Source organism: Oncorhynchus mykiss, chromosome Y (assembly GCF_013265735.2).
Source record: "Oncorhynchus mykiss isolate Arlee chromosome Y, USDA_OmykA_1.1, whole genome shotgun sequence".
NCBI classification, from domain to species: Eukaryota; Metazoa; Chordata; class Actinopteri; order Salmoniformes; family Salmonidae; genus Oncorhynchus; species Oncorhynchus mykiss.
In genome coordinates, this window is record NC_048593.1 from 27,937,915 (window position 1) to 28,082,093 (window position 144,179).

General features: G+C 43.6%; 1 protein-coding gene and 1 long non-coding RNA gene across 2 annotated transcripts; both read right to left on the reverse strand.

The window, feature by feature from the left end:
- Positions 1–2,706: 2,706 nt before the first annotated feature.
- On the reverse strand, positions 2,707–77,521 carry LOC110509401 (fibroblast growth factor 11-like). The gene is made up of 5 exons (XM_036967672.1): positions 76,466–77,521; positions 42,364–42,474; positions 29,852–29,955; positions 5,933–6,131; positions 2,707–5,785 (listed from the first exon to the last, which is right to left on the reverse strand). Exons 1-5 carry the CDS (start codon positions 76,656–76,658, stop codon positions 5,565–5,567), a joined length of 828 nt encoding a protein of 275 aa, XP_036823567.1. The 5' UTR covers positions 76,659–77,521; the 3' UTR covers positions 2,707–5,564.
- LOC118945284 lies at positions 50,736–51,694 on the reverse strand. The gene is made up of 3 exons (XR_005040406.1): positions 51,561–51,694; positions 51,387–51,455; positions 50,736–51,273 (listed from the first exon to the last, which is right to left on the reverse strand). It is a non-coding gene; the product is annotated as an uncharacterized LOC118945284 (long non-coding RNA).
- Positions 77,522–144,179: the final 66,658 nt, after the last annotated feature.

The following is a 144,179-nucleotide window of genomic DNA, read 5'->3' on the forward strand; positions in this document are numbered from 1 at the left end:
CATGTACAAAGACACACACACACATAGTGTGCTACAGCGAAGGGTACTGGGCAGTAGACACATAGAACACTAGTTGGGGAGATTGAGCAGGAAATGAAGCGTGACTTCCAAGCACATATGAGAGGGCATGTGTGAACCACATTCTCAATGTCACTACCCCTCACTTCATGGGACCTGCTCTGTCTTAGGCATACACCTCACCAAATATTGATCTGCCGTTCATTCGCCAGGTTGGTTTTAGGGACCACTTGATGGTGGGCGGCAGTCAGCGATTCTACATGTTTGCACTCTGTTTGCAAATTACAGCTGGCAGTCTGTTCAGAGGTGTTAAGTACTCTAAGCTGGCGAACGCTACCGGTGTTTTTATTTTTGCCTCAACCAGGTAAAGATCTCTCTGGCATACTCTCAATATCAGAATCTAAGAGCCCTGCCTCACATTATATTTCAGAACTATTTAACTTTCTCTGCTTCACATCCAATTTCAGAACTATTGAACTTTCTCCGTCTCACATTCTATATCAGAACTAGTGAACTTTGTTTGTCTCACATTCTATCTCAGAACTATTGAACTTTGTTTGTTTCACATTCTATCTCAGAACTTTGAACTTTCTCTGTCTCACATTCTATCTCAGAACTATTGAACTTTGTTTGTTTCACATTCTATCTCAGCACTTTGAACTTTCTCTGTCTCACATTCTATCTCAAAACTATTGAACTTTCTCCGTCTCACATTCTATATCAGAACTAGTGAACTTTGTTTGTTTCACATTCTATCTCTGAACTATTGAACTTTCTCCGTCTCACATTCTATATCAGAACTAGTGAACTTTCTCCGTCTCACATTCTATATCAGAACTAGTGAACTTTGTTTGTTTCACATTCTATCTCTGAAATATTGAACTTCCTTTGTCTCACATTCTATCTCAGAACTATTGAACTTTGTTTGTCTCACATTCTCTCAGAACTATTGAACTTTGTTTGTCTCACATTCTATCTCAAAACTATTGAACTTTGTTTGTTTCACATTCTATCTCAGAACTTTGAACTTTCTCTGTCTCACATTCTATCTCAGAACTTTGAACTTTCTCTGTCTCACATTCTATCTCAGAACTATTGAACTTCCTTTGTCTCACATTCTATCTCAGAACTATTGAACTTCCTTTGTCTCACATTCTATCTCTGAACTATTGAACTTCCTTTGTCTCACATTCTATCTCAGAACTATTGAACTTCCTTTGCCTCACATCAGTGACATGGCAGGAGATGTTTTGAAACAATTACTGCTTCACATACAAGCCAGTGAATTATATGCGTTACAGCTGGATGAGTCAACAGACGTGGCGGACCTGGCACAGCTCCTTGTATATATCCGTTACATTTATGGGGGGTCAATTAAACATCCTCTTCTGCAAACCACTGGAAACCAGGACAACAGGAAAGGATATTTTGTAAGTACTGGACAGCTTTGTGACAGCAAATGGACATTGATGATCTAGATGTGTTGGTATCTGTACTGATGGCGCAAAAGCCATGACAGGGAGACATAGTGGAGTGGTAACGGGCGTGCAAGCAGTTGCTCCCAACTCCACTTGAGTACACTGCAGCATCCAGTGAGAGGTTCCTGCTGCCACGGGAATGCCTGACAGCTTGAAAGACGTTTTGGACACTACAGTGAAAATGGTTAACTTTGTTAAGGTCCCTGAACTCTTGTGTATTTTCTGCACCATGCAATGATCTAGGAAGCGACCATGTAACGCTTTTACAGCATACAGCAGTACACTGGTTATTAAGGCACAAAGGATTGCCACGTTTTTTAAAAGCTTAAAGTTTTCTATACTGACTGTAATTTTCACTTGTCTGACCTCGTGCATGATGACGAGTTTCTCACACAACTATCCTGTCTGGGTGATGTTTTTTCTCGCCTGAATGATCTGAATCTAGGATTACAGGGACTCTCCACAACTATATTCATTGTGCAGGACAAAATTGAGACTATGATTAAGAAGTTGGAGCTCTTCTCTGTCTGCATTAAAGGACAACACATGTCTTTCCATCATTGTATGATTTCTGTGTGCAATTGAACTCAAGCTTACGAACAATGTCAAATGTGATATAGCAAAGCACCTGAGTGAGTTGGGTGAGCAATTACACAGGTACTTTCCTGAAATGGATGACACAAACAACTAAATTCGTTATCCTTTTCATGCCCTGCTTCCAGTCCACTTACCGATATCTGAACAAGAGAGCCTCACTGAAATTGCAACAAGCGAAAATTGAATTTAATCAGAAGCCACTGCCAGATTTCTGGATTTGGCTGCGCTCAGAGTACCCTGCCGTGGCACATCACGCTGTTAAGACACTGACGCCCTTTGCAACCAGGTACCTATGTGAGAGTGGATTCTCAGCCCTCACTAGCATGAAAACTAAACTAAACACAGGCAGAGTGTGGAAAATGATACAATACAAGCCAACATTGTAGAGTTATGTGCGTCCTTTCTCATTAACCTGTGGTGAGTTATTCACAATTTTAGATGAACACATAAGGTTTTATGTAATATGGTTAAATAAAGAGCCAAATTATTGATTATTATTATATTATTATTTGTGCCCTGATCCTGTAAGTGCTCTTTGTCACTTCCCACGAGCGGGTTTGTGACAAAAACTCACACTCATTCTTATGTTTAATAAATGTATCGTATAGTTTGTGTGTTTCAGGCTTACAATGATGGCAAAAAACAACATTTGAGAGTGCGCTGACCCTGGTGCTGGAGGGGGTACGCAGCTGGAGGTTGAATGTTTGAAGGGATACAGGACTATACGGGGCGGCAGGGCAGCCTAGTGGTTCGAGCGTTGGACTAGTAACCAGAAGGTTGCAAGTTCAAATTCCTGAGCTGACAAGGTACAAATCTCTCGTTCTGCCCCTGAATAGGCAGTTAACCCACTGTTCCTAGGCCGTCATTGAAAATAAGAATTTGTTTTAACTGACTTGCCTAGTAAAAAATGTTTTTTAAAGGTTTGGGATCCACTGCTCTAGACCATCTCAGACATACTCTCGTCCTTAATAACATGCAGAAAACACCCATCTCACAGTCTGTACATTCTGGAACATTTGTATCTATTCGCCCTCTCTGTGTGCATTCTTCTGTAATGTTGGTCAACATATTTACAGGCAGTCCACTGCGACTGGATTTTTCTAAGCAGGATTCTCCAAGAGACTGTGGTATAAGTCTCCACATTGGCTGGATATTAAAGGAGGTCAGTGCAGTGCTGCTCTGTAATATACAATGGCATGCTAGCTCACTCTAACAGCATAGTCGCCATGGCAGGAACATGCTACGCTGCTATGTACAAGGTCAGAAATGTCTTTCGGCATTTTACTGTACATATCCCCATGCCTAGAAAAGCAACCTTCTGTACACTGGGCTGTTCCTGTATATGTTGTGCTGTGCTGTTGTCCACAATTTGTTTTAGATTTTATTGCCCATTGATACCTGCAGCACTCTCAGGCCAATAACAATACCGTGACAGTGCTGTGTTTGAAAGGTGGCCATTTGCCCCACAAATGTCACCTCCCCAGAGAAGGACATCACAAAGAGAGCCCTCCCAGTGCCCTATGTTCAGGGTGAAGGACATTGCAGAAGTCACCTCCCACTTAACACACACACGCACGCACACAAACCCACACATGCACACACAGGCATGCACACACAATGCACTCCCAAAATAAACTCACATATTCCCACAAACATCGCTACACTGGGGGAAGAACACAATCACAAACAGCCACGCACACAAAGAAATCCATATTTGCGAGTGGATTCCTCTGTGCTGATTTGATAAGGCTGGTGAGTGGATAAGGAGTGGGACGTCTGTAGAATAGTAAGTAGGGGCTCCAGCTCAGAGCCTCCTCAGGCTTTGATGTCAGCTTTAAACTCGGCTTTATGTCGGCAACAGTTGCCAAGCAAAGGATACACTCAACAATCACTGGCATTACCTTTCAGGTGACAGAGAATCTAATCAATTTAAGTTCTCTGAAATACTGTATTTTTGTGCATTATGGTCAACAAAAAAGAGCACCACAAGCTGAGTTAGGGAGGCTGGCAAATAGGGAGATTGTTAAGCAGGCGCATTCATAACCACTCACTCAGTAACTATCTCACACACTTGCAAAAAAGCTGACTTTCTCTTTTCACACAGCCCAGCTCTTAAAGAGACTCAAAACTGTACAAATATTGCAGAGACTAGTTACAACATTTTACACAAATGTAGGTGAATAATTCAAGCAATGATGGCTGTATTCCATAAAACCCCCTGGAAAGAACCTTCAAAGAGTTACATCATAATAACATAGCCTCATTCTGGGCCCAGAGGGTATTTAGCTCCATCACGCTCTCACATGCTCAGAGTCAGCCTGCTGATCACAAACTGAAATCATCTCTGTCAGGCTACTGTTATGTGGGCCAGACATGGCAGTCATGTACAAGTCGGGGCTCTCATAGTTTTTTGGACATGGTGCTTTCATGGCTCCAGAAGGGAAAATGGCTATTCACTTCAGATAATGGAATACCCTGAAATTTCTGTCTGTGAGATTATTGCAAAGTTATACAGTAGTTGAATCATCATTATCACCATAATCACCGTAACCACTGTAATTATTATTATCATCATCATCCTCATGATTTATTATCATAAACTTCTTCAGTTCCCTCCATTATTACCTTCCTCATTGTGATTGATCGTTAGAGAAAGGAACTTTGAAAGAGGGAGATAGAAAAGGTCATCTTGTAGCCTGTAGATATAACTCTGATCCCAAAAGGGCTTGCTTGACTTGTCTCTTTCAACAGATGATTTGGCTTTTTTGAAATTGATTTGCTGACTGCAGTTCAACAGACAGCCCTGCTACCAAATAAAAATAGATCCCGCCCCGATGTTGTCCAATAAAACATCATTTTGATGTCCCGCCTCCAGCTGTGAGGTGTGTGATTTGCAGGTGGACAGATGGTGGAGGCCAGGCATAGTCACACTTTCACCGCGGTGATTGCCATTAATTAGAAGAGTGGACTCGAGAGTAGTAATTATGATGACATGAAGTGATTATTGTTACACACCTCTCTCTCACACATACACACAGACACAATCACACATTTGCACATCAAAATACAACAATTATAAATTAAAGTGTGTGCGCGAGTGGAGGTGATTTCTAGAAACTAGGACAGGTGATGGGAAGGCAGTAGATGAATGACAGAGAGATTATACAGGCTGTGCCTTTGGTAGTGAGTGTGCTAGAGGAGAAGGGGTAAAGGTGATTGACAGGGAGGAAGGGTGGTGGTGCTGACTTGGGCCCTTGTCTATCTTCCTCTCTGGTGGCAGGTGAGAGGAATTCCTCCCAGACCCAGACCTGATGGGCTGTTGACCCCTGACACTTCATCATGGTGCAGCCCAGTGCACTTCTGGGGAAAGGGGACCATTCCTCCAGCCAGCCCAAGTGCATGATGGGCGATTAAGTCCCTATTTAGTTCTCAGTGTCACTGCTGCCCTTCCCCCACCATCGGTCCCCTGTGCTACGAGGCATCAGCCTTGGGGGCTTTTTTTTCTTTCCTGCAGTTCTTGATGGAGAAAGTTCTTTCATGACGTTCTTCTGACGTCTTCACTGTCTTCTGGGCAGGGCCTTCTTTCTCTTTCTCTTTCTCTTTCTCTTTCTCTTTCTCTTTCTCTTTCTCTTTCTCTTTCTCTTTCTGTTCGTTGACTAGCTCGTGTAGCGATGGCTCCTTATACATGGCAACTGTGGGGCAGATAAGGGAAACAGTTGAAGTGTCCCAATGGTGAACATAAGCATCTATAAGCATTTATAATAACTTTACACGTTTCTGATATATCCCTGTTTAGTAAAACAATCAGCACAGCATGGACAGGAGGGCACGTGACCAACCTTCTATAACTTTAGGCAGGAAGTGTGCAGCACCTTTGGTCTTCTTCACCCGGTTGCCCTTCATGACTTGTCCGTCGCGGTTGATACCGATATACCAGGAGCGGCCCGACTGGCTCTGTCTGTAGAGCATGGAGGAGTACGTCACGTAGTAGTTCTCAAACACACTCTCCTTGAACTTACACTCGGGGGTGAAGTGTTCCTAAAGAGGGAGACAGAGACACAGAGAGAGAGAGAGAGAGAGAGAGACAGAAGAGAGAGAGACAGAAGAGAGAGAGAGACAGAAGAGAGAGAGAGAGAGAGAGAGACTGTCACATTAACAAACAATCAGGCAAACTAAAACAAACATCATGAGAGGAACTGCTATACACATTCAGTTAACACTGAAACACAAACATACATTCATACAAATGTATGCATAGTATGTGCTCACACATACTGTACACAAGCACACACAAGCTCAGTGAAAAACAGATGAATTATGAAAGTTGTGTCTAAAGGGAATCGAAGGGAAAGCTAGGATTCTATGTGTATTCATGTTTCTTTGAAAGCGAGAACATCCTGGTCTTTGGGGAGAAGGGTGTGGAGTGATTTCACTCGTAGTGAGGCATTACATTATAGCATCAGTGGTACAAACTTAACACAAACTAAGGTACAGAGGAAGAGACAAACCACTGGGAAATCCACCTACAAATACAAACACATAGTATGCAAATTAACAAATATACACATATTAACTTACTTTGGAAGCAGATGAAAGTTCAGAGGCAGAACAAATGGTTCAAATGGAAGTCCCTTTCAACCTTCAAATGAAAATATTCAATCCAGAGCATTCACACTGTCCTACTAGGTGACAGTGAACACACAGCAGCACCCACGGCTTCCAAAGTTAAATCTTTCAAACAGTTAGAACACAGTTATTGGCTGTTAGCACATATCCCCAGTACCCACACCAGTGCTTAACCCTCCTACCTCTAGCACTAACATAAGGACCATTAAACCCTGCAGAATGTTTCCTGGTGATTGTAACCACTAGCGACAGGTATACATCTCTCTTAGTCACCGTCAGGGTCCTTCCCCTGTCAGAGAGCAAACCCAATCTGCACGATTGATTTAGTGAGAGCAGCAGGGCAGAAACAGCTGACTGGATACTTTCTCTGAGACTTAGGGAGATTGGTGGAGATGGAGGACTCGTCAGGGATGAAGGAGCTCCATGGTCACACATTCACAGATCATCACCTCTCACCTTCAAGGTGCTGTGGCATGCATGTCTGGGAAAGCCAATCACGTGCTGTATCTACGAGTGGTACCATACCCTTGCCCGCCCACCCTCACCCCTATTCTCTGTCGTACCCCCGGTACCACCTCAGCCCCACCCCTATTCTCTATCGTACCCCCGTACCACCTCAGCCCCACCCCTATTCTCTATCGTACCCCCGGTACCACCTCAGCCCCACCCCTATTCTCTATTGTACCCCCGGTACCACCTCAGCCCCACCCCTATTCTCTATCGTACCCCCGGTACCACCTCAGCCCCACCCCTATTCTCTATCGTACCCCCGGTACCACCTCAGCCCCACCCCTATTCTCTATCGTACCCCCGGTACCACCTCAGCCCCACCCCTATTCTCTATCGTACCCCCGGTACCACCTTTTCTGTCGTATCCCCGATACCACCCCAGCCCCACCCCTGTTCTCTATCGTACCTCCAGACCACCCCAGCCCCACCCCTGCTCTCTATCGTACCTCCAGACCACCCCAGCCCCACCCCTGCTCTCTATCGTACCTCCAGACCACCCCAGCCCCACCCCTGCTCTCTATCGTACCTCCAGACCACCCCATCCCCAGCCCTGCTCTCTATCATACCTCCAGACCACCCCAGCCCCACCCCTGCTCTCTATCGTACCTCCAGACCACCCCAGCCCCACCCCTGCTCTCTATCGTACCTCCAGACCACCCCAGCCCCACCCCTGCTCTCTATCGTACCTCCAGACCACCCCAGCCCAACCCCTGCTCTCTATCGTACCTCCAGACCACCCCAGCCCCACCCCTGCTCTCTATCGTACCTCCAGACCACCCCAGCCCAACCCCTGCTCTCTATCGTACCTCCAGACCACCCCAGCCCCACCCCTATTCTCTATCGTACCTCCAGACCACCCCAGCCCCAGCCCTGCTCTCTATCGTACCTCCAGACCACCCCAGCCCCAGCCCTGCTCTCTATCGTACCTCCAGACCACCCCAGCCCCACCCCTATTCTCTATCGTACCTCCAGACCACCCCAGCCCCACCCCTGCTCTCTATCGTACCTCCAGACCACCCCAGCCCCACCCCTGCTCTCTATCGTACCTCCAGACCACCCCAGCCCAACCCCTGCTCTCTATCGTACCTCCAGACCACCCCAGCCCCACCCCTATTCTCTATCGTACCTCCAGACCACCCCAGCCCCACCCCTGCTCTCTATCGTACCTCCAGACCACCCCAGCCCCAGCCCTGCTCTCTATCGTACCTCCAGACCACCCCAGCCCCAGCCCTGCTCTCTATCGTACCTCCAGACCACCCCAGCCCCACCCCTATTCTCTATCGTACCTCCAGACCACCCCAGCCCCACCCCTGCTCTCTATCGTACCTCCAGACCACCCCAGCCCCAGCCCTGCTCTCTATCGTACCTCCAGACCACCCCAGCCCCACCCCTGCTCTCTATCGTACCTCCAGACCACCCCAGCCCCACCCTGCTCTCTATCGTACCTCCAGACCACCCCAGCCCCACCCCTGTTCTCTATCGTACCCCGGTACCATCCCAGCCCTGCTTACCTATAGGTACATTCCACCTCTACATCACAGAGTTATTTATAGATCTTCTGACAAGTCTGATATCTTCAGCTGCACTCACACACACCAGAGGAGATCAATAGATGATCTGCTTCATTCATTATTAATCAGGCTGGAGAGAGGCCTGCTCCCCTGGACCTGCAGGGGAAAGCAGTGCACGAAGGCATTTTCAATGAGTCTCCAATCACCATAACCCAGGACTCCACCACTGACCTATGTGTCCCCATAACCCAAAACTAAACCTCTGATCATCACCAGGCATTATAACCCATCACTAAGACCTAGATTACCTTAAATTCTGAAATGACCCTCATGGTAACAACCTTCGTTCTCTGAAATTATACCATCAGAAAAACCCACAAGGCGACTTCTGAACATTACCATGTTGATAATCCTTGATGAATTCTGTGGAATGATCCTTGTGATAACCCACTTCCTCATCATAACATCTATCTAACAGCATTTTGTAGCCAGGCGTCTCCTGAGAATTCCTGGCAAGATGTCAGCAGAGAGGAATTACCCTGATCATAACCGACTGCTAAACCCCTGAACTAATCATCCTGATAACCCCCAACTCAGCTACCATGGCTGCTACAGTATATCTAACTCACACAGCCTAGTTTCTGTAATTACCATACCTTTAATCCATGACTCAGCCTCAAGGTAACCCACTATCTATCTTTGCAGTATGGTAGAGGACTCCCCATGATGTGACCTTCAAACCTACACTGATTTAGCTACCTTCTACCTTTGAGCCCACCTTAAGAACCAGTTGAGTAAATATGTGTGTGGAACCTGACAGGGAGGGTCACCCTTTTTAAGTGCAGAAGAGGGACATTTTCATTTAAAGATGAGTGCTTGGACTAAAGTATAAAATGGAATAAAAATCTCATCCTTCACTGGTGACTTATTGACTGACTCAGGCGGGTTCCTTCCCCTGCATCTCCAGCCAGAATGAATTCTAATGAAATCCTGCGAGAGAGGTAATATCCAGCGTCCGTGCAGAGAATCCTGAGGATGGGTAGAACCTCTTTATCATGCAAAGCAGTATCCCTACGTTCCCCTCCCCCTCTCTCCTCCTCTACCTCCTTCTCCCTCAGCCAGCCCTTATGTCTGATTACATCTACCTACCTGCTCCAGGACGCTTAACTCCTAACACCACCTTATGCTACGCTGCTCTGCTCTGTTCTCCTGGAACAATAATCAAGCCAAGGACTCAGACCAGGGGCTAGCACACCAGGCAGCTACAAGCTACACCTAACAGTGTTTACACAACCTTTCAGATCAATTGGTGTAACTGGTACCTCTTCTCCAGCCATGCAGTTGGGTCCATTCATACATGTTCATAGTGGGGGAGTTCTCTCCCACTTTTAATTTGAGGCCTATTTTAACACTGAAAAAGCAGTTTCTAAATTAAGTTAAAACATCAATGTGACATTATTACATACAAAGATATACGATGACATTTAAAATTGTAAATGTAATAAAACAACAAACTTTTCTATGGAGTTTTTATGACATGCGCCCCATTAAAAGACCGGTAGCTTCCCGGTAGCCTTCACATGTGTAGCTTGTTGTTTATGTTTGCCAATCAAAGAGTCAATACAGGCACTGTTATACTGTATGGGATGATACAAAGTTAGCTAGTCTTGGCTGTAGTCAAGTTGCCTTGGCTACTGCATCTCTCCCTCTGTCTGCTCCTCCCATCTCACACACACGGGCCCCTCCGCTGCGGCAGCAAAAGAGCTCCAGCCTCTCTCTCTTGCACAGCAGTGCTCACGTTAAAACAGTACCTAAAAAAAACATAGGTATTTTGAATATCTAGATATCCATCAAAAATGTATGATACTGTTCGAATAGTGAAATTATTCAAATGCCCGTTCCCTAGCTAAAAATTGAGGTACTGTTTCCTTGGCGTAGTCCTCTGTATTGCCACCAGGGGTTGTAGTGACACATTAGGCAGTCCTGCCTGTGTCTGTTGATCACCCCCAGCAGTCCCTTGGTAATCTAGGGCCTTTTACCTTTCCCTGTCTCCTCCATCCTCTGTGACCCGGAAACCGATAATTGGTCAAGTGGTCGGGGAGAGTGTCATTTCGTTAGTAGGTGAACGGAAGAGTGTCCTCCTCGATATAGCCATCTTTCATCGAGGATAGTCATGTGTATCCTACCTATGTCTTTCACGGAAGAGTTTTTAAAACCAGCTTTTGTTTAGTCAGAGGAGAAAAGCATGCATACTTTTAAAAACATATGCTACTTCTGGTTTTAGCTCGAAAATGTTTTTACACAACTAATTAATTAGCTTTTATCACTTTATACATTTATTTTGGGCTACACCAATGTAATCTTCAATTACCTGATTTCATACAAGCAAATCTCCCCGATTACCTTTGACATTTTTCAAAAATAGGAAAGAGAGAGGATGGAGTAGAGAGATCACAGGAGTTGAGCAAATCCAATTAAGAAAAGGCCTAGGATATGCTGTGAAATCTGCCTATCTGTAGTAATCCCGCCATGTTTCCATGCTGCTGCATTAACGCTGCAGCAGCAACCCACCTTCAGATCGTAACTTTCACTGACTCTCCTAATGGGTCTTTCCTCTGGCTGTGTGTGTGTGTGTGTGTGTGTGTGTGTGTGTGTGTGTGTGTGTGTGTGTGTGTGTGTGTGTGTGTGTGTGTGTGTGTGTGAGAGAGAGAGAGAGAGAGAGAGAGAGAGAGAGAGAGAGAGAGAGAGAGAGAGAGAGAGAGAGAGAGAGAGAGAGAGAGAGAGAGAGAGAGAGAGAGAGAGAGAGAGAGAGAGAGAGAGAGAGAGAGAGAGAGAGAATGTGTGTGTGTTTCGAAGTGTGCAGAGGCGGGGGACACCTGCACATGTTGTTGATGCATTTAGAACCAGGTGCAGATGTTCTGTGACATGGCACATTACATAAGTCAATAAGGCATAGATGCACTTTTAACCCCTAGAGTCGTTTGATGCACCCTTATGTCACACAGTTAAGCCATTTGTATATTGAATAGCTCCCCGGTCTACACAAGAGGATCTGGACAGGAAAATCGTCACAACAATGTCTGTAAAACCCAAACCATTAGAGCTACAAACGAGTAAGTCACCACCATCAAAAGATGAGACTATCAGTTGTTTTGTTCCACGACACACACAAGTTTCAGGGGAGTCATCTGAAGGTAACGGGCTGTAAAAATGGCAGAACATGCATAGGAGGTAAAAAGCTCCACGAATAACGTGACCAAACACCTTCAGTTTTCTTATATCGTTCATATATAGGACAGGCACTTCAAAACCTTCCTTTTGGACTGTCTGTTTTGCCATGTACAAATGTGTTATTCAATGCGTTTCTAAGGGCTATAGCAGTAAAGGCCAATTTTTTATATAAATGCTTTATATACCTACAGGGTCCTAAAATTCAAAATAAAATGGCTAAATTATAAATTTTATGACCGTCTTAAAATAATTATATATGTTAGCTTAGTAGATATTGTGGTCTGAGGGCTTAACCACCACATGGCCCTTCTTTAGTGGTTTATGATGCCACAGCCTGGTATGATGTGTGTGCAACAACTGAGCAGAGTAGGTGGGGTCTAGGGGATGTGTAGTGATGTCTACTGGCTGATCTACTGTACAGCCGTCTCTGGGTTGGCTGACATGTGGAGAATCTGTTGATGTGATTCACGTGGGAGGGGAGTGGCAGCTATGACCACGCATCGACCTCTCATCCCTTTATTCCTCCATTTGTCACCCGCTGCTCAATGTCCCGTTTATGGGAGAGAGAAAGCGGAGGGAGATGGAGAGCGGGAGAAAGATAGAGAGATATTGTACTTGTGATGTTTCTGTTTCATAAAAAAAGGGTGTACTTCTCTGCATGTGTATTGGGTTTTTAAGTGTTTGTGTGTATGTGTGTGTGTGTGTGTGTGTTGTGAACAAAGAGCATTGCTGACAAATGTATCAGGGCTGTAGAATTTACCTAAGACTATCACAAAGACTAGAACAATGGCTGTCACTGGTGCTGCAGGCAAGTCTACATCTCTTACTTAGTACTTACTATCTTAGCAGAGAGCCTTGGTGCTGGACTAATGATAAAGGAATAGAAAGAAGGAACCCTGCCTGCAGACAGTATTACTTCTAGCTAAGTGCACTTAATTGCCTGGATGGCAACATGTCTCCCTCTGTACCATTCCATTCCATTTCTCTCTACCTCATCCCTTCTTTCTCTATCCCTGCAGTTTTGCCCGATTACTTTTCTCTTCTCTCTCCTGTTCTTTCTCCCCCATTGTGATGGAGATGATGCTATCTGGCTGGCTGTGTTGTCCTGCATCTCAATGCAGCCCTCGCAGGTGACGAATGGACTACACAGCCATTTATCAGGAAAGGTCTCTCTCTCGCTCTCTCTCCGCCTTTCCTTCTCCCTCCCTCTATCTCTCTATCACGCACACACACACACACACACACACACACACACACACACAAACAAACGTCCAAATGTCCGAACACGAACACCACATAACACAGTGATTTATATTTACAAACACAATAACAGTTACTCATACAAGCACAAACCATACAAAACACTATTAACCAACACACACAACAACCACTACACAAATACACAAAAGAGTGTACACTGAGTGTATAAAACATTAAGAACACATTTCATTTTTTAATTTTTTTTTATTGAATATCCAAAACATATTTTTAAAGAAAAGAAAATAACAAAAAAGATAATTAATTCCATTCCCCACACCCAAGAACCCCCCCCCCCCCCCCATGCACCAACAACCAAGAAAATTAACTCATGAGAAAAAAGAAAAAGACAAAACAAAACAGAAAACAACAATGCAAAAAAAAAAACAAAGACATCAAGGACAACTAAAATCATAAGAGCAAGGCCAACTGTATATATTTGAGTGTATGTCTGGCACTAATTACATATGTGTGTGTCTGTGTATGTGTGTATTTGAATGAAAAAAAAAAACACTGCCCCTCAGTGTCATTCAAACTTACTTTTTATTATGTTTTATTTGACTTTATTTTTTATACTTTATCTTTGACCATCATTCTATCTCCTGCCCAGCAACTCCACTCCCACTTGTCTCCAATTCCACATCCCAACCCTCAGATTCCCTCAGCCCATCGCACCTATCTCTGTAGGCCACCCTCTTCGGATTTCTATACAACATATATCTTTCAACTATGCTGTGATGTTTAACGTACAATTTCAATCAATTTAATCCAATATAATCCATAGATTGCGATTTGAAGATAATTGACTGACCCAGTCTCTCCAGATCTCAGTACTATTGCTAGGGTCAATTTTCTATCAATGTTATGCATTTTTAGCCCTTCCTGAACCTGAGACAGGCTACCTGAGGGCAATACCAAAATAAATTGTCTATCGATTCTGTATCCTCACAACAAAATCTGCGGAGCTTCGATGATTTTATGCCCCAAATATTCAACATATTGTTGGTGGCAAGAATTCTACATAATAATTTTAGCTGAAAAGCACGAAGTCTTGAATCTTGCGTCATTTTATACATCAACTCATACACCCTGTACCATGGAATCTGTACATCAAAAATCTCTTACCAACTATTTTGCAATCTCTATGGCACAGTTGTCAACATACTGGTCCTCAAATGAAACTGGTATACTTTCCAATTTATGCTATTTTTATTCCTCCGTCAGTTTTGATCCTTTATACTGGGCAGACAGACTTGTTCCCTACCTCCTCCAGCTGCCACCTGCTATAAACAATTTGGTTGTACTCTTGGATTGAGCAGACCTTCCTGTACAATTTTGATAACTCCATAAAAGGCATATCCATTCCAATTTACAATATCATTTAAAAAATGATAAAATACCCTTTTCAAACATCTTTCCCATAAATACAGGTATTTTATCAACCAGCACATTTGAGTTCAGCCATAATATTTGTTGTAATATTTGTTCTATCTTTTCAGGGGGATGAAATAGAAATTGTAGCCAGCTCTGCAATGCTTTTTTTTTAAAAGAGAGATACTTTGAAAAAGTATCATATTCAAATAATCGAAAATGAGACATGGCAATCTGCACAAAGGCAAAAAGGACATTTTTAAACTATGGATGAGCTTTTCATAGTAATTTACTTGAGAACCATTTAGAATTCAAGTCAAACATTTGAATAAGTGAAGCTTTTAGAGAGGAGGTTAGTGCTTTATTATTTAATCTTCTCAACCCACCCAATTCATATTCATTACAGTATATAGATAGGCACGCTTTATTTTGTCTGGTTTAGCTTCCCAGATAAAGATAAATATTTTTTGCTCATATGATTTGAAAAACGAATCATCAGGAGTAGGCAGTGAGTAAACTGAGATATGACTAAGGAGTTAATCAGGGTATTTTTTTCCATAAATAGACAGGTATTTAACTCTCCATGGTTGCAGGATCTAAGTTTTCTATTGAAATTCATTGTGGAGAGCTTATTTATATATTTTGTGATATGAATACCAAGTCAGCCCATTTTATAGGTAAACTGCAGGGTAATGTAAAATGTGTATTTTTTAAAGATCCAATCCGTAATATTGTAAACTTAATCATAATTAGGTTTTAGTCCAAAGAGTCCATAAAAGTTATCTAGATCTTCAATGAGACATTGCAGGGATCAAGCTTGTGGACTTGAGTCATCGGCATACATGGACACCTTTGTTTTTAAGCCTTGGATTTCTAATCCTCTAAGGTTGTTATTGGATCTAATTTTAATAGCTAGCATTTCACTGAACATAACGAATAGATATGGTGACAGCGGACACCCTTGTTTAACTCCTCTTGAAAATGTAAAACTCCCTTAGAAGTAGCTGTTATTTACTATTTTACACCTGGGGTTGCTATATATTACTTTTACCCATTTTATAAGAGAATCACCAAAATTGCCATTTATAAATAAAATCCAGTCTTACTTTATCAAATGCCTTTTCAAAATCCGTAAATGCCAGGCCTGGCTTCTTAGATGTTTTATGACGTTCTTGTCACAAGAAGTGGACCAAAGTGCAGCGTGGTGTGAATGCATCATTTAATAGATTACAAAAAACACGAAGTAAATTGTACAAAACCAATAAACAAATAATGACCGTGAAGCTATAATAAGCACTGTGCTAACACAAGCAACTAACATAGACAATCACCCACAAACAAACAGTGAAACCCAGGCTACCTAAGTATGATTCTCAATCAGAGACAACTAATAACACCTGCCTCTGATTGAGAACCATACTAGGCCGAAACATAGAAATCCCAAAATCATAGAAAAACAAACATAGACTGCCCACCCCAACTCACGCCCTGACCATACTAAATAATGACAAAACAACAGAAATACAGGTCAGAATGTGAACGTTTCTAGAAGTTGTTGTATAATATCTCCAATGTATCGTCCATGTAAAAAAAACACCCTTTAGCGGGATAATTTTCGTCAACATCCGCTGAATTGCAGAATGCCAAATTCAAATTAAAATTACAAAAAATATTTAATTTTCATAAAATCACAAGTGCAATATACAAAAACACAGTTTAGCTTGTTGTTAATCCACCTGGCATGTCAGATAAATAAAAAAAAGCTTTACAGCAAAAGTAAACCAAACGTTTATGTTAGGGCAGCTCTCTCAGCAGACAAAACATCACGAAAGTCAGAAAAGCAATCAAATTAATCACTTACCTTTGATGATCTTTGGATGTTTGCACTCACGAGACTCCCAGTTACACAATAAATGTTTGTTTTGTCCAAAAACCTCCATTTGGTTGGCGTGTTTTGTTCAGTCATCCACAGGCTCGCTCGCGTAGGTCACGACGGGCAGACGAAGATTCCAAATAGTATCAATAAGTTCGTAGAAACACGGCAAACGTTTTTTATAATCAATCCTCAGGTTAATTTTACAATAAATAATCGATAATATTTCAACCGGACGGTAGCTTTTTCAATAGGAGAGAGAGAGAAAAGGTCTGCTCCAAGCTGCTCACGCATGCGAAAATCTAAGAACACCCAGCTATCCACTGACTCGATGTGATCATGAAACTATGTCTATAGACTGTTCACACCATGTGGAAGCCATGGGGAAAGGAATCTGGTTGATATCCCTTTAAATGGAGGGAAGGCATGCAATGGAACAGAGAGGTTTCAGAAAAACTGCACTTCCTGGTTGGATTTTCCTCAGGTTTTCGCCTGCAATATCAGTTCTGTTATACTCAATATTTATACTGTTATATTGTTATACTCAATATTTTTGACAGTTTTGGAAACTTTACAGTGTTTTCTATCCTAATCTGCCAATTATATGCACATTCTAGCTTCTGGGCCTGAGAAATAGGCAGTTTCATTTGGGTACGTTTTTCATCCAAACATCAAAATACTGCCCCCTAGTCTCAAGAGGTTAATAGCCTCAAAAATATATTCCTCTGTAATTTGGCCTTTGCACTGATCTTTCTGTACATTTCTTAAACGTTATATATTTTTCTATTATTTCAAAATAATTCCTTACAGTAATCTTCATTCAGTGGGAGAGGATGAGACGGAAAATAGAACATCTATTTGAAATATTTAGCTTCCTCTTTTAAAATATAATTAGTAGAATCATAGATGACACCGTCTTCAGTAATGAGTTTCTGCAAATTATTTGTGTAAGTGTTCCTGTGTTGGAGATTCAGGAAGGATTTTGTGCATTTTTCTGCATATTCCATCCTGTTTGCTTTATTTTACATTAGATCGTTCTTGAATAAGTTCCTCAAGTTCTTTTTGTTTTTCCACTAACTTATTTTCTATCTCTGTAGTATTGTTTTTTATTGCCATCCACCTGTACTATAATGTATTTCCCTTGTTAGTCTTGTCTCTTTATCCAGATATTGCTTTTTTATTATTGAATTGAATGACCTCTGAAGGTACATTTAAAGGTATGCCAAACAATAAGTGGATTTGCTGTTCCTATATTATACTGGAAAAATTCAGTCATAAATTATTTTGTCTTAGTTAAAAATAAGTTGTCCTCCAGTAAACTTTGATAAAATTTCCAATATCCCCATCCACGTGGAAATTATATAAAAGTTATGTGAAGGCCAATTAGATGATGATCCGATTCCATTCTATTATTGAAACTTTTTCAACCTTCGACGCAAGAGAGAAAGAGACAAGAAAGTAGTCAAGACGACCAGCTTGATTAAGTCTCCTCCATGCATATCTCACTAGGTCGTGATTTTTTAGTCTCCAAATATCCACTATTTCTAATGTGCTAATAATATTTGTGATTTCCTTAAGGGAACAGTGATGATAGTTTGTAGAGTGATTTCCTTTACGTTCCATTGAGGTACTTAACACTGTGTTATAGTCTCTTACCATAATGATTTGATCATTTGTTGCCTGTAGGATCAATAAATTGATATAAATATTTTCGAAGAAGTATGGAACATCCTGATTTGGACCACAAATATTAATGAGCCAAATCTCTTTCTCATCCACTTTCATATTCAAAAAGATACATCTTCCTTGAGAATCATTCCTAACTACTTGCACATTCAGATTGACATTTTTGTTAATGAACACCATCACACATTTTGAGTTCTTTTGTCGATGACAGAAAATTATTTTAACACCCCATTCCTTTTTCCATGCAACTTCATCTTAGGATGTAGTGTGAGTTTCCTGTAAACAGTATACAGTTGAAGTCGGAAGTTTACATACAAATACATAGACAAATACATTGAGGTCAGGGCTTTGTGATGGCCACTCCAATACCTTGACTTTGTTGTCCTTAAGCCATTTTGCCACAACTTTCGAAGTATACTTGGGGCCATTGCAAATGGGAAGACCCATTGGCGACCAAGCTTTAACTTCCTGACTGATGTATTGAGATGTTGCTTCAATATATCCACAAAATGTTCTCTCCTCATGATGCCATCTATTTTGTGAAGTGCACCAGTCCCTCCTGCAGCAAAGCACCCCCACAACATGTTGCTGCTTCACGGTTGGGATGGTGTTCTTCGGCTAGCAATCCCACCCCTTTTTCCTCCAAATAAAATGATGGTCATTAAGGCCAAACTGTTCTATTTTTTGTTTCATCAGACCAGAGGACATTTCTCCAAAAAGTACAATCTTTGTCCCCATGTGCAGTTTCAAACCGTAGTCTAACTTTTTTTATGCCGGTTTTCGAGCAGTGGCTTCTTCCTTGCTGAGCGGCCTTTCAAGTTATGTCGATATAGGACTCGTTTTTACTCTGGATATACTTTTTTTTACCTGTTTCCTCCAGCATCTTCACAAGGTCCTTTGCTGTTGTTCTGGGATTGATTTTCACTTTTCACACCAAAGTACATTCATTTCTAGGAGACAGAACACGTCTCCTTCCTGAGCGGTATGACGGCTGCGTGGTCCCATTGTGTTTATATTTGCGTACTATTGTTTGTACAGATGAAGGTGGTACCTTCAGGCATTTGGAAATTGCTCCCGAGGATGAACAAGAGGTCTTGGCGGATTTCTTTTGATTTTCCTATGATGTCAAGCAAAGAGGCACTGAGTTTGAAATACATCTACAGGTACACCTCCAATTGACTCAAATTATGTCAATTAATGATGTCAAAATGATGTCAAATCCTCTGCCAGCTTGCTACCCATGGCCCGGCTAATCGTCGTGACCCCAACCAACCTCACTACTCACTGGACCCTTATGATCACTCGGCTAAGCATGCCTCCCCTTAATGTCAATATGCCTTGTCCATTGCTGTTCTGGTTAGTGTTTATTGGCTTATTTGACTGTAGAGCCTCTAGCCCTGCTCATTATCCAACCTTTAAAATCCACCACCCACACATGTGAGGACATCACCTGGTTTCAATGATGTTTCTAGAGACAATATCTCTCTCATCATCACTCAATGCCTAGGTTTACCTCCACTGTATTCACATCCTATCATACCTTTGTCTGTACATTCATTATACCTTGAAGCTATTTTATCGCCCCCAGAAACCTCCTTTTACTCTCTGTTCCAGATGTCCCAGACGACCAATTCTCATAGCTTAGCCGTACCCTTTTCCTACTCCTCCTCTGTTCCTCTGGTGATGTGGAGGTGATTCCAGGCCCTGCAGTTCCTAGCTCCACTCCCGTTCCCCAGGCACTCTTTTTTGATGACTTCTGTAACCATAATAGCCTTGGTTTCATGTATGTTAACATTAGAAACCTCCTCCCTAAGTTTGTTTTATTCACTGCTTTAGCAAACTCTGCCAACCCGGATGTCCTAGCCATGTCTGAATCCTGGCTTAGGAAGACCACCAAAAACTCTGAAATCTCCATCCATAACTACAACATTTTCAGACAAGATAGAACAGCCAAAGGGGGCGGTGTTGCAATCTACTGCAGAGATAGCCTGCAGAGTTCTGTCCTACTATCCAGGACTATACCCAAACAATTTGAACTTCTACTTTTAAAAATCCACCTCCCTAAAAACAAGTCTCTCACCGTTGCCGCCTGCTATAGACCACCATCTGCCCCCAGTTGTGCTCTGGACACCATATGTGAACTGATTGCCCCCCATCTATGTTCAGAGCTCGTGCTGCTAGGTGACCTAAACTGGAACACGCTTAACACCCCAGCCATCCTACAATCTAAGCTTGATACTCTCAATCTCACACAAATTATCAATTAACCTACCAGGTACCACCCCAAAGCCGTAAACATGGGCACCCTCATAGATATCATCCTAACCAACTTGCCATCTAAATACACCTCTGCTGTTTCCAACCAAGATCTCAGCGATCACTGCCTCATTGCCTGCATCCGTAATGGGTCAGCGGTCAAGCGACCTCCTCTCATCACTGTCAAACGCTCCCTGAAACACTTCAGCGAACAGGCCTTTCTAATCAACCTGGCCTGGGTGTCCTGGAAGGATATTGACCTCAGCCCGTCAATAGAGGATGCCTGTTTTTTTAAATAAGCATGCCCTATTCAAGAAATATAGTACCAGGAACAGATATAGCCCTTGGTTCTCTCCAGACCTGACTGCCCTTAGCCAACACAAAAACATCCTATGGTGTTCTGCATTAGCATCGAACAGCCCCCGTTATATGCAACTTTTCAGGGAAGATAGAAACCAATATACACAGGCAGTTAGAAAAGCCAAGGCTAGCTTTTTCAAGCAGAAATTTGCTTCCTGCAACACAAACTCAAAAAAGTTCTGGGACACCGTAAAGTCCATGGAGAATAAGAACACCTTCTCCCAGCTGCCCACTGCACTGAGGATAGGAAACTCTGTCACCACCAATAACTCAACTATATTTGAGAATTTCAATAACCGTTTTTCTACGGCTGGCCATGCTTTCCACCTGGCTACCCCTACCCCGGTCAACAGCACTGTACCCCCCACAGCAACTCGCCCAAGCCTTCCCCATTTCTCCTTCTCCCAAATCCAGTCAGCTGATGTTCTGAAAGAGCTGCAAAATCTGGACCCCTACAAATCCGCCGGGCTAGAAAATCTGGATCCTTTTTTTCTAAAATGATCTGCCGAAATTGTTGCAACCCCTATTACTAGCCTGTTCAACCTCTCTTTCGTGTCGTCTGAGATTCCCAAAGATTGGAAAGCAGCTGCGGTCATCCCCCTCTTTAAAGTTGGGGACACTCTTGACCCAAACTAATACAGACCTACAGTGGGGCAAAAAAGTATTTAGTCAGCCACCAATTGTGCACGTCCTCTTGGCTGCATCTCTGATCAGTCTTCTCCTTGTATGAGCTGAAAGTTTAGAGGGACGGCCAGGTCTTGGTAGATTTACAGTGGTCTGATACTCCTTCCATTTCAATATTATCGCTTGCACAGTGCTCCTTGGGATGTTTAAAGCTTGGGAAATCTTTTTGTATCCAAATCCGACTTTAAACTTCTTCACAACAGTATCTCGGACCTGCCTGGTGTGTTCCTTGTTCTTCATGATGCTCTCTGCGCTTTTAACGGACCTCTGAGACTATCACAGTGCAGGTGCATTTATACGGAGACTTGATTACACACAGGTGGATTGTATTTATCATCATTAGTCATTTAGGTCAACATTGGATCATTCAGAGATCCTCACTGAACTTCTGGAGAGAGTTTGCTGCACTGAAAGTAAAGGGGCTGAATAATTTTGCACGCCCAATTTTTCAGTTTATGATTTGTTAAAAAAGTTTGAAATATCCAATAAATGTCGTTCTACTTCATGATTGTGTCCCACTTGTTGTTGATTCTTCACAAAAAAATACAGTTTTATATCTTTATGTTTGAAGCCTGAAATGTGGCAAAAGGTCGCAAAGTTCAAGGGGGCCGAATACTTTCGCAAGGCACTGTACTACCCACCACTGTGACCTGTATCCTCTCGTTGGCTGGCCCTCGCTTCATACTCGTCGCCAAACCCACTGGCTCCAGGTCATCTACAAGACCCTGCTGGGTAAAGTCCCCCCCTATCTCAGCTCGCTGTTCACGCAGCACCCACCTGTAGCAGGCGCTCCAGCAGGTGTATCTCTCTGGTCACCCCCAAAACCAATTCTTCCTTTGGCCCGCCTCTCCTTCCAGTTCTCTGCTGCCAATGACTGGAACGAACTACAAAAATCTATGAAACTGGAAACACTTATCTCCCTCTCTAGCTTTAAGCACCAGGTGTCAGAGCAGCTCACAGATTACTGCACCTGCACATAGCCCACCTATAATTTTGCCCAAACAACTACCCTTTCCTCTACTCTATTTATTTATTTTGCTCATTTGCATCCCATTATTTCTATTTCTACTTCGCACATTCTTCCACTGCAAATCTACCATTCCAGTGTTTTACTTGCTATACTGTATTTACTTTACCACCATGGCCTTTTTTTGCCTTTACCTCTCTTATCTCACCTCATTTGCTCAAATCGTATATAGACTTATTTTTCTACTGTATTATTGAATGTATGTTTGTTTTACTCCATGTGTAACTCTGTGTTGTTGTATGTGTCGAACTGCTTTGCTTTATCTTGGCCAGGTCGCAATTGTAAATGAGAACTTGTTCTAAACTGGCTTAAATAAAGGTGAAAAAAATGTTTGTTTTTTAAATTAGCCTATCAGAAGCTTCTAAAGCCATGACATCATTTTCTGGAATTTTCCAAGCTGTTAAAAGGCACAGTCAACTTAGTGTATGTAAACTTCTGACCCACTGGAATTGTGATACAGTGAATTATAAGTGAAATAATCTTGTGTAAAAATTACTTGTGTCATGCACAAAGTAGATGTCCTAACCGACTTGCCAAAACTATAGTTTGGTAACAAGAAATTTGTGGAGTGGTTGAAAAGCGAGTTTTAATGACTCCAACCTAAGTGTATGTAAACTTCCGACTTCAACTGCATGTTATATTCCTTTTCCTTTAGCCACGTAAAGACTGATCTTCTTTTTTTATAATCTGCTAAACCGTTACAATTATAACTGGCTATACTTATTTCACCCCTTACCATAACTAGATACTATCTCAGTCTAAATTGACCATAATAAGTGCTTGTAAAGTTACTGCCATCAGAGGTATTATGATGGTCAAAACTAGAGCTTTCAAACATCTGATATTTAGGATTGAAGAAATAGTTTCTAGCAATATATGTTTTATTCCCTTGCCTGTTTGTCTGTGAGCCAGTGCCACAGATGTTTGAACATTGAGACAAGATATTTTGTGTGTTGTAAATCTGAGTAAGTTCATGTGTATGATATTGGATGTGATTTAGTGAGACTGTGTACGTTGTCTGTATAAGAGTAAGACTGTAATGTGTGACGTCCAAATAAATAATAACCCTGCCAATTTGCATGGTTAAGTGTCTATGTGTTTAACATGTAGTGTGTATAGCCTTAATATTCATGATGATAATTGTAATCCATATCATATCACAATCATAGTTGATTCATAATTACTTTTAACATAATTAAAAAACACATCCCAGCATTTCCATAGCAATTGACGTTTCACATGATCATGAAAGAGACATTGCATTACTATAGACGGCTTCACTACAGTAAAAATGTGTCCCGTACAATATGTTATTATTCCCCAATGTCCCTATTCTGATATCGCCCCCTTGCTTGTTATAAACATATATAAACATGTAGACAAAGACATAGAAAAGATAAACAAACAAGAAACGTAAAATTATAGAACAGTTCTCGACAATAGAGAGAGAGGTGAGAGAGGGAGAGAAGAGAAGAGAAAAGAGAGAAAGAGAGTGAGAGAAGAGAGCGAGATCAAGTGTGTATGTGTATGTATTAGTCCGCGTCTGAGTACGTGTGTGTTCATATCCACTTCATAGTGTTCAGATATTTTTACAGTTCCAATCAATTTTTCGTAACCTGAAGTCCCTGTAGAATTTAGTAAAGCCATGATGTTATGGAGCTGTCTCTGAATAGCTGTCCATCTATAAAGAGTTTGTCCACAATGAGAAAGGCACGCTTACCCCTCTCCCTCTGTTGCCTCTGTACAGGATATAGTCTCTTGTGATGTTCATTTATCTCCTGTGGAAATTGGTCATTGAGCCCGAATTTGGTCCCTTTAAAAGCTCCCTTCGCCTGCTTTTGTTCAGCTCCATTTGTTGGTATTGTACAAATTTTGCGATGATCGGTTGGGGACCCTTGGTCTTGTCGCTCCGAGTTCCAAGTCTGTGTACACAGTGGAAAGCCACCTTGTTTACAGTCTCTAGAGGAATTTTCAAGGCGGATTGCATGAATTCTCTGATCGCTCCCTCTGGATTATTGGATGCGTCCTCAGGAATCGCAGAAATATTTGATTTTCACACATGCTACGACTTTGTATGTCTAGCAGCGACTCCTTGATCACCCTGTTTTCCCTGAGTAGACAATCCATTTTAGAATCGTGGATTTTTACCTTTGCTGTGAGTGCCTTGTTCTCTCCTTGGAACGTGAGAATTTCACTCTCGCTAAACTCCAAACTCCCCCCTCAGCCCTGCTACCTTCTCACACAACTTTTCCAGTGTTGCATGGATTCCAGCCAGAGCACTAGCCTCTACTTCAACGGTAAGTAAGTTGTCCGTGTCTGTAGATTAATCTGTTTTTATTTTTTTGGGGGGGTTAGAGTTCTTTTGTGAGGTAGTCGGATCTTTCCATGATGGAGAATGTTGTTCCTCCGTAGCTTAAAGCTGTTGGTACTTGTCAATTTCCCTCAGGATCTCCTTAGTATCCAGGTTTGCTCTTCACTGCAACCAGTCGTTTTTCAAAAGTTTTTAACAATGCGTCTTTCCAACGACAACGACCGGTGTCTGTAGTACAGCCACCTAGCACTGTTGTTTGGTTAGCAGTGTTTCCTAGCTGAACATGTTGCGGAATCCACGCGAAAACAAGTTTGGTATTCTTATTTAATTTAATCAATAGCGGTTTTGTTTTAATCAAAAAGGACAAACCGAGTGTTTTCCAGCATACAGTGTTCTGCTGCGCACTCTGATAACGTGTGATTGAGAACACTTACTCTTTCCATGACATAGACAGACCAGGTGAAAGCTATGATCCCTTATTGATGTCACTTGTTAAATCCACTTCAATCAGTGTAGATGAAGGGGAGGAGACAGGTTAAAGAAGGATTTTTAAGCCTTGAGACAATTGAGGCATGGAATGTTGTATGTGTGCCATTCAGAGTGTGAATCGTCAAACTAAATATTTAAATGCCTTTGAACGGGGTATGGTAGTAGGTGCCAGGAGCACCAGTTTGGGTCAAGAACTGCAATGCTGCAGGGTTTTTCAATAGTTTCCCATGTGTATCAAGAATGGTCCACCACCCAAAGGACATCCAGCCAACTTGACACAACTGTGGGAAGCATTTGAGTCAACATAGGCCAGCATCCCTGTGGAATGCTTTCGACACCTTGTAGAGTCCATGCCCTGATGAATTGAGTTTGTTCTGAGGGCAAAAGGTGGTGCAACTCAATATTAGGAAGGTGTACTTAATGTTTTGTACACACATGAAAAAAAACTACATTTTACTATACAATTCTACAGTCCTTACTATAGAATTCTAGAGTAAACTGAAGTATACTGTAGAATACTATATATACTAGTATCCCTCAATACTAGTATCCCTCAATCATGTGCAGTACTTACTATAGAATGTTGTAGTATACTATAGTTAATACTACAGTATTTTCTGCAAAAAAAACACTGTAAAGACTACGGTAATATCCGCAAAAACACGACAGTCCGTAAAAACACAACCCTTTTTTTTAACTTTAGTAACTACTACAGTATTTAATTTGCATATACCCTGCCCATTCCCCTCCCCAATATCCCAATTAGTCCCACTCAAATGTAAGAAACTTACATGTCAAGTCTAGACCATGTATTGTGTTCCCTACAGGTTATAGAAAAGAGCAGGTTTGAACTATCCGTTTAGACCCCAGTCCTTCCTTCCTTCCTTCCTTCCTTCCTTCCTTCCTTCCTTCCTTCCTTCCTTCCTTCCTTCCTTCCTTCCTTCCTTCCTTCCTTCCTTCCTTCCTTCCTTCCTTCCTTCCTTTCTTCCTTTCTTCCTTTCTTCCTTCCTTCCTTCCTACCTACCTACCTGAGAAAGCCTCCTCTTCTATGTCAAAGATAATTAAACAAAAAGGTTACAGTAAATACTACAGTCCGAAAAAAACATGACATTAATTCCTACAGCATATACTACAGTTTTCTTTTACTGAAGTATTTATACTATAAATACTTCAGTATACTACAGTACACTACAGTAAATACTACAGTTTTTTAGTCTGCAAAAACAGTACAGTGAATACAACAGTAAAGTCTGCAAAAACAGTACAGTGAATACTATAGTATTTGTACCATCGTGTACTATAGTATCATAGGCATTATAATTCAAGGTGTGCACAAGCAATTTACTGTATACTACGCACACATCAACACACCCATTAAAAAGGCAATCATCGGTTAATTTCAGAGGCCTGATTGACATGCATGGAAACTGCATCTGTAAAATCTAGAATCTCTCAATTGTGTCACCTCCCACCCACCATCTCTCTGTCTGTCTGTGTCTCACACACACACACACACACACACACACACACACACACACACACACACACACACACACACACCATCGCCCCATTTACTCACACATCTCCCCCATCTCATGGCCCAGGAGGGTTTTCCAGAGCACACAGACAATAAAATGGGTCAGGACAGAGCTGAGTACTATTTTTTACAAAAAAATAAGCCATTTTCCTGGAGTCTCCTACAGATATAGGGATGCTGATGCTGAGGCTCATAGCTTAGACAACAGAGCAGTGTCATGGAGTTCCTTGTCATTAGCTCCTTACTGTTCTCCTGGGCTCTATGTGCACTTCACTAGCCTGACAAGGCTGGCTGATTACGCTTTTACTGCAATGAACAGCTGACTTGAATAGAAGAGGACAACAAATCAAAGTCAGAGAGAGGATGGAGGGAGAGAAAGAGAGGGAGAGGGAAAGAGAGGATGGGGAGAGGGAGAGGGAGAGAGAGAGAGAGAGAGAGAGAGAGAGAGAGAGAGAGAGAGAGAGAGAGGGACGGGGAGAACGGGAGGAACAACCGTAGAGAGAGGGACAGCAGGAGAGAGAAGGTGAGAGAAAGAGATAGAGAGAGAGGAAGAGCCCTGCAGAGGTTTTCCCCGATAGCAGTGTCCTCTGTGTCTCTTGCTGTCACTCACCTCAGTCTCTGTGACAGTGATGAGCTTGTTTGTCACCGGTCAGAACATTTGTCTGCACTGTCATGCACTCTCCTGAGGTGACATCCCCCCTCTATTTCCAGCTGTTACAACACACACACGGACAGAGACAGACGGACGGAGACAGACGGACGGAGACGGACGGACGGAGACAGATAGAGAGACACAGACATGCTTGCATGCACCTGTGCACACACACACAATCACTCAACAGAATACATGACATATTCATCCTTGCCCACACACACCAGCTTACCAGTGTGTGACTGTAACACACGCCACCCACATAAGGTTACACATCATCAGCATAACATCACACACTCATGAAAACGTTGCATGAAAACACTCCTCATATAAAAGACACCCAGTCAACTCAAGGTTAAATAGACATCTGTGTGTGTGTGTGTGTGTGTGTGTGTGTGTGTGTGTGTGTGTGTGTGTGTGTGTGTGTGTGTGTGTGTGTGTGTGTGTGTGTGTGTGTGCGTGTGTGTGAAGGGAAGACACTGACTGGATGTTTGCAGGGAAGTACAGCAACAATATCTCAATGTTTCCCTTCGAAATCGTCTCTGTTCAGACAAGAGACAAAAGCCTTCTCATTGTCGCATGCTAATCGCCAGCTCAGGGATATTCTCTCTCTCTCTCTCTCTCTCTCTCTCTCTCACACATTGTGGGGTAGCTGTTACACCCTTACACATCCAATGCTCCAACAACTAACAAATGATTGTTTTCCGTGACCCTCCACACTTTCATGTTTCTGCCCTATATGCACTGTATGCTGGCAGATATTATGTATGACGTATGGCAGGGTAAAAAAAATAATACTTAGGTACATGCTCACACAAACAAACACGCAGCGAGAGAGAGAATGTTCCACCTCCTCTGTGTGCTAATACTATTACTCTATGTCCATTTGTTAGGAATTTTATGAATAATGACTAAACAATATCTACATTTAAATAGAACTTTTACTAATTAGTTAATCTTGATATGGTTTGTGTCTGGAGTGAGTGAGTTAAGGAGGTTGGAATAAACTTTTGAGCCTGTTTTGTCTTGGTCGATAGGAGGAAGGATATTTCATAACCTATGACGTCAAATGTTGTATATAAACTGTTTGTGGTTCCATGGCAGCGCGCTCTGAGAATAAATACTATTATCTCATTTTGATAAGACTGATCTCTATCTATTTTATGCAAATAAGAATCTTACAAATTCATATATAATAGACTGAGTGAATTTGATTAATGAACACATATGGGAATTATGAAATTCCTATGACACCATTAAAGGGAAAGATACCAAGTCAGTTGTACAACTGAATGCCTTCAACTGAAATGTGTCTTCTGCATTTAACCCAAACCCCTCTGAATCAGAGAGGTGCAGGTGGCTGCCATAATTGACATACACGTCTTCAGTGCCCGGGGAACAGTGGGATAACTGCCTTGCTCAGGGGCAGAATGACAGATTTTTACCTTGTCAGCTCTGGGATTCGATCCAGGAATATTTCAGTTACTGGCCCAATGCTCTAACCACAAGGCTACCTGCCACCCCTTAAAGTAGCACCAAGCACAGTGTAGGTACTGTAATGGGCTACTTTCTTATTATTATTCAGATGTTTTTATGTTGTCTAGACACTCAAGGCACAGGATTCTTCCATCCTTAAATACACACAGAGCTTACAGTATAACATATTACCCAGGTACTCAGCTTGGTAAAGAGACAACACTGAACATTACATCTCCAGCGTGTATACAGACCCTGTACTATACACCACAGGATGTTGGGGAGGACGGGCTCCTGGTAATGTTTGGAGCGGAATAAGTGGAATGGTATCAAGTACATCAAAAACATGGTTTCCATGTGTTTGATGCCATTCCATTTGTTCCGTTACAACCATTATTATGAACCGTCCTCCCCTCAGCAGCCTCCACTGCTATACACACTGTCCTCAACCGCATAAAATTGCACATTGCAGATTCAACACAAATGTACGCCTGCAGGCTACAGGGACATGAAGCACAAAAAACAACAGTATATCTAAGTGTCTTAACTGCGCCATGGAATCCAAGCCCATGGCACAGGATATGCAACTCCAGATTGAAGTCAATTTCAGCCCCATGGACAGCAACATAATTCTCCTGGAACAGAGTTCTGCACCACGGACAGCAATAACACAGACAATAATTGAGGAGATTTAGCAACAGCGGTCGACTCCTGATACGGCTGTTCCAGCCGTTACATTGTCATTATAACTGTCATTTAGAGAGTCAACTCAAAGCTTCACGGAGTGTCTCTATTACTGGCGCTGGCCCATTGCCACACAGTCATTTCCTGAACATAACTATAGGAGACGGATTGTCCAGTATTTCTTTTGGTTTATTTATTGTTGAGCATGTGGACTCACAGAGGTGTAAAGGTACCCGTCGCTGTTCATGCCCAGGTAGAGCCCTGTCTTCGCCCCCTGGATCGCCACGATCCTCAGACCCACAGGAATCAAGTTGAACTGTGCTGCAGAGGGACAGAAAGAGGGAGGGAGGAGATATAAACGTTAGAACATGAGACTAACATTCGACCGATCCAGAGTGAATCAAACAGAGCTTCCCTGTCTTCCATAGCAAGTAATATGTGTCACCTCTGGATAACCCGCTCTTGCTGCGGGTGATTCCCTGATCCACCTACAGAGATGACACCATTCTGTAACATCTGACCCTTCTTTGGACACTGTGTTAGCAAACCTCCAAACAAGCTTCAATGCCATACAACACTCCTTCCGTGGCCTCCAACTGCTCTTAAACGCTAGTAAAACTAAATGTAGGCTCTTCAACCGATCGCTGCCCGCAATCGCCCGCCTGACTAGCATCACTACTCTGGACGGTTCTGACTTAGAATATGTGGATAACTACAAATACCTAGGTGTCTGGCTAGACTGTAATATCTCCTTCCAGACTCATATTAAACATCTCCAATCCAAAATTGAATCTAGAATTGGCATCCTACAAATCGTCCTTCACTCACGAAGCCAAACATACCCTCGTAAAACTGACTATCCTACCGATCCTCGACTTTGGCGATGTCATTTACAAAATAGCCTCCAGCACTCTACTCAGCAAACTGAATGCAGTCTATCACAGTTCCATCCGTTTTGTCACCAAAGCCCCATATACCACCCAACACTGCGACCTGTATGCTCTCGTCGGCTGGCCCTTTCTACATATTCGTTGCCAGACTCCAGGTCATCTATAAGTCTTTGCTAGGTAAAGCTCCACCTTATCTCAGCTCACTGGTCACTAAAACAGCACCCACCCGTAGCACGCGCTCCAGCAGGTATATCTCACTAGTCATCCCCAAAGCCAACACCTTCTTCGGCCGCCTTTCTTTCCAGTTCTCTGCTGCCAATGACTGGAATGAATTGCAAAAATAGCTGAAGTTGGAGACTTATATCTCCCTCACTAACTTTAAACATCAGCTGTCTGAGCAGCTAACCGATCGCTGCAGTTGTACACAGCCCATCTGTAAATAGCCCATCCAACCAAATACCTACCTCATCCCCATATTTTTTTATTTACTTTTTTGCACTCCAGTATATCTACTTGCACATCATCATCTGCACATCTATCACTCCAGTGTTAATTTGCTAAATTGTAATTACTTCACTACTATGGCCTATTTATTGCTTTAACTCCTCATGCCATTTGCACACACTGTATTTTTTTTATTGTGTTATTGACTGTAAAAAATATTATTCCATGTGTAACTCTGTGTTGTTGTTTGTGTCGCACTACTTTACTTTATCTTGGCCAGGTCGCAGTTGTTAGGGTGCAACACCTCACTAAAAACAGCTATGAGGAAAGACAAGGGAGACACAAAGGAAGAGAATGAAAGCATGTGGGAGAGATGGCGAGAGAAAACAAGAGAGAATCTCTCCAAGATGAAAGAGAGCATGAACAACAGAGAGGTTGAATGACAAACAGATGGCAGAAATAGACGGCAGGAAGGAGCAGAGACGGGAGGAAGGAAGAGAAAGGACAAGCCTATCTTCTATCTAGCCTGTCTCTTCTCACCATCTCTCTGTGGTGTGCTGGGTTTCAGGAGTGTTACTGAGCTCTTCTACAAAGAGACCAATGCAACCATCAGATCAGGAGAACAGAGAGGAGAGATTAGAAGACAGATAGGGTGGAAAAGATAGGGTGGAAAAAAGAAGGTACTAATGAGAGAGAAAAGGGAACAATTATTGCCTCCATATACTTTGAAATGTGCCCCCTAAATATCATTATCAAATTCACACCTATTCTGAAACCTATACCCATTGCAATAAGGAGCACAACGTCTTTGGCAACACGTGATGGTTGTCTGTTTATTTGCAGATCTTGCTGCATGTGAGGGGGCATCTGACTTCCCAATCTCTAAATATACTTGAATAAGAATTTTGTCAAATAAATACGTTAATATTGAAAGTCATTAAATAATTCAAATCCATATTAAAAGTCAATAAACAATACAATCAAGTAATGAACACTTGCAAAGTGAGCGGTCCTTGAGGATGTCTCAAGTGGTTATTTATTTACCTATTGCATAACCACTATATTCTTGTAGAATGGTGTCATAGTATATCAACAAAGTAGCCATATCTATACGTCTCTGTTGTTGGGATCTCTACCTCGCCATGCTACTGTCCACTCTCTTTCATACTCATCACTCTGTAGTGTCGTAGTCGCCACGGGCCAAAACCCTACAACAGCCTCCAGCCCAATCAAAGACTAGTCTATCTCCTCCACACGCTCCACTCCACTCGGCTTCTCACACAGACAGACAGCTGGGCTGGAGGAGAGCTGAGGACAGGCCCAGTCATCTCGAACACACATACACATCCCTCTCTGTGCCCCTCCCTTCCCCCTCTTTCTGATCCATTCTCTCCCCTCCATCTCTCCTTCTCTATTTCTTTATTGCTCTATTGCTCCATTTCACTCTCATTCTTTCTCTACTTCCCTCTGTCTTCTCTGCACATGACCTCACCGTATGTAGGATTTCATGGTTGAGTGATTTTTTTGCACCTTGTCATGTTAAGCATGTCACTAACTGTTTCAGTGATTCAAATAGAGAGAATGTAACACTGAAGGTTTCAGGGTTTCAAATTGAGAGACAGTAACACTTAATGTCTCAGTGTTTCAAATTGAAATTGTAATACTGAATGTTTCAGGGTTTCAAATGGAGAGAGTGTAATACTGAATATCTCAGTGTTTCAAATTGAAAGTGTAGTATTGAATGTTTCAGTGTTTCCACGTCATTTCAACAACAAAACATCTAGGTGATAAGTTTGAATTTTGCAAAGTCCTCAACGGAAGAGAATGTTGTGTTTTTTTCACCCAACTTTTAACCTAAATCCAATGACATGGTGAATGTTCTTTGTTGATTTTACGTTGAATTGATGTTAGTTGACAACTCCAACTCGTCTATGCTCAGTGGGAAGTATCTTTTTGTGTTCTTTTACCATACCCCATGTACCGTCAAATAAAATACATATTTAACAAATGTTATTGCGGATGTAGTAATATGCAGTAGTATCTAACAATACACAACAATGAGCACGACTCTAAAAGTAAAAGAATGGAATTAAGAAATATAGAAATATTAGGATGAGCAATGTCAGAGTCGGGAGTATAATATATATAAATATTCTGGTCAAAAGTTTTAGAACACCTACTCATTCAAGGGTTTTCCTTTATATTACATTTTTACCAGGTAAGTTGACTGAGAACACGTTCTCATTTGCAGCAACGACCTGGGGAACAGTTACAGGGGAGAGGAGGGGGATGAATGAGTCAATTGTGAACTGGGGATTATTAGTGACCGTGATGGTTTGAGGGCCAGATTTGGAATTTAGCCAGGACACCGGGGTTAACACCCCTACTTTTACTAAAAATGCCATGGGATCTTTAATGACCTCAGAGAGTCAGGACACCCGTTTAACTTCCCATCTGAAAGACAGAACCCTACACAGGGCAGTGTCCCCAAACACTGCCCTGGGGAATTGGGATATTTTTTTTAGACCAGAGGAAAGAGTGCCTCCTACTGGCCCTCCAACACCACTTCCAGCAGTATCTCGTCCAGGACCAGGACCAACCCTGCTTAGCTTCAGAAGCAAGCCAGCAGTTGTATGCAGGGTGGTATGCTGCTGGCTAAATAATAGTGAAGAAATCAAAACTATGCAATAACACATATGGAATCATGTAGTAACCAAAAAAGTGTTAAACAAATCTAAATATATTTTAGATTTTAGATTCTGCAAAGTAGCCACCCTTTGCCTTGACAGCTTTGCACACTCTTGACATACTCTCTACCAGATTCATGAGGTAGTCACCTGGAATGCATTTCAATTAACAGTTGTGCCTTGTTAACCTTTCTGATCTCCCCATCCCGGATCCGGGATCGTGAATACAGACTCAAGCTCATTACCATAACGCAACGTTAACTATTCATGAAAATCGCAAATTAAATGAAATAAATATGCTAGCTCTCAAGCTTAGCCTTTTGTTAACAACACTGTCATCTCAGATTTTCAAAATATGCTTCTCAACCATTGCAAAACAAGCATTTGTGTAACAGTATTGATGGCTAACGTAGCATTTAGCATTAGCATTCAGCTGGCAACATTTACACAAAAAAACAGAAAAGCATTCAAATAAAATAATTTACCTTTGAAGAACTTCAGATGTTTTCAATGAGGAGACTCTCAGATAGCAAATGTTCAGTTTTTCCTGAAAGATTATTTGTTTAGGACAAATCGCTCCGTTTTCTGCGTCACGTTTAGCTATGAAAAAACCCCTGTATCCAGGATTGTGTAAATCTATCAGCAAGCTCATTAGCATAACACAACGTTAACTATTTATGAAAATCGCAAATGAAATGAAATAAATATGCCATCTCTCAAGCTTAGCCTTTTGTAAACAACACTGTCATCTCAGATTTTCAAAATATGCTTCTCAACCATAGGAAAACAATCATTTGTGTAAAAGTAGCTAGCTAGCGTTAGCATTTCGCGTTAGCATTTAGCGTTAGCATTAGCGTTAGCATCCAGCACGCAACATTAACAAAAACATAAAAGCCTTCAAATAAAATCATTTACCTTTGAAGAACTTCTGATGTTTTCAATGAGGATACTCTCAGTTAGATAGCAGATGCTCAGTTTTTCCAAAAAGATTCCTTGTGTATTAGAAATAGCTCCGTTTTATACATCACATTTGGCTACCAAAAAAAATCCGAAAATTCAGTCCTCAAAACGCGAACTTTTTTCCAAATTAACTCCATAATATCGACTGAAAACATGGCAAACGTTGTTTAGAATCAATCATCAAGGTCCGTATTATGGCAAGAACAGCTCAAATAAGTAAATAGAAATGACAGTCCATCAATACTTTAAGATATGGTCAGTTAATCCAGAAAATGTCAAGAACTTTTAAAGTTTCTTCAAGTGCAGTCGCAAAAACCATCAAGCGCTATGATAGCTGGCTCTAGAGAGGACCGCCGCGGGAAAAGAAGACCCAGAGTTACCTCTGCTGCAGAGGAAAAGTTCATTAGAGTTACCAGCCTCAGAAATCGCAGCCCAAATAAATGCTTCACAGAGTTCAAGTAACAGACACATCTCAACATCAACTGTTTTTAGGAGACTGTGTGAATCAGGCCTTCATGGTCGAATTGCTGCAAAGAAACCACTACTAAAGGACACCAATAATAAGAAGAGACTTGCTTGTGCCAAGAAACACGAGCAATGGACATTAGACTTAGTGGGACTATCATTTATTTTTCAACAGGATAATGACCCAACACACCTCCAGGCTATGTAAGGGCTATTTGATCAAAAAAGGAGAGTGATGGAGTGCTGCATCAGATGATCTGGCCTCCACAATCACCTGACCACAACCCAATTGAGATGGTTTGGGTAGAGTTGAACCGCAGAGTGAAGGAAAAGCAGCCAAGTGCTCAACATATGTGGGAACTCTTTCAAGACTGTTGGAATAGCATTTCAGGTGAAGCTGGTTGAGAGAATGCCAAGAGTGTGCAAAGCTTCTTCTTTTTTTTTTAAGAGTATGCAAAGCTGTCATCAAGACAAAGCGTGGCCACTTTGAAGAATCTAAAATCTAAAATATATTTAGATTTGTTTAGCACTTTTTTGGTTACTACACGATTCCATATGTGCTATTTCATAGTTTTGATGTCTTCACTATTATTCTACAACGTATAATAAATAGTACATGTATAATAGTAATACAATGTATAATACAGTGTATAATAGTAATAGTAAAAAAAAAAAAAAACCCTTCAATGAGTAGGTGTGTCCAAACCTTTTATGTGTAAGTATATATATATATATATATATATATATATATATATATATATATATATATATATACATACACACAGTTGAAGTCGGAATTTTAAATACACTTTAGTCAAATAGATTTAAACTCATTTGTTTCACAATTCCTGACATTTAATCCTAGTAAAAAATGCCCTGTCTTAGGTCAGTTAGATTCACCACTTTATTTTAAAAATGTGAAATGTCAGAATAATAGTAGAGATAATGATTTATTTCAGCTTTTATTTCTTTCATCACATTCCCAGTGGGTCAGAAGTTTACATACACTCAATTAGTATTTGGTAGCATTGCCTTTAAATGGTTTCACTTGGGTCAAATACTTTGGGTAGCCTTCCACAAGCTTCCCACAATAAGTTGGGTGAATTTTCGCCCATTCCTCCTGACAGAGCTGGTGTAACTGAGTCAGGTTTGTAGGCCTTCTTGCTCGCACACACTTTTTCAGTTCTGCCCACAAATGTTCTATAGGATTGAGATCAGGGTTTTTTGATGGCCTCTCCAATACCTTGACTTTGTTGTCCTTAAGCCATTTTGTGACAACTTTGGAAGTATGCTTGGGATCATTGTCCATTTGGTAGACCCATTTTGACCAAGCATTAACTTCCTGACTGATGTCTTGAGATGTTGCTTCAATATATTCATATAACTTTCCATCCTCATGATGGCATCTATTTTGTGAAGTGCACCAGTCCCTCCTGCAGCAAAGCACCCCCACAACATGCTGCTGCCACCTCGGTGCTTCACGGTTGGGATGGTGTTCTTCGGCTTGCAAGCTTTCAAACATAATGATGGTCATTATGGCCAAACAGTTCTATTTTTGTTTCATCAGACCAGAGGACATTTCTCCAAAAAGTATGATCTTTGTCCCCATGTGCAGTTGCAAACCGTAGTCTGGCTTTTTTATGGCGGTTTTGGATCAGTGGCTTCTTCCTTGCTGAGCGGCCTTTCAGGTTATGTTGATATAGGATTTGTTTTACTGCGGATGTAGATTATTTTGTGCCTGTTTCCTCCAGCATCTTCACAAGGTCCTTTGCTGTTGTTCTGGGATTGATTTGCACTTTTCGCACCAAAGTACGTTCATTTCTAGGAGACAGAACACGTCTCCTTCCTGAGCGGTATGATGGCTGCGTGGTCCTATGGTGTTTATACTTGCGTACTATTGTTTGTACAGATGAATGTGGTACCTTCAGGCGTTTGGAAATTGCTCCCAAGGATGAACCAGACTTGTGGTGGTCTACAATTTTTTTCTGCGGTCTTGGCTGATTTCTTTTGATTTTCCTATGATGTCAAGCAAAGAGGCACTGAGTTTGAAGTTAGGCCTTGAAATACATCCACAGGTACACCCCCAATTGGCTTCTAAAGATATGACGTAATTTTCTGGAATTTTCCTTTCTGTTTAATGGCACAGTCATCTTAGTGTATGTAACCTTCTGACCCACTTGAATTGTTATGCAGTGAATTATATGTGAAATAATCTGCCTGTAAACAATTGTTGGAACAATTACTTGTGTCATGCACAAAGTAGATGTCCTAACCGACTTGCCAAAACTAGAGTTTGTTAACAAGACATTTGTGGAGTGGTTGAAAAATGAGTTTTAATGACTCCAACCTAAGTGTATGTAAAGACGTGTAAACATACATTATGGGATGTATAGACATTATGGACAGTATGTTTATAGAATATATAGTATATCTGAAGAGTGCATGGATAGATTAGTATATCTACTGCATGAATTGATGTCATTGGTGAATGGAGTGATGGGTGATACATCGAGTCGTGTGTTATCTTTGTGGGTAAGGTGTAGATATATCTGTAGGCCCAGCAGTATACCAGTATCGCTGTAAGAGAATAGGCCCCAGTACATCATCCACAGACACCAATAGCCTTGATCAGCAGTTGTTGAATGAGCAATCAACTGGTGCCAGTGACCAGACACAGAGAAATATACAATACCTGGGTGCTGGTCAGAATATGCCAAAAAACACAAAGACACTATACACCACTACACACCATACTACATATTACACACACACACACACACACACACACACACACACACACACACACACACACACACACACACACACACACACACACACACACACACACACACACACACACACATATTGACTCGTTTGAATTTAAAATTTGACCTGATCATTCTCTTTTATTTATGACCTTTTTCTGTTGGTCATGAACTTTCTCAAACAAGTATTACTGTGCATCACTCAGGGCAAATTATGCATACCTCCATATAAAAGCCTAAATGTAAGAAAATAAATGTGCCAAATGATGAGCTCTGTCAGAACTCATAGAAACTCTGCAAAGATGTCAAGAGACAAACATTTATTATACTTCTGGCATGAAACATAATGTGATATCATATATTCTGAAATGGTGAAAAAAAGGATGTGAGTAAAGACTACATCCCGAGGTCCAGGAAATTTTACCAGCCGAACAAGCCTTATTGGAATTTTTGTATTTGTATTTATTATGGATCAAAAAATGATGGAACAAAATGGTTGTCATAAATCCAGAGTCTGTATCGACCGTATCTTCTCGGCCTGCACAATAGTCAGAAATAGATTACAGGAAAATAAGCCTACTTTTGCATGTTGCATTGATTTCCAGAAAATAAGTATATTTTAGCCTATAAATTGATAAAGACAGGGGTTCATGGGAAATGTTATCACGCAATCTAGTCTCTCTACAAAGCACCAAATGCCTGTGTGCGTGTTAAAAATATTGTACAGATTGGTTTCCCACGCCCCTGGGTGTAAAACAAGGAGACACCTTATCACCCACTCCGTTTGCTATGTCTATGAATGATTTGGCAAAATAAAATACACAGTTAAATATTGGAATAAGATATGATGATGAAATGTTAAGTATACTCTTTTATGCTGATATTATTTTGATGGCAGAAACTGAACAAGACCTGCAGAAAATGTTCTTATTTGCAGTCAATTGGTGTGAATAGAAAAAAACCACAGATCATGTATTTTAGTAAACCTGGTAGTAGGAGAAGTGTTTTTCAGTTTTCAAGTGGGCCTTCGTGAATCAGCAAACAAAATAAATGACGGGTGCTTAGCAACAACGAGAATAGCTTACCAACAAGGCTAATTCTGAGGAAGACTAAACGTAAAAACGTCAGTCATCTGTTCGCATCCTGTACAATTGATTAAAGTGAGAAAAAATGAATTACTCGCCTTTTTTTCTCGAGTTCACCAACTCCTTTTTACTTCGAATTAGTTGTTTTGGAAGTTTTTCTTGGTCAGCCATTCTCATGTTTTTCAGTTTTGTTTTGGTAAAGAAAATCTTGAGTTTACTAGCAATTATAAATATTTGGGTCTTTATTTTCATGAACATTTGACCTTTCTGTACAGTACATCTGCCCTGGACGACGCAGTAAATATAGCTCTTATTGACAAAGCTTTTGTCCGGTTGAAATATTATTGATTATAGGAAAAACAAAAACACTCAAATATATTGGCTATGCCACGTATTCCAAATTGTATCAGACATGCAAGTGTCCTGTTTTGGACTATTCAACAGGAGTGTGGGGTGCTACGAGGTCTCTCAAAAAACCTAACAGACATAACAGAGTACGTTATTTTTTTAGGCATCCAAAAGTTTGCACCTAAATTGGCAATAACTGAAGACATTGGCTGGGAACCCTATGAGATGAGATGGAAGGCATGTATGGTGAGACTTTGGAATAGACTGATAGATATGCCAACTGTCAGAACAGCCAGCAATGTTTTTGAACGTGATCTCTCCATTGGGGGAGCCTGAGAACTGAAATGTCTGACCTTTTCCAACAGTCTGACTGTGAACATTTATATGAAAACCAAATGAAGGGAGACATAGATGCTATTAAAAAACAACTGATGATGCCATATTAAAATAAATGGGTGGAAGATATTAATCATAAACCCAAATTGAGAACCTTTTGTTTGATTAAGGGTGAATTCGTGTTTGAGGGATATATTATGTATAACCTACCAAAAAGCAAGAGATCGCTATGTGCACAGGTAAGATCAGAGATATTGCTCCTGCTTATTGAAACAGGTCAGTATAATGGTTAAATGGAAGAGGAAATACTATGTAACTAACTAATGTGACTTCGAGTAGATAGAGAATTAAATTATTTTAATCCTCTATTGCCCTTTCTACCACGATGTACGCTTCTCCTTTTTACGGAAAGCCAACCAGATATGCCCTGGTATTATGTGGCTGAGCCATGAGGAGAAATGTAAAAGTTTTGTCCATTGTGTATTTCTGTTTGCTGAATTTTTTATAAAGCCTGGAATAAAAGAAAAAGGGTGACCTATAATGACATTTAATTAAATCCAGACATAAAACAAAGTGCACGAATGTATATAAATTGAGTCTAGGCCTATACAGTATGTCTCATGCTTTAATCTTCTCTTTGTACCAGAGCGGGTTTAAAAGGATGGGCCCCTTTTTTCAATTTTCGCCTAAAATGATAGGCAAAAATTAGATACCCAAATCTAACTGCATGTAGCTCAGGCCCTGAAGCAAGGATATGAATAGTATTGAAAGGAAACACTTTGAAGTTTGTGGAAATGTGAAAGGAATGTAGGAGAATGTAACACATTAGATCTGGTAAAAGATAATACAAAGAAAAAAAACTGTTTTTTTGTATTTGTTTTGTACCATACTGTTTGAAATGCAAGAGAAAGGCCATAATGTATTAATCCAGCCCAGGTGCAATTTAGATTTTGACCACTAGATGGCAGCTGTGTATGTGCAACGTTTTCGACTGATCCAATGAACCATTGCATTTCTGTTCAAAATGTTGTATCAAGACTTCCCAAATATGCCTCATTTTTTTATTAACTTCACTAGGGTAGGGGGCAGCATTCGGAATTTTGGATGAAAAGCATGCCCAAATTAAACTGCCTGCTACTCAGGCCCAGAAGATAGGATATGCATATATTGGATAGAAATCACTCTAAAGTTTCCAAAACTGTTCAAATAATGTCTGTGAGTATAACAGAACTGATATGGCAGGCAAAAACCCGAGGAATATCCAACCAGGAAGTACTATTATTTTGAAAGGATGTTTATCCATTGAAAGCCTATCCACCATACAAAGACTTAGGACCCAGATCATGAGCTCTGTGGCTTCCTCTACATGTATCCAGTCTTTAGGCATTGTTTCAGGATTTTACTTAGCACTTTCAATCAGTGGCCAGTGGAAATTGCCATTCATCAGACATGCGCCTGATCGGGAACGCGCCTTTCTTGTTTCTCCTTTCCTATTGACGAAGCTTTTGTCCGGTTGAAATATTATTGATTATTTATAACAAAAACAACCGGGGGATTGATTTTAAAAATTGTTTGGCATGTTTCTATGAACTTTTATTGTACTTTTTTACTTTTCATCTGGACTTAGTCCACACGCCTAAATCATTCGGATTACTGGACAAAACGTGCAAACAAAAAGGAGGTTTTTGGTCATAAAGAGGGACATTATTGAACAAAACAAACATTTATTGTCTAACATGGAGACCTGGGAGTGCCACCAGATGAAGATCATCAAAGGTAAGTGATTAATTTTAATGCTATTTCTGACTTTTGTGACACTCTCCTTGGCTGGAAAATGGCTGTATGGGTTTCTGTGGCTAGGTGCTGACCTAACATAATCGCAAAGTGTGCTTTCTCCGTGAAGCCTTTTTGAAATCTGACACAGCGGTTGCATTAAGGAGAAGTTCATCTTTATTCGTATGTTTAACACTTGTATTGTTTATCAATGTTTATGATGAGTATTTCTGTAATTTAATGTGGCTCTCTGCACTTTCACCGGATGTGTGGTTTCATAGTAAAGCCTTTTTGAAATCGGACATTGTGGTTGGATTTATTTATTTAGAAGTTTATCTTTAAAATGGTGTATAATACTTGTATGTTTAAAGAATTTTAATTATGGGATTTCTGTTGTTTTGAATTTGGCGACCTACAATTTCACTGGCTTTTGTCGTGGTGGGACGCTAGCGTCTTGTACCAGAGAGGTTAATAACTTTTCATGTTCAAAACTGTGCCCTCTCGTCAAACAATAGCATGGTATTCTTTCACTGTAGTAACTACTGTAAACTGGTCAGTGCAGTTAAATTACCAGAAAATAAGCTTTCTGCCAACATCTGACATGTCCATGTCCTGGGAAATTTTACTTACATCCTCATGCTAATCGCATTAGCCTACATTAGCTCAACCGTCCCCCAGGGGACCCACCAATCCTGAAGAAGATTTAATCCTTTTAAGGGATCGGTTGCCAATTGGCAATTTGACATGAAAATAAAATGTAATTCATTAATTTATTCATTAATTTATTCACTCATTCATTATTTCATTCACAACACACCAACCATCCTACACACACACCAACCATCCTACACACACACCAACCATGCTACACACTACACACCAACCATGCTACACACCACACATCAACCATGCTACACACACACACATACACACATACACACGCGCGCACATACGCACACACACTACTCACACTTACAGAAGGAGCTGCTTTCGTCCCTTGTGCCGTCCATGGTGCCATCCAGATGCATCTGCAGGTAGTATCCGTGCTGACTGTACAGCCTGGTCACGATGCCTTTCAACTGGGGCTCTGCAATGAAAACAGTTAACACACAGCTTTATTAGACGGGGCCCATGGACAGAGACATACAGGGCCCATAGACAGGGACAGATAGGACCCGTGGACAGAGACATACGGGGCCCGTAGACAGAGACAGACAGGGCCCGTGGACAGGGACAGATAGGACCCGTGGACAGAGACATACGGGGCCCGTAGACAGAGACAGACAGGGCCCGTGGACAGGGACAGATAGGACCCGTGGACAGAGACAAACATGGCACGTAGACAGAGACATGCAGGGCCTGTAGATAGAGACAGACAGGGCACGTGGACAAGGACAGATAGGGCCCGTGGACAGGGACATACAGGGCCCATAGACAGAGACAGATAGGGCCCATGGGCAGAGACAGACAGGGCCCGTGGAAAGGGTCAGATAGGGCCGGTGGACAGGGACAGATAGGGCCCTTGGGCAGAGACAGACAGGGCCCGAGGACAGGGACAGACAGGGCCCGTGGGCAGAGATAGACAGGGCCTGTGGAAAGGGTCAGATAGGGCCCGTGGACAGGGACAAACAGGGTCCATCGATAGGGACAGATAAGGCCTGTGGACATGGACGGATAGGGCCTGTGGACAGGGACAGATAGGGCCCATGGACAGAGACAGACAGGGTCCGTGGACAGAGACAGACAGGGTCCGTGAACAGAGACAGACAGGGCCCATGGACAGAGACAGGCAGGGTCCGTGGACAGAGACAGACAGGGTCCGTGGACAGAGACAGACAGAGCCCATGGACAGAGACAGACAGTGCCTGTGAACAGAGACAGACAGGGCCCATGGACAGAGACAGACAGGGCCCGTGGACAGAGACAGACAGGGCCCGTGGACAGAGACAGACAGGGTCCGTGGACAGAGACAGACAGGGTCCGTGAACAGAGACAGACAGGGCCCATGGACAGAGACAGACAGGGTCCGTGGACAGAGACAGACAGGGTCCGTGGACAGAGACAGACAGAGCCCATGGACAGAGACAGACAGTGCCTGTGAACAGAGACAGACAGGGCCCATGGACAGAGACAGACAGGGCCCGTGGACAGAGACAGACAGGTTCCGTGGACAGAGACAGACAGGGCCCGAGGACAGGGACAGACAGGGCCCGTGGGCAGAGACAGACAGGGCCCGTGGAAAGGGTCAGATAGGGCCCGTGGACAGGGACAAACAGGGTCCATCGATAGGGACAGATAAGGCCTGTGGACATGGACGGATAGGGCCTGTGGACAGAGACAGATAGGGCCCATGGACAGAGACAGACAGGGCCCGTGAACAGAGACAGACAGGGCCCATGGACAGAGACAGATAGGGCCCGTGAACAGAGACAGACAGGGCCCATGGACAGAGACAGACAGGGTCCGTGGACAGAGACAGACAGGGTCCGTGGACAGAGACAGACAGAGCCCATGGACAGAGACAGACAGTGCCTGTGAACAGAGACAGACAGGGCCCATGGACAGAGACAGACAGGGCCCGTGGACAGAGACAGACAGGTTCCGTGGACAGGGACAAACAGGGTCCATCGATAGGGACAGATAAGGCCTGTGGACATGGACGGATAGGGCCTGTGGACAGAGACAGACAGGGCCCGTGAACAGAGACAGACAGGGTCCGTGGACAGAGACAGATAGGGACAATGGACAGAGACAGACAGGGCCCGTGAACAGAGACAGACAGGGCCCATGGACAGAGACAGACAGGGCCCGTGGACAGAGACAGACAGGTTCCGTGGACAGAGACAGACAGGGCCCATGGACAGAGACAGACAGGGTCCGTGGACAGAGACAGACAGGGCCTGTGAACAGAGACAGACAGGGCCCATGGACAGAGACAGACAGGGCCCGTGGACAGAGACAGACAGGTTCCGTGGACAGAGACAGACAGGGCCCATGGACAGAGACAGATAGAATAGTAGTGTAATAGATATTTAGTGGCGAGAGGAACTTGAAATTGCATAGAAAGGGTTAATAGCAGCGTGACAGTAAGGAAGGCAGAAAAATTATTTTGATAGTCTGAGTTTATAACACACACAACCAAATATGGCTTTTAAAAGGGTATATAAATTATTAAATTGTCAATGCAATAAAGCACACACAGATTATAAAGGGAAAGACAGGCAAATCATGGACACACCTCTCTTCCGGACAAGGTAAACACCTTGCCCTCTTCAAGGAAAACAACACCGATGTGGGCCCCTGCCGCTCCCCTTTCTTTAACACAATTGTGTCCTCCAAGCTCATCACTAAGCTCAGGGCCCTGTGTCTGCGCAACTGGGTCCTAGACTTCCTGATGGACCAATCCATTTGGTGAAGGTAGGCAACAACACCTCCGCCACACTGATCCTCAACACGGGGACCCCACAGTAGCCACGCACATCTCCAAATCAATCACCAAGTTTGCTGACGACACAACAGTAGTAGGCCCAGTGGTGGGCAGTCAGGGCCAGCAAGGCCTTCTCTGCTGGCCTAAACATCATTAGAATATAATTTTTTTTGAAATATATTTTCCCACAAATATGTATTAAATTATTCCCCAGAGTAAGAGTTATACTCTTCATTTCATAGCTTTCCTGCACTGCTTAGCTTTCCTGCACTGCTTCCAGCCCCAGGTTGATATTTGGAGGGCTGGTCTTTATGTTAGATCTTTTATCCAATCATATTCAGCCATCATGTGTTGGGGTCTAAAATCTACCCTCAGGCCTTCAGAATCAACAGTGCGGGCGCTTGTAGCTTAAAGTGAATGGAAATGAAAATTTAGTGTCAGCCAATCAGCTTTAGAGTTGGCTATTGTACGCCTGCTGGCTGGCTCCAGTGTTACACAGGAGCCAGCTAGCAGGCGTAGTGCGTGCACGTCTTTTGATTGGATTACCAATATTGAGAGGCAGGTCCTATGGGCAGGTCTATGCAGAACCTCAGAACTAGGAAACGGAATTTAATAAACAAATTAATTTGCGTACTACTAAGCTGTTTTTTCAACCCACAATGGCGGAAGGAGGAGAAGTTATCGATTTGGTCGAGGATATAATTATAACGCCATTCTCAACACAAACTTCTCAAGAAAAGTTAGACATTGTAAGGAGAGGTCGCCCGACGCCGATGCTACAAAGCCTGTCACAGGCGGGAAAGGGGTTCGTTCGGCACTTTCAAAGTTCCAACTACGAGCGCTATCAATGGCTCACAGGCTCCGAGAAGCACTGCAAACTGTACTGCTGGGAATGCCTATTATTTGCAAGTGATCGATTTGGTGTTTGGAGCCACACTGGCTTTGCAAACTTGAGTTGTCTAACCAAGGCAGCAACGAGACACCAAAGTACAGCTGGGCACTTACAAGCTTTTGAAAACTTTTGGGGACACCCGAGTGGATCTACAGCTCAACGAACAAGCGCGCAGGGCAACGGAGCTGCAGAATGAAAAGGTGAAGAAAAGTAGGGAAATATTGAAAAGACTCATTGATTGTGTCATGGCATCATAATGATGGTAATAAGAGGTGGATTAATTTGAGTGGGACTGTGTAGGACCTCACTGAAGGCCCAGGCCCCAGGCCCACGGCACGCCACTGAGTAGGCCTGATTACCAACAACGACGAGGCCGCCTACAGGGAGGAGGTGAAAGTCCTGGCGGAGTGGACCCCGGCCCGGAGGACGAGGCGCAGGGCGATCCGGGTGGAGGCGATGGAAATCCCTCAAGAGGGAAGTTGCAATCTATAACACACCTTGTTTATCCTCCTCAGGACTTTAAATGGCCCCACACACTGCGGCCCCAGCTTCCGGCAGGGCAGGCGGAGGGGCAGGTTTCGGGTCGAGAGCCAGACCCTGTCCCCTGGTGCGAACACCGGGGCCTCACTGCGGTGGCGGTCAGCGTCTCTCTTCTGCCGCTCACTGGCCTGCCTGAGAGAATCCTGGACTGCCCGCCAGGTCTCTCTAGAGCGCTGTACCCACTCCTCCACCGCAGGAGCCTCGGTCTGACTCTGATGCCACGGAGCCAGGACCGGCTGGTAGCCCAGTACGCATTCGAATGGCGACATGTTCGTGGACGAATGCCGAAGAGAGTTCTGGGCCAACTCTGCCCATGGGACGTACCTCGCCCATTCTCCTGGCCGGTCCTGGCAATACGACCTCAGAAACCTACCCACTTCCTGGTTTACTCTCTCCACCTGCCCATTACTTTCGGGGTGATAACCAGAGGTAAGGCTGACCGAGATCCCCAGATGCTCCATAAACGCCTTCCAAACCCGGGACGTGAACTGGGGACCCCGATCGGAGACGATATCCTCTGGAACCCCATAGTGCCGGAAGACGTGGGTAAATAGAGCCTCTGCAGTCTGTAGGGCCGTAGGGAGACCAGGCAATGGGAGGAGACGGCAGGACTTAGAGAACCGATCCACAACGACCAGAACGGTAGTGTTCCCCTGAGATGGGGGAAGATCAGTAAGGAAATCTACAGAGAGATGGGACCATGGCCGTTGTGGAAGGGAGGGGCTGTAACTTCCCTCTAGGAAGGTGCCTAGGAGCCTTACTCTGAGCGCATACCAAACAGGAAGAGACATAGAGCCTCACATACCTAGCTAAAGTGGGCCACCAGTATTTCCCCCTAAGACCCCGCACTGTCCTATCAATCCCCGGATGACCCGCAGACGGTAGTGTGTGGGCCCACCGAATCAACTTATCACAGACACCAAGCGGTACGTAACTTCGACCAGTCGGACACTGTGTAGGCGCAGGTTCAACCCTCAACGCCCGCTCGATGTCCGCGTCCACCTCCCATACCACTGGGGCCACCAGCCGACAGGCTGGAAGGATGGGAGTGGGTTCGATGGACCGGTCCTCGGTGTCATAGAGACGGGACAGCGCGTCGGCCTTAGTGTTGAGGGAACCTGGTCTGTAAGAGATCGTAAATCTAAAACGTGTAAAGAACATGGCCCACCTAGCCTGACGCGGATTCAGTCTCCTCGCTGCTCGAATATACTCCAGATTACGGTGGTCAGTCCAGATGAGAAAAGGGTGTTTAGCCCCCTCTAGCCAGTGTCTCCACACCTTCAGGGCCTTTACCATAGCTAGTAACTCCCGGTCCCCCACATCATAGTTCCGCTCCGCCGGACCCAGCTTCTTAGAAAAGAAAGCGCAGGGACGGAGCTTCGGTGGCGTGCCCGAGCGCTGAGACAGCGCGGCTCCAACCCCAGCCTCGGACGCATCCACCTCCACTATGAATGCTAACGAAGGGTCCGGATGCGCCAACACGGGAGCCCCAGTGAACAGTGCCTTCAACTGGTTGAAGGCTCCATCAGCCTCTGCTGACCACCGCAGACGCACCGCCCCCCCCTTCAGCAGTGAGGTAATGGCCGCCGCTACTTGGCCAAAACCCCGGATAAACCTCCGGTAGTAATTGGCAAACCCTAAAAACCGCTGCACCTCCTTTACCATGGTCGGAGTCGGCCAATTACGCACAGCGTTAACGCGGTCACACTCCATCATCATCCCCGAGCTGGAAATGCGATAACCCAGGAAGGAAACGTCTGGTTTGGAGAACACACAGCCTTGACGTATAGGTCATGCTCCAGCAGTCGCCCAAGAACCTTGCGCACCAGGGAAACATGCACGGCGCGTGTGGCAGAATAAATCAAGATGTCATCAATATAGACTACCACACCCTGCCCGTGCAAGTCCCTGAGAATCTCATCTACAAAGGATTGGAAGACGGCTGGAGCATTCTTCAACCCATACGGCATGACGAGGTACTCATAGTGGCCTGATGTGGTACTAAACGCTGTTTTCCACTCGTCTCCTCCCCGAATACGAACCAGATTATACGCGCTCCTGAGGTCCAGTTTTGTGAAGAAACGCGCTCCGTAGAATGATTCCACCGCCGTAGCGATGAGAGGTAGCGGATAACTAAAACCCACTGTGATCGAATCGATAATCAATGCACGGACGCAGACCTCCCTCCTTTTGTCTCACAAAAAAGAAACTCGAGGAGACGGGTGACATGGAGGGCCGAATGTACCCCTGTCTCAGAGCTTCCGTGACATATGTTTCCATAGCCAGCGTCTCCTCCTGTGACAGTGGGTACACATGACTCCGGGGAAGTGCAGCGTTCTCCTGGAGGTTTATCACGCAATCCCACCGTCGATGGGGTGGTAATTTGGTCGTTTTCTTCTTACTAAAAGCGATAGCCAAATCGGCATATTCTGGGGGAATGCGCACGGTGGAAACCTGGTCTGGACTCTCCACCGTCGTGGCACCGATGGAAGCTCCTATACACCTCTCTGAACACTCGTCTGACCACCCCTTAAGAGCCCCCTGTTTCCAGGAAATAAGGGGATTGTGAATAGCCAGCCAGGGAACCCCCAACACCACCGGAAACCTAGGTGAATCAATAAGGTAGAAACTGATCCTCTCCCCATGATTCCCCTGCGTTACCATGTCCAGCGGAATCGTGGCCTCCCTGACCAGCCCTGACCCTAACGGTCGGCTATCTAAGGAGTGCACGGGGACAGGAGGGTCTATCTGCACTAACGGAATACCCAATTTACGGGCGAGTCCACGATCCATAAAACTCCCAGCTGCGCCTGAATCGACTAGCGCCTTATGCTGAAGAGAGGGGAAAAACGCAGGAAAAAAACTTAACAAAAACATGTGACCAACAGGGAGCTCTGGGTGAGTTTGGTGCTTACTCACCTGGGGTGGCCGAGGAGTGTTCCGCCGACCATCTCGACTCCCAGAGGGACTCCTCCAACACCGGTCCGAAGTGTGTCCTCTCCGTCCACAATAGGAGCAGGAGGAGTCCCCTCTGATCCCCCTAGATGCAGCTCCTCCCAACTCCATCGGAGTGGGAGTGGGAGAGCTGGAAGGTGGAATTAACAGGACCCCTTCTGAACGCCCGCGGGCAGCTAGCAGGTTGTCCAATCGAATAGACATGTCTATTAGTTCATCCAGGGAGAGAGTTGTGTCCCTGCAAGCTAGCTCTCGGCGGATGTCCTCCCGAAGACTACACCGGTAATGGTCCATCAGGGCCCTGTCACTCTACCCAGCACCAGCAGCGAGGGTCCTAAACTCCAACGCGAAGTCCTGCGCGCTCCTCGTCTCCTGTCTGAGGTGGAACAGTCGCTCACCCGCCGCTTTACCCTCTGGTGGATGATCGAACACAGCTCGGAAACGGCGGGTGAACTCGAGGTAGTTGTCCCGAGCCGAGTCTGGACTGTTCCAGACCGCGTTAGCCCAGTCCAGGGCCCTGCCCGTTAAACAGGAGACGATGAGGCTCACACTCTCCTCACCCGAGGGAGCCGGACGCACAGTAGCCAGGTAGAGCTCTAGCTGGAGCAAAAATCCCTGGCACCGAGCCGCCGCTCCATCGTACTCCCTCGGGGGGGAGAGACGCAGTGCGCCGGACCCAGAGGACGACGTAGGTGGAGTAGGTGGTGTCGGCAGTGGGGGAGCTGGGGTAGACGTCGGTAGACCACTCCTCTCCCATCGCTCCATCCTCACCATCATCTGATCCATCGCGGTACCAATCCGATGGAGGACAGCTGTGTGGTGATGGACGCGCTCCTCCATAGTGGGGAGAGGGGTGGTCGCTGCTCCTGCTGACTCCATTTCTGGTGGTGCGGGCTTCTGTTACGATCAACTAGGAGTGGTGGGTGGAATCAGGCGCAGAGAGCAGAGTTCTGTCGTTTATCAAATTTATTCACCAGCGCAACAAAACAGTCACGCCAACACACATGGCGTATATAAGTTGCCAGTCCAAACAACAGGACAAAAATTGTCCGGAGAATAAAGACTCGAAATCAAACACAGAGTAACAAAAAACAAGCCCGCACAAATACCCAGCGGGCCTAGTGTCCTTAAATACCCTACAAACAAACCCTAATACAAAACAGGTGTACCCAATTACCCAATAACCAAAACAAACAGAAAGGGAATCGATGGCAGCTAATAGGCCGGCGACGACGACTGCCGAGCACCGCCCGAACAGGAAGAGGCACCATCTTCGGCGAGGTTCGTGACATGGCCCCTAAGACCCTCACAAACGTCTACAGATGCACCATCAATACACTCTTGTAAAAATAATTTCCTTATAGAAGCAAAAATGGTTCTATCGCTTGCTTCATATATGCAACCCCTAAAAGTTCTATGTAGAACCCTTTTATAGGGTTCTTTGATCTGAACCCTGGAGGTTCTTCTTCACTGAACCAAAATGGTTCCATATAGAACCCTGCATGGTGCTATTTAAGAATTATGGCTACTACTTTTAAATCGTAATATTTTGATCTAAGAATATAATTTAATAAACAATTAAATAATGGACAAAATAATACCAGCATAGTTTTAAGCATTTATTGTAATTATATGCAAACATAGTTTGGAAATATGCGCTGGTGGCTAGCGAGGCATCTCTTTGTTTGAATGATGGCCCACGTCAACTCTGGCTGACTTCTTTAGAATACAATACAATACAATACTTTGTCCATTGGTTACAGTGTCAACAGAAATGGGTCTTCTTCTCTGTTCTCAACCCCCCTCCCAAACAGCAGACCTCACACATACAGTTGAGACAAGTACAGGTTCAAGATGCATGCCATGCCCCTGGTTTAAGAGCATGTTGTGGGGTTAAGGGCCTTACTCAAGGTCCCAACAGAAAGGGAATATTTTGAGGATGTGAACCCAGCAGCCTGCCACAGGTCCCATCTCCTGCCACAGCTCCCAACTCCTGCCACAGGTCCCAGCTCCTGCCACAGGTCCCAGCTCCTGCCACAGGTCCCAGCTCCTGCCACAGGTCCCAGCTCCTGCTACAGATCCAAAAGAGCAAAAACAAGTTCATCTTCAGAAATAAACACAAGTTAATCTGCCCAAAACATGCCATGCAGACATATCATTATTATGATGTAGAATAACAATTTACATGCAGTTGATGTCAGCAGCAGCCGAAAGAGAGATCCTCTGCCTCTGATAGTTCTGGGATACTGCCAGGCTTGAGAAAAACATAAATAGCGTGTTATAAGTAATGTAATGATTAACAAGGCTATTGAATCACCAAGATACATAATTTATTATAAATAATTTATACATAACTTACCTCCTCTCAGTCAGCAACAGTCTTCTAATGGCTTCATGAAATATAGGCTAGTCCCCTCAATTGACTCCACACTGAAATACTGAAATAAAATAAATAATTTGCTATTTGCCAACATCAGGCTGGGTCTGTAGCTCTACTTGACATATCCCATAATAGAAAATAATGTTTATTTGAAAGGGTTACTGTAACCTGCCTATCTTGTAAATGGACTAAATAAAGTAGCCTGGCGTTTTATGTTTAGCTATTCAAATTCTAATAACGTTATACTCTAATAGCCTATATTTTATCATACATCTTTGGCTTCATGTATTTGAATTAAATGATACTCTTATCTTACCTTAATATGTTGAAAAATAACATACTTATATGCTAGTTGCAAGTTAGTTCAGCCACTGTCCTCTTGTGTTGTCATGCTGGAGTGGATTGGCAGTTGTTTTTTGAATCGGAATGGCAGTTACATTTTTAATTGACTAAAAAGCTCTTTATAGAACCCCCTTTTTTATCTAAGGGTGTACATTTTAATTAAACATATTATTTCCCCATGCTTCTAGCTAGCATGTATCATCAATTTTTCTCAGCCAATCATCAGTCATTTGTGTAAGTGCCATGCTAGTTGAATGTCCTCCCGTGTAAGCATCCGGAAAGTCTGTTGCTAGCATGTATCATCAATTTTTCTCAGCCAATCATCAGTCATTTGTGTAAGTGCCATGCTAGTTGAATGTCCTCCCGTGTAAGCATCCGGAAAGTCTGTTGCTAATATGTTTACGGTAAAATAGCATTGTATCTGGTCAAACACCATTTTTTCCAAACATTTACTAATGGTCGTTTTGCTATATTGTGAATAAAGAGTTACCTGTCTAACAGAACACCAGAACCTCTCCAACATAATTCAGGTAAAATCAGTAATTACTCAGGGCAGTTGTCTAGGCCTTTTACTTTTTTCAATCTTTACTAATGACATACTAATGACACACTGGCTTTGAGTAAAGCAAGTGTGTCTATGTATGTGGATGACTCAACACTATACATGTCAGCTACACCAAACTGGAAGTCTTCCGACTAGCTTGGAAAGACAGTACCGTGCAGTATCGAAGAGGCCTCACTGCTGCTCGATCATCCTATTTTTCCAACTTAATTGAGGAAAATAAGAACAATCCAAAATGTATTTTTGATACTGTCGCAAAGCTAATTAAAAAGCAGCATTCCCCAAGAGAGGATGGCTGTCACTTCAGCAGTAACAAATTCATGAACTTATTTGAGGAAAAGATCATGATTATTAGAGAGCAAATTACAGACTCCTCTTTAAATCTGCGTATTCCTCCAAAGCTCAGTTGTCCTGAGTCTGCACAACTCTGCCAGGACCTAGGATCAAGAGAGACACTCAAGTGTTTTAGTACTATGTCTCTTGACACAATGATGAAAATAATCATGGCCTCTAAACCTTCAAGCTGCATACTGGACCCTATTCCAACTAAACTGCTGAAAGAGCTGCTTCCTGTGCTTGGCCCTCCTATGTTGAACATAATAAACGCCTCTCTATCCACCGGATGTGTACCAAACTCACTAAAAGTGGCAGTAATAAAGCCTCTCTTCAAAAAGCGAAACCTTGACCTAGAAAACATTAAAAACTAAAATCGGCCTATATCAAATCTTCCCTTCTATTCTAACATTTTAGAAAAAGCTGTTGCGCAGCAACTCACTGCCTTCCTGAAGACAAACAAATGTATACGAAATGCTTAAGTCTGGTTTTAGACTCCATCATAGCACTGAGACTGCACTTGTGAAGGTGGTAAATGACCTTTAAATGGCGTCAGACCGAGGCTCTGCATTTGTCCTCGTACCCCTAGACCTTAGTGCTCCTTTTGATACCATCGATCACCACATTCTTTTGGAGAGATTGGAAACCCAAATTGGTCTACATGGACAAGTTCTGGCCTGGTTCAGATCTTATCTGTCGGAAAGATATCAATTTGTCTCTGTGAATGGTTTGTCTACTGACAAATCAACTGTCAATTTCGGTGTTCCTCAAGGTTCCGTTTTAGGACCACTATTGTTTTCACTATATATTTTACCTCTTGGGGATGTCATTCAAAAACATTATGTTAACTTTCACTGCTATGCGGATGACACACAGCTGTACATTTCAATGAAACATGGTGAAGCCCCAAAATTGCCCTCACTAGAAGCCTGTGTTTCAGAATGGCTGGATGGCTGCAAACTTTCTACTTTTAAACTCGGACGAAACAGAGTTGCTTGTTCTAGGTCCCAAGAAACAAAGAGATCTTCTGTTGAATTTGACAATTAATCTTGATGGTTGTACAGTCATCTCAAATAAAACTGTGAAGGACCTCGGTGTTACTCTGGATCCTGATCTCTCTTTTGATGAACATATATAAAAATAAAAAATCCATCTACGTAACATTGCAAAAATCTGAAACTTTCTGTCCAAAAATGATGCAGAAAAATGAATCCATGCTTTTGTTACTTCTAGGTTAGACTACTGCAATGCTCTACTTTCCGGCTACCCGGATAAAGCACTAAATAAACTTCAGTTAGTGAAAAATACGGCTGCTAGAATCCGGACTAGAACCAAATTTTTTTATCATATTACTCCAGTGCTAGCCTCCCTACACGGGCTTCCTGTTAAGGCAATGGCTGATTTCAAGGTTTTACTGCTAACCTACAAAGCATTACATGGGCTTGCTCCTACCTATCTTTCCAATTTGGTCCTGTCGTACATACCTACACGAGGCTACGGTCACAAGACGCAGGCCTCCTAATTGTCCCTAGAATTTCTAAGCAAACAGCTGGAGGCAGGGCGTTCTCCTATACAGCTCCATTTTTATGGAATGGTCTGCATACCCATGTGAGAGACGCAGACTCGGTCTCAACCTTTAAGTCTTTACTGAAGACTCATCTCTTCAGTAGGTCACATGATTGAGTGTAGTCTGGCACAGGAGTGTGAAGGTGAAAGGAAAGGCTCTGGAGCAACGAACCACCCTTGCAGTCTCTGCCTGGCCGGTTCCCCTCTCTCCACTGGGGTTCTCTGCCTCTAACCCTATTACAGGGGCTGAGTCACTGGCTTACTGGTGCTCTTCCATGCCGTCCCTAGGAGTGCACTAAGTGTTAGTGCGTCACTTGAGTGGGTTGAGTCGCTGACATGGTCTTCCTGTCTGGGTTGGCGGCCCCCCTTGGGTTGTGCCGTGGTGGAGATCTTTGTGGGCTATACTCGGCCTTGTCTCAGGATGGTAAGTTGGTGGTTGAAGATATCCCTCTAGTGGTGTGGGGGCTGTGCTTTAGCAAAGTGGGTGGTGTTATATTCTGCCTGTTTGGCCCTGTCCGGGGGTATCATCAGATGGGGCCACAGTGTCTCCTGATTCTTCCTGTCTCAGCCTCCAGTATTAATGCTGCAGTAGTTTGTGTGTCGGGGGGCTAGGATCAGTCTGTTATATCTGGAGTATTTATCCTGTCTTATCCGGTGTCCTGTGTGAATTTAAGTATGCTCTCTGTAATTCTCTCTCTCTTTCTCTCTTGCTTTCTTTCTCTCTCGGAGGACCTGAGCCCTAGGACCATGCCTCAGCTGGCATGATGACTCCTTGCTGTCCCCAGTCCACCTGGCCGTGCTGCTGCTCCAGTTTCAACTGGTCTGCCTGCGGCTATGGAACACTGAACTGTTCACCGGACGTGCTACCTGTCCCAGACCTGCCGTTTTCAACTCTCTAGAGACAGCAGGAGCGGTAGAGATACTCTCAATGATTGTCTATGAAAAGCCAACTGACATTTACTCCTGAGGTGCTGACTTGTTGCACCCTCGACAACTACTGTAATTATTATTATTTGACCATGCTGGTCATTTATGAACATTTGAACATCTTGGCCATGTTCTGTTATAAAAAAAATCAAATCAAATGTATTTGTCACATACACATGGTTAGCAGATGTTAATGTGAGTGTAGCGAAATGCTTGTGCTTCTAGTTCCGACAAAGCAGTAATAACCAACGAGTAATCTAACCTAACAATTCCAAAGCTACTACCTTATACACACAAGTGTAAAGGGATAAAGAATATGTACATAAAGATATATGAATGAGTGATGGTACAGAACGGCATAGGCAAGATGCAGTAGATGGTATCGAGTACAGTATATACATATGAAATGAGTAATGCAGGGGATATAAACAAAGTGGACTAGTTTAAAGTGGCTAGTGATACATGTATTACATAAAGATGCAGTAGATGATATAGAGTACAGTATATACATATACATCTGAGATGAGTAATGTTGGGTATGTAAACATTATATTAAGTAGCATTGTTTAAAGTGGCTAGTGATATATTTTACATCAATTGCCATCAATTCCCATTATAAAATTGGCTGGAGTTGAGTCAGTGTGTTGGCAGCAACCACTCAATGTTAGTGCTGGCTGTTTAACAGTCTGATGGCCTTGAGATAGAAGCTGTTTTTCAGTCTCTCGGTCCCTGCTTTGATGCACCTGTACTGACCTCGCCTTCTGGATGATAGCGGGGTGAACAGGCAGTGGCTCGGGTGGTTGTTGTCCTTGATGATCTTTATTGCCTTCCTGTGACATCGGGTGGTGGAGGTGTCCTGGAGGGCAGGTAGTTGGCCCCCTGTGATGCGTTGTGCAGACCTCACTACCCTCTGGATGCTGTCTGTGTGGATGGACCAATTCAGTTTGGCTGTGATGTGTACGCCGAGGAACTTAAAACTTACTACCCTCTCCACTACTGTCCCATCGATGTGGATAGGGGGGTGCTCCCTCTGCTGTTTCCTGAAGTCCACAATCATCTTCTTAGTTTTGTTGACGTTGAGCGTGAGGTTATTTTCCTGACACCACACTCCAAGGGCCCTCACCTCCTCCCTGTAGGCCGTCTCGTCATTGTTGGTAATCAAGCCTACCACTGTAGTGACATCCGCAAACTTGATGATTGAGTTGGAGGCGTGCATGGCCACGCAGTCGTGGGTGAACAGGGTGTACAGGAGAGGGCTCAGAACGCACCCTTGTGGGGCCCCAGTGTTGAAGATCAGTGGGGTGGAGATGTTGTTACCTACCCTCACCACCTGGGGGCGGCCCGTCAGGAAGTCCAATACCCAATTGCACAGGGCGGGGTCGAGACCCAGGGTCTCGAGCTGGATGACGAGTTTGGAGGGTACTAATCTCCATCCGGCTCAGCCAGAAGAGGACTGGCCACCCCTCATAGCCTGGTTCCTCTCTAGGTTTCGGCCTTTCTAGGGAGTTTTCCCTAGCCATCGTGCTTCTACACCTGCATTGCTTGCTGTTTGGCGTTTTAGGCTGGGTTTCTATACAGCACTTTGATATATCAGCTGATGTAAGAAGGGCTATATCAATACATTTGATTTGAGCTACTACAGCGAGTTAAATCACTGCAACACTAGTTTCAGAATGGGCAAGGAATAAGTTAGTTGTAAATATTTCAAAAATGAAAAGCATTGTATTTGGGACAAATCATTCACTATACCCTAAACCTCAATGAAATCTTGTAATACATAATGTGGAAATTGAGTAAATTGAAGTCACTAAACTGCTTAGTGTAACCCTGGATTGTAAACTGTCATGGTCAAAACATGTCAATACAGCAGTAGCTAAGATGGGGAGAAGTTTGTCCCTAATAAAGCCTTTATAACAACACTATCAACAAGGCACGTCCTACAGGCCCAGTTTTGTCAAACCTGGACTACTGTTCAGTCGTGTGGTCAGGTGCCACAAATAGGGACCTCAGAAAATTACAATTGGCTCAGAACAGGGCAGCACGGCTGGCCCTTAAATGTACACGAAGAGGTTTCATTAATAATATGCATGCAAATCTCTCATGGCTCAAAGTGAAGGAGAGATATAATTAATCACTACTTGTTTTTGTAAGAAGTGTTGACATGCTGAATCAAATAAAATAAAACAGTATTTGTCACATGCGCCAAATACAACAGGTGTAGTAGACCTTAGAGTAAAATACTTAATTAAAATCCCTTAACCAAAAACGCAGTTAATAAAAATACCCCCTCCCCCCTCCCCCCCAAATAAGAAATAAAAGTAACAAACAATGAAGAGCAGCAGGAGGTGTCTGTTTAAAATACTGGCATACAGCTGGGACACCCATCCATACCCCACAAGACATGCCACCAGAGGTCTCTTCACAATCCCCAAGTCCAGAACAGACTATGGGAGGCGCACAGTACTACATAGAGCCATGACTACATGGAACTCTATTCCACATAAGGTAACTGATGCAAGTGGAATCAGATATTTTTTTAAATGATAGAAATACACCTTAAAGAACAGTGGGACTGTGAAGAGACACACACACACACACACACACACATGCACATACACATGATAAGACACGCACTCTAAACACAAGTACACATGGATTTTGTATTGTAGATATGTGATAGTGGAGTAGTGGCCTGAGGGCACACACTTAGTATGTTGTGAAAAGTGTTATGAAATGTAACAATGTAATATTTTAAATTGTATATAACTGCCTTAATGTTGCTGGACCCCAGGAAGAGTAGGTGCTGCCTTGGCAGGAACTAGTGGGGGATCCTTAATCAAATACAAATCATAGCTTTCACCTGGATTCACCTGGTCAGTCTATGTCATGGAAAGAGCATGTACAGTCAGAACCTTTTTTAGTAAAGGGTTTTTTAATCTCATCCAACGAACCAAAAGGTTCTATATAGAACCCCAAATAACCTTTTTTTCTAAGAATGTAGCATTCTGTCAGGCTGTAACACTGCCTGGTACGGCACTGCCCACAACCGCAGGGTTCTCCAGAGTGTGGTGCAGTCAGCCCAACGTATCATCGGGGGCACACTGCCTGCCCTCCAGGACATCTACAGCACCCGGTGTCACAGGAAGGCCAAGAAGATCATCAAGGACCTCAGCCACCTGAGCCACGGCCTGTTCACCCCGCTACCATCTAGAAAGTGGAGACAGTACAGGTGCATCAACGCTGGGACCAAGAGACTGATGAACAGCTTCTGTCCCCAGGCCATCAAACTGTTAAACATTCATCATCTGCCGGCCTCCGCCCAGTACACTGCCCTGAACCTTACACACTGTTACTAGCCAGCTACCACTAGGTACCCTACCCTGCACCTTAAAGACTGCTGCCCTATGCACCTAGAGTCAATGAAAACTGGTCACTTTAATAATGTTTACATACTGTTTAATCCACTTTATATGTGCATATTGTAATCTATTCATGACTAATCCTATATAACTACTACCAACCACACCGTTTCTATTCATGCTGTCTATACACACCATTCACATACTATACATACTATATATACACATATAGATTTTGCATTTGAATTACTGTTACAGTGCTATTTGGGTTGTTAATTAGATTCGTTACGACATTTCATTATTTATTTTTTCTTTTGTCGGGGGTCGATTATTTATGTTCTTGTTTTACATTTTACTGCAATGTTAAGAGCTAGTAACAGAAGCATTTTACTGCAATGTTAAGAGCTAGTAACAGAAGCATTTTACTGCAATGTTAAGAGCTAGTAACAGAAGCATTTTGCTGCAATGTTAAGAGCTAGTAACAGAAGCATTTTGCTGCAATGTTAAGAGCTAGTAATGTGGCATTTTGCTGCAATGTTAAGAGCTAGTAACAGAAGCATTTTGCTGCAATGTTAAGAGCTAGTAACAGAAGCATTTTACTGCAATGTTAAGAGCTAGTAACAGAAGCATTTTGCTGCAATGTTAAGAGCTAGTGACAGAAGCATTTTGCTGCAATGTTAAGAGCTAGTAACAGAAGCATTTTACTGCAATGTTAAGAGCTAGTAACAGAAGCATTTTACTGCAATGTTAAGAGCTAGTAACAGAAGCATTTTACTGCAATGTTAAGAGCTAGTAACAGAAGCATTTTACTGCAATGTTAAGAGCTAGTAACAGAAGCATTTTACTGCAATGTTAAGAGCTAGTAACAGAAGCATTTTACTGCAATGTTAAGAGCTAGTAACAGAAGCATTTTACTGCAATGTTAAGAGCTAGTAACAGAAGCATTTTACTGCAATGTTAAGAGCTAGTAACAGAAGCATTTTACTGCAATGTTAAGAGCTAGTAACAGAAGCATTTTACTGCAATGTTAAGAGCTAGTAACATAAGCATTTTACTGCAATGTTAAGAGCTAGTAACAGAAGCATTTTACTGCAATGTTAAGAGCTAGTAATGTGGCATTTTGCTGCAATGTTAAGAGCTAGTAACAGAAGCATTTTACTGCAATGTTAAGAGCTAGTAACAGAAGCATTTTACTGCAATGTTAAGAGCTAGTAACAGAAGCATTTTACTGCAATGTTAAGAGCTAGTAACAGAAGCATTTTACTGCAATGTTAAGAGCTAGTAACAGAAGCATTTTACTGCAATGTTAAGAGCTAGTAACAGAAGCATTTTACTGCAATGTTAAGAGCTAGTAACAGAAGCATTTTACTGCAATGTTAAGAGCTAGTAACAGAAGCATTTTACTGCAATGTTAAGAGCTAGTAACAGAAGCATTTTACTGCACCCACTGAAGTATCTTGCCAACTGTATACGCAACCAATAAACTTTGATTTGAAATATTTGTAACATCAACTAATAATGATGAATAACAGTTTAATAAAAGCTAAAGACAAAAATAGACAAACTGATGGCATGAACAGAGCCCCCGCGAGCACCTTATCTCTCTCTCTCTGCCCATTGTCTTTGCCAGTGCTGTTTTCAGCAAGGTTTTGGGTCATTGGAGGATTAAGTCAAGTGAGAGAACGAGCCTGTCTTCTGCTCCATAAAATATACATCAGCATCACACATTTATTTGTGATGGGCAAGAGAACAGGAGGAGGAGGAGGAGAAGAACTGAATGTTTCATGAGCAGGATCCCTGCAGTCTACTTTGTGTTCATTTAAGAAACCGACAGAAAAATAATCCTTGCAGCTCAGAGGCATCCAGCCAGCTGAGTCTGGTCCGGTTCACTCTGTCAACCTCTTCCTTTCCAAATCTAAGTTCCCCTCCTCACTTACCCTCCCCCTGCTCTGTGGGACTCCTAGTTGACAATCCCCCAGCAGGAGTCTGCAGGTGCCGTGGTGCCGTGCCTTAATGCTCAGTCACTCTCAGTTAGAGGGAACAGCCTGGTCCAGCTAGCAGGCTGCCTCTCCTCCACAATGCAGCTTTAATAAGGGGGATGAAACATGGATGAGTGAGGGGTTTGTGAGGAAACCTTGAGGACTGAGGGTCAGATGGTAGTTCCCATGTTTCTAACCTCCACCTCCACCAGCCTCCCCTGAGAGCCAGGTAGGCAGGGCACTGCGCAATCCGCTCACCTTTTTCCTCACACTCAGGACAGTGTGTGTGTGTGTGTGTGTGTGTGTGTTTATGTGTGTGTGTACTCACTATGTGGGTATGTGATTGGGTATGTGATTTGAAGGGCTTTTATTACCCATAGGAACAGAGCCAGGGTCGGGACATCAGTAACAATGTGACAGAGACTCCCATGGTTACAATTGTGTAGCTACAAGGCTCCCTCTTTCTCTCCCTCTAATCTCTCCCTTTTTTCTTTATCACACTCTCTCTCTCTCTCCCCCTCTCTCTCTCTCTATCCCATATCCTTTGAGTTATGTGGGCTTTCATCCTATCCAATAACACCATACATCACCCAATCAGAGAAGTGAGGCCGTTTATTACATGTCCCTGAGGATGTGTGACAATGGGGGGTGGGGGTGGTGACAACAAGGAAATCAGAGAAACAACAAGGGATTGTAGAGCGAGAGAGCGAGAGAGATGACAGTGTCATTTTATTAGGTCACTTGGCTGTATGTGTGCTGAAGAAACAGATGTTCATTAGACAGACGTTCAATAGACAGCTCAAGCAAGATGGGACTAATCAACACCACTGCTTGATGTCTGTCTTGGCCAATAGATCTATTGTTTCACTCCCACACTGAACAGGGTCCACTGTCCAAACATACTGTAATGTACACAAAGGCTGCTGTTAACAAATGGAAGACAAGAGCCAGAACAACTCCTCATCATACCAGAGATACTCTGTGTACTAAACATTAGGAACACCTTCCTAGTATTGAGTTTGCCCTCAGAACAACTTCAATGTGTCAGGGCATGGACTCTACAAGGTGTTGAAAGCGTTCCACAGGGATGCTGGGCCATGTTGACTCACACTCAATAGTTTCCTGTGTGTATCAAGAAAGGTCCACCACCCAAAGGACATCCAGCCTACTTGACACATCTGTGGGAAGCATTGAAGTCAACATGACCTAGCATCACTGTGGAACGCTTTCGAGACCTTGTAGAGTCCATACCCTGATGAATTGAGGCTGTTCTGAGGGCAAAAGTGGGTGCAGAGGGTAGAGGGGATGTCTGGGTGGCAGCAGGACCAGAGGGGAGAGGGGATGGCTGGGAGGCAGCAGGGCCAGAGGGTAGAGGGGATGTCTGGGTGGCAGCAGGACCAGAGGGGAGAGGGGATATCTGGGTGGCAGCAGGACCAGAGGGGAGAGGGGATGGCTGGGAGGCAGCAGGGCCAGAGGGGAGAGGGGATGGCTGGGAGGCAGCAGGGCCAGAGGGGAGAGGGGATGGTTGGGAGGCAGCAGGACCAGAGGGGAGAGGGGATGGCTGGGAGGCAGCAGGACCAGAGGGGAGAGGGGATGGCTGGGAGGCAGCAGGACCAGAAGGGATGGCTAGGATAGTTCTTAGTTTATCTCAGTGTAGGCATAAATGCTATTTAGCCAATTACCATCTACCGACATGTTCACCAATATGGGCAGGGCCGGCTCCAGGCATAAGCGACATAAGCGGTCGCTTAGGGCCCCACCCCACCAAGACATATATATTTTTGGAAATCAGTCAGCCAACTTACTGTTGAGAGTTAGAATACACAAGTTGTAGGTTTGAAGTTTGGTTGTGCATCAGAAGTACAGCTAACAATGTTTTGATTGGTAAGTTAGTCAAGCCAGTTATCTAAACTTGTGGTGAAAATGGCCAAATACGCAGGGACCCTGACATCGAGGGGGCCGCCACTGATGTTGTTACTCACTTCAACATTTTCTCTCAGCCCCTTGGCAAAATGTGTAGAACTGTAAGCACGTTTTCTAAACACTGCAACATTTTCTCTCTGACCCATGGCAAAATGTGTAGAACTGTAAGCACGTTTTCTAAACACTGCAACATTTTCTCTATTCCCCTTGGCAAAATGTGTAGAATACAGAAAATGTACTCTCATAAAACTTGCATTATTCTCTCCACCATCAAAAGGGGGGGACCACAAAAAAAAAAATTGCCTGCTTAGTGGGGAGGCATCCCAACCAAATCTCACTTAGGGCCCTTTAGACTAGCCGTCCCTAAATATGGTTGCTTCAAAGCTCATTAGCCGTTTTAAAAAACTGCATCCAGCATCAGCAAAGACGTATGAGTGCACACGCACATTTGATTGGACATATTGCGCAATGACATTGACGTGGGAGTCAAACAGACAGCAGACTATTATAGTGCAGAATCATAACACTGACTCCCGGTCATAGGATACTGCAGCCATGCACTACAGACATCTCTCTCTCTCACAAACACACACTGTGTCATCCTAGCTAATGCTCTGGTAGCATATGGGTAGGGGTGAGAGCCTAGGTGCCACAACAGACAAGTCACACTGGCTGTGTCCGAAATCTGTCTTGCCTGCTACTTCCCAAAACTTCCTACTATGTACTAATCATACTACATGCTATTTAGAACATACTGTTTTGTAAATATGTACGCAATAAGCATCAAATATTAACATATACAAGCCTCACTTACAGTATGCTGAGAATGGGTCATCCAATGCGCCGTTGTTTCCGCCATTCTTTCTTTCCTACATCGCATCTCATTATCAGTTGATTATCAACTGCTGTCATACACACGTGGATCTGAAATGATGATTCTCTTCCTCAATAGCATGCAGACAAAACGAGTATGACATCCTGGCATTTAAATTGTACTCAATTTGGAAATTTCACATACTTTAAAAGGTTCTGTTTGCATACCCAAGTTGCCTGCTATTTAAAATGCAAATGTGGATATTTGGACACAGCCAGAATCACCACGGTAACAGATCCATGCTAATTTCATTCATCAGACAGGGTAACACTCACCTACGTACACAAACATACATAGATGCACTTTCTACCCACAATACTCTTCTTTTCATCACTAGCTCTGTCTAATTTAATCTCATGCGTCAATACCCTTTAATTAACATAATACGATTTTCTTGCTGTTTCCTTTTGCTTCCTTCTCGCTGCTTCCCCAGTGTGAGCCTATTAAAGAGGAAGCCAACACTTTGGATGCATGTTCCTCACACTGCTCCCCTCGTTGGCACCAATAGGCTGAGCCATCACTATTTCATCACCATTCCACACCAGTCCAGGGTGAGGGCAGTCATACATAAAACTGTTACATATGTGCCGTCATCAAACATGGATGCCAGTGTGACGTCCGAGCTAATCAGACCCCGGGCTGACTATTATGTACATTGCAGAGCTCCCAATGTGTTCCACACACAGGGTGGAATGTCAGTAGGATCTCTATGGTTCTGCAGCTGGATGCTCAAATCAAATCAAATGTTACTCGTCACATGCTTCGTAAACAAGAGGTGTGGACTTACCCAACAATGCAGAGAGAAAGAAATTAGAGAAATAAAATACAAGTAATAATAGATACACAATGAGTAAGGATAACTTGGCTGTTTACAAGAAGTACCGGGAAGATGTGCAGGGGTATGAGGTAATTGAGGTAGATATGTACACATAACTAAAAACAAAGGGACAGATAATAAACAGTATGTGATGAGTCAAACAATGGAGTGTAAAAAGGGTCAATGCAGATTGTTAAATAGTTAACCAATAGCTATCCAGACTAACTATTTAGCAGCCTTATGGCTTGGGGGTAGAAGTTGTTCAGGGTTCTTGCTGTGCTGTAGCAGAGAGAACAGTCTATGACTTTGGTGGCTGGAGTCTTTGATAATTTTTAGGGCTTTCCTCTGACAGCGCCTGGTATAGAGGTCCTGGATGGCAGGGAGACTCGGCCCCAATGATGTACTGGGTCGTACGTATTACCCTCTAAAACGTCTTACAGTCAGATGCCAAGCAGTTGGCATACTAAGCGGGGATGCAGCCAGTCAAGATGCTCTCAGTGGTGCAGCTGTATAACTTTTTGAGGATCTGATGGGCCCATGTCAAATCTGTTCAGCCCCTGAGGGTGAAGAGGCGTTGTCATGCCCTCTTCACGTCTGTGTGGGTGTGTTTGGACCATTATAGATCCTTAGTGATGTGGACACCGAGGAACTTGAAGCTCTGCATAGTGTGGAGAAGCTTTCTTATAGATACAGCATCTCTCTGGCTCATGACCCAAGCCTGAGACACCACAACCCAACCACAAGATCATCTTTTATAAACACAATGACACACTCACACCGCCGCCACCCACCAGCACAAATAGAGGACATCAAGGTCACTTTAAATCACCGGCAGTACAGGAATGTTATTACTCAGAAAAACACATTGTGCTGAAGTCAAGTTGGATAGGGTGCAGTGAGGTAGCAAAGCAATTTCCACATAATGTGGATTAATGAACCCCTGTAGAGCTAACATGTTTGTTCTATGTGCTTCTTAACTACTGTTGTGCATAGATTGGGGTGTGTGCGTGTGTGTTTGTGTGTGAACTGTATGTGTTCGTGTGTGTGTGTTCGAGTGTGTGTGTGCAAGTGTCTTTTTGTGTGTCTTCATGCGTGTGTGTGTATGTTAGTGAGTGTGTCTGCCATACTGTTTTACTGTCTTGCTTCCTGAGAGCTGTAGGTTTCTGGGGTTCTCTGTGGCTTACCTCATCTTGATAAATGTGGAGGGTAATCACAAGCACTGCTTGACTGAGTAGCCAAGGGCATTCTCCTCTGTGACCGAGGCCAAACTGCAGGGGCTTCCCTCTCCTTTCCTTTCATTTGATGGACCTCTTCCCTCATCATTCTCCCTCACTCTTTCAAGCCCTCGCTCTCGGCCTTCCTCTTTCTACCAGATTGTGAGTGAATTTGTGAGTGTGTGTGAGTGTGTGTGTGTGTGTGTGTGTGTGTGTGTGTGTGTGTGTGTGTGTGTGAGTGTGTGTGTGTGCGCGCTGGAGTATTCAATCGTACTTCAAATGAAAAGAGAAAAAGGTTGTGTCTTTTTTTCCCTCCAAACTGGGCCATGCGCTCTGGAGTATCGCTAGTAATTATCAATGCTACGTGGGGAGAGCGAGAGAGAGCGAGAGAGAGAGAGAGAGAGAGAGAAATTGTGAAAGAGAAAACCAGATAACAATAAGGAAGCAGGGAAGAGGATGATGAAGAAAGTAAAAGAAAGAGGACAGAGAGAAGATGAGATGAGGAGAAGAGGAAGGATGTGTGTGTGATATGAGAATGGAATAACAGAAAGGATGAAACATTAGGAGGAAGAGAGAGGTTGATTGGGTAAATCATACAGTATTAGTGTGAGAAAGGCATTGTTAATGACCTTTTCATCTGCCAATCAAACACTCCTCTCTCACTTTCACTTATACCACGGTAAAACTGTTACATATGACACACACAGCAGCCAGCCATCCAGCCAGCCAGCCAGCCATCCATCCAGCCACTCAGGCAGCCAACCAGCCAGGCAGGCAGTCAGGCATCCAGCCAGGCAGTCAGCCATCCAGCCAGGCATCCAGCCACCCAGGCAGCCAACCAGCCAGCCAGGCAGGCAGTCAGTCAGGCATCCAGCCATCCAGCCGGGCAGCCAGCCACCCAGGCAGCTAACTAGCCAGCCAGCCATCCAGCCAGGCAGGCAGTTAGGCATCCAGCCATCCAGCCAGGCAGCCAGCCATCCAGCCAGGCAGCCAGCTAGCCGGCCAGGCAGCCATCCAGCCATCCATCCAGCAAGGCAGCTAACCATCCAATCATCCAGGCAGCAAGGCAGCTAGCCATCCAACCATCCAGCCAGCCAAGCCAGCCAGGCAGGCGAGAGTTACTGCTTATTAATGAAGGTGACAAGGACATGTCAAACACACAGCAGCGCAAATAGATCTCCTACCTATTCCTTAGTTGACACACATTAAATATGCACATATTTAATATCTGTCTCATTGCCATTCTGACAGGTCCGTGTCATTAGTAATTAGCAATAAAGTTGTCATCTGAAGACAGTCTGAGGTGCTGTCAGCTCAGAAAGAAAGAGAGCAGCTTACTGCACCCCACGGACCGCTCTTACTACATCCATACCTCCTTTCTCCATAACAACTAGCTGCAGACTAATGCCTCCACGCTGCTTACTTGGAGAAATAAGGACCAGAGGCAGGTGAAGAGAACCCATGCTAAGCAGCAGGAGTACTGTCCAACATCATATACACTCTTCACTCTCCCTTGAGTCCTATCAAACAGCTTCCAATGACCCTCAAACCTCATCTACTATGTACTTTCCCTTGAACCACCTCACACACACACACACACACACACACACACACACACACACACACACACACACACACACACACACAGCCTCTGTTTGATGTACCAGAGAAGAGAAATGCTGTCCCATGGGTGTTCCTACTCACTACAAAAGAAAGGTTTTCGTCCCTCTACAGCAGTGCTTAGCGTGGTGTGTAAGGGGAACAATCTGTCAACCCGGAGAACATGGGAGTTGCGTTAACCTTGGTGGCCTGGAGGACTGTGTTCAGTCAGGAGTTTGGGTCTTACTGTTCGAAGCACAAGATCATGCAAATAGGCCAGTGTATATGGTGGAGTGTACATTAAATTAACATTATGAAGAATGCAGGTTGGTACTAGAGTTGGTATATAGTTTTCTAGGGGTAGATTGTTGAAGCATAGAGGAACTGAAGTAGTGTGACAACATTGTGGTAGCGCTAGTGTTGTGATATAAAACGAGTTTTGTGTTGTTGTTGTGTTGGTGTTGCCATGGATCCCTGTGGGACACAACATTGCATGAGATAGAGTACAGCTGACACAAAGTCAATAAATACTAACCACACAGAAGTACAGTTCACACACACAGACGCGCGCACGTGGGCATACATATGTACTCCCACACAATTGCACACACAGACAAATACAAACACATTTACACATTGTTTATACACCTAGATTACCGTAATCCAGATGGACAGGAATGATACATGGATGCAGTCATAGGAGGGTTGTGTAACTGTCCCATATGTCTTTACACCCCCTCTGTTTCTTGCTCTCTCTCTCTCTACACACCCCTCTCTCTCTTTCACATACCCTCCATCTTTATCTCTGTCTGTCATCCACCCCCACCCGCCTCTCTCTCTCTGTCTTTCTCTTGTTAGAGGTTAAACTCAATCTGTCCTTGTCAGGTTTAATCAAAGTATCCACAAATTCAATTTCAACTGTTATGTGGGAGGCTATGATAGCGTTCTTTGTCATTTGCGATATCTTTAGGGAGAGAGAAGGCAAAAAGGTGCTTCCTGTGCATACATATTGCCTCAGCTGAGATGGGTGACAGTTAATAAGTGGCAACACAAACGGTGGTAACACAAACACCCTCAGTACACACTCAGGGACACACAGCATAGCCACAGTGTGAACTCTTAGCACTGCACAATACTACTGCACAATATTGCCGCACAATACTGCCGCACAATACTAATTCATGACCAGACTGTATTTTACATTCCTGTTTGCAGGGATTTAGTATTTAGTAGGAAATTATGAAGTAACAGTACTATCTGGTACTTACTTCAATCAGTACAACACAACCTGATGCCAAGTGGTAATGGTGCTGGTTTTAATGAATCCCAGATAAAAACATCTATTATTATAATGTAATTACCATTTTACTATGTAACTTGAGTAAACCATAACAGCGTTACTAAAACAGCCCCCTATCTTCATTACTGCCACTACAGCTGAAGGCTACTGTACTCCAATATCACTGTGTGTTTGGCCAAAGGCCACGTTTCCCCTGATCCGATTCAAAGAGAATGATAATGCATGATAATGATAATGCATTTTTGTGTTGATATCACATGATTCTGGAAGCTTTCCGTCTGCTGTTCACTGCAGCTGTGTTAGAAACTCCAGCCTGGAGACTTATTTTAGGGATAGAAAATTAAACCTCTAAACCAAAAACATCAATCCCTTCTCTTCTAATTGATTTTTTCCCTTTTGAACAAAAACAACAGTCCTAAAAGATTATGGAATGGACCCAAATCTTTGTTGTTGCGTACAGCTGTAATCTGATGCTTGCATATTGAGCATTCTCATTTTCAAACACCGGAAGAGAGCAATTGATTCTCCGTCTGTTCCAAAACTAATCCAAAATGGTTACGCATGGATACCAGCATCCTGGTCCTTGGATGTTATTTGCCAAGAGGTAATTTAGTCCTTTGGTTGTTCAAGTACAAAGTTGAAAATACCCAGAAATTGGTAGGACAACGCCAAGGTGATCTCTGCTCATTGTTTTGTCCAGAGACAGACAGACACTTGCTGGGTGCCGACACTGCAAAACTCTCAACCATTGTTATACTACCTTCCAGAATGCATATAAGGCCCTCTCATGCCCTACCTTTCGGCAAATCGGACTACGATTCCATCTTGCTCCTCCCCTCCAATAGGCAGAAACTCAAACAGGAACCACCCGTTGTAAGGACTATTCAATGCTGGTTTGACCAATCGGAATCCACGTTTCAAGATTGTTTTGATCACGCGGACTGGGATATGGTCAGTTCCATCAGGCATAGATACTAAACAGAAAAACACCCCACAAATCCCAAATGGAAAATTACAACTTATATATGATCCCCAATCAGAGACAACGATAGACAGCTGCCTCTGATTGGGAACCACACTTGGCAAAAACAACAAAGAAATAGACAACATAGAATGCCCACCCCAAATCACACCCTGACCTAATTCAAATAGAGAAATAAAATGGCTCTCTAAGGTCAGGGCGTGACAACCATTGACTGTTAAACAGCCATCTCCAGCATATAAGAGGCTGCTGCCAATAGACATTGATTAGGAATCCATGGCCACCTTAAGGAAATTAAATGCTAGCCACTTGAATAATGTCTGTGTATCTTGCATTACTCATCTCATATGTGTAAACTGTACTCTATACTATTTTTCGGTATCTTAGTCACTTTAAATGTGTGTAAATATTGCATCACCCATTTCATATGTGTATATACTGTATTCTATACCTCTGTATCTTAGTCCAATGCCGCTCTGACGAATATGGATATATTCTTAATCCATTTCTTACTGAGATTTACGTGTATTTTGGGTATACAGTTGTAGTCGGAAGTTTACATACACCTTAGCCAATTACATTTAAACTCAGATTTTCACAATTCCTGACATTTAATCCTAGTAAAAAAATCCCTGTCTTAGGTCAGTTAGGATCACCACTTTATTTTAAGAATGTGAAAGGTCAGAATAAAAGTAGAGAGTTTTTTATTTCAGCTTTTATTTCATCACATTCCCAGTGGGTTAGAAGTTTACATACAATCAATTAATATTTGGTAGCATTGCCTTTCACAAGCTTCCCACAATAAATTGGGTGAATTTTGGCCCATTCCTCCTGACAGAGCTGGTGTAACTAAGTCAGGTTTGTAGGCTTCCTTGCTCACACACACTTTTTCAGTTCTGCCCACAAATCTTCTATAGGATTGAGGTCAGGGCTTTGTGATAGCCACTCCAAAACCTTGACTTTGTTGTCCTTAAGCCATTTGGCTTGGGGTCATTGTCCATTTGGAAGACCCATTTGCGACCAAGCTTTAACTTCTTGACTGATGTCTTGAGATGTTGCTTCAATATATCCACATAATTTTCCACCCTCATGTTGCCATCTATTTTGTGAAGTGCACCAGTCCCTCATGCAGCAAAGCACCCCCACAATATCATGCTGCCACCCCCATGCTTCACGTTTGGGATGGTGTTCTTCGGCTTAAAAGCCTCCCCCTTTTTCCTCCAATCATAACGATGGTCATTATGGCCAAACTGTTCTATTTGTTTTTTTTTCATCAGACCAGAGGACATTTCTCCAAAAAGTATGATATTTGTCCCCATGTGCAGTTGCAAACCATAGTCTGGCTTTTTTTATGGCAGATTTGGAGCAGTGGCTTCTTCCTTGCTGAGCGGCCTTTCAGGTTATGTCGATATGGGACTCATTTTACTGTGGATATAGATACTTTTGTGCCTGTTTCCTCCAGCATCTTCACACGGTCCTTTGCTGTTGTTCTTGGATTTATTTACGCTTTTCGCACCAAACCCAACGCACACCAGTAACATAGCGTACAACCACAAACAAACAATTCCACACAAGGACATGGGGGGGAACAGAGGGTTAAATACACAACAATTAATTATGGAAACGAAAACCAGGTGTGTAAGAAAACAAGTGGAAAATGAAAAGTGGATCGACGATGGCTAGAAGACAGGTGACGCCGACTGGAACACCGCCTGAACAAGGAGAGGAAAGTCGTGACACCCATGGTGTTTATACTTGCGTCATATTGTTTGTACAGGTGAACGTGGTACCTTCAGGCATTTGGAAATTGGTCCCAAGGATGAACCAACATTGTGGAGATCTGTTTTTCTAAGGCCTTGGCTTTTGATTTTTCCCATGATGTCAAGCAAAGAGGCACTGAGTTTGAAGGTAAGCCTTGAAATACATCCACAGGTGCACCTCCAATTGACTCAAATTATGTCAATTAGCCTATCAGAAGCTTCTGACATCATTTTCTGGAATTTTCCAAGCTGTTTAAAGGCACAGTCAACTTAGTGTATGTAAACTTCTGACCCACAGGAATTGTGATACAGTGAAATCAGTGAAATAATCTTCTGTAAACATTTGTTGGAAAAATGACTTGTGTCATATACAAAGTAGATGTCCTAACCGACTTGCCAAAACTATAGTTTGCTAACAAGAAATTTGTGGAGTGGTTGAAAAACGAGTTTTAATGACTCCAACCTAAGTGTATGTAAACTTCCGACTTCAACTGTATGTTGTGAAAATGTTAGATATTACTTGTTAGACATTTTCTGCACTGTCGGAGCTAGAAGCACAAGCATTTCGCTACACCTGCAAGAACTTCTGCTAAACATGTGTATGTGACCAATACATTTAATTTGATGGGTTTTATTCCATACTCTGAAAATAGATACAAAATGTTATTTTTAAACCTTGTTTCTCATGGCTAAACACATTTTTAATCTCAAATAAAACACCAAGCTTAAAGATAGGATTGCATATGGTCTACTGGTGATATAAGCACGTAATCGTTTTAATCATTGTGCAGATGTGATGGCTATCACGACAGCCTATTGGAAGTACAGTAGACTATAGCGCTGTCAGATACTATGTGACAGTGCTTGTTCTAATGCTTTAGTCGGTCAAAATGGGAAAGAAGGACTTAGCTTGTAGAAATACATAATTTTTCTATTGACAGTGGTCCTTCAACGTCATGGCCTCACTCTCTCAGTAACATCTCTACATGCCTTCTCTCTATGACAGGATCCCTCACATCTCTCTCCTCCCCCTCCTTTTCCTTTCTCAAACGAAGCTCTCTCTCTCTTCTTCTCTCCATTGTCAATTCCCTCTTTATCTATCACCATCCCCATATCCTCCATCCTCCCCTGGTCAAACTCAGATCCCCATCCCCATATCCTCCATCCTCCCCTGGTCTAACTCAGATCACCATCCCCATATCCTCCATCCTTCCCTGGTCTAACTCAGATCACCATCCCCATATTCTCCATCCTCCCCTGGTCTAACTCAGATCACCATCCCCATATCCTCCAACCTCCCCTGGTCTAACTCAGATCACCATCCCCATATCCTCCATCCTCCCCTGGTCTAACTCAGATCACCATCCCCATATCCTCCATCCTCCCCTGGTCTAACTCAGATCACCATCCCCATATCCTCCATCCTCCCCTGGTCTAACTCAGATCACCATCCCCATATCCTCCATCCTCCCCTGGTCTAACTCAGATCCCCATCCCCATATCCTCCATCCTCCCCTGGTCTAACTCAGTATCTTCTTTGATCTGTATCTGTACCTCCATTTGTATTACCTCTGTTTCTCTCTCTGTCTCTCTCTCTCTCTCTCTGTCTTCCTCTCTCTCTCTCTCTCTCTCTCTCTCTCTGTCTTCCTCTATCTGTGTCTTCCTCTCTCTCTCTCTGTCTTCCTCTCTCTGTGTCTCTCTCTCTCTCTGTCTGTCTTCCTCCCTCCTCTCCCTCTCTCTCTCTCGCTCTCTATGTCTTCCTCCCTCCTCTCTCTCTCTCTCACTCTGACCCCTGTCGCAGGGCTACCTAACACTGCACAGTGTGATCAGATGTTGTCTAGTAAGCAGCTTTAGGGCCCTGATCTCTTGTGGTCAGCTTAATGCTATCCTCATCTGGATCTCACCTCATGACCTGGTCTCCTGCTCACCGATAGGGGCCCAAATTTGTGACCCAAAGAACTTTTCCAGAGTGCAGCCGATTGACCCTGCTCATACCCTGCCACCTCTGCACTAGAAGACGTCTGTTACTATACTACACTTCCTCTCTGTGTGACTGTAATTAAATGTTAACTGCAGATCAAACATGTCTCTTTAGCTTTGGTTCATTACACTGCCTCATTCTCATCTTGCCCAGGTGTAATTTGGCCGGGTTGTAGGTGTGTGTTGACGTACATATTTATGTGTGTGTGAATGTGTGCATGTTTGTGTGTGTGGGTGTGTGTGAGAGCACACGTGCATGTGTGTGTGTGTAGGTGTGAGTAAGAGAGAGAATGTTAGAGGGTCTGTGTGAGGGGAGAAGGGTGTCACTGCTCGATATCCCACCCTTCCCAGGTCAAATTCCTCCTTGGACAAACTAAGAGGGTGATTATTGATTAATCAGTATAAATTAGTGAGCTGGATCGATTGCAGATCACTGACAGTGGAAGCGAGCTTTCATTGCTTTCATCTAGTGGGCCGGCGGCGGCCATCTTAAAAGGGACCAGGACAGGAAGAGGTGGAGGCAAGGTGGGAACAGAGGCTGATGCTGCATTCTGCAACTATCACACATGGTTGATGGTAACATGACATCCCTAGCACTAGACACCTACCACCATTATAGAACATTTGTATACTGAAAATATTTGTTTTCATGACCCTAGAAAATATAGCTGTTTATGTGATTATAAAAGTATTACCATGACGATACTGATGGCTTGATAGCAGAATAAACGAACATGCATTTAAAATGGAGGAAGTGACGAAGGATCACTTATACAACACTCTCCTCACACCCCCAAAATGAAAGACACAAACACTAAACAAAGTGAGTGCCTTAAAGTGAACCCAACTATGAGACATTTAGTGGCCTGAAGCTGTGTTACGCAAATATGTGAGAGCATCAGAGCTTTCCTGTTGTTTTTCACTGTTGTTTTGTCACTCACAGATGCAACATCAATGTACATTAACATAACAAAGCTTTGAGGCATGGCAGTGCACTCTGTAGCTACTGATGGAGTAGGCATGCAACACTGTGCTATTTCAGGCTCATGGAGAGGTTGTTATCATCCATTACTCAGGGGCTTTCACACACTGGCACACAGAGACATAAACACACACATAAACTCATACAAATACATATGGTAGGAAACCACTCACTCACACACACATGTACATACACAGTAGACTGAGTGAACAAAACATTAAGAACACTTATTCTTTCCATGACATACACAGACCAGGTGAAAGTTATGATCCCTTATTGATGTCACTTGTTAAATCCACTTAAATCAGTGTAGATGAAGGGACCAGACAGGTTAAATAATTATTTTTGAGCCTTGAGACAATTGAGACATGGATTGTGTATGTGTGCCATTCAGAGGGTGTTTGAGCAAGCCAAAATATTGAAGTGCCTTTGAACGGGGTATGGTAGTACTGTAGGTTCCAGGCGCATCGGTTTGTGTCAAGAACTGCAACGCTGCTGTGTTTTTCTCGATCCACAATAGTTTCTCATGTGTATAAAGAATGGTCCACCACCCAAAGGACATCCAGCCAACTTGACACTAATGTGGGAAGCATTGGAGTCAACATGGCCCAGCATCCCTGTGGAACACTTTTGAGACCTTGTAGAGTCCATGCCCAGACAAACTGAGGCTGTTCTGTGGGCAAAAAGGGGGGGTGCAACTCACCATTAGGAAGGTGAATGTTTTGTACACTCAGTATATACACAGACGTGCGCACACATACACACACACAAGCAGTCTTCAACACTCTTGTATGTCAATTCTGATCTACAAACAATCACCAAGACACACAGGAAATGCATGTCACGTATAATAACTTATAGCTGACACAACAGATGAGAATGCCATAGCAAAATCAATGTCTCTGATAATGCAATGCCAATGGCCACAGGAAGTAACAAGGATTTACATAGAGCTTTCTATTGTGAGCCCTGTCTGACATTTCCTAGCTGTGTCCCAAAACACCACCTGTTGACTCTGCAACACCATACAGCAACATCTGGTAGACATAATTATTACGTAGGAGACATTATAGTCTTGGTAGAAAATGTATGATTCTCCAAACAGGGATTATATAGAGAGACTAAAATGTGAATTACACTACAGGTTATATTTTCAATATGGAGGCTGCTATTATCCTTTACATTCAACTCTTCACTATCCAGAAGCACAGAAGAATTCACAGAAACCAGACATTTTAAAGGCCACCAAATGGATTTTGAAAAGAACAATGTTGTTAACATTGGATTTTTTTTGCCAGTGGCAAGGTTACGTAGATTAGAACACAGTTTAGATTGGTCTCAATCTGAAATGCATTAATCATCTCTGGAGTGTGGGAGGAAAGGGTTGAAGGATCTTCAACCTAATTGAATATTAACAGTAGGTGTAGTTACAGTGCACATTACCAACACACCTGGAATATACACAATACACACACGCACACACACACACACACACACACACACACACACACACACACACACACACATACACACACACACACACAGTAATAAGTGTCTCTAATTACCCAAAGACAGGTGCAAAAAGGTGCAAAGAACTCAGAATAGTGTATTCATGTGGGATGTGTGCTTTCTCTATGTCACCTACTACAACAAGTGGTCATGGTCAGACAGAGTAACAATCCACCTCACATGACATACCCACTACCCAACTAGCCACTACCCAGGGTGGGAACTCTAATGCTGTGTCTATGGGAACCCAGCAGCTGTGTACTACCCAGGATGGGAACTCTAAGGCTGTGTCTATGGGAACCCAGCAGCTGTGTACTACCCAGGATGGGAACTCTAAGGCTGTGTCTATGGGAACCCAGCAGCTGTGTACTACCCAGGATGGGAACTCTAAGGCTGTGTCTATGGGAACCCAGCAGCTGTGTACTACCCAGGATGGGAACTCTAAGGCTTAGAGGAAGGCTGACTGCAGTGTGAGGGGAGAGTCCTTCTAACTACTCCTCATTAAGCTCTGTTGTCTCTCTATGCATCCTTCCTCTAGGACTAGGGAATACATAATACAACCAGGGGCTCAGAATATGGCACTTCTTTTTATTCTGACATGAACTGATCCAAACAAACAAATTCTATATTCGCGCATATCTTCTCATTCTCAAATCAATCATTCATTAACATTCTGCCAATTAATTCGAACAGGAACATCCCCAAATGTTACATTATATTTATTATGAATAAAAAATACATTTAAAAAAGTTTACCCCTCAAAGTATATATTGCGTTTTCATGTGACCACCATTCCAACAACTAATCAATGACTTGGCAGGGAGGAAGAGGAGGAGATGGAGAAGGAGGAAGAGGAAGAAGAGAGAGATGACTCACCCGGTCTCTTTTCTTTTCGACTTTTTCGACCCCCACATAGCCGCACTTTAGAGATAAGGACTAGGATCTGTTTCTGGCACAGAGACTTGTTGCTCTTGGGACAAGGCTTCCTCTTGTTGGCTACCGGTCGGTTTTGTCCGTCGTCCTTGACCGCCCGTTTCTGTCTGATGAGAGAGCTGGCGAGAGCTGCCATCTTCCCCCCCCTCTCACCTTTGGGAGGGGGGTGTCTTCCTACCCAACAGCCCCTCTTCTGGCGGGGCTGTCTGTGTCCTCAAGCAACAGAAAATGGTGGGAAGGTCCAGAGAGAGCCCCCAGAGAGGGGAGAGGGGTTTTACACAGGGTTAAAGAGAGAGGGTCTAGGTTAAGAGCCCCCTGGAAAAGGGAAGAGCAGGGGACGGTGAGAGTTCAAGTGCAGTCACACATCCAAAGCGGACCCTCCAGTGTGACGAGCAATAAATGCAGCAACACTAAAAAACACTGAAAAACAGAGACCACTAAGGTCACATCGTCAGTAAAAAAGAAAGACGGGTGAGTGAGGTTAGAATGTCTCTGTTTGATAAAAATAAAACATGAAAAGACATCAACAATTCCTACATTTCTAACCTCCCTCCCCACTCATCTTGTCCCTCACAACCAAATCACCAGCGACAACGAAGTTCAAAATATATCAAAATCACTAGCCTATCCTATAAGTAAACAATCCCCAAAAAAGAGACGGAGCTCTTTTCTCTGTCATATTAAAATCACACTTCATTTTGAAGCTCAAACAGCATACAAATTCAAGAGGAAATGAACAGGCAGTCAACATATAGTCTCTGGATGCCCAACTTTGCCTGCCGTGGAAATTCAAGCGTCAGGAGCAATGAGCGGAGAAACGGAGCTGTAATCCAGGAGACTTAGATCCAGAGGCAGCACAGCAGGCGGGACGGTGACGGACTCCCAAGAATGAATCCAGGAACGGAACAGAGGGTTGGACAGAGAGAGATTTATCTTCCTCCTCTTCTGGCATTCTCTCTCTCCACACAGCCCTCAACTAACTCCCCACCGCCCCCCACGGGTGAGTGTGAGAGTGTGAGAGTGGTCTGTGAATTCTAGCAGCAACCATCAGCAGAGGTGACATTCATGAGAGAGAGAGAGAGAGAGAGAGAGAGAGAGAGAGAGAGAGAGAGAGGGAGGGAGGGGCTGTGATGGGTGAGAATGAGATCGACTGGGAAAGGGAAGATGAAGAAGAGAGAAAGAGAGAAGCGGAGAGAGGCTGAGGAGAGAAAGTGAGAAGCAGAGAGGCTGAGGAGAGAGAAAGAGAGAAACAGAGAGGGGCTGAGGAGAGAGAAAGAGAGAAGTAGACAGAGGCTGAGGAGAGAGAAACAGAGAGAGGCTCAGGAGAGAGAATGAGAGAAGCAGCGAGAAGCTGAGGAGAGAAACCATGCAGCCACCTCTCTCCTCAGTTAACGTTCTAAGACGAGCTACAATGTCTCTGTCTCGCCCCATCCTTCTGACTGTCCTTCAGAGGCGGAGAGGGGGTGTGAGAGAGAGAGAGAGAGAGAGTTTGTGTGTATTTGTCTGTATGGAGGAAAAAGAGTGCTTAAGGTACATGTGCTGTCACCTCGGGTGGAGCATCCTCACTATGCGCTGTGAGTGAGTCACACACCTGCGTGCACGCGTACACACAAACACACACACACCTTTGGGACTATAGAGCATTCACTTATCTCTGTGTGAGGAGAATGTGTCGTATAAGTAGGGGAACATCTCTGCATACGGTATGTGCTTCTGTTTGGTGTGTTTACGCTAACTGTCATTCACCATCTTCTGTTTGGTGTGTTTACGCTAACTGTCATTCACCATCTTCTGTTTGGTGTGTTTACGCTAACTGTCATTCACCATCTTCTGTTTGGTGTGTTTACGCTAACTGTCATTCACCATCTTCTGTTTGGTGTGTTTACGCTAACTGTCATTCACCATCTTCTGTTTGGTGTGTTTACGCTAACTGTCATTCACCATCTTCTGTTTGGTGTGTTTACGCTAACTGTCATTCACCATCTTCTGTTTGGTGTGTTTACGCTAACTGTCATTCACCATCTTCTGTTTGGTGTGTTTACGCTAACTGTCATTCACCATCTTCTGTTTGGTGTGTTTACGCTAACTGTCATTCACCATCTTCTGTTTGGTGTGTTTACGCTAACTGTCATTCACCATCTTCCTTACATTATGTCACACTGACTCTCTCTCTCTCTCTCTCTCTGGAGACTGTCTCTCCCACATCTCTCCCCCACCCTCTTTCCTTCTCCATTCCCTGACAACTCTCTCTCTCTTTCTCTCTCTCTCCCTCTCCTTCACACTCTCTTCTCTTTTTCTCTCTTTCGCCCTCAGTTCAGTTCAATGTTTTCAATTTAAGAGCTTTATTGAAATGGGAAATATATGTTAACATTGCCAAAGGAAGTGAAATAAACAATAAAAATTAACAGTAAACATTACACTCAGAAAAGTTCCAAAAATAATGTCATATTATGTGCAAATAGTACAAAAGGATAGTACAAAAGGAAAAATAAATAAAGAAAAATGGGTTGTATTTAAAATGGTGTTTGTTCTTCACTGGTTGCCCATTTCTTGTGGCAACAGGTCACAAATCTTCTTGCTGTGATTGCACACTGTAGTATTTCACCCAATTGATATGGGAGTATATCAAAATTGTATTTGTTTAAATACAATGTGTGTGTGTGGGGGGGGTCTGTGTAATTTGGCAGTGTGCACATAGCCTGTATTCTCTTGAGAGCCAGGTCTGCCTTTGGCGGCCTTTCTCATTAGTAAGGCTATGCTCACTGAATCTGTACATAGTCAAAGATTTCCTTCATTTTGGGTCAGTCACAGTGGTCAGGTATTCTGCTACTGTGTACTCTCTGTTTAGGGCCAAAAGCATTATAGTTTGCTCTGTTTTTTTTGTAAATTCGTTCCAAGTAATTATCTTTTTGTTTTCTCATGATTTTTGGTTGGGTCAAAATATGTTGCTGATGGCTTTGTTATGGAAGGTTTGGGAATACTTTTAGGTGGTTCTATAATTGATTCAAGTATTGTTAGCCAGATCCTAATTGGTATGTGTTAGTGTTCAAATACTGGAGAGTTGAGACCAAATCACGGACGCTGGACAGAGTGGATTTCAGTTGTAACAAAAGACAGTTTTAATGAGTCAGAGATATCTTGTCCCGCAGTTTTACGTGCACGGACCTAGTTCACATAACTCGGCAAGGAGCCAGGTGAAAAAGAGGCCTATACAATGGTTACATACATTTTTATACATAGAATAAAGTAGGTGGAGTCTTGTCGTTTCGGTCTTCTTGACTGGTCGGAGGGTTGGAGGCGGGCCTTGCTCTAGCCAGAGCGGGCCCCATTGGTGCACAGCAAAAGTTCTTTGCTCTTGGGACCGGCCAGTTAGAGGGAGATGAGATGTGTGTTTATATAAGGAAGAGGGGGTCAGTCTTATGGCTGGGTGTATGTGTTCTTACGACGGAATGTCTTTGTTTATATGAGCTATGTGTATGAATATTTATATAACAAATCCCCCTCTTCACGTCTATTAGACGTGAAAACTATAGCAGAAAGGTGGCGGTTGCAATCGTGGGTATACATAAGGTGGTGCTCCTAACCTTGTCTGGTTTGCATGGTGGGTCTGTAGGTGTAGTGCTACGTTTGGGACGGGAGTGATTGGAGGGAGTGATATCAGGAAAGGAGTTAGGGACATGTGTAGGGGTTGGTGTATGTGATGTGGCAGGGTGAAATAGTTGTTCAATTAACCATGTGAGAGTCCTAGGGTTACTCCAAATATCAGTATGAATATCACAAATAAGGGACCAGATATCCCCAGCCTCACCCAGAGAGGGAGAAATTTCCCTCTAACTGGGCGAGGTTCCCTTCTCAGGGGAGGCGGAGTTTGATGCCGCATCACCTGAGGAAGGAGTGTCTTCATTTGGAATCGAATTTAGGCCGCTCAAATCAGCTCTGACTTCAGTCAGTGTTCTAGAAGGAATTGGGGCTGGGGTGCAATGTGTAAGGCGGTGCCAAGGTGTGCCTGATTTACCTTTGACCTGGACTGAGTGTGAAGTAACCTCCTTCACTTCGTACGGTCCAGTCCACCTGGGTTCCAGCCACTTTCTCTTGTGGACTGTAACCCTCACCCCGTCACCAACCTTTACCTTCAGTAGTGGCGTGTCCCCCGGCAGCTCCCCCTCCTGGACCTTGTGAACCTGGGTAGAGAGTGCTGCAGAGAGAACCGTCAGTTTTTTCACATAATTAGACATTACAATTTGTTGTACATCAAGGGCGGGCATATGACCTCCCTCCCTTGGTGGACCATGCATGACTCTACCAGTCATTATCCCATGAGGCACATACTTTAGCTATCTTAGCTTTTGCTTTTGGTTTGACGTTCCACCAGATTTTGGGATTGGGGCCTGTACACAGATCCAAATCTGTGGGTTATGCCAAATCTTTCTTCCACCTGTCTCAGGTGTTTGTTAAATGTAAGCCATTTGTCAAAATTGATTTGTCTTGGGATGCCATACCTGGGTATTAGTTTGGTTTGTAGCCACTTAAAGACTGACCTAGCATCCTCCCCTTTTGTTAGTATTGCCTCTACCCATTTGGAGAACCTATCTACTATGACTAGGAGATAGAGTTTGCCTTTAGATACATTTTCGGGGCCCATGTCGGTGTAGTCTATACTAATATCCTGAAAACATGCATTAGGTATTACGTATGAGCCCATTGGTGTTTGATATGGTTTCTTTGGGTTGTGTCTGTCACAACCATTGCATTCGTCACAAAATAAATCAGCGTCATAAATAAGTCAGTCATATTTTTTATGTGAGGGTGCCACCAGATGTGCGAGGCCTTTTTGGAGGGTCTTTAGTTTGCCTCCGTGTGTGGGGCCATGTGTTTCTCATAAAAGTTCTGGGTCCATCAGTGTGGCCTGCTTCATGGGCATGGGCTGAGTCTGTATAGATATTCAGTCTTTCCTTTTCCTCTGATGAGGACCTGCGTCAATCCGATGATTTCAGCTAATTTGGCCGATGCTGGTTGAGGGTTGATGGCTGATTGAAGGGTGACATGTGAACCGTCTGGGAGTTGCTGTTTCCTTCTTCTGCCGTGGGTGGTGGGCATTTTTATGACCAGGGGATGGTGCTCCCAGTCATTCCCTGGAACTGCGGTTGGTTGTATGCGGGTTGCTGATGCATGGGTGTGGGTCCTGGTTGCTGATGTTCGTACTGTTGAGGTCTATTTCCACCCCTTTCCTTCCCCTATGGACCTCTCGTAGAGTTCCACTGGCGTTGTTGTGGTGTGAGTGGGTATGGACACTCTCGTGAGTAGTGCCCTGGAGTTCTACAGTTGAAACAAACCCCTCTTTTTGGATGGCCTGGTATCCATTGCGGCTGGTATGCAAATTGTGGTTGCGGGGGATACCAAGGCCCCGGGTTGGCTGGTTGAGGACCGGCCTGCTGTTGAATCATCTGGGAGATAGTCTGGGCCACTATTTGAGAGATGTCTGTTTTGGTGCCCGTCTCCTTCGTTTCTTCCGCCACCATCTGTTTCTTAGGTTTTTCTCCTTGTTGTGCTTCCTTCAATTGGAGTTTCAGGAGTTGTACCTGGAGGGACTGCACCTGGCTCTCAGCACCCCCTCTTTCCTTGTTGTGCTGGGTCACATGGTGGTGCACATGAGTGTTGAATTGGGTCAGAGGAAGTGCAAACAACCCTACCGTTCCTCTGAGTTTGGTTTTAACATCTCCGGGACACCCGTTGACCACCATTTCCTTCCACATGCTGAGTGTGGTATCAGTGTGATCGAATGGTTCTTCGTGGACCGATCTCCATGTGGTCTTAGCCCTGTCCAGGTATGCTGCAGGTTGCTCACCTGGGTTGATTGTAAAGGAGGATAAGGTGGCATGGTTTCTTTCTGTAGGGTATGCTCTCCGTAGAACTTCCCATAATCTGGTACGGAAGTGGTCTATGGGCAGTGTTGGGGCCCGCCATCCAAGGTCAGCTGCTGTCATGAGGGCCTCCATGGTTCCGTGGTCGGTGGCTCTTGCTAGAAGTGCTTTCATGTCTCCTAGGCAGAGTTGCAGGCCTGACGTAAGTGTCTGCAGTTGAAGTAGCCACGCTGAAGCTCCTCCATGTAGGCTAGGCATCTGTCCCATCAGTGTTGTTAAATCAGTCATTTTCCAGGGCTGGTACTCCACAGTGTGTGCATCACCTGGTGTCGGTCGCAGGGGGTACTGTCCTGCCATCTCCTGCTCTCGCTCTCTTCTATCAGCAATTCTGGAGGACCGACGGAGTGTTTCGGACCCCATTGATTCGGTAACTTTGGTTACTGTTCCTCTCATTATGCCTTCCACACGGTAGGATCCCTCTCTGTTGTTATCTTGGTTAGCTATTAGCTCCCTGAGTTCCTTAGCTCGAGCTATTGATGATTTCAGCAGCTCCTGCATCTTAGTCACGTTTGGAGCTCCCATCGGAGCTGGGGTGAGCACCATGTCAATTTCTTCTTCGTTTTCGATATCCATGTTCTGATGACAGTCCTCCCTATCCGTCTGATAGAAGTGGTTTGAATCTAATCTTGTTTGTAAGTGTCCTCTGGTTTCAGAGGTGAGAGAGTTCACAGAGGAGCATTGCGGCCTCCGTTCCTGGGGGAGGTCTCCTGCTCCTGGAATCCCAGTTTCGAACTGTTCACATACCATATGGCCAGCCGTTATCCCCAGGGTAATTTCTCCTTTTAACTCCCCTTGGTCTATTCTCAGAACTGGAGCCTGTATTGTGGGAGGTGCCCTGGGCAGGAATGGGTTGTGTGACGGGCTCCGGTGATTTTGTCCCTTTGAGTATGGCTGGGGCTGAACTGCCTCCATTGTCAATTGTGGATATAGTGAGGGAGAAACGGCCACAGGGGGAGCCGTGGGCAAGTTCTCAGGCGGAGCTTTAACATCCCCCGACGCCACAATAGCCACGCCCATCATGTCTGGTGTGTTTTTGGGCAGCACCCTCCTACTCTCCTGTATGGCCCATGTACCTATCTTGAGCTCCCCCTCTGCTCTCTCTCTCTCTCTTGTACCTACTTTTTTGAACCTGTGTATGTTGTTTCTCTCCGCCTCACTCGCTTTTGCATGCTCTACTGCGTCCTCTAATTCTGTCTGCATATCTTGGAGTTTCCCCCCTGTAGGTGGTCCTCCGCTAAAATAACCTGCTTGTGTCCATCTTATCCGTAATCCTTTCCACACTTTCTCCACTTTCCCATACTGTTTTTTACCTCCCGCTCTATCAATCATACTCTGATCTAAATAATCATTGAATTTTAGTTTGGGCGTGGTAGCTGCAGACATTTTATCTAGTTCGTCTGATAATGTGTATAATGCGTTATTTAGGTATATTCAATCCTTACTATGTGGTGTTTATTTCTATCGTTGTATGCTTAGCCTGTCCCTGGTCGAGACAAAGGGGGTTATCAGTATGTGACGCCCGCCACGTGTGTATTTCACCGGTATTTTATTTGAATTTGTTCAGCGATTCGTTTAGGTATTTTCTATAAATGATTCTGCGATTTCCTTTTGGAACAATATATCAGTGAATATATGCGGTTCTATAACAATTTTCAGAGTAATTCTAGCTCTTTAGGAAATATAGATAGAATGTCTAGACAACTAAGAGTTGTTCAGTGAATTATTTAAATACTTTCTGTAAACAATTCAGTAAATTCCTTTATGAACTTATATCAGTAAATTCGAGCGATTCTATAGCAATTGTCAGAATAATTTTAAACTTTAGGCAATATCAACAGGAATGAAAAAAAACGAAAATCAGTATTCCATTCGATACTAAGGTGGCTTTGTCTACCAGCACGTGTGCATAATAGCCCAGTTACGTATCCCAACCTACTCCGCGACAAACGTTTCTTTCAATTTAATTTCCCCCATCTCCAAATCATGGAATGTCAACTCTGGTTCATCTTATGTTTATTGTTTGATGTGCAATAGCCACATCATTCCCGATCTCTGTCTAGTGGAAGGCCAAACTTACATATCCTATATCTATTCGACTACACCTCTAACATAACCAATTAAACAGTTTACAACTCATTCAATAGGATCTTTTACATGCAGATTCAGTCGATCTATTAATTAACTAAATCTCTAAACACAACCAATTAAACAGTTTAGAACTTATTCAATAGGAACTTTTACGTGCATACTACACTTCTAAACAAAACCAATTAAACAGTAAGCACTTATTTAATAGGAACTTTTACATGCATACTACACTTCTAATCATAGGCCAATTGATAAAAAATAAAAATACAAATAAAAAATAAAAACGAGCAAAACAAGATCTCCCCGATCAATGTCTTAGGTTCTTATGTAAAAAATTTGGGCACCGATTCATACTCACGCCCAGTACTTTCTGATCAAAATTTGGTTTAGGCTATAATACAATATGCAGATTTCGATATAACGGGCTCTGCTCACCTTTATATAGAGCGCTCCGATCAGATTTCCTGAGGCAAGATGAATGGCTGGGGAAGTCACTCTTCCGTCTGATTTTTTAGCCGTGATCAGTCTCGTCCTCTCACACTAACTTATAATAGATCGAATTCGAGAACAACCAAACTCTGCTACCAATTCTGTTAGTGTTCAAATACTGGAGAGTTGAGACCAAATCACGGACGCTGGACAGAGTGGATTTCAGTTGTAACAAAAGACAGTTTTAATGAGTCAGAGATATCTTGTCCCGCAGTTTTACGTGCACGGACCTAGTTCACATAACTCGGCAAGGAGCCAGGTGAAAAAGAGGCCTATACAATGGTTACATACATTTTTATACATAGAATAAAGTAGGTGGAGTCTTGTCGTTTCGGTCTTCTTGACTGGTCGGAGGGTTGGAGGCGGGCCTTGCTCTAGCCAGAGCGGGCCCCATTGGTGCACAGCAAAAGTTCTTTGCTCTTGGGACCGGCCAGTTAGAGGGAGATGAGATGTGTGTTTATATAAGGAAGAGGGGGTCAGTCTTATGGCTGGGTGTATGTGTTCTTACGACGGAATGTCTTTGTTTATATGAGCTATGTGTATGAATATTTATATAACATATGTAAAATTTGATGTTCCTTTAGATGGCCCTTCTTACCTTGTTTCTTAGATTGTTCACAGCTTTGTGGAAGTTACCTGTGGCGCTGATGTTGAGGCTGAGGTATGTATAGCTTTTTGTGTGCTCTAGGACAACGGTATCTAGAAGGAATTTGTATTTGTGGTCCTGGCAACTGGACCTTTTTTGGAACACCATTCTTTTTGTCTTACTGAGATTTACTATCAGGGCCCAGGTCTGACAGAATCTGTGCAGAAGATCTAGGTGCTGCTGTAGGCCATCCTTGGTTGAGGACAGAATGAACCAGATCATCAGCAAACAGTAGACATTTGACTTCAGATTCTAGTAGGGTGAGGACAGGTGCTGCAGACTGTTCTAGTGCCCTCGCCAAGTCGTTGATATATATGTTAGAGAGGATGGTTCTTCAACTGCATCCCTGTCTCACCCCCCCGGCCCTGTGGAAAGAAACGTGTGTGTTTTTTGCCAATTTTAACTGCACCCTTTGTTGTTTGTGTACATGGATTTTATAATGTCGTATGTTTTTCCCCCAACACCACTTTCCATCAATTTGTATAGCAGACCCTCATGCCAAATTGAGTCAAAAGCTTTTTTGAAATCAACAAAGCAAGAGAATACTTTGCCTTTGTTTTGGTTTGATTGTTTGTTAGTTGAATATGTGGTCTGTCATATGGTAATTTGGTAAAAAGCCAATTTGACATTTGTTCAGTACATTGCTTTCACTGAGGAAATGTACATGTCTGCTGTTTATGATAATGAAGAGGATTTTCCCAAGGTTGCTGTTGACGCATATCCCCCGGTAGTTACTGGGGTCAAATTTGTCTCCACTTTTGTGGATTGGAGTGATCAGTCCTTGGTTCCAAATATTGAGGAAGATGCCAGAGTTGAGGATGATGTTAAAGAGTTTAAGTATAGCTAATTGGAATTTGTGGTCTGTATATTTGATCATTTCATTTAGGATATCATTAACCCCAAAGGTATTTTTGGGTTGGAGGGTTTGTATTTTGTCCTGCAGTTCATTCAATGTTATTGGAGAATTCAGTGGGTTCTGGTAGTATTTAATTGTTCATTCCAAGATTTGTATTTGATCATGTATATGTTTTTTCTGTTTGTTCTTTGTTATAGAGCCCAAAAGATTGGAGAAGTGGTTTATCCATCTCCATTTTGGATAGATAACTCTTCGTGTTGTTGTTTGTTTAGAATTTTCCAATTTCCCCAGAAGTGGTTAGATTCTATGGATTCTTCAATTACATTGAGCTGATATCCGACATGCTGTTCCTTCTTTTTCCGTAATGTATTTCTGTATTGTTTTAGTGATTCATCATAGTGAAGGTGTAGGCTCAGGTTTTCTGGGTGTCTATGTTTTGGTTGGATATATTTCTCAATTTCTTTCTTATGTTTTTGCATTCTTCATCAAACCATGTGTCAGTGTTGTTAATTTTCTTAAGTTGTTTGATTTACATTTTTAGATTTGATAGTGAAGCTGAGAGGTCAAACTGTTTAGGTTTTCTACTGCCAAGTTTGCACCTTCACTATTACAGTGAAACCTTTAGTCCAGGAACATTTCTAGAAGGAATTTGTTGTTGCCTAATTGTTTTTGGTAGATTTTCACTCTATTTTCCTTCCATCTATAGCATTTCTTAATATTATTCAGTTCCTTTGGCTTTGATGCCTTATGATTGAGCATAGCTTTGTTCAAGTAGAGTGTGATTTTGCTGTGATCTCACAGGGGTGTCAGTGGACTGACTGTGAATGCTCTAAGAGACTCTGGGTTGAGGTCAGTGAAAAAGTAGTCTACAGTACTACTGCCAGGAGATGAGATATACAGTAGGTGTACCTACCATAGGAGTCCCCTCGAAACCTACCATTGACTATGTACATACCCAGCATCCGACTTTTTGCAACAGGTCTGGCAGTAACATTTAGTTCCTCAAAGGAGGTGTGTAGGGGTAGACTGTTTGTAGTAACCACAGAAATTAACAACAGGGGTCCTTATAAATGTGTATGCGCCTAACACAGGGAGAGAGAGATGGCGTATGTTTGGTTGTCTTAGGAACTCTTACAGGCAGCTCCTAAGGGGACGCTAGTGGTAGACGGTGACTGGAACTGTACGATGGATTTTTACAAAAGATAGAAATGGGAGGAGCCTCATTCAAGCTTAGTGTGGGTGTTAAGGGACAACATTAAGCAGTTTGAACTAGTGGATGTTTGGAGAACTAGACATCCCAACACAAGACAGTATACAGTTGAAGTCAAAACTAAACCTAGAACTAGACTAGACCTCTTTTGCGTGTTGCGTGAGTTCGTTGGGGTAGGAGAGGTGCCGATGAGCTGCCGTCAGGTGGTTCTGACTCTCCTGCCCAAAAAAGGGGACTTGTGTGAACTTAAGAACTGGAGGCCTGTGGCATTGCTCTGTGTGGACTACAAGATATTTACCAAAGCCCTCGCTAACAGACGGAACTCCCATCTGGACTCTATAGTACACAAGGACCAGACATATTGTGTACCGGGACGCTCAATCACAGACAACTTGTTCTTAATCAGTTTGAACTTTGACTGGTCTCTTTAGACCAAGAGAAGGATTTTGATAGAGTGGACCATGAGTATCTGTTTAAGGTAATGTCTGTTTTGGGGTTTGGGGAAAGGTTTTTGGCTTGCGTGAAGATGTTGTATGCTGGGGTGTCATGTATGGTCAAGATGGAAGTGGGGCTCAGTAGGTCAGTCTGGGTGAGGCCGGGCATTAGACATGGATGCCCTTTATTGGGGTAGTTATGTACACACTAGCCATTGAGCCTTTTTTGGGCCTCGTACGCAGGATACTGCAGGGAGTGTGCTGGACAGGCATGAGTGTGTTGACCGGCATAGCAGTGTCGGCGTATGCAGATTGCGTTTCTGTGATGGTCATGGATAGGCAGGATATGCGGGCATTATTGACAAGTCTGAAGGTGTACGAGGGAGCTTCGTCAGCTAAGGTGAACTGGGGAAAGAGCAAAGCTCTGTTATGTGGGGCATGGAGGGATAGGGCCCCTCCCCCCTCTAATTCCAGCAAGTTTTTACAGTGTGGTTGTGAAGGGCTTTTTGGGGATGTACCTGGGCTTGGAGAGGTGGATCAGGAAGAACTGGGAGGGGCTGTCACAGGTAGTGTTGTCAAGACTGGCCAGGTGGAGGTTTCTCCTGTCCCAAGTGTCATATAGAGGGAGGGTGCTGATAATCAACAACCTGGTGGCATCCTCGCTGTGGTATAAACTGGCTGTCCTCAACCCCCCCGCCAGTCTGCTCTCAGACCTGCAATGCAAGCTGGTGGATTTTTTCTACTCCCGCTGGTGCAAGCTTGTGGATTTTTGCTGGTCGGACCACCACTGGCTGAGGGTGGCAGTGTTGTACATGTCCGTCCACGAAGGAGGACAGGGCCTGGTGGAACTGGAGAGCAGGGTGTTTGCATTAAAACTAAAGGCGGCACAGAGACTGCTGTACCATACTGATGTCGGCTGGAGGGAACCAGAATGCGCGATGCTGAGGAGAGCTGGCGGATTAGGGTTGGACCGGCAACTGGTCCCCAAGAGTCTGCAGTACAGCAGGTCTCTCTGATTTTTTTACTCTACGGTGCTGAGGGCCTGGCAGCTGCTAAGGACCACACGAGAAGGGGGTGTGGAGCCTGGGCTGTGGGTGTGGGAGGAATCTATCTTCCACAATCCAGGAATCCTGCAGAAGCGACTAATGGCAGCGTGTTTACTAAGGCTGGGTGACCTGTGGCTGCTAGGGAAGGAAGGGTGGAAATCCCCGGAAGTCCTGGCACCAGAAACAGGACAAACAACTCTTAGGCTGCTGGAGAGATTCCTGGGGGAGATCCAGGAAGCACTGTCTGAGCCGATAAGGGGGGTGTTTGAGCGGCCAAAGGGGGAGGGGCCACCAATGTTTCAATGTATGATGGATTTTAGATGGAGGGGGCTCTACAAACTCCCAGTACCAAAGAGATCAGGGGACCTCCAGTGGAGGGTTCTACATGGAGCCCTGGCCACTAATAGCTGGTTGGCACGGGTCGACCCGGGAGTCGGACAGGGGTGTCCTTTCAGTGTCATGAGTGAAACTGTGCATCATGTGTTTTATGTGTGCATCAGGTTAATACCATTAATGTCTCTGTTGGAAGGTCTGTGTGAGAGGTTGGGGGTGGAGTTTACTGTCGGATGTTTATAATGAGGTACAGGTATTCGAATAAGGAAAAGGCCAAATGTGTGTTGTTGAATTTTCTGTTTGCTCAGGCAAAGTTGGCAATTTGGCTAACAAGGAGGAACAGGGTCAAAAGTGGGGGGATAACAGACCCTTTACTATTATTTAATGGGATGGTCTCTGCGCGCCTTAAGGTGGAATTTGAATTCAATAAATTATAAAACGTGTGGAGATATATGGTATGTCGGGGAGGCTGTCTGTATAGCTGGGGAAGATGAGTTGGATATACGGTTGTAGAAGAGGTGAGGTTTTGGTTATTGTGATGTGTGATGTTGTTTTGTATCGTGGGGTAGAGAACAAGGTGAGTATGCAGCACAGGGAATATTTGTTTTTTTAAAGGGGGTGGGGGTGGTGGTGGTGAGTTTTTAATGAAATTAGGATGTATCATTAAAGAAAGACAAAAAGTCAAAAAAAGTCTCTTTCTGGAGACTCAGCCACATCTCTCCCCACCCTATTCCCTGCTCTAATCCCTTATCTTTCTCTTTTTTCTCGCTCTCTGTTTTTGTTCTCTCTCTCTCCCTCCCTCTCTCTAACTCTCTCTCTTATTTTCTGTCTTTCTCGCTCTCTTTTTCCCTTTCTCTCTCTTTTGTTCTCTCTCTCGTTTTCTCTTTTTTTCTCTCTCTTTTCTCTTTTTCTCTCTCTTTCTCTCTCTCTCTTTCTCTCTCATATGAAATGGAGGCTGCTGGCTTACGTTATCCGTGACAGATACACGACCAGGGACAGATTGAGTTAGACAGCCTCCCCCTCATCCCCCCACAAAACACACCTCTCCCACACCATATTCCCTTATCTCTCTCTCTCTCTTTCTTCTCTCCTCTCGCTCTCTCTCTCTCTCTCTCATTCATTAATTCATTCTCTCTCTCATTCGTTCATTAATTATCTCTCCCACTCTCCCTCTCTCTCTCTGGAGACTCAGCCACATCTCTCCCCAACCTATTCCCTTATCTCTCTCTCTCTCTCTTTTATTCTCTCCTCTCTCTCATTCTCGCTCACTTTTTCTCTCCTCTCTCTCATTCTCGCTGTTTTTCTCTCCCTCTCTCTCTCTTTTCAGACTCAGCCACATCTCTCCCGACCCTATTCTCATCTCTCTCTCTCTCTCATCTCTCCCCCACCCTATTCCCTTCTCTCTCTCTCTTCCCTCCTCTATTCCCTTTTCTCTCTCCCAGTCCTACTCCTCAAATTCCTCATATGAAAAGGAGGCTGCTGGCTTACGTTATCCATGACAGATACACGACCAGGGACAGATTGAGTTAGACAGTCTCCCCCTCATTCCCCACAAAACATCACTGGCCCTGGTGCTCCAAGCCCGGTCCACCACAACAATCCATCCAGTATACACACACACACACACACACACACACACACACACACACACACACACACACACACACACACACACACACACACAACATACGCATGGTTCCTGGGTGAACCCATCCTGGAGAAATTGCTTAGTTGGTCATTAACATTAAACATATAGATGCAGTACAGTATCTACAGTTAAGAGGCTTATGAAGGAAATCTCCCACCCACTGTGTTATCATTTTTGTCATCGTTGTTTACCTTGCAAGGGCAGCACAACTGTTATTGAGCATAAAATCAGCCACACTTCTATTTTATTTGGCATTGCACCTCTTTTACAAAGCAATCGCCACGGAAAGCAGCAGTGGAAGCAAGTTGAAAATGCAAGGTCGATTTACATTAATTATCTTGAATGGGGAGCAAGGTTACCCATCTGTCAGCGGCTGATTGACAGGTGACAGTAAATGTCCAGTCTCCATGGGGAGTAGGGGTGCGGGGGTTGGCAGTAGGCATTGACAAGGAAACAGGAAATATATGTTCCCCTTTTCCTCCTATCTGATCCTCCTACAGTGTCTCTGTGTGTTTGCCGCACCTTATGCAGACTCGTAAAGATGGAGAAGACATTACACACATTGCCAAGACTTTAAGTACTTCTTCCTCTCTCTCTGTCAATGGTCTAATACAGTTACCCCTGATGAAAGCTAAGTGATTTTTTTGTGGATGTAAGGTTGGCACAAGGTTACCAAATGTTGGGAGATTTCATTCATGTCTGATTAATGTTGTCAATGTGGTTAAAAGATGAAATATTTGTTTGTTGGATCCAATAGCACCTGTTACGTGCTGTGATGGAGAGAGAGATAGAGGGAGAGAGATGGAAAGAAAGGTGGATGAATGTTTGTGTTAGAGGAGTTTGTGTTTTTAAGGTAGCTGCAGGGATGTTGTGTCTCTCAGTATGTCTCTGTGGCTCTCATCATAGAGGACGGCTAGAGTGCGACCTTGATCTGCTTTCCAAAGCTATTACACTCCACAAAGGACCCCCAGATCTCCCTGACAAATGTGGACATCCCTTCCCCTGAGTCCCCCTTCATTGTGGGAGGCCACAAACAAACACTCGCACACACATACATACCCAGGCACGTCCAAACAGCTGGCCCAGTTCTGTCTATCTTTCTCACTCTACCCCCCCCCCCCCCCCCCCCCCCCTCCATCCATCACTGCTACACACAAATGACAGGAGGTATTATTCAGTAATTCCCCTTGCATTATGTAACCATGTGGAATATCAGCCTCTCTTTTGGTTGTAGAGATGATATTCATAACGTCCATGACATCCAGATCAGCTCCTTATTCACAGTGAGCTGCAGATATCATTTTAATGATTTGGTATTTACTCAGACCGCCTGGTAATTAGGTTTGAGGCCTGAGTGCCGTTTTGCATTTTCTGTGTGTGTGTGTGTGTGTGTGTGTGTGTGTGTGTGTGTGTGTGTGTAATGTGAGAGGTTAAGTGTACAGTACGTCGATGTAACGTTAGTGTGCGTGGCTGTCTGTCCACGCCCAGTAACCAGATGTTTAGAATATGTCAATCAAAGCACTCAGTCGGGGTCTCAACGTACTGTTGAGAGTTACAAAAGTAGAATACACAAGGCTGCAATTTTAAAATGTGATTGTGCATCAGCAGTTTTCCTCTTATGTCAGTCAATTAGCCCATGTCAGCTAACATGTTTAAGATGGCTAAGTTAGTTTAGCGTCCAGCAATCCAAACTTGTTATCATGGTCGAATTACCGGCTGGTGGGCCCCCTTTGATTTTGTTAGTCAGTCTCACTCAGACATCATATGAAAAACTGTCAACATTTCCCTACACCCTATGGCAAAATGTGTAGAATTGCAGGAAATTAGCTATGCAACAGCTCATTTTCCTCTCCACCCATAGCAAAATTAGTAGAATTGCATGAAATGAGATATCAAACTGCAACATTTTCTCTATACCCCATGGCAAAATTGTTAGAATTACATGAAATTAACTCTAACACGTCAAAAATGTATCTCCGCTGTCAAGTGGGAGGCCACTAAAATGTTTGTGTGTATTTCCCATCCCTGCCATACATGTGTGTGTATTGCCCATCCCTGCCATATATGTTTGTGTGTGTTGCCCATCCCTGCCATACATGTTTGTGTGTGTTGCCCATCCCTGCCATACATGGGTGTGTGTGTTACCCATCCCTGCCATACATGTTTGTGTGTGTTGCCCATCCCTGCCATACATGTTTGTGTGTGTTGCCCATCCCTGCCATACATGTTTGTGTGTATTGCCCATCCCTGCCATACATGTTTGTGTGTGTTACCCATCCCTGCCATACATGTTTGTGTGTATTGCCCATCCCTGCCATACATGTTTGTGTATTGCCCATCCCTGCCATACATGTTTGTGTGTGCTGCCCATCCCTGCCATACATGTTTGTGTGTGCTGCCCATCCCTGCCATACATGTTTGTGTGTGCTGCCCATCCCTGCCATACATGTTTGTGTGTGCTGCCCATCCCTGCCATACATGTTTGTGTGTGCTGCCCATCCCTGCCATACATGTTTGTGTGTGCTGCCCATCCCTGCCATACATGTTTGTGTGTGCTGCCCATCCCTGTCATACATGTTTGTGTGTGCTGCCCATCCCTGCCATACATGTTTGTGTGTGCTGCCCATCCCTGCCATACATGTTTGTGTGTGCTGCCCATCCCTGCCATACATGTTTGTGTGTGCTGCCCATCCCTGTCATATCTGTTTGTGTGTGTATATCACATTTTCAAACAGACCAAATGGCAGTGACACAGATCCCTAAACATTGCCGTTATAAAAAATTATGCAATAGTTCCATGTTATATAACAGGGAATACTGCTTTGGAATAGTCTTTTGGTTTATCTCTTTGAAAGCCCTTGTGACTTCAAGGACATTTGAGAAAGCGACGTATTGACTTCCCTCTTGAAATCCCAATCCTCTCTTTAGATTGTCTCCTTATTTCCCCAGGAATGAATGAAAACACAAATATGAATGATAGGTTAATATGACCCTTAATCTGATGGATTAGGGGAGGAGTTAGGATAATATTCTGCAGACAATAACTTCTGTGATTTCATAGTTTATCTACCAAAAACAGCTTCTCATCCGACCAAAATCTCTGTAAATACAGACAGAGACCGGAAGGAAAGGGCCCTGAACAGTGTGTGTGTGTGTGTGTGTGTGTGTGTGTGTGTGTGTGTGTGTGTGTGTGTGTGTGTGTGTGTGTGTGTGTGTGTGTGTGTGTCTGTGTGTGTGTGTGTGTGTGTGTGTGTGTGTGTGTGTGTGTGTGTGTGTGTGTGTGCGTTTCTGTATGCTCGCGCATGTGGGTGTGTGCGAATGTGCACATGCATGAGTGTGTTTGACTCTTAAGAGAGAGTAGGGGACAGAAAAGAAGAGGTGGCGAGAAGCCAAGATGTAAAGATATCCTGGGAGTCTCAGGGGCCATAAAGATCACAGTAATATCTCTGAACGGCATGTAGCCAAGAGTCTACAGCAGAATGCCTCAGTACATTCACTGCCCTGAGCGGAAAGGAAAAAAGGGGTCAGATCAGACATGTGGACAGAGATTTGTGGGCTCAATATTGCATGTCTCCTAAAGCGTTTAATGAGTCAAGCAGATGGTGACCACAGTGTCAAGCCATCTCCCACCTCTGGTTGGTGAATAATCCAACCTATTGGATCTAATGAATCCTAATGATATGGAGTCAGATGAGAGGTGGTGTGGTGAACTATTGATGATACCATTTCTCTCACTGTGGCTGGAGGTGTCCTCCAAATGAGCCCATAATTAAGCAGCTGAGTCTGGGGTAGAGCGGAGTAGTGGGGTGGAGGTAGGAGAGTCTGAGGGAACAAGGATTAAACTCATTAAAGGAATGGAGTTTTGAGTGGAGCGGGGAGAAAGGAGCGGGCTCCATTCTAAACACACCAGGTAGTCAAAGGCACAGAAATACCACACCCAGCGCCAGGCAGGGAACAACTACAGATAAAGGGAACTGAGAGGCCAGGTCTCATAGACCACTGATGTATCCACATAGCAGCTATATTTACAGTAAACTCAACAACATATGCAACATAATCATTAGGAGAGGTTGTTATTAGATTTGTTTGGTGATGTGTTGTGTAAAAGGGAGGACTGATTGCTCTTGGGTGTGACTGAGTTAATGGTTTATTCTCCTTTACTCTGTTATTTGAGTGTGATTAAATATCACTGCTAAACAAGGGGGCTATGAACCTGTAGAAATAGCACCCCGGCGCTCCCATTCTTTTCGAAGCTATCTGCTTTTTAACAACCACTCCAAATTATGCTTTAATTTTTGCTTTAATTAAAATATTTTAAGTGCCTTACTTAAAAGCATTAGTGGTCACGAGGCTTAGTGCAGTAACAATTTGTGTGAGATTATGGTAAGGGACATGATGTGGCCATGCGGAGTCAGATTATGTAAGGGACATGTGTGCATGCATGAATGTGCACATGCATGAGTGTGTTTGACTCTTAAGAGAGAGTAGGGGACAGAAAAGAAGAGGTGGCGAGAAGCCAAGATGTAAAGATATCCTGGGAGTCTCAGGGGCCATAAAGATCACAGTAATATCTCTGAACGGCATGTAGCCAAGAGTCTACAGCAGAATGCCTCAGTACATTCACTGCCCTGAGCGGAAAGGAAAATAGGGGTCAGATCAGACATGTGGACAGAGATTTGTGGGCTCAATATTGCATGTCTCCTAAAGCGTTTAATGAGTCAAGCAGATGGTGACCACAGTGTCAAGCCATCTCCCACCTCTGGTTGGTGAATAATCCAACCTATTGGATCTAATGAATCCTAATGATATGGAGTCAGATGAGAGGTGGTGTGGTGAACTATTGATGATACCATTTCTCTCACTGTGGCTGGAGGTGTCCTCCAAATGAGCCCATAATTAAGCAGCTGAGTCTGGGGTAGAGCGGAGTAGTGGGGTGGAGGTAGGAGAGTCTGAGGGAACAAGGATTAAACTCATTAAAGGAATGGAGTTTTGAGTGGAGCGGGGAGAAAGGAGCGGGCTCCATTCTAAACACACCAGGTAGTCAAAGGCACAGAAATACCACACCCAGCGCCAGGCAGGGAACAACTACAGATAAAGGGAACTGAGAGGCCAGGTCTCATAGACCACTGATGTATCCACATAGCAGCTATATTTACAGTAAACTCAACAACATATGCAACATAATCATTAGGAGAGGTTGTTATTAGATTTGTTTGGTGATGTGTTGTGTAAAAGGGAGGACTGATTGCTCTTGGGTGTGACTGAGTTAATGGTTTATTCTCCTTTACTCTGTTATTTGAGTGTGATTAAATATCACTGCTAAACAAGGGGGCTATGAACCTGTAGAAATAGCACCCCGGCGCTCCCATTCTTTTCGAAGCTATCTGCTTTTTAACAACCACTCCAAATTATGCTTTAATTTTTGCTTTAATTAAAATATTTTAAGTGCCTTACTTAAAAGCATTAGTGGTCACGAGGCTTAGTGCAGTAACAATTTGTGTGAGATTATGGTAAGGGACATGATGTGGCCATGCGGAGTCAGATTATGTAAGGGACATGTGTGCATGCAGAGTCAGATTATGGTAAAACACATGATGTAGCCATGCTCACTGAGATTATGGTAAGGGACATGATGTGGCCATACTGAGTGAGATTAGGTTAAGGGACATGATGTGGCCAGGCTGAGTGAGATTAGTTTAAGGGACATGATGTGGCCATGCTGAGTGAGATTAGTTTAAGGGACATGATGTGGCCATGCTGAGTGAGATTAGTTTAAGGGACATGATGTGACCATGCTGAGTGAGATTAGTTTAAGGGACATGATGTGGCCATGCAGAGTGCGATTAGTTTAAGGGACATGATGTGGCCATGCAGAGTGAGATTAGTTTAAGGGACATGATGTGGCCATGCTGAGTGAGATTAGCAGCACTGGTGAAACAAGTCGGCTACTGACAGATTGAGAGTTAAATAACCTCACAGCAATAAACATGACCCCAACACAGCAGGAGATGAGAGGAGAGAATAGGACAGGGTGTGGGGAGGAGAGGAGAGAACAGTGTGTGGAGAGGTGAGAAGAGGACAGTGTGTGGAGAGGAGAGAAGAGAAGATGAGAGGAGAGGAGAGGAGAGGAGAGGAGAGGAGAGGACAGTGTGTGGGGGGAGGAGAGGAGAGGGCAGTGTGTGGAGAGGAGAGGAGAGGACAGTGTGTGGGGAGGAGAGGAGAGGACAGTGTGTGGGGAGGAGGGGAGAGGACAGTGTGTGGGGAGGAGAGGAGAGGAAAAAAGAGGACAGTGTGGGGAGGAGAGGAGAGGAGAGGAGAGGAGAGGAGAGGAGAGGATGAGAGGAGGGGAGGAGAGGAGAGGAGAGGAGAGGAGAGGAGAGGAGAGGAGAGGGCAGTGTGTGGGGAGGAGAGGAGAGGACAGTGTGTGGGGAGGAGAGGAGAGGAAAAAAGAGGACAGTGTGGGGAGGAGAGGAGAGGGCAGTGTGTGGGACGAGAAGGTAAAGGCAAATATAAGAAAACTATGAAAAACATAGCTTTCCAGAAAAATAAAACAGGACTAAGATAGAATGCCACATAAAGAGACTGACTGTAAGGTTAGAATAGAGTTAAAAGAAAAGAAAATACAGGAAGTAGAGAGAGAGAATTTGAGACTTTTGAGTTTGCAGCGAGGTCCCAGTCCTGTACTGAGTGAGAGAGAGATGTGGAGTGGGCTCATCTTCACAGAAGGGCTTGCCCAGGCGTGAATCCCTCAGGAGCAGTTACTGAGCCCAACGTTCCTTTTTTCCCTCCCATCGGCTTCTTTCATTCTGTCTCTCTTCTCTGTTCTCTCTCACCAAGCTGGCTCTGGCTCTGCATGGCTCTTCAGGAAAGAGAAAACAGCCCTTTCACTCTGACTTACATATGCATAATGCATGATGAATGTGCATAATCACCAGGTGTCTCAATTATCACCCCCATGCATTTAACTCTTCCCTCCCTCCAGCAGTGCCACACTCAACTCTCTTTCTGTATCCCATCCCTCCCTCCCTGCCTCTCTTTCCCTTCCTCCCCCTCTCCCTCCCTATTTTCTGTCTAATAAGCAAACCTCCAGTGATACCTCTCACATTGTCTGCTACTGCCCAGCAAGGGCCACAGTCAGCTCTCGCACACAGCCAGTCTCCCAGCCATACTGCAGAGGTAGATTTAGATGTAGTGGGCCCTGGGGGCCGGAGGTTACCTGCATCCTCGCAGGCCACTGATCAGGCACTCTCGGTCCCTGCCGCCTGTAGAGCCTCATTAAATGATCCGCATGACTAAACCAAACTAATAAATTAGGGAAACAGTCCACTGAGCAAAGGGATGATCTTAACTGAGTGAATTAGAGAGTGTCGTCGGAGCTGAGAGTTCTGTCTGGATGAGACCCTGGCCCTGGGGATCAGAGAACTGAGGGTCAGACTACTATCTCCCTCAGGATGACTCAGCACAGACACATTACTGTAAAGCATATGGATCAGATCTGTGATGTAACCTTCAATCAGGGAAGAACACTTAGAATAAAAACAGTGTGGAAAACAGAATTGGAAATATTAACATGTTAAAATATGACTGGAATATGACCAACATTTTTCTACAGTGAAAAGTTCAAATATGACAGTAACTTGTAAGATATTTACTACTTGCCAAATCTTCTCTCAGAGGTTATATTCAGATATACAGTTGTGGACAAAAGTTTTGAGAATGACACAAATATAAATTTTCACAAAGTCTGCTAACTCAGTTTGTATGATGGCAATTTGCATATGTAACCAATGTGAAATGGCTAGCTAGTTAGCGGTGGTGCGCGCTAATAGTGTTTCAGACGGTGACGTCACTCGCTCTGAGACTTGAAGTAGTGGTTCCCCTTGCTCTGCAAGGGCCGTGGCTTTTGTGGCGAGATGGATAACGATGCTTCGTGAGTGACTGTGGTTGATGTGTGCAGAGGGTCCCTGGTTCGAGCCCAGGTAGGGGCGAGGAGAAGGACGGAAGCTATACTCCAGAATGTTATGAAGAGTGATCAGATGAATTGCAATTAATTGCAAAGTCCCTCTTTGCTATGCAAATGAACTGAATCCCCCAAAAAACATTTCCACTGCATTTCAACCCTGCCACAAAAGGACCAGCTGACATCATGTCAGTGATTCTCTCGTTAACACATGTTGACGAGGACAAGGCTGGAGATCGCTCTGTCATGCTGATTGAGTTCGAAAAACAGACTGGAAGCTTCAAAAGGAGGGTGGTGCTTGGAATGATTGTTCTTCCTCTGTTAACCATGGTTACCTGCAAGGAAACACATGCCGTCATCATTGCTTTGCACAAAAAGGGCCTAACAGGCAAGGATATTTTTGCCAGTAAGATTGCACCTAAATCAACCATTTATTAGACCATCAAGAACTTCAAGGAGAGCGGTTCAATTGTTGTGAAGAAGACTTCAAGGCGACCAAGAACGTCCAGCAAGCGCCACGACTGTCTCCTAAAGTTGATTCAGCTGCGGGATCGGGGCACCACCAGTACAGAACTTGCTCAGGAATGGCGGCAGGCAGGTGTGAGTGCATCTGCACGCAAAGTTAGACAAAGACTTTTGGAGGATGGCCTGGTATCAAGAAGGGCAGCAAAGAAGCCACTTCTCTCCAGGAAAAACATCAGGGACAGACTGATATTCTGCAAAAGGTACAGGGGTTGGACTGCTGAGGACTGGGGTAAAGTCATTTTCTCTGATGAATCCCCATTCCGATTGTTTGGGGCATCCGGAAAAAAGCTTGTCCGGAGAAGACAAGGTGAGCGCTACCATCAGTCCTGTGTCATGCCAACAGTAAAACATCCTGAGACCATTCATGTGTGCGGTCCGAGAGCAACTTCTCCCAACCATCCAAGAACAGTTTGGTGACGAACAATGCCTTTTCCAGCATGATGGAGCACCTTGCCATGAGGCAAAAGTGATAACTAAGTGGCTCGGGGAACAAAACATTGATATTTTGGGTCCATAGCCAGGAAACTCCCCATACCTTAATCCCATTGAGAACTTGTGGTCAATCCTCAAGAGGTGGGGGGACAAACAAAAAAACACAAATTCTGGCAAACTCCAAGCATTGATTATGCAAGAATGGGCTACTATCAGTCAGGATGTGGCCCAGAAGTTAATTGACAGCATGCCAGGGCGGATTGCAGAGGTCTTGAAAAAGAAGGTTCAACACTGCAAATGTTGACTCTTTGCATCAACTTCATGTAATTGTCAATAAAAGCCTTTGACCCTTATGAAATGCTTGTAATTCTACTTCAGTTTTCCATAGTAACATCTGACAAAAATATCTAAAGACACTAACGCAGCAGACAAATTTACATTTGTGTCATTCTCAAAACTTTTGGCCACGACTGTAGGTGGATGTTGAAGGTCTTTCAGTGGTTAGATTTAGTATACCTTGTATGATTGTTTCTGACCTTTTCAAGGGTAAAGTATGTAATTTCCAAATCCAGATGTACATATGTTTCATAACACGTTATGCCGATATGGAGAGAATGACATCTTATTTGAGAGCCTTAATCACTAAGTCAATAATATCTGGTGGCTAATGCTCGGGTCCCCTGTGATCACTGGAGTCTTGCTGTTGCATTTTTAATCTCCTAGCATCCATGAGGCTGATGAGAGGACGGCTCATAATAATGAATTGAATAGAGTGAATGGAATCGAAGTGTTTGATGTGTTTGACACAATTTAATTTATTCCGTTCCAGCCATTACTATGAGCCCGTCCTCCCCGTTTTAAAGTGCCACCAGCCACCACTGGACAGGATGCAACAAGCAACCAGCCAGCAGGTAGTTGCCCTTCCCAACCTAACTCTGTCATCACACCTGTGATAGAGGACATCCCCCATTCAGACTTCATCTATTACCGTGGTAAGTCTCTTAACAGACGACCTGGCAGCGCCTGCAGATATTATGATGTGTTCTAATCTGCCCAGTGGACACATGTTAATAAGCCCACAGATGCCTCTCACCCACAATGTGGATGTTGGGCTGCCAGGGGAGACAATGCAGTGTGAAGAGGGAGGGAAGTGGAAGAGCGTGAGTGTCTCTCGCTGTCACCGGTCTGTTGGATCTGTGAAGATAATGTGACTAGATGCGTCAGCCAGCTCCTCTCACACACACACACACACACACACACACACACACACACACACACACACACACACACGAGAGGGTGAGTAAGAGAATGCAACAATATCCCACAGCCAATGAGAAACAAGACAGACACTTTAATACCCCTGTATGTCCTCACCTGCACTTTACAGTACTTGAGTGCGCCTGTATGTTCGTGACATTTTGATTAGATGCTCAGGCACTAGTGTGTGTGGGTAGACAGAGAAAAAGTCACTCATCAAAAGTCTGTATGAAATATCCTAACAAATATATTCTGGACCTCTGACTGCAGACCCATTTACCCAAACACAGCAGATTTCTGGGGGAGCTATTCAATCCTCATGGTAGGAAATGGCAGTGCTTTTAGGAAAAGGTTGCATTGCCATTACCTAAGGATAATGCAGGCACATTTATGAACAAAGTGGTTCCAAGACCATTCCACTTACAGTCCCTTATCTATGTATTGGAATGGGTCAGTGCTCATCCATATTTAATGATGTATAGCCTTTGTTGGCAGTCAGTACTTATGGCCCTGTCACATGCTGCTAGTTAGATGGAGGAGTTGTCAGCGACTACCCCTTACATTCCCAGACTAGGCCAGCTACTGTCATGTCCTCAGAGACCCTGCAATTCATTTTGTCGACTAATGGACATTAGTTTTTGGTCTATATATTTGAGGCCATACATGCCACTGTCCTGTTATACCTTTGAGATGACATTCTGGGCTTTTCAAGGATATCACTTTTGAGGATGTGACCTTGATAACTTTCTCTTCCTGGTTTTTCAAAATGGCTTCCATCTCAATTAGCACATTTGATGTAATTATCCTTTTTAGGAGTTGATTCTACTCCTACATCCATCCAGACTAGTCTATCTAGACATCTCCCTCTGAGTCTCATTACAATCCTTTGTTGGACTGGAGCCTATTTCAAGAGGCATGGCTCACAGTGTCCTTAGTCACACCACCACTCACTGGACTGTGGGTGTCCACATAGATACATGGCACTGATACTGCAAAGGTAGTTTTCAAAGTTTAAATCAACCATCTTGGTTCACAGACCAAGGTTTGCTTTAGAGCTTATGTCAGTTACTGTTCAACCAAAGGTTAGGGCTAATGCTAATGTTTGTTTAAATAGCTAACATTGGGTTTATGATTGAAGGTTAGAAATTAACTTGAGCTACAAGCAGACTTAGTTGGTGCTATGATCAGGTAGTTTACCCTACCTTCCCAAAGATGTAACTTGAAACTTTTTGCTCCTCTATTTAATAGAATTGATAGAATTGATAAGTGTAATAACTTAAGTTCCCCGGCAAGAAGAGGGAACTAACGAAGAGTCACTGACAACAACCAAAACAGGTGGGGTTTTAAGAGGGGTTCTGAAAGACACTCATGGGGTGTCCATTGAGAGCCGACAAGCAACAACTCAAACCTAAAAGACACCCACTATGAGCGGCCATTAAATTTGTCCAAGAAGAGGCAAACAGAATAAAAACCCACAACAAACTTGAAGACACAAAGCAAAGCAAAGCAAACCAAACCTCAAACTAGGGTGCGCCAACCAAAGGTGTTACCCCTCCACATCTATCAGGACAACTGAAACACTGGGCCAGCCACTCTTATTAAACAGCACCTGGGCCAGCACAGGTGAAACCCATACTGACAAACGAGGTGACACCAATCAGTGCAGCCTGCGTGCTAGCGAGCTATACATGCTAAAGTCCAACCTCAAAAGATAAATGGAAAAACCAAAGCCTTTAACACCTTCCCCCTGAAGACAACAAATACTGTGTATTCTATATTTAGTTGGACAAGTTTGCTCATCATCAAAAAAAAAATAGTATATATATGTACAGTGCCTTGCGAAAGTATTCGCCCCCCTTGAACTTTGCGACCTTTTGCCACATTTCAGGCTTCAAACATAAAGATATAAAACTGTATTTTTTTGTGAAGAATCAACAACAAGTGGGACACGTTCCACTCATGAAGTGGAACGACATTTATTGGATATTTCAAACTTTTTTAACAAATCAAAAACTGAAAAATTGGGCGTGCAAAATTATTCAGCCCCCTTAAGTTAATACTTTGTAGCGCCACCTTTTGCTGCGATTACAGCTGTAAGTCGCTTGGGGTATGTCTCTATCAGTTTTGCACATCGAGAGACTGACATTTTTTCCCATTCCTCCTTGCAAAACAGCTCGAGCTCAGTGAGGTTGGATGGAGAGCATTTGTGAACAGCAGTTTTCAGTTCTTTCCACAGATTCTCGATTGGATTCAGGTCTGGACTTTGACTTGGCCATTCTAACACCTGGATATGTTTATTTTTGAACCATTCCATTGTAGATTTTGCTTTATGTTTTGGATCATTGTCTTGTTGGAAGACAAATCTCAGTCCCAGTCTCAGGTCTTTTGCAGACTCCATCAGGTTTTCTTCCAGAATGGTCCTGTATTTGGCTCCATCCATCTTCCCATCAATTTTAACCATCTTCCCTGTCCCTGCTGAAGAAAAGCAGGCCCAAACCATGATGCTGCCACCACCATGTTTGACAGTGGGGATGGTGTGTTCAGCTGTGTTGCTTTTACGCCAAACATAACGTTTTGCATTGTTGCCAAAAAGTTCAATTTTGGTTTCATCTGACCAGAGCACCTTCTTCCACATGTTTGGTGTGTCTCCCAGGTGGCTTGGGGCAAACTTTAAACTACACTTTTTATGGATATCTTTAAGAAATGGCTTTCTTCTTGCCACTCTTCCATAAAGGCCAGATTTGTGCAAAATATGACTGATTGTTGTCCTATGGACAGAGTCTCCCACCTCAGCTGTAGATCTCTGCAGTTCATCCAGAGTGATCATGGGCCTCTTGGCTGCATCTCTGATCAGTCTTCTCCTTGTATGAGCTGAAAGTTTAGAGGGACGGCCAGGTCTTGGTAGATTTGCAGTGGTCTGATACTCCTTCCATTTCAATATTATCGCTTGCACAGTGCTCCTTGGGATGTTTAAAGCTTGGGAAATCTTTTTGTATCCAAATCCGGCTTTAAACTTCTTCACAACAGTATCTCGGACCTGCCTGGTGTGTTCCTTGTTCTTCATGATGCTCTCTGCGCTTTTGACGGACCTCTGAGACTATCACAGTGCAGGTGCATTTATACGGAGACTTGATTACACACAGGTGCATTGTATTTATCATCATTAGTCATTTAGGTCAACATTGGATCATTCAGAGATCCTCACTGAACTTCTGGAGAGAGTTTGCTGCACTGAAAGTAAAGGGGCTGAATAATTTTGCACGCCCAATTTTTCAGTTTTGATTTGTTAAAAAAGTTTGAAATATCCAATAAATGTCGTTCCACTTCATGATTGTGTCCCACTTGTTGTTGATTCTTCACAAAAAAATACAGTTTATATCTTTATGTTTGAAGCCTGAAATGTGGCAAAAGGTCACAAAGTTCAATGGGGCCGAATACTTTCGCAAGGCACTGTATATTACAATTTTTTCTATAGTTGCCTTAAACTCACACGTTTTTAAATGCAACCCATCTCCATGCCATGTAGTAACACATTGAAAACAGTTGCTGTGAAGAACTAGGGTGCCCCAGTGTCTCACATAATCTTCACAGGCTGTTTAACAGCATCGCCACTCTGCAGAGACAGAACCCATTAGTAACAAAGGGTTCATACTAGTGTTTTAATGGGCTGGAGTGTTCCCAATCCCAACTAGTGACTTAATGGGCTGGACTGCTCCCAATCCCAACCAGTGACTTAATGGGCTGGACTGCTCCCAATCCCAACTAGTGACTTGATCGGCTGGAGTGCTCCCAATCCCAACTAGTGACTTAATGGGCTGGACTGCTCCCAATCCCAACCAGTGACTTGATCGGCTGGAGTGCTCCCAATCCCAACTAGTGACTTAATGGGCTGGACTGCTCCAAATCCCAACCAGTGACTTGATCGGCTGGAGTGCTCCCAATCCCAAATAGTGACTTAATGGGCTGGACTGCTCCCAATCCCAACCAGTGACTTAGTAGGCTGGAGTGCTCCCAGTCCCAACCAGTGACTTAATGGGCTGGAGTGTTCCCAGTCCCAACTAGTGACTTAATGGGCTGGAGTGTTCCCAGTCCCATCCAGTGACATAATGGTCTGGAGTGTTCCCAATCCCAACCAGTGACTTAATGGTCTGGAGTGTTCCCAGTCCCATCCAGTGACTTAATGGTCTGGAGTGTTCCCAGTCCCATCCAGTGACTTAATGGTCTGGAGTGTTCCCAGTCCCATCCAGTGACTTAATGGTCTGGAGTGTTCCCAGTCCCATCCAGTGACTTAATGGTCTGGAGTGTTCCCAGTCCCATCCAGTGACTTAATGGTCTGGAGTGTTCCCAGTCCCATCCAGTGACTTAATGGTCTGGAGTGTTCCCAGTCCCATCCAGTGACTTAATGGTCTGGAGTGTTCCCAGTCCCAACCAGTGACTTAATGGTCTGGAGTGTTCCCAGTCCCAACCAGTGACTTAATGGTCTGGAATGTTCCCAATCCCAACCAGTGACTTAATGGTCTGGAGTGTTCCCAATCCCATCCAGTGACTTAACGGTCTGGAGTGTTCCCAATCCCAACCAGTGACTTAACGGTCTGTAGTGTTCCCAATCCCAACCAGTGACTTAACGGTCTGGAGTGTTCCCAATCCCAACTGGTGACTTAATGGGCTGGAGTGTTCCCAATCCCAACCGGTGACTTAATGGGCTGGAGTGTTCCCAATCCCAACCAGTGACTTAATGGGCTGGAGTGTTCCCAAACCCAACCAGTGACTTAATGGGCTGCAGTGTTCCCAATCCTAACCAGTGACTTAGTGGGCTGGAGTTTTCCCAGTCCCAACCAGTGACTTAATGGTCTGGAGTGTTCCCAATCCCAACCAGTGACTTAATGGTCTGGAGTGTTTCCAGTCCCAACCAGTGACTTAATGGGCTGGAGTGTTCCCAATCCCAACCAGTGACTTAATGGTCTGGAGTGTTCCCAATCCCAACCAGTGACTTAATGGTCTGGAGTGTTCCCAATCCCAACCAGTGACTTAACGGTCTGGAGTGTTCCCAATCCCAACCAGTGACTTAATGGGCTGGAGTGTTCCCAATCCCAACCAGTGACTTAATGGGCTGGAGTGTTCCCAATCCCAACCGGTGACTTAATGGTCTGGAGTGTTCCCAATCCAAACCAGTGACTTAATGGGCTGGAGTGTTCCCAAACCCAACCAGTGACTTAATGGGCTGGAGTGTTCCCAATCCCAACCAGTGACTTAATGGGCTGGAGTGTTCCCAGTCCCAACCAGTGACTTAATGGTCTGGAGTGTTCCCAATACCAACCAGTGACTTAATGGTCTGGAGTGTTTCCAGTCCCAACCAGTGACTTAATGGGCTGGAGTGTTCCCAATCCCAACCAGTGACTTAATGGTCTGGAGTGTTCCCAATCCCATCCAGTGACTTAATGGGCTGGAGTGTTCCCATTCCCAACCAGTGACTTAATGGGCTGGAGTGTTCCCAGTCCCAACCAGTGACTTAATGGTCTGGAGTGTTCCCAATCCCAACCAGTGACTTAATGGTCTGGAGTGTTCCCAGTCCCAACCAGTGACTTAATGGGCTGGAGTGTTCCCAATCCCAACCAGTGACTTAATGGTCTGGACTGCTCCCACAAGAACAAACATATTTTTCTTGCTCTCACTTTTCTGTTTCATCTTAGGACACAGAGACAATGTGTCCTTTCTCATGGCAGTAATGAAACACTGGAGGATACAAAAAGAATGTTGTCTGCCAACCTTTATCTTTGTGCACTGTCAAAATGGACTGAAACCTTGCAGTAGGAGGTGACTTCTCTGGATTGCTTTCTGCGTAGGGATAACTACTGGATCCTTTGTTTGTGAAGGTAGTTTTATTTGTCAACAAACTCATCTGCAAGAACTGCAGCTTTCTCAAGAGTGAGATCCTAGTGCTCATAGATATAGGTTGCAAACTTTTCGTGAAGGCAATTCTTGAACTGCTCGAGAAGTACAGTTTGAGTGTCTTTAAATCCTCAAGGTCCTTGACCTCTTGAGAACCAGACCACCGATCAAAAAGACATGCTTGTTCCTTTGCAAACTCAACGTGGCATTTTGATTCTGTCTTTCATAATTTACGGAACTGTTGTCTGTATGCCACTGGGACCAACTCGTAAGACCAAAGGATAGCAGCTTTAACAGTGTCATAATCTAAACTCTGGTCAAGAGATGAAGTAGCGTACACTTTCTGAGCCTTTCCCACTAGAACATTTTGTAATAGCTGTGACCAAGTATCTCGCTGCCTTTTTAGGGATATGGCAATCCGCTCAAACAAAGTAAGATATACATTCACCTCCTTTTCATTGAAAGGCGGTACAAGTCAGCTGTTCCGACCAAGATCAAACTCTGTTGAGGGTGCAGGATGGCCTGACTAGTTTTGGAGTGCTTCCAGATCTATCTCCCTTTGTTGCGCTTCCAGCTCCATCTCTTTTAATCGAATGGCATGTGCACATTCTTCTTGTTTCAGTCTGGCTGCAAGTTGTTTCTGTATGGTTGCTCATCTTGTCTTTCCCTGTGGTCCAACTGTAATTTCTGTTGTTCCAACTCTCCTCACGTACTCTTTTCTTTTCCTTGTGCTCAAGCTCTAATTTCTGTTGTTCCCATGTTGCCTTTAGTTCTACCTCTCTCAGTTGTGCATCTGTGGGGTGTACTCTACCACCCGTGGGACCCTTTTCATCATCCTCCCTCTCTGTAAGGATTGCCTCCTCCACCAAAGCAGTACTGATCATCTCGTTGACTACTGCTTTTTGATCACCAGATGCCACTTTGATGTCATAATGCTTTGTAGTGATGAGCAGATTTGACCTTCGTACATTTATCTAGCATCTCCCATGTAGGGTTTTCAACAAATACTTAAAACTTAAATTCCATGGCTTTATTTTTGAGAAGATGTGTTTTTATGCAACTTTCAAAATTATTCCACCAATCTTATGCCCCTCAGGGTGGATGTCAGTGACAGAAACTCTATGACAAGTGTATTTTGAACAGTCAAACATCTGGGCACAGCAGGGCTTCAGAGTATGTGACTAGAGCGACTACCAAATTCATGGGAAACAACACCCACCGTGAGCTCCAGCTAAATTCGCCAAAGAAGAGGCAAACAATATAAAAAACACACCAAACTTAAAGACAGGAAGAGAAACAAAAACAGGGAAGATCAGACAAAGTCTAGAAATCAAAATAGGGAGAGCAAACCAATGGTGTCAACCCTCTGTTCCTATCAAGACAACTGGAGCACTGGGTCACCCACTTAATAAATGCATGTTAAAAAAAGATCTCTCAGATATAGGAGAGACACTTCAGAACAAACTTCCTTTTAATATTTTTGGGGGGCTATCTGTTGTTCCATGTAGTGAATGCTGTATTCCATGTGGTTGTATGGGCTAATAGTAGTTCATATCTATTAAAGTCCAACCTCAAAACATAAATAGAAAAACCAAAGCCTGTAACATAACAGTAAAACAATAATGTATTGATCTGCAGTTTTCAAGAAGGGTGTCTGGGACTTTTCTCCGAGCATAACAGGCTAACAGCAGAATGTGCCTCCCGACCTGACATTGAGCTGGAAGAACAGCAATGGAGTGAGTGAGAGTAGATATAAATGATCATTTTTTCCCGTTCTGCTCTTAATGACAGTGTAGAGAAAGAATGCACAATATTGTGATGCTCGCCTGACAGAGCATCTTAGACTGGAAGAATAGAGAGAATGGGAAATAAAAAGTGAATTTGAGACAGGATAATTGAGAGAAAGAGAAAGAGAGGGAGAGAAAGTGAGTGTGAAAGAGAGAGGGGTAGTGAGGGAGAAAGGAAGGGGAGAGAAAGTGAGAGTGAAAGGAGAGGAATGACTGATTGCATATATACCCCCTCTACTCTTAATCAAGTTCTCAATAGTCAACTTCAGCAGTTTCACTTCAAAGGTTTTGAGACACGGCCAATTACGTTGCATCCAAGTGTTGCTTTTCAAATTCCGCAAAATATAATTAAAGAGAATTTTAATTCATATACAGTCGAAGGCAGAAAATAAATATTTTAGCTGTCTCAGGGTTCACAGAAGTTTCTTTCACAACCATTAAGTCGCTCCTCCAGAAAGCATGAGCATATGCAAGTGACAGACCCATTCTAGTATAGAGAGACTTTTATAGACCCACTGCAGTGAATGGGAGAATCTTAGTTAGGCTACCAATCTTAGTTAGGCTACCAAGGAGCCAGTGAATCTGACACAACCACTCCAATGCACAAAAGACTTAACATATCCAATCTAGTGAGGTCAAAATTCTTGCAAACATGCTTTTTTGGGTCCTTGGAACAGAGAGGGAGAGCGGGAGGATGGGGGATGAGGGACTATTGGGGTTGAAGGAAGAAAGAGACAAATGTGCAGACTGATAAATGTAGAGAGAAGACAGGGGAGAGGGCAGGCTGGTCTCACAGACTATACGTAACATAGAAAATGTAAATCCGGGACACTGAAATTAGTATGATATGTTACATTTGATATGCTTACATAAGACAGATGGTTTACTTAAGAAAACATTTAAGTAAGGGTGGTTGGTCGGGTTGGATGAGTGGGCGTGTAACAGGAACGTGTAGCAACCCAAAGGTTGCGAGTTTGAATCTCATCACAGACAACTTTAGCATTTTAGGTAATTAGCAACTTTTCAGCTACTTACTACTTTTTAGCTACTTTGCAACAACTTAGCATGTTAGCTTACACTTCCCCTAACCTTAACCATTTTAGCAAACCCTTCCGCTAACTCTAACGCTAACCTTAACCCTAACCTTAATCATAACCCCTAACCCTAACCACTAGGCTAGCTAATGTTAGCCAGCTAGCAAATTCTTAACATATAATACAAATTGTAATTCGTAACAAATCATACGAAATGGGTGATGCACATCCACAAATTAATACATACTGTACCATACGAAACACAACATATCATAGAGATAGAGACATAAAATACCCTGTCAATGGACACTATTTATTCCTTAGCAAATCCCCCATCACACTTCCTCCCCTCCAAACTCCAGCAGCCATATCCTTTCTGTTTCGCCCCAGAAACTATTAATACTTGACTCTGTTAATGGAGATTAATGGACATGGACAACAACACTCCATGGAAATGGAATGGGGGAGAGAAACAGCATGAGGGGGGAGAGAGGGGCCAAATGGGGGTAGGTAGAAACAAGGACAGAGCGAAAGATGGATAGATTTTATTAGGGAGAGAAGAAGGGAACACTGACTTCCGTGCTGAAAAAAAACCTTGATACCGTGGCTCTGAAAAGCCCCTCCCCTGGAGCAAGGTGTCCTCCTAATGATTACAGCTTATTGTCCCTGGCCCTGCTCAATGAGAGAGCTATAGGGGGTTAGTCACACACACAGCCCAGCATGGTGCAGTATGGCACAATATACAGTGGCACTACCGCCAAGCCCTTTGTCTCTGCTCAATGTGGAAACGTGTTACAGCACAGAAGAACACAGTCGAGCATAGAGGAAGCTAGGCAGAACAGATCATGGCAAAGGATAGCACAGTTCACTGTAGCACAGGCCAGGCCAGCTCATTGTATGTGGATATGAAACTATCCAGGAGACAGCTGCCAAGCTGTTCCATTATCTGAGACAGTGTCAAGTGGTCAAACTGTTTCAGACAGCTGTAGTGTCCGACTGCTGCAGACTATTGACAGTAAACAGTGCTGCATGCTGTTTGGGACAGTGTCCTGCTGTTTGGGGTCCTGCTGTTTGTGGACAGCTGTTTGTGTGTGTGCGTGTGTGTGTGTGTGGGTGTGTGCGTGTGTGCGCGTGTGCGCGTGTGCGTGTGTGCGTGTGTGCGTGTGTTCGCGTGCGCGCGCGTGTGCTGAGGGGCTGGGCTGTAGTTTGGTCGGTTACATAACCAGAGCTGTGACAGACTAGGGCGTCCTAGCATGAGAGAGGGGGGGCTACAGCAGAGTACATTCCAGGAAACTCAGAGGGACGTAATCTTCTTATCCATGGCAGATTGGTGCGTGTGTGTGTTGTGCAGTTTGTTTGTCCTAGCATCCCTCCCACTCATACACAACTCTTCATCTCTCAATATTCTACATGCTTTCATTTGTTTAACCCTCAACCTTCTCCCACACCTCCCCACAACCCATTCAACTCTTTGTTTCATCCTCCTCAACACTCCATCTCTCTATCCCTCCGTCTCTCAATCTGTCCCATCCTCCTTTGTGATCAGAATATGAAAGTTCCCATCAGAGAAGAGAAATACAGGGTGTTCTCCCTCTGCCCACTTGGATGGCTGGGGATTCTCTCTGGCTCTGACCATGGGGCGATGGAGGGGGTGGAGGGGCGAGGGAGGGAGGCAGGGAGGCAGGGAGGGTGAGTGAGTGAGGCAGGGTGAGGTGGGCTATCAGCTAGATTCTGCTGATTGTGGGAAATTATACCCCCCAATGACTCCAAAGGAGATAAGCCTTGGGGAGAGAATATGAGGAGGAAGTATCTGAGAGAAGAAGTGACACAGAAAGGGGGATGGCTATGCAAAGTTAGGGCAAATCCAACAGGGGAAGACAGGGGAAAAGAGGATGGGAAGAGAGACAGAATTTCAGAGGGGGAAAAGGGTTCTTCTAAATTGAGCCATGTCCTTAAGGAGAGCTCTTCCATCCCCCCGATTATATACACACACACACACACACACACACACACACACACACACACACTTGCCAATGCTCACATCTTTCTGCCTCTCCAGTACCACCTCCATCTCGCCTCCTTCTCCGCCCTCCCTCCTTCTTGTCCTGGGACTCCCTCTCCTTCCTGGTGGTCTCCCTCCCTCTTGTCCTGGTCTCCGTCTCCTCCCTGATGTTACCTCTCCTCCCTGATGGTCTCTGTCCCTCTTGTCCTGGTCTCCCTCTCCTCCCTAATGATACCTCTTCTCCTTGATAGTCTCCTTCTCCTCCCTGATGAAACCTCTCCTCCCTGATGATACCTCTTCTACTTGATGGTTTCCCTCTCCTCCCTGATGATACCTCTCCTCCTTGATGGTCTCCCTCTCCTCCCTGATGATACCTCTTCTCCTTGATAGTCTCCTTCTCCTCCCTGATGATACCTCTCCTCCCTGATGATACCTCTCCTACTTGATGGTTTCCCTCTCCTCCCTGATGATACCTCTCCTCCTTGATGGTCTCCCTCTCATCCCTGATGGTCTCCCTCTCCTCCCTATTGGTCTCCCTCTCCTCCCTGATGGTCTAACTCACATACCGTGACTAAATCCCACAAACAGAGCTGCCACTGGATTAGAAGAAGAAGAAGAAGAAGGTTAGTGCAGGCAGCCAGCCCCTCCTGCTGGCCACAGTCAAAACAGAACCAGCCATGGTGTCCTCCTTGAGAAACAGAGCAAGGGCAATGTGTTATTGATTCAGTGATTCATTCTGGAAGAGGAATGAATCCATGATTACAGGACAAAGTAATCTCATTCATTTGTCTTATTAATGGTCGCAACATCTTTGTGAATCTTACGGGTGACTCATTGCTGATTCATTTGTGTTATTAATAGGCATGTTTACACGTAATACATTCAAAGCTCTATTTGCAACTAGCTCTCACAACCTCACGTCAGAATTAGACATTCACACAGTCATATGTCAGAATTAGACATTCATACAGTCTCATGTCAGAAGTAGACATTCACACAGTCTCTTGTCAGCATTAGGCATTCATACAGTCCCATGTCAGAATTAGACATTCATACAGTTGTCATGTCTTTGGCTATCCCGGAATAATTGCTATGACATGCTATTCTATAAAATAATTTCTCCGTAATTAACATCACCTGATTGAGCTAATCATGTAAATGTATTTAACTAGAGAGTCGGGCACCACAAAATAATATTTATAGAGCTGTTATCTTCCGAATAAACTCTTAAAAGATTTAGTAATATTTTACATCAATAGCAGGCAAAATTAATCGTCATCTTACTTCAGTCTCATAATCTGAAAGTTGTTTATCTTCAAGAACCCTGACTAACAATTTGAATCAGCAATACAAAATTGGGTTTAATTATTTATTTACTAAATACCTAACTAATCACACAGAATTACATATACAAAGAACGAATTATACCTAGATAATTCTTTACGTCATAGGAAAACGTCCCTAGCGGGCGGAACAGATATGACAGCTTGTTACACAAAAGAAAAGGGGCTGGGTTGAGTGAAGGAGCGGGGAGACTGGGGAACAAAGGGAAGAAGCTGTGCTATCGTAAATACAGTATCTTATGCATTCTAAATATTTATATATATATATTTATATATATATATATATATTTACTCTGAGCTGCGCTTCATTAGGTTGGTGGTAGATGGAAGACCGTGTTGCCAAACCGAGTCCTCTGTCCTTTGAAAAATGTCTCTGGTGGTCACTTGGATAAGTTGTAGTAACGTCGTTGTGTAGTAGATGGGATACTCTGTCTGTTCATTCCTAACCTGCGTTTGCAGCTGCGGTCGCTAACTCAACGACTAGGAGGTATCACTTCTGTCGTGAATAAGAGTTCAAAGTTCATACCATTCGCAACCCAAGCTCATGCTGATGTTGGCTTCGTTCTGTAGTTTTATCTGAACCATTCTGACATAGGATCGTCATCCTACCTCATTGGAACAGATAGTTATGTTGTCGTCAAGAGCTTATATAGGAAGGAAGAGGGGTGTGTGTGAAACGTGTCATAGCCCTTGTCCCTTCACTGGCAACTGAATTTATGAAAATCCAAATCTCACATTTTAGAAGCTAAAATCACATTTTAGAAGCTAAAATCACATTTCGTCCCATCACAAATCATTTCATATTCAAACATTTAAATTGAACAACAATTCCATGTGAATCTGATAACTCTGATGTGTAGACCTTCCACTGTAGAGTTTGTCATCTTATCATTGATGAGAATGTCTCAGATGACAACCGAACAGACATCATATTCATTAAGTACCACTGCATATGTTCAATTGGTCGGATTACCAGAATATAGTTCATTTCCCCCCACATTCTGACGTTCCCAGAATCTCTATGTTAACCAAGGGGTTTTGCATATGTAACCTTAGTAGGGTAGAGAGAGGAAAAAGGGGGGAAGAGGTATTTATGACTGTCATAAACCAACGTCATGACACAGTCTCATGTCAGAATTAGCTATTGATACAGTCTCTTGTCAGAATTAGATATTGATACAGTCTCACATCAGAATTAGACATTGTTGGGGAATAATCGGAATTGGTTGGTAACATAGGTAAGATGTTTTATATTCATCATATGTTTGTAAGTTACTTCTCATCAGAATGTTATTTTTGTATAATACTGTGGCGGGGTTGCAGTATCTGTTCTATGTCAAGACTAAGTTGCTTGGGCCGGAAAGAGGGGAGAGGTCAAGCGTGTATCTCTTGGCTCCACAATGTCTGTGTGCCAGTCAGTGTGTCTCTGTGATCTTGTCAAGATAGGATGGATTTGATATATGCCTGTTGATATGGAGGATTGGTTTATGGTTCTGAGTTTGAGAAATGAACATGTTTTAGGAGACAAAGCTGAACGATGAATTATGCCGATGCTGTGTTATCCTGTGTGTGTCTTTGCTACAAAGGATCTCAGTTGAAATGTGGAAGGGACTCTCAGAGAATTCATTGATAGACACTGAATTGATCTGAGAGTCACAGGGTTGTGATAGAGCTCATATAATTAAAAATTGACTTTGTGATAACTAACTCTGACTTGTGTGTGGTTTACTCTCATGATTTGGTAAATAGAGGAAATTTCCATGACAACATTCACACAGTCTCACGTCAGAATTGAACATTCATACAGTCTAACGTCAGAATTAGACATTCATACAGTCTCACATCAGAATTAGACATTCATACAGTCTAACGTCAGAATTAGACATTCATACAGTCTCACATCAGAATTAGACATTCATACAGTCTCACATCAGAATTAGACATTCATACAGTCTCACATCAGAATTAGACATTCATACAGTCTCACGTCAGAATTAGACATTCATACAGTCTCACGTCAGAATTAGACATTCATACAGTCTCACATCAGAATTAGACATTCATACAGTCTCACATCAGAATTGAACATTCATACAGTCTCACGTCAGAATTAGACATTCATACAGTCTCACATCAGAATTAGACATTCATACAGTCTCACATCAGAATTGAACATTCATACAGTCTCACGTCAGAATTAGACATTCATACAGTCTCACATCAGAATTAGACATTCATACAGTCTCACATCAGAATTGAACATTCATACAGTCTCACGTCAGAATTAGACATTCATACAGTCTCACATCAGAATTAGACATTCATACAGTCTCACGGCAGAATTAGACATTCATACAGTCTCACATCAGAATTAGACATTCATACAGTCTCACATCAGACTTAGACATTCATACAGTCTCAAGTCAGAATAAGACATGCATCAAAGTTGTTCCAAACTTCAAATTTTGAAGTGTTGAATGATAAGTTTAGGCAGTAACTCCAAAATCATAAGGTTAGGCATTTACTCCGAATGGTTAAGGTAAGGGTTATGGTTTGGGATAAGGTTATGAATGGATAAGGTAAGTGTTAAGGTTTGGGATAGGGTTATGAATTGTTTAAGGTAAAGGTTAAGACACAGTGATGCATATTTGTTAGTTTCTGTCTCATCAGTACCAAACACTAACTAAGGATTTACTGTGCATGCCATTCAAGCATAGTTGATATTGTGCTTTTTAGAGTAGAAATACATTTTCTATTCAGAATTTAACATTTCAAATTGGATATGGAAATGAATCAGTGGGAACAAAAGACTGTGAAACATTTGAAGGTTGTGACAGACACAGGTACGCTCCACAAGCGCTATCTCATGTCTGCTTCACTCGCTTTTCTCTTTCTCTCTGTCTCCATCCCTCTCTTTCTTTATTTCTTAATCTCTCCATCTCCATCCATCTCTTCTTCTCTCCTATCAAAGCGAACAGCCTGAGGGCTCTCATTAAACCTGCCTGATCAAACCAGTTACATCAAACCAGTTACAAGTGTGTTCCTCTGTTAAACACGTGTTCCTCACTCCTTGTCATCGTGGGGTGAGCTATGGTAATGTTAAGGAGCCCTTTATATCTACAGGGTCTGAGTTTAGGTGACAGAGCAGTCTTACGGTACTTAACTGTCAATTACTACAGTCCTTGTCTTTTTCAGAAGCTCTCCTCCTCACTAACATTGTTCTTCACACAGCACAGCAGTACCTCTTGATTGGGAGTTTGAAGATGGTGGAGGAGAGGGGAGGGAGAACACACAAACACACTGACGTTTATTCCTTTACTCTTTATGCCCCTGTCACTGTCCTTCTGGGACCCATGCTGTTAGTCAGAAGTCAATGGGAGTGACAGTGTGTGAGTGACTGAAAGAGAAAGGAGAGGGATAGTAGAGAGAGAGAGAGGGGGGGGGAGAGAGCTTGGGCGCACTACAGGGCTGAGCAGCAGAGGTTTAAATCCTTTAACACGATTTCCCTCATCCTATTACAGACACGGCTATGGGAAGTGAGAATGTTAAATACAGCACGTGTGTGTGCACGAGTGTGTGTGCGTGTGTGTGAGTGTGTGTGTGTTGCATGTGCTGTCATCGTTACCATATATCAACATTTGAAGAAGATGTATCTTCTGCTTGGATAGTTCCATCGGTCACACTTTATTTGGATAGTCAGATGCTCTACAGATGGTCATACTAACAAACTATCTGTTGATAAGCAACTGCTTGCTAAGGTTACAGTTAGGGTTAGGGTAAGGTTAAGAATAAGGGTTAGGGTAAGGTTAAGCTTAAGGGTTAGGGTAAGGTTAAGAATAAGGGTTAGGGTAAGGTTAAGAATAAGGGTTAGGGTAAGGTTAAGAATAAGGGTTAGGGTAAGGTTAAGAATAAGGGTTAGGGTAAGGTTAAGAATAAGGGTTAGGGTAAGGTTAAGAATAAGGGTTAGGGTAAGGTTAAGAATAAGGGTTAGGGTAAGGTTAAGAATAAGGGTTAGGTTAAGGTTAAGAATAAGGGTTAGGCTAAGGTTAAGAATAAGGGTTAGACTAAGGTTAAGAATAAGGGTTAGGGTAAGGTTTAAGGTTAAAAGTTAGGGCAACGACACACAGCTGTACATTTCGATGACACATGGTGAAGCTCCAAATTTGCCTACCCTGGAAGCCTTTGTTTCAGACATAAGGATGTTGATGACGGCAAATGTTTTAACTTTTAAACTCGGACAAAAAAGAGATACTAGTTTTAGGTCTCAAGAAACAAAGATCTGCTGTTGGATCTGACAATTCATCTGGATGGTTGCACAGTCGTCTCAAATAAAAGTGAAGGACCTCAGTGTTACTCTGGACCCTGAACTCTCATTTGACAAACATTTCAAGAATATGTCAAGAGCAGCTTTTTTCTGTCTACATAACATTGCAAAATAAATCTGAAACGTTTTGTCCAGAAATTATGCAGAAAAACGAATCCATGCTTTTGTCATTTCTAGATTAGACAACTGCAATGCTCTACTCTCCGGCTACCCGGATGAAGCACTAAATACATTTCGGTTAGTGCTAAACATGGCTGCTAGAATCTTGACCCAAACCAAAAAATGTGATCATATTACTCCAGTGCTAGCCTTTCTGGCTTCCTGTTAAGGCTAGGGCTTATTTAAAGGTTTTACCACTAACCTACAAAGCATTACATGGCATTGTTCTTACCTATCTTTCTGATTTGGTCCTGACGTACATACTTATACGTACGCTACGGTCACAAGACGCAGGCCTCCATATCGTCCCTAGAACTTCTAAGCAAACAGCTGGAGGCAAGGCTTTCTCCCATAGAGCTCCATTTTTATAGAATGGTCTGCCTATCCATGTGAGAGACGAAGACTCAGTCTCGATCTTTAAGTCTTTACTGAAGACTCATCTCTTCAATAGGTCCTAAGATTGAGTGTAGTCTGTCGCAGAAGTGCGAAGGTGAATGGCAAAGCATTGGAGTGACGAACGGCGCTTGCTGTCTCTGCCTGGCCGTTCCCCACTCGCTACTGGGATTCTCTGCCTCTGACCCTATTACGGGGGCTGAGTTACTGGCCCCTACTAGCGCTCTTGCATGCCGTCCCTAGGAGGGGAGCTTCAAGTCGTGCCATGCTTTTTTCGCTACACTTGACTTTAGTGGGTTGAGTCACTGACGTGACCTTTCTGTCCGGTCTTGCATGCCCTCGGGCTCATGTGGTGGAAGATATCTTTGTGGGCTATACTCAGCTTTGTCTTAGGGTAGTAAGTTGGTGGTCTGTTGATATCCCTCTAGTGCAGGGGTGGGCAACTCCAGTCCTCAGGGGCTTGATTGGTGTCAAACTTTTTCTCCATTCCTAGCAAACACAGTTGATTAATCAAATTGCATTCTAAACTGAAGATCATGATCTGGTGATTATTGGAGTCAGATGAGTTAGCTGGGGCTGGGGCAAAACTATGACACCAATCAGGCCCTCAACGTCTGGAATAGTCCACCCCTGCTCTAATGGTACCTAAAGTACTGCTGAGGTAACCTAACGTAATTATGAGGTACCCTAACATACTGATGAGGTACCCTAACATGCTGCTGAGGAAACCTAACATACTGCTGAGGTAACCTAATGTACTGCTGAGGTAACCTATCATACTGCTGAGGTAACCAAACATACTGCTGAGGTAACCTAACATACTGCTGAGGTAAACTAACATACTGCTGAGGTAACCTAACGTAATGATGAGGTACCCTAACATACTGATGAGGTACCCTAACATGCTGCTCAGGAAACCTAACGTACTGCTGAGGTAAACTAATATACTGCTGAGGTAACCAAACGTGATGTTGAGGTAACCTAACATGCTGCTGAGGTAACCAAACATACTGCTGAGGTAACCTAACATGCTGCTCAGGAAACCTAACGTACTGCTGAGGTAACCTAACATACTGCTGAGATTTTCTAACAAACTGCTGAGGTAACCTAAAATACTGCTGAGGTAACCTAACACACTGCTAACATACTGCTTAGGTAGCCTAACATACTGCGTAGGTAACCTAACATACTGCTGAGGCGACCTAACATTCTGCTGAGGTAACCTAACATATGGTTAAATACTGCTGGGGTAACCTAACATACTGCTAACATACTGCTGAGGTAACATAACATACTGCTGAGGTAACCTAACATACTGCTTAGGTAACCTTACATACTGCTGAGGTAACCTATCATACTGCTAACATTCTGCTGAGGTAATCTATCATAATGCTGAGGTAACCTAACTTACTGCTGAGGTAACCTAACATGCTGCTGAGGTAACCAAACATACTGCTGAGGTAACCTAACATACTGCTGATGTAACCTAACTTACTGCTGAGGTAACCTAACATACTGCTGAGGTCACCTAACTTACTGCTGAAGTAACCTAACGTACTGCTGAGGAAACTTAACGTACTGATGAGGTAACCTAACATACTGCTGAGGTAACCTAAACTACTGCTCAGGAAACCTAACATACTGCTGAGGTAACCTAACATACTGCTGGGGTAACCTAACGTACTGCTGAGTTAACCTAACCTACTGCTGAAGTAACCTAATGTACTGCTGAGGTAACCTAACATACTGATAACATACTGCTGGGGTAACCTATAATACTGCTAACATACTGCTGAGTTAACCTAACATACTGCTGAGGTAACCTAACATCCTGCTGAGGTAACCTAACATACTGCTGAGGTAACTTAACATGCTGCTGAGGTAACCTAACATAGTGCTGAGGTAACCTAACAAAGTGCTAACATACTGCTGAGGTAACCTAACATATTGCTAACATTCTGCTGGGGTAACCTAATATACTTCTTAGCTAACCTAACATACTGCTGAGGTAACCTAACATAATGCTAAGGTAACCTAACATTCTGTTGAGGTAACCTAATGTACTGCTCACATACTGCTAAGGTAACCTTTCATACTGCTAACATACTGCTGGGGTGTACTAACATACTTCTGAGGTAACCTAACAATTTGCTGGGGTAACCTAACATACTGCTGATGTAACCTAACATACTGCTAACATACTGCTGAGGTATCCTAAATACTGTTGGGGTAACGTAACGTACTGCTGAGGTAACCTAACATACTGCTGAGGAACCTAACATACTGCTGAGGTAACCTAACATGCTGCTGAAGTAACCTAACATAGGGCTAACATATTGATGAGGTAACCTAACTTACTGCTGAGGTAACCTAACATGCTACTGAGGTAACCTAACATACTGCTGAGGTAACCTAACTAACTGCTGAGGTAACCTAACATAGTGCTAACATACTGCTGAGGTAACCTAACATGCTGCTGAGGTAACCAAACATACTGCTGAGGTAACCTAACATACTGCTGATGTAACCTAACTTACTGCTGAGGTAACCTAACATACTGCTGAGGTCACCTAACTTACTGCTGAAGTAACCTAATGTACTGCTGAGGAAACTTAACGTACTGCTGAGGTAACCTAACATACTGCTGAGGTAACCTAAACTACTGCTCAGGAAACCTAACATACTGCTGAGGTAACCTAACATACTGCTGGGGTAACCTAACGTACTGCTGAGTTAACCTAACCTACTGCTGAAGTAACCTAATGTACTGCTGAGGTAACCTAACATACTGATAACATACTGCTGGGGTAACCTATAATACTGCTAACATACTGCTGAGTTAACCTAACATACTGCTGAGGTAACCTAACATCCTGCTGAGGTAACCTAACATACTGCTGAGGTAACTTAACATGCTGCTGAGGTAACCTAACATAGTGCTGAGGTAACCTAACAAAGTGCTAACATACTGCTGAGGTAACCTAACATATTGCTAACATTCTGCTGGGGTAACCTAATATACTTCTTAGCTAACCTAACATACTGCTGAGGTAACCTAACATAATGCTAAGGTAACCTAACATTCTGCTGAGGTAACCTAATGTACTGCTCACATACTGCTAAGGTAACCTTTCATACTGCTAACATACTGCTGGGGTGAACTAACGTACTTCTGAGGTAACCTAACAATTTGCTGGGGTAACCTAACATACTGCTGATGTAACCTAACATACTGCTAACATACTGCTGAGGTATCCTAAATACTGTTGGGGTAACGTAACGTACTGCTGAGGTAACCTAACATACTGCTGAGGTAACCTAACATACTGCTGAGGTAACCTAACATACTGCTGAGGTAACCTAACATACTGCTGAGGTAACCTAACATACTACTGAGGTAACCTACCGTACTGCTGAGGTAACCTAAAATGCTGCTGAGGTAACCTAACATAGTGCTGAGGTAACCTAACATAGGGCTAACATATTGATGAGGTAACCTAACTTACTGCTGAGGTAACCTAACATGCTACTGAGGTAACCTAACATACTGCTGAGGTAACCTAACTTACTGCTGAGGTAACCTAAGATAGTGCTAACATACTGCTGAGGTAACCTAACATACTGCTGGGGTAATCTAACTTACTGCTGAGGTAACCTAACATAGTGCTGAGGTAACCTAACTTACTGCTGAGGTAACCTAACATAGTGCTGAGGTAACCTAACATAGTACTGAGGTAACTTAACATAGTGCTGAGGTAACCTAACATAGTGCTGAGGTAACCTAACATGCTGCTGAGGTCACCTAACATGCTGCTGAGGTAACCTAACATACTGCTGAGGTAACCTAACATACTGCTGAGGTAACCTAACATACTGCTGAGGTAACCTAACATACTGCTGAGGTAACCTAACATACTGCAGAGGTAAACTAACATACTGCTGAGGTAACCTAACATACTGCTGAGGTAACCTAACATGCTGCTGGGGTAACCTAACATAGTGCTGAGGTAACCTAACATAGTGCTAACATACTGCTGAGGTAACCTAACTTACTGCTGAGGTAACCTAACATGCTGCTGAGGTAACCTAACATGCTGCTGAGGTAACCTAACATACTGCTGAGGTAACCTAACATACTGCTGAGGTAACCTAACATACTGCTGAGGTAACCTAACATACTGCTGAGGTAACCTAACATACTGCTGAGGTAACCTAACATACTGCTGAGGTAACCTAACATAGTGCTGAGGTAACCTAACTTACTGCTGAGGTAACCTAACATAGTGCTAACATACAGCTGAGGTAACCTATCATACTGCTGAGGTAACCTATCATACTGCTGAGGTAACATAACATACAGCTGAGGTAACCTAACTTACTGCTGAGGTAACCTAACATACTGCTGAGGTAACCTAACATACTGCTGAGGTAACCTAACATACTGCTGAGGTAACCTACCGTACTGCTGAGGTAACCTAACATAGTGCTGAGGTAACCTAACATAGGGCTAACATATTGCTGAGGTAACCTAACCTACTGCTGAGGTAACCTAACATGCTGCTGAGGTAACCTAACATACTGCTGAGGTAATCTAACATACTGCTGAGGTAACCTAACATAGTGCTGAGGTAACCTAACATAGGGCTAACATATTGCTGAGGTAACCTAACTTACTGCTGAGGTAACCTAACATGCTGCTGAGGTAACCTAACATACTGCTGAGGTAACCTAACTTACTGCTGAGGTAACCTAACATAGTGCTAACATACTGCTGAGGTAACCTAACATAATGCTGAGGTAATCTAACTTACTGCTGAGGTAACCTAACATACTGCTGAGGTAACCTAACATATTGCTAACATTCTGCTGGGGTAACCTAATATACTTCTTAGCTAACCTAACATACTGCTGAGGTAACCTAACATAATGCTAAGGTAACCTAACATTCTGCTGAGGTAACCTAATGTACTGCTCATATACTGCTAAGGTAACCTTTCATACTGCTAACATACTGCTGGGGTGAACTAACGTACTTCTGAGGTAACCTAACAATTTGCTGGGGTAACCTAACATACTGCTTATGTAACCTAACATACTGCTAACATACTGCTGAGGTATCCTAAATACTGTTGGGGTAACGTAACGTACTGCTGAGGTAACCTAACATACTGCTGAGGTAACCTAACATACTGCTGAGGTAACCTAACATACTGCTGAGGTAACCTAACATACTGCTGAGGTAACCTAACATACTACTGAGGTAACCTACCGTACTGCTGAGGTAACCTAACATGCTGCTGAGGTAACCTAACATAGTGCTGAGGTAACCTAACATAGGGCTAACATATTGATGAGGTAACCTAACTTACTGCTGAGGTAACCTAACATGCTACTGAGGTAACCTAACATACTGCTGAGGTAACCTAACTTACTGCTGAGGTAACCTAAGATAGTGCTAACATACTGCTGAGGTAACCTAACATACTGCTGGGGTAATCTAACTTACTGCTGAGGTAACCTAACATAGTGCTGAGGTAACCTAACTTACTGCTGAGGTAACCTAACATAGTGCTGAGGTAACCTAACATATTACTGAGGTAACTTAACATAGTGCTGAGGTAACCTAACATAGTGCTGAGGTAACCTAACATGCTGCTGAGGTCACCTAACATGCTGCTGAGGTAACCTAACATACTGCTGAGGTAACCTAACATACTGCTGAGGTAACCTAACATACTGCTGAGGTAACCTAACATACTGCAGAGGTAACCTAACATACTGCTGAGGTAACCTAACATACTGCTGAGGTAATCTAACATGCTGCTGGGGTAACCTAACATAGTGCTGAGGTAACCTAACATAGTGCTAACATACTGCTGAGGTAACCTAACTTACTGCTGAGGTAACCTAACATGCTGCTGAGGTAACCTAACATGCTGCTGAGGTAACCTAACATACTGCTGAGGTAACCTAACATACTGCTGAGGTAACCTAACATACTGCTGAGGTAACCTAACATACTGCTGAGGTAACCTAACATACTGCTGAGGTAACCTAACATACTGCTGAGGTAACCTAACATAGTGCTGAGGTAACCTAACATAGTGCTGAGGTAACCTAACTTACTGCTGAGGTAACCTAACATAGTGCTAACATACAGCTGAGGTAACCTATCATACTGCTGAGGTAACCTATCATACTGCTGAGGTAACCTAACATACAGCTGAGGTAACCTAACTTACTGCTGAGGTAACCTAACATACTGCTGAGGTAACCTAACATACTGCTGAGGTAACCTAACATACTGCTGAGGTAACCTACCGTACTGCTGAGGTAACCTAACATAGTGCTGAGGTAACCTAACATAGGGCTAACATATTGCTGAGGTAACCTAACCTACTGCTGAGGTAACCTAACATGCTGCTGAGGTAACCTAACATACTGCTGAGGTAACCTACCGTACTGCTGAGGTAACCTAACATAGTGCTGAGGTAACCTAACATAGGGCTAACATATTGCTGAGGTAACCTAACTTACTGCTGAGGTAACCTAACATGCTGCTGAGGTAACCTAACATACTGCTGAGGTAACCTAACTTACTGCTGAGGTAACCTAACATAGTGCTAACATACTGCTGAGGTAACCTAACATAATGCTGAGGTAATCTAACTTACTGCTTAGGTAACCTAACATAGTGCTGAGGTAACCTAACTTACTGCTGAGGTAACCTAACATAGTGCTGAGGTAACCTAACATAGTGCTGAGGTAACCTAACATGCTGCTGAGGTAACCTAACATGCTGATGAGGTAACCTAACATGCTGCTGAGGTAAACTAACATACTGCTGAGGTAACCTAATGTAATGATGAGGTACACTAACATGCTGCTCAGGATACCTAACGTACTGCTGAGGTAAACTAATATACTGCTGACGTAACCGAACGTGATGTTGAGGTAACCTAACATGCTGCTGAGGTAACCTAACGTACTGCTGAGGTAACCTAACATACTGCTGAGGTTTTCTAACAAACTGCTGAGGTAACCTAAAATACTGCTGAGGTAACCTAACACACTGCTAACATACTGCTTAGGTAGTCTAACATACTGCGTAGGTAACCTAACATACTGCTGAGGCGACCTAACATTCTGCTGAGGTAACCTAAAATATGGTTAAATACTGCTTGGGTAACCTAACATACTGCTAACATACTGCTGAGGTAACCTAACATACTGCTTAGGTAACCTTACCTACTGCTGAGGTAACCTATCATACTGCTAACATTCTGCTGAGGTAATCTATCATAATGCTGAGGTAACCTAACTTACTGCTGAGGTAACCTAACATGCTGCTGAGGTAACCAAACATACTGCTGAGGTAACCTAACATACTGCTTACATACTGCTGAGGTTACCTAACATACTGCTGATGTAACCTAACTTACTGCTGAGGTAACCTAACGTACTGCTGAGGTCACCTAACTTACTGCTGAAGTAACCTAACGTACTGCTGAGGTAACCTAACATAATGCTGAGGTAACCTAGTATACTGCTGAGGAAACCTAACGTACTGCTGAGGTAACCTAACATACTGCTGAGGTAACCTAAACTACTGCTCAGGAAACCTAACATACTGCTGAGGTAAGCTAACATACTGCTGAGGTAACCTAACATACTGCTGGGGTAACCTAACATACTGCTGAGTTAACCTAACGTACTGCTGAAGTAACCTACAATACTGCTGAGGTAACCTAACATACTGCTGAGGTAACCTAACATCCTGCTGAGGTAACCTAACATACTGCTGAGGTAACCTAACATACTGCTGAGGTAACCTAACATACTGCTAACATACTGCTTAGGTAGCCTAACGTACTGCTGAGGTAACCTAACATACTGCTGAGGTAACCTAACATACTGCTGAGGTAACCTAACATACTGCTGAGGTAACCTAACATACTGCTAACATACTGTTTAGGTAGCCTAACGTACTGCTGAGGTAACCTAATGTACTGCTGAGGTAACCGACATATTTCTGAGGTACCCTAACATACTGTTGGGGTAACCTAACGTACTGCTGAGGTAACCTAACATACTGCTAACATGCTGCTGAGGTAAGCTAACATAGTGCTGAGGTAACCTAACATAGGGCTAACATACTCCTGAGGTAACCTACCTTAATGCTGAGGTAACCTAAAATGCTGCGGAGGTAACCTAACATACTGCTGAGGTAACCTAACTTACTGCTGAGGTAACCTAACATACTGCTGAGGTAACCTAACATAGTGCTAACATACTGCTGAGGTAACCTAACATACTGCTGAGGTAATCTAACTTACTGCTGTGGTAACCTAACATATTGCTGAGGTAACCTAACTTACTGCTGAGGTAACCTAAAAGTGCTGAGGTAACCTAACATGCTGCTGAGGACTAACATGCTGCTGAGGTAACCTAACATACTGCTGAGGTAACTTAACATACTGCTGAGGTAACCTAACATACTGCTGAGGTAACCTAACTTACTGCTGAGGTAACCTAACATACTGCTGAGGTAACCAAACATATTGCTAACATTCTGCTGGGGTAACCTAACGTACTGCTGAGGTAACCTAACATACTGCTAAGGTAACCTAACGTTCTGCTGAGGTAACCTAACATAGTGCTGAGGTAACCTAACATAGGGCTAACATATTGCTGAGGTAACCTAACCTACTGCTGAGGTAACCTAACATGCTGCTGAGGTAACCTAACATACTGCTGAGGTAACCTACCGTACTGCTGAGGTAACCTAACATAGTGCTGAGGTAACCTAACATAGGGCTAACATATTGCTGAGGTAACCTAACTTACTGCTGAGGTAACCTAACATGCTGCTGAGGTAACCTAACATACTGCTGAGGTAACCTAACTTACTGCTGAGGTAACCTAACATAGTGCTAACATACTGCTGAGGTAACCTAACATAATGCTGAGGTAATCTAACTTACTGCTTAGGTAACCTAACATAGTGCTGAGGTAACCTAACTTACTGCTGAGGTAACCTAACATAGTGCTGAGGTAACCTAACATAGTGCTGAGGTAACCTAACATGCTGCTGAGGTAACCTAACATGCTGATGAGGTAACCTAACATGCTGCTGAGGTAAACTAACATACTGCTGAGGTAACCTAATGTAATGATGAGGTACACTAACATGCTGCTCAGGATACCTAACGTACTGCTGAGGTAAACTAATATACTGCTGACGTAACCGAACGTGATGTTGAGGTAACCTAACATGCTGCTGAGGTAACCTAACGTACTGCTGAGGTAACCTAACATACTGCTGAGGTTTTCTAACAAACTGCTGAGGTAACCTAAAATACTGCTGAGGTAACCTAACACACTGCTAACATACTGCTTAGGTAGTCTAACATACTGCGTAGGTAACCTAACATACTGCTGAGGCGACCTAACATTCTGCTGAGGTAACCTAAAATATGGTTAAATACTGCTTGGGTAACCTAACATACTGCTAACATACTGCTGAGGTAACCTAACATACTGCTTAGGTAACCTTACCTACTGCTGAGGTAACCTATCATACTGCTAACATTCTGCTGAGGTAATCTATCATAATGCTGAGGTAACCTAACTTACTGCTGAGGTAACCTAACATGCTGCTGAGGTAACCAAACATACTGCTGAGGTAACCTAACATACTGCTTACATACTGCTGAGGTTACCTAACATACTGCTGATGTAACCTAACTTACTGCTGAGGTAACCTAACGTACTGCTGAGGTCACCTAACTTACTGCTGAAGTAACCTAACGTACTGCTGAGGTAACCTAACATAATGCTGAGGTAACCTAGTATACTGCTGAGGAAACCTAACGTACTGCTGAGGTAACCTAACATACTGCTGAGGTAACCTAAACTACTGCTCAGGAAACCTAACATACTGCTGAGGTAAGCTAACATACTGCTGAGGTAACCTAACATACTGCTGGGGTAACCTAACATACTGCTGAGTTAACCTAACGTACTGCTGAAGTAACCTACAATACTGCTGAGGTAACCTAACATACTGCTGAGGTAACCTAACATCCTGCTGAGGTAACCTAACATACTGCTGAGGTAACCTAACATACTGCTGAGGTAACCTAACATACTGCTAACATACTGCTTAGGTAGCCTAACGTACTGCTGAGGTAACCTAACATACTGCTGAGGTAACCTAACATACTGCTGAGGTAACCTAACATACTGCTGAGGTAACCTAACATACTGCTAACATACTGTTTAGGTAGCCTAACGTACTGCTGAGGTAACCTAATGTACTGCTGAGGTAACCGACATATTTCTGAGGTACCCTAACATACTGTTGGGGTAACCTAACGTACTGCTGAGGTAACCTAACATACTGCTAACATGCTGCTGAGGTAAGCTAACATAGTGCTGAGGTAACCTAACATAGGGCTAACATACTCCTGAGGTAACCTACCTTAATGCTGAGGTAACCTAAAATGCTGCGGAGGTAACCTAACATACTGCTGAGGTAACCTAACTTACTGCTGAGGTAACCTAACATACTGCTGAGGTAACCTAACATAGTGCTAACATACTGCTGAGGTAACCTAACATACTGCTGAGGTAATCTAACTTACTGCTGTGGTAACCTAACATATTGCTGAGGTAACCTAAATTACTGCTGAGGTAACCTAAAAGTGCTGAGGTAACCTAACATGCTGCTGAGGACTAACATGCTGCTGAGGTAACCTAACATACTGCTGAGGTAACTTAACATACTGCTGAGGTAACCTAACATACTGCTGAGGTAACCTAACTTACTGCTGAGGTAACCTAACATACTGCTGAGGTAACCAAACATATTGCTAACATTCTGCTGGGGTAACCTAACGTACTGCTGAGGTAACCTAACATACTGCTAAGGTAACCTAACGTTCTGCTGAGGCAACCTAATATACTTCTTAGGTAACCTAACATACTGCTGAGGTAACCTAACATACTGCTAAGGTAACCTAACATTCTGCTGAGGTAACCTAATGTACTGCTAACATACTGCTAAGGTAACCTTTCATACTGCTAACATACTGCTGGGGTGAACTAACGTACTTCTGAGGTAACCTAACAATTTGCTGAGGTAACCTAACATACTGCTGATGTAACCTAACATACTGATAACATACTGCTGAGGTATCCTAAATACTGTTGTGGTAACCTAACATACTGCTGAGGTAACCAAACATATTGCTAACATTCTGCTGGGGTAACCTAACTTACTGCTGAGGTAACCTAACATAGTGCTGAGGTAACCTAACATGCTGCTGAGGACTAACATGCTGCTGAGGTAACCTAACATACTGCTGAGGTAACTTAACATACTGCTGAGGTAACCTAACATCCTGCTGAGGTAACCTAACATACTGCTGAGGTAACCTAACTTACTGCTGAGGTAACCTAACATACTGCTGAGGTAACCTAACATACTGCTGAGGTAACCTAACATACTGCTGAGGTAACCTAACATACTGCTAACATACTGTTTAGGTAGCCTAACGTACTGCTGAGGTAACCTAATGTACTGCTGAGGTAACCGACATATTTCTGAGGTACCCTAACATACTGTTGGGGTAACCTAACGTACTGCTGAGGTAACCTAACATACTGCTAACATGCTGCTGAGGTAAGCTAACATAGTGCTGAGGTAACCTAACATAGGGCTAACATACTCCTGAGGTAACCTACCTTAATGCTGAGGTAACCTAAAATGCTGCGGAGGTAACCTAACATACTGCTGAGGTAACCTAACTTACTGCTGAGGTAACCTAACATACTGCTGAGGTAACCTAACATAGTGCTAACATACTGCTGAGGTAACCTAACATACTGCTGAGGTAATCTAACTTACTGCTGTGGTAACCTAACATATTGCTGAGGTAACCTAACTTACTGCTGAGGTAACTTAACATACTGCTGAGGTAACCTAACATACTGCTGAGGTAACCTAACTTACTGCTGAGGTAACCTAACATACTGCTGAGGTAACCAAACATATTGCTAACATTCTGCTGGGGTAACCTAACGTACTGCTGAGGTAACCTAACATAGTGCTGAGGTAACCTAACATGCTGCTGAGGACTAACATGCTGCTGAGGTAACCTAACATACTGCCGAGGTAACTTAACATACTGCTGAGGTAACCTAACATCCTGCTGAGGTAACCTAACATACTGCTGAGGTAACCTAACTTACTGCTGAGGTAACCTAACATACTGCTGAGGTAACCAAACATATTGCTAACATTCTGCTGGGGTAACCTAACGTACTGCTGAGGTAACCTAACATACTGCTAAGGTAACCTAACATTCTGCTGAGGCAACCTAATATACTTCTTAGGTAACCTAACATACTGCTGAGGTAACCTAACATACTGCTAAGGTAACCTAACATTCTGCTGAGGTAACCTAATGTACTGCTAACATACTGCTAAGGTAACCTTTCATACTGCTAACATACTGCTGGGGTGAACTAACGTACTTCTGAGGTAACCTAACAATTTGCTGAGGTAACCTAACATACTGCTGATGTAACCTAACATACTGATAACATACTGCTGAGGTATCCTAAATACTGTTGGGGTAACTTAACATACTGCTGAGGTAACCTAACATACTGCTGAGGTAACCTAACATACTACTGAGGTAACCTACCGTACTGCTGAGGTAACCTAACATGCTGCTGAGGTGACCTAACATAGTGCTGAGGTAACCTAACATAGGGCTAACATATTGCTGAGGTAACCTAACTTACTGCTGAGGTAACCTAACTTACTGCTGAGGTAACCTAACATAGTGCTAACATACTGCTGAGGTAATCTAACTTACTGCTGAGGTAACCTAGCATAGTGCTGAGGTAACCTAATTTACTGCTGAGGTAACCTAACATAGTGCTGAGGTAACCTAACATAGTGCTGAGGTAACCTAACATAGTGCTGAGGTAACCTAACATAGTGCTGAGGTAACCTAACATGCTGCTGAGGTAACCTAACATGCTGCTGAGGTAACCTAACATACTGCTGAGGTAACCTAACATACTGCTGAGGTAACCTAACATACTGCTGAGGTAACCTAACAAACTGCTGAGGTAACCTAACATACTGCTGAGGTAACCTAAGATACTGCTGAGGTAACCTAACAGAGTGCTGAGGTAACCTAACTTACTGCTGAGGTAACCTAACATAGTGCTAACATACAGCTGAGGTAACCTAGCATACTGCTGAGGTAACCTATCATACTGCTGAGGTAACCTAACATGCTGCTGAGGTAACCTAACATACAGCTGAGGTAACCTAACTTACTGCTGAGGTAACCTAACATAGTGCTAACATACTGTTGAGGTAACCTACCGTACTGCTGAGGTAACCTAACATGCTGCTGAGGTAACCTAACATAGTGCTGAGGTAACCTAACATAGGGCTAACATATTGCTGAGGTAACCTAACTTACTGCTGAGGTAACCTAACATGCTGCTGAGGTAACCTAACATACTCCTGAGGTAACCTAACATACTGCTGAGGTAACCTAACATACTGCTGAGGTAACCTAACATACTGCTGAGGTAACCTAACATACTGCTGAGGTAACCTACCGTACTGCTGAGGTAACCTAACATGCAGCTGAGGTAACCTAACATAGTGCTGAGGTAACCTAACATAGGGCTAACATATTGCTGAGGTAACCTAACTTACTGCTGAGGTAACCTAACTTACTGCTGAGGTAACCTAACATAGTGCTAACATACTGCTGAGGTAACCTAACATACTGCTGAGGTAATCTAACCTACTGCTGAGGTACCCTAACATAGTGCTGAGGTAACCTAACATACTGCTGAGGTAATCTAACCTACTGCTGAGGTAACCTAACATAGTGCTGAGGTAACCTAACTTACTGCTGAGGTAACCTAACATAGTGCTGTGGTAACCTAACATAGTGCTGAGGTAATCTAACCTACTGCTGAGGTAACCTAACATAGTGCTGAGGTAACCTAACATAGTGCTAACATACTGCTGAGGTAACCTAACATACTGCTGAGGCAATCTAACCTACTACTGAGATAACCTAACATAGTGTTGAGGTAACCTAACTTACTGCTGAGGTAACCTAACATAGTGCTGTGGTAACCTAACATTCTGCTGGGGTAACCTAACATAGTGCTGAGGTAACCTAACATACTGATAACATACTGCTGAGGTAACCTAACATACTGCTGAGGTAACCTAACATACTGCTGATGTAACCTAACATACTGCTGAGGTAACCTAACATGCTGCTGAGGTAACCTAACATGCTGCTGAGGTAACCTAACATACTGCTGAGGTAACCTAACATACTGCTGAGGTAACCTAACATACTGCTGAGGTAACCTAACATACTGCTGAGGTAACCTAACATACTGCTGAGGTAACCTAACATACTGCTGAGGTAACCTAACATAGTGCTGAGGTAACCTAACTTACTGCTGAGGTAACCTAACATAGTGCTAACATACAGCTGAGGTAACCTATCATACTGCTGAGGTAACCTATCATACTGCTGAGGTAACCTAACATACAGCTGAGGTAACCTAACTTACTGCTGAGGTAACCTAACATAGTGCTAACATACTGCTGAGGTAACCTACCGTACTGCTGAGGTAACCTAACATGCTGATGAGGTAACCTACCGTACTGCTGAGGTAACCTAACATGCTGCTGAGGTAACCTAACATACAGCTGAGGTAACCTAACTTACTGCTGAGGTAACCTAACATAGTGCTAACATACTGTTGAGGTAACCTACCGTACTGCTGAGGTAACCTAACATGCTGCTGAGGTAACCTAACATAGTGCTGAGGTAACCTAACATAGGGCTAACATATTGCTGAGGTAACCTAACTTACTGCTGAGGTAACCTAACATGCTGCTGAGGTAACCTAACATACTCCTGAGGTAACCTAACATATTGCTGAGGTAACCTAACATACTGCTGAGGTAACCTAACATACTGCTGAGGTAACCTAACATACTGCTGAGGTAACCTACCGTACTGCTGAGGTAACCTAACATGCAGCTGAGGTAACCTAACATAGTGCTGAGGTAACCTAACATAGGGCTAACATATTGCTGAAGTAACCTAACTTACTGCTGAGGTAACCTAACATGCTGCTGAGGTAACCTAACATACTGCTGAGGTAACCTAACTTACTGCTGAGGTAATCTAACCTACTGCTGAGGTAACCTAACATAGTGCTGAGGTAACCTAACTTACTGCTGAGGTAACCTAACATAGTGCTGTGGTAACCTAACATAGTGCTGAGGTAATCTAACCTACTGCTGAGGTAACCTAACATAGTGCTGAGGTAACCTAACATAGTGCTAACATACTGCTGAGGTAACCTAACATACTGCTGAGGTAATCTAACCTACTGCTGAGGTAACCTAACATAGTGTTGAGGTAACCTAACATTCTGCTGGGGTAACCTAACATAGTGCTGAGGTAACCTAACATAGTGCTAACATACTGCTGAGGTAACCTAACATACTGCTGAGGTAACCTAACATAGTGCTGAGGTAACCTTACTTACTTCTGAAGTAACCTAACATAGTGCTAACATACAGCTGAGGTAACCTATCATACTGCTGAGGTAACCTATCATACTGCTGAGGTAACCTAACATACAGCTGAGGTAACCTAACATACTGCTGAGGTAACCTAACATACTGCTGAGGTAACCTACCGTACTGCTGAGGTAACCTAACATGCTGCTGAGGTAACCTAACATAGTGCTGAGGTAACCTAACATAGGGCTAACATATTGCTGAGGTAACCTAACTTACTGCTGAGGTAACCTAACATGCTGCTGAGGTAACCTAACATACTCCTGAGGTAACTTAACATATTCCTGAGGTAACCTAACATACTGCTGAGGTAACCTAACATACAGCTGAGGTAACCTAACATACTGCTGAGGTAACCTAACATACTGCTGAGGTAACCTACCGTACTGCTGAGGTAACATAACATGCTGCTGAGGTAACCTAACATGGTGCTGAGGTAGCCTAACTTAGGGCTAACATATTGCTGAGGTAACCTAACTTACTGCTGAGGTAACCTAACATGCTGCTGAGGTAACCTAACATACTGCTGAGGTAACCTAACTTACTGCTGAGGTAACCGAACATAGTGCTAACATACTGCTGAGGTAACCTAACATACTGCTGAGGTAATCTAACTTACTGCTGAGGTAACCTAACATGCTGCTGAGGTAACCTAACATAGTGCTAACATACTGCTGAGGTAATCTAACTTACTGCTGAGGTAACCTAACATAGTGCTGAGGTAACCTAATTTACTGCTGAGGTAACCTAACATAGTGCTGAGGTAACCTAACATAGTGCTGAGGTAACCTAACATAGTGCTGAGGTAACCTAACATAGTGCTGAGGTAACCTAACATGCTGCTGAGGTAACCTAACATGCTGCTGAGGTAACCTAACATACTGCTGAGGTAACCTAACATACTGCTGAGGTAACCTAACATACTGCTGAGGTAACCTAACAAACTGCTGAGGTAACCTAACATACTGCTGAGGTAACCTAACATACTGCTGAGGTAACCTAACAGAGTGCTGAGGTAACCTAACTTACTGCTGAGGTAACCTAACATAGTGCTAACATACAGCTGAGGTAACCTAGCATACTGCTGAGGTAACCTATCATACTGCTGAGGTAACCTAACATGCTGCTGAGGTAACCTAACATACAGCTGAGGTAACCTAACTTACTGCTGAGGTAACCTAACATAGTGCTAACATACTGTTGAGGTAACCTACCGTACTGCTGAGGTAACCTAACATGCTGCTGAGGTAACCTAACATAGTGCTGAGGTAACCTAACATAGGGCTAACATATTGCTGAGGTAACCTAACTTACTGCTGAGGTAACCTAACATGCTGCTGAGGTAACCTAACATACTCCTGAGGTAACCTAACATACTGCTGAGGTAACCTAACATACTGCTGAGGTAACCTAACATACTGCTGAGGTAACCTAACATACTGCTGAGGTAACCTACCGTACTGCTGAGGTAACCTAACATGCAGCTGAGGTAACCTAACATAGTGCTGAGGTAACCTAACATAGGGCTAACATATTGCTGAGGTAACCTAACTTACTGCTGGGGTAACCTAACTTACTGCTGAGGTAACCTAACATAGTGCTAACATACTGCTGAGGTAACCTAACATACTGCTGGGGTAATCTAACCTACTGCTGAGGTACCCTAACATAGTGCTGAGGTAACCTAACATACTGCTGAGGTAATCTAACCTACTGCTGAGGTAACCTAACATAGTGCTGAGGTAACCTAACTTACTGCTGAGGTAACCTAACATAGTGCTGTGGTAACCTAACATAGTGCTGAGGTAATCTAACCTACTGCTGAGGTAACCTAACATAGTGCTGAGGTAACCTAACATAGTGCTAACATACTGCTGAGGTAACCTAACATACTGCTGAGGCAATCTAACCTACTACTGAGATAACCTAACATAGTGTTGAGGTAACCTAACTTACTGCTGAGGTAACCTAACATAGTGCTGTGGTAACCTAACATTCTGCTGGGGTAACCTAACATAGTGCTGAGGTAACCTAACATACTGATAACATACTGCTGAGGTAACCTAACATACTGCTGAGGTAACCTAACATACTGCTGAGGTAACCTAACATACTGCTGAGGTAACCTAACATGCTGCTGAGGTAACCTAACATGCTGCTGAGGTAACCTAACATACTGCTGAGGTAACCTAACATACTGCTGAGGTAACCTAACATACTGCTGAGGTAACCTAACATACTGCTGAGGTAACCTAACATACTGCTGAGGTAACCTAACATACTGCTGAGGTAACCTAACATAGTGCTGAGGTAACCTAACTTACTGCTGAGGTAACCTAACATAGTGCTAACATACAGCTGAGGTAACCTATCATACTGCTGAGGTAACCTATCATACTGCTGAGGTAACCTAACATACAGCTGAGGTAACCTAACTTACTGCTGAGGTAACCTAACATAGTGCTAACATACTGCTGAGGTAACCTACCGTACTGCTGAGGTAACCTAACATGCTGATGAGGTAACCTACCGTACTGCTGAGGTAACCTAACATGCTGCTGAGGTAACCTAACATACAGCTGAGGTAACCTAACTTACTGCTGAGGTAACCTAACATAGTGCTAACATACTGTTGAGGTAACCTACCGTACTGCTGAGGTAACCTAACATGCTGCTGAGGTAACCTAACATAGTGCTGAGGTAACCTAACATAGGGCTAACATATTGCTGAGGTAACCTAACTTACTGCTGAGGTAACCTAACATGCTGCTGAGGTAACCTAACATACTCCTGAGGTAACCTAACATATTGCTGAGGTAACCTAACATACTGCTGAGGTAACCTAACATACTGCTGAGGTAACCTAACATACTGCTGAGGTAACCTACCGTACTGCTGAGGTAACCTAACATGCAGCTGAGGTAACCTAACATAGTGCTGAGGTAACCTAACATAGGGCTAACATATTGCTGAAGTAACCTAACTTACTGCTGAGGTAACCTAACATGCTGCTGAGGTAACCTAACTTACTGCTGAGGAAACCTAACATAGTGCTAACATACTGCTGAGGTAAACTAACATACTGCTGAGGTAATCTAACCTACTGCTGAGGTACCCTAACATAGTGCTGAGGTAACCTAACATAGTGCTGAGGTAACCTAACATACTGCTGAGGTAATCTAACCTACTGCTGAGGTAACCTAACATAGTGCTGAGGTAACCTAACTTACTGCTGAGGTAACCTAACATAGTGCTGTGGTAACCTAACATAGTGCTGAGGTAACCTAACTTACTGCTGAGGTAACCTAACATAGTGCTAACATACAGCTGAGGTAACCTAGCATACTGCTGAGGTAACCTATCATACTGCTGAGGTAACCTAACATGCTGCTGAGGTAACCTAACATACAGCTGAGGTAACCTAACTTACTGCTGAGGTAACCTAACATAGTGCTAACATACTGTTGAGGTAACCTACCGTACTGCTGAGGTAACCTAACATGCTGCTGAGGTAACCTAACATAGTGCTGAGGTAACCTAACATAGGGCTAACATATTGCTGAGGTAACCTAACTTACTGCTGAGGTAACCTAACATGCTGCTGAGGTAACCTAACATACTCCTGAGGTAACCTAACATACTGCTGAGGTAACCTAACATACTGCTGAGGTAACCTAACATACTGCTGAGGTAACCTAACATACTGCTGAGGTAACCTACCGTACTGCTGAGGTAACCTAACATGCAGCTGAGGTAACCTAACATAGTGCTGAGGTAACCTAACATAGGGCTAACATATTGCTGAGGTAACCTAACTTACTGCTGGGGTAACCTAACTTACTGCTGAGGTAACCTAACATAGTGCTAACATACTGCTGAGGTAACCTAACATACTGCTGAGGTAATCTAACCTACTGCTGAGGTACCCTAACATAGTGCTGAGGTAACCTAACATACTGCTGAGGTAATCTAACCTACTGCTGAGGTAACCTAACATAGTGCTGAGGTAACCTAACTTACTGCTGAGGTAACCTAACATAGTGCTGTGGTAACCTAACATAGTGCTGAGGTAATCTAACCTACTGCTGAGGTAACCTAACATAGTGCTGAGGTAACCTAACATAGTGCTAACATACTGCTGAGGTAACCTAACATACTGCTGAGGCAATCTAACCTACTACTGAGATAACCTAACATAGTGTTGAGGTAACCTAACTTACTGCTGAGGTAACCTAACATAGTGCTGTGGTAACCTAACATTCTGCTGGGGTAACCTAACATAGTGCTGAGGTAACCTAACATACTGATAACATACTGCTGAGGTAACCTAACATACTGCTGAGGTAACCTAACATACTGCTGAGGTAACCTAACATACTGCTGAGGTAACCTAACATGCTGCTGAGGTAACCTAACATGCTGCTGAGGTAACCTAACATACAGCTGAGGTAACCTAACATACTGCTGAGGTAACCTAACATACTGCTGAGGTAACCTAACATACTGCTGAGGTAACCTAACATACTGCTGAGGTAACCTAACATACTGCTGAGGTAACCTAACATAGTGCTGAGGTAACCTAACTTACTGCTGAGGTAACCTAACATAGTGCTAACATACAGCTGAGGTAACCTATCATACTGCTGAGGTAACCTATCATACTGCTGAGGTAACCTAACATACAGCTGAGGTAACCTAACTTACTGCTGAGGTAACCTAACATAGTGCTAACATACTGCTGAGGTAACCTACCGTACTGCTGAGGTAACCTAACATGCTGATGAGGTAACCTACCGTACTGCTGAGGTAACCTAACATGCTGCTGAGGTAACCTAACATACAGCTGAGGTAACCTAACTTACTGCTGAGGTAACCTAACATAGTGCTAACATACTGTTGAGGTAACCTACCGTACTGCTGAGGTAACCTAACATGCTGCTGAGGTAACCTAACATAGTGCTGAGGTAACCTAACATAGGGCTAACATATTGCTGAGGTAACCTAACTTACTGCTGAGGTAACCTAACATGCTGCTGAGGTAACCTAACATACTCCTGAGGTAACCTAACATATTGCTGAGGTAACCTAACATACTGCTGAGGTAACCTAACATACTGCTGAGGTAACCTAACATACTGCTGAGGTAACCTACCGTACTGCTGAGGTAACCTAACATGCAGCTGAGGTAACCTAACATAGTGCTGAGGTAACCTAACATAGGGCTAACATATTGCTGAAGTAACCTAACTTACTGCTGAGGTAACCTAACATGCTGCTGAGGTAACCTAACATACTGCTGAGGTAACCTAACTTACTGCTGAGGAAACCTAACATAGTGCTAACATACTGCTGAGGTAAACTAACATACTGCTGAGGTAATCTAACCTACTGCTGAGGTACCCTAACATAGTGCTGAGGTAACCTAACATAGTGCTGAGGTAACCTAACATACTGCTGAGGTAATCTAACCTACTGCTGAGGTAACCTAACATAGTGCTGAGGTAACCTAACTTACTGCTGAGGTAACCTAACATAGTGCTGTGGTAACCTAACATAGTGCTGAGGTAATCTAACCTACTGCTGAGGTAACCTAACATAGTGCTGAGGTAACCTAACATAGTGCTAACATACTGCTGAGGTAACCTAACATACTGCTGAGGTAATCTAACCTACTGCTGAGGTAACCTAACATAGTGTTGAGGTAACCTAACTTACTGCTGAGGTAACCTAACATAGTGCTGTGGTAACCTAACATTCTGCTGGGGTAACCTAACATAGTGCTGAGGTAACCTAACATAGTGCTAACATACTGCTGAGGTAACCTAACATACTGCTGAGGTAACCTAACATAGTGCTGAGGTAACCTAACTTACTTCTGAGGTAACCTAACATAGTGCTAACATACAGCTGAGGTAACCTATCATACTGCTGAGGTAACCTATCATACTGCTGAGGTAACCTAACATACAGCTGAGGTAACCTAACATACTGCTGAGGTAACCTAACATACTGCTGAGGTAACCTACCGTACTGCTGAGGTAACCTAACATGCTGCTGAGGTAACCTAACATAGTGCTGAGGTAACCTAACATAGGGCTAACATATTGCTGAGGTAACCTAACTTACTGCTGAGGTAACCTAACATGCTGCTGAGGTAACCTAACATACTCCTGAGGTAACTTAACATACTCCTGAGGTAACCTAACATACTGCTGAGGTAACCTAACATACAGCTGAGGTAACCTAACATACTGCTGAGGTAACCTAACATACTGCTGAGGTAACCTACCGTACTGCTGAGGTAACATAACATGCTGCTGAGGTAACCTAACATAGTGCTGAGGTAACCTAACATAGGGCTAACATATTGCTGAGGTAACCGAACTTACTGCTGAGGTAACCTAACATGCTGCTGAGGTAACCTAACATACTGCTGAGGTAACCTAACTTACTGCTGAGGTAACCGAACATAGTGCTAACATACTGCTGAGGTAACCTAACATACTGCTGAGGTAATCTAACTTACTGCTGAGGTAACGTAACATGCTGCTGAGGTAACCTAACATACTGCTGAGGTAACCTAACTTACTGCTGAGGAAACCTAACCTAGTGCTAACATACTGCTGAGGTAACCTAACATAGTGCTGAGGTAACCTAACTTACTGCTGAGGTAACATATCATTCTGCTGAGGTGACCTATCATACTGCTGAGGTAACCTAACATACTGCTGAGGTAACCTAACATACTGCTGAGTTAACCTACCGTACTGCTGAGGTAACCTAACAAGCTGCTGAGGTAACCTAACTTACTGCTGAGGTAACCTAACATACTGCTGAGGTAACCTAACATACTGCTGAGGAAACCTAACATACTGCTGAGGTAACCTAACATGCTGCTGAGGTAACCTAACATGCTGCTGAGGTAACCTAACATACTGCTGAGGTAACCTAACATACTGCTGAGGTAACCTAACATACTGCTGAGGTAACCTAACATACTGCTGAGGTAACCTAACATACTGCTGAGGTAACCTAACATACTGCTGAGGTAACCTAACATACTGCTGAGGTAACCTAACATAGTGCTGAGGTAACCTAACTTACTGCTGAGGTAACCTAACATAGTGCTAACATACAGCTGAGGTAACCTATCATACTGCTGAGGTAACCTATCATACTGCTGAGGTAACCTAACATACAGCTGAGGTAACCTAACTTACTGCTGAGGTAACCTAACATAGTGCTAACATACTGCTGAGGTAACCTACCGTACTGCTGAGGTAACCTAACATGCTGATGAGGTAACCTACCGTACTGCTGAGGTAACCTAACATGCTGCTGAGGTAACCTAACATACAGCTGAGGTAACCTAACTTACTGCTGAGGTAACCTAACATAGTGCTAACATACTGTTGAGGTAACCTACCGTACTGCTGAGGTAACCTAACATGCTGCTGAGATAACCTAACATAGTGCTGAGGTAACCTAACATAGGGCTAACATATTGCTGAGGTAACCTAACTTACTGCTGAGGTAACCTAACATGCTGCTGAGGTAACCTAACATACTCCTGAGGTAACCTAACATACTGCTGAGGTAACCTAACATACTGCTGAGGTAACCTAACATACTGCTGAGGTAACCTAACATACTGCTGAGGTAACCTACCGTACTGCTGAGGTAACCTAACATGCAGCTGAGGTAACCTAACATAGTGCTGAGGTAACCTAACATAGGGCTAACATATTGCTGAAGTAACTTAACTTACTGCTGAGGTAACCTAACATGCTGCTGAGGTAACCGAACATACTGCTGAGGTAACCTAACTTACTGCTGAGGAAACCTAACATAGTGCTAACATACTGCTGAGGTAACCTAACATGCTGCTGAGGTAATCTAACCTACTGCTGAGGTACCCTAACATAGTGCTGAGGTAACCTAACATACTGCTGAGGTAATCTAACCTACTGCTGAGGTAACCTAACATAGTGCTGAGGTAACCTAACTTACTGCTGAGGTAACCTAACATAGTGCTGTGGTAACCTAACATAGTGCTGAGGTAATCTAACCTACTGCTGAGGTAACCTAACATAGTGCTGAGGTAACCTAACATAGTGCTAACATACTGCTGAGGTAACCTAACATACTGCTGAGGTAATCTAACCTACTGCTGAGGTAACCTAACATAGTGTTGAGGTAACCTAACTTACTGCTGAGGTAACCTAACATAGTGCTGTGGTAACCTACATTCTGCTGGGGTAACCTAACATAGTGCTGAGGTAACCTAACATAGTGCTAACATTTTGCTGAGGTAACCTAACTTACTGCTGAGGTAACCTAACATGCTGCTGAGGTAACCTAACATACTGCTGAGGTAACCTAACTTACTGCTGAGGTAACCTAACATAGTGCTAACATACTGCTGAGGTAACCTAACATACTGCTGAGGTAACCTAACATAGTGCTGAGGTAACCTAACTTACTTCTGAGGTAACCTAACATAGTGCTAACATACAGCTGAGGTAACCTATCATACTGCTGAGGTAACCTACCGTACTGCTGAGGTAACCTAACATGCTGCTGAGGTAACCTAACATAGTGCTGAGGTAACCTAACATAGGGCTAACATATTGCTGAGGTAACCTAACTTACTGCTGAGGTAACCTAACATGCTGCTGAGGTAACCTAACATACTCCTGAGATAACTTAACATACTCCTGAGGTAACCTAACATACTGCTGAGGTAACCTAACATACAGCTGAGGTAACCTAACATACTGCTGAGGTAACCTAACATACTGCTGAGGTAACCTACCGTACTGCTGAGGTAACATAACATGCTGCTGAGGTAACCTAACATACTGCTGAGGTAACCTAACATAGGGCTAACATATTGCTGAGGTAACCTAACTTACTGCTGAGGTAACCTAACATGCTGCTGAGGTAACCTAACATACTGCTGAGGTAACCTAACTTACTGCTGAGGTAACCTAACATAGTGCTAACATACTGCTGAGGTAACCTAACATACTGCTGAGGTAATCTAACTTACTGCTGAGGTAACCTAACATGCTGCTGAGGTAACCTAACATACTGCTGAGGTAACCTAACTTACTGCTGAGGTAACCGAACATAGTGCTAACATACTGCTGAGGTAACCTAACATACTGCCGAGGTAATCTAACTTACTGCTGAGGTAACCTAACATGCTGCTGAGGTAACCTAACATACTGCTGAGGTAACCTAACTTACTGCTGAGGTAACCGAAGATAGTGCTAACATACTGCTGAGGTAACCTAACATACTGCTGAGGTAATCTAACTTACTGCTGAGGTAACCTAACATGCTGCTGAGGTAACCTAACATACTGCTGAGGTAACCTAACTTACTGCTGAGGAAACCTAACCTAGTGCTAACATACTGCTGAGGTAACCTAACATAGTGCTGAGGTAACCTAACTTACTGCTGAGGTAACATATCATTCTGCTGAGGTGACCTATCATACTGCTGAGGTAACCTAACATACTGCTGAGGTAACCTAACATACTGCTGAGTTAACCTACCGTACTGCTGAGGTAACCTAACAAGCTGCTGAGGTAACCTAACTTACTGCTGAGGTAACCTAACATACTGCTGAGGTAACCTAACATACTGCTGAGGTAACCTAACATACTGCTGAGGTAACCTAACATGCTGCTGAGGTAACCTAACATGCTGCTGAGGTAACCTAACATACTGCTGAGGTAACCTAACATACTGCTGAGGTAACCTAACATACTGCTGAGGTAACCTAACATACTGCTGAGGTAACCTAACATACTGCTGAGGTAACCTAACATACTGCTGAGGTAACCTAACATAGTGCTGAGGTAACCTAACTTACTGCTGAGGTAACCTAACATAGTGCTAACATACAGCTGAGGTAACCTATCATACTGCTGAGGTAACCTATCATACTGCTGAGGTAACCTAACATACAGCTGAGGTAACCTAACTTACTGCTGAGGTAACCTAACATAGTGCTAACATACTGCTGAGGTAACCTACCGTACTGCTGAGGTAACATAACATGCTGATGAGGTAACCTACCGTACTGCTGAGGTAACCTAACATGCTGCTGAGGTAACCTAACATACAGCTGAGGTAACCTAACTTACTGCTGAGGTAACCTAACATAGTGCTAACATACTGTTGAGGTAACCTACCGTACTGCTGAGGTAACC

Bases quoted from the DNA above. Each gene is read 5' to 3' on its own strand.
- LOC110509401 (XM_036967672.1), bottom strand. From the start codon at position 76,658: ATGGCAGCTCTCGCCAGCTCTCTCATCAGACAGAAACGGGCGGTCAAG. The intron at 6,132-29,851 runs GTGAGTCCACAT...CTCCCTCTTTAG, and splicing joins ACGGGTACCTTTACACCTCT to GAACACTTCACCCCCGAGTG. The intron at 5,786-5,932 runs GTTGGTCACGTG...TCTGCCCCACAG, and splicing joins CCTGCCTAAAGTTATAGAAG to TTGCCATGTATAAGGAGCCA.